Below are 121,896 nucleotides of genomic sequence, written 5' to 3'. Positions count from 1 at the left end.
AACCGCTCAGTGATCACCGTATTTTTATAAATCCTGTACATGTTTGGACCTGCCGAACAGGTTGAGCACTTTTACTTTATTGAGCAGAGAGGCTGCCTGCACCGTTTGACCAGCGGGCTGCGGGAACCGGCGCACATCACGCCGCCAGACGGTGTTGCTAATATAACTCGAAATGTATAACTATTATCAGATCGGCCCGGGAAAGTCCCGACTCTCTCGATTGCCATTCCGCTACTGGCTGTAAGAAAGTGAGTGCGTTTGGGTCGCTGGTCCCCGCGAACAGACGTGACGTGCTTCACTCACCTTCCAGGATTAGAGACATGCTGCCAAAACCGTTTGTGCTGAAGATCGCATAAAGTTACACCCATTTCAGGCAGGATCATGGACCCCCTCAAGCCAGCATGCACGAGTATGTTAATTGTTTGTTTACTTTCTACACGAAGATATGCTAACCTTATGCTATCTGGCTGTCTGCCTATCTCTCTATACTAGCCTATCCATCTGTCTGTCTGTCTATCTATCTGTCTATCTATCTTATCTATCTATCTATCTATCTATGTATCTATCTATCTATGTATCTATCTATGTATGTATGTATGTATGTATGTATTTATCTATTATCTGCGCTATCAGAACTGTACTTTACTCGTCTTTCTATAGTCATTCTCAATGCTCTCAAGGCGGCTTTGGTCAATTCTCTCCCCCCAGCGTGACGTCATACAGTGCGTTGTGAGGGAAAGGAGAATCATTGCAAATTGCTGTACTTTTTCATACTTTTTCGGGTTTTGTGATACCCAACAACATAAAATACAATGGATAACAGTTTAAATGTTTATTATCAACAAGCAAATTGCACAAATTCGTTGAAAAATTTTACCTGCAAAACGCCCTTTAAGTAATGCGGTCTGAACCGTGGGGTTATTTATAACGGCTTAGAACGCGTTTCAATCAGAATGAAGAACCAGAATGGGCCATGTTATAAGGAAAATTAAACAGCAATCTTAATGCTATGTAAGATTTGTAAATGTTTTACGTTTTGTAGTTGTAAAAACATAATAATGCTATGATTTAATGTTGCAAATACATCTACATTCTACGCTTCAGCTTCAGTTTTTGAAAGTTACGTATTAATACTACGTATTAACTCTCCCTCCCCAGGGTTTTTAAAAAAAAGTTGCCAGTGCCAGCATTTTTTTATGACTTTCACAAAAGTTTAATTCCTTCCAGATGTTTTTCTTTAAATATATAAACATACAATATATCAAATGAAAGAACAGACCCTCTGGTATAAAAAAACAAAACATTTCATTCTACCTTCATTTATTTTCAAATATGGGTAGGTTTCTTAAAAAAAAAACAGTTTAAGCAAAAAACTGAGATAATTGCTTTTTTGTGAAGGACTTTTCATAGAAATTAGATTCAGAGCGATGATCAAAACATAGACAGAGTTTTTACTGTTTGGCCTTAGGGGATGTGTCCGAGTTTTATAAAATGGGTAAGAGCGCCACCTGGTGGATGATAGCAGAAATAGGGATTGACGAAAAAACTCATTATTAACAGGGAAGCGTTTTCTCTTAATTGACGAGTTAACAGTAAGACCAGGCTGATATATCAGCGCAATTAAACCAGAGGTTTTGAGATTAATTGGTGATCAAACCCTATTACAGTAATATTAATCAGCCAAAACAAACATGTAGTCGCTGTTTTGTAAAAACTATATCTTTTTGGTAAATGTGAGTCACTGGCAAGACTCTAAATTCATTTCCATCTTAAATCTCTCTGCCTTTTCTTTCCGTCCCTGTCTCTCCTCCCTCATCTGTCTGGTTATTATTCCTACCTGTCATTCGTTTCCTCAGCCCATACATACACCTTTCCCCTCTCTCCGTTTTCCTCTCCCTGTGAGTGAATTTATCACCTCTCCTGCGCCCCCTCTAAACCCGTTAAACGCACTGAGAGGAGGAGCATTTCCTCAGAACCTGACAGGGGAGTCAATGCTGCGACTGCAAAATGTGACTCATGGAAACAGGAGAGAGAGAGAGAGAGAGAGAGAGAGAGAGAGAGAGAGAGAGAGAGAGAGAGAAATGAATGTAATTGATTCTGACCACTGAGGTTGGATCCAGGTTTCCCGGGGGGTTGTCACAATGGGAGGCCACACGGTAACGCTCCATCTGGGAATATGAAATATTCCTGGAGGTGATAATGATAAAATGCTTTTCTTAATTGCAAATTGTGAGAACGCATTAGTCCTGCAAACTGGCGGAAAAGTGAAAACAGAAGAAAGGACAACTGCTGTGATAAATGAACTCTAATGCTCCGTTCCCAAACTCGTTCCAATTTTGAGTTGAATTTAATAATTTTGCAACAATAAAGTACCAATAAAATTAGTTCTTGAAATGTAAAGCCAATTTGTAGGTGTACTTAAAAACTGAAGGCAGCAACATGTCTTTTACAGTGTACTGTAGAAAGATCAAAATGTACACAACCCTCCTCCATACCACTTCTGACATTATCCCAGCATCCTGTGTGGTGTATATGCATTAGCTAATTAACCTATCAGATAAAGTTAAGTGAATTTCAGAGTATGCCGCAGGTAATTGCCATCAAAGGAGCAGAGATGCATCATCATAGGTTATGTGTGTGCCTGTGAAACAGCACGTGTATGTACAGGTGTAACATTTTGAGTATGCATGGATTGCATAAAACAAGAAAATGTGTGTTCTGCATGCATTTCACATATTAGCACGTGATAACACGCGTGGGTGGCCAGTTTTTTGAATATTAGTTAATGCAGTGCTTGCATGCACATAACATCAACATAATATTCATGCATGTCTGCAGGCCAGCGGTATGTCGTTAGCCTTATTTGCCAGCCAGAGAGAAGACGTTGGATTGGGTAAATGTAGGTTATCACTCAGGCAGACCTAATTCCCTACAGTCCCCCCTTAGTGTTCGGCTGTCAAGGTCCTCCCTGTGGGAAGATACCGGTAGGTAGTGAGAGGTAAGATCGAGGAGAGAAATGCTCCACATCCTTTCCTAATTACTCCACGCTCCTTCAGTTAGCCTAACTGGGTCTCATTACGAGCATTCAGGCTCTCTTTCCTCTCTCAAGATTTGTAAATACTGTTCTCATTAGGGTGCTCAAATATTGACAACCCTGTGCCCAATTATCACTAATCTATTCTGGTGAATGATTCAGCCGTGATCGATTTGTTGAGTGTGTTTAAATAGATATCATACAGTTTGCCAAACAACACTAATTGCTTGAATAATAATTATATTTGGGCTTGTTAATCTAACATAGCCCAAATTGGCCCTTGGTGTAGTTGGGACCCTATCTCGAGGCGGCCACACTGTGACCAGTGATGAAGAAATCAGGAAATGTTCTAGATGAACAGTTTAGTGGCTCTTTTGTCTTTGTGTGTGGTTGCATGGGTGTATATGTGGGTAGTGTGATGTCCTGGGCAGATGGCTAGTGTCCCTCCGGGCGGTCTACTAGAGGCCCAGTGGAACAGAGTGATTCTGTACCATCTGGACTACACAACACACAGGAGAGACCAAAACGCGGCAATGTCACTGACAAGGGCTTTATACTCACAAGTGGCTATATAGGGGAAGCACAAATGTATTGCAATAGATAGAATTGTTTTAGACCCCTAAAAATGTTGGGTTATTTACGCAAAACCAAACTTTTGCGGTTAAATTAATCTTGAAAATGTGACCCAACCTTGGATTGAAACAACACGTTATAGGTTCAAATGCCACTGTGTAATATTTAAGAGACACAACTATATATTATGGGGGTTGTTTAAACCGGGATGTTTTGTCTCATGAATATATGAGACAACAAAAACTTTTTAAAAATATATATAAAAAAAAAAACATTTCTAAACTGCTATTAAATATGTAAAAAAAAAATTCAACGTCAACATTGATATAAAACTGTATGTAAATGTTAAAATGCAAGGCTCTATCTTTATTTTTTAAGTGCTAAAAATAATGGATGTACAGTAACCTATTAATTTATATGACGGCATTTGCATGCATACACTGTAAAAAAAGATTTGTTGGTTCAAGTTAAAAAAGTAAGTTACCTGGTTGCCTTAAAATCATTCTAAAAATAGTTAACAAAAAAGGTTGAATTAACAAAACATTTTAAAGCAACCAGGTAACTAACTTTATTAAGTTGAACAATTTTGTTTACAGTGTAATAATTATAAAATAAAAGCAAATGCTGTTTAACATTTTATAGATGTTTTAGTCTATATTATATATAACGATTAATCGTAACGATTAATCGTGCAAATGCGCGTTTTCTCAATGAATGAATTTTAATGAATTACGGTGAAATCCGGGCACATCCAAAAGCCAGAGGGTGCTCTCGTGCAGAAACTCCAATAGGCTTTATGCCCAACTGCACCACTTCCTGAACTTCAGCCAGCTCCTTGTTTCCTGTCTGCCATGATTGGACAAACTGATTAATCCATGTGTGCTTGACCTCAGTAGTCACAACAACAATAATCAGACACACCTGGATTAATCAGTTTGTCCAATAATGGCAGACAGGAAACAAGGAGCTGGCTGAAGTTCAGGAAGTAGTGCACCTGGGCATAAAGCCTATTGTGCCACAGAAGAAAAACCATTACAAACGCTATAGAGGGTATGCATTGATGTCACTTTTCCCCGTGACCACGCCGGAACTCGCCCTGTCGAGTGGCAAACGTTCAACAAAATGATTTATAGCAGTTGGGAAAAAAACTTTTCATGGATTTATTGAATTTTGCGGAAAAAATAATCAATTTTTATAATAAATCTTTGAAAATCAAATTATGGATTCAAATTGTTTATGTAATTATAACTTAAAGATGCTATGTGAAAGTTTGTAACAGAAAATATTGGTTTTCATTTTGTCACTTTCTTGGTATAGAAAACAAAATTTTACCGAAATTAGTCAAAATGGATTTATTGCGTTTTGGAACCAAACTCTTCATATATATTTGTTAGTACTGATCATAATAATTTCCATTGTTGCCAATGCTATTTCCACTCAGTTGTGTTGCAGGTGGATTGTTATCTACTCAGGACACACCCTTTACTTCATTCATTCATTCATCTTCAGCTCAACATCATCTCTATTTCTCCTCCTCCGGACGGATGAAGTCGGATCAATAGAGCTTCTTGCCCCCATTACTAGTGTATGCGCGGTTTAACGTTGCAGTTTAATGCTGCTGTTCATAGCTCAACGACTTTTTTTTGGGTGCGAGACCTTATCATCATTTATTCTGTCACTGGCTATCATTCTTTTATCAGCATCCATTCATCATAGTTCATGAAGAATTCATTATCATCTGGTCATCTCAGAAAATGAAATGGAAGGAATAGGCACGAGAGGCCTACGCTACAGTTCTGCGCTCTCGCTTTCTCTTCTGCCGTCTCTTCTTACACGCTTTATATTTTGGCCAGCACTATCGCTATCTCCACCCACTTCCTTTCTCTCTCTCCAACCTTCTTTCTGCCTCTCACCAACATCCCTACATCCTTCATTTATTTTAAAACAGACTCTCTCTTCCTTTTAAAGCTTCATCCTCTAATCCTGTTAGAAGGATAGGCTTTGATCTCCCATGAGCGATCATGTTTCTGGTGTGAAAAGAGAGAGAGTGGAAGAGAAGGAAGCACAGATTAAAGTGGAATATGCATGGGTGTTGACGTTCCTACACTACCAGCATCTGAAGCGACTGTACTGTTGGGACAGAGAAGTTATGATCATTTAATGTAGGCTTTAAATCAAACTCTGAGCTGCCTGGGAAGTGTTCAGGGATGAAATATAAAATTTTAGATAGAAAAACCTTTAACTCAATGTGCAAGTCAGTAAACATTAAATTTGAAACAATTTGCATCCAATATCATGTTGAAAAATGAAAATGTTGAATGTTAAATAAAAATGTGTCCATTAATATAACAATCAAATTAATGTAATAATTGTAGAAAATCCCTCTGCATTATGCAAATCTCATGTTGTCCTTCACACTATTTTAATTTCATATTTAATTTACAAATTTAGGTTAGACTAATATGAACCCATCATGTGTCCATCTGAAATTGATTTAATTCAGGTATATGGCCTTGCACTGCTCATTGTTCTGTGCAACCCACAAATGAAGTCTTGCGGTAAATGTTTTTGCATGTGATGATGTAATGTAAGTCTTGAGATGTGGCAGCACATGTGTTCATTAGGATAGTGATGAGAGAGGTCAAGTTCAGTCAGATAGCAAGGAGGAAGTTGCACGTAATAAACACACCAACACCCACTATTTTTAGTTAGATCTTTGCTTTGCTTTATTTAGGCACCAGTATTAATGTATAGGGACATTGTTTCTTGTACAGATGCTATCAGAGGCTTAGTTTAGTTACAGCCACAGACATGTACATTTAAATATAACAGCAGCAATAAACAGATTATCTTGAACTTTAAATGCAAACATTTTCTCATGTCAAACAATCAGAATAACAAACAATGCGTTAAGGCCTGTATATTTTTTATGATTTGAAAACAATCACTTTTTAATAAAACCACATTATAAACATAACATTTTGATCTATTTTAAGAAAATCAGGCTTAAGGGAAAATTCACCAAAAACAAAATGCATAATACTTATATGGGGTAATTGTTACAAGACAAACAGCACTTGAGTTAAAATCAAAATGATTACCTTAAGATTATCTGACAGAATTTAACCAGAGAGATACATTTAAATGATGCATAAGGGTGTGTAGGTTGTTCTGTGCCATAAGTTCACAATTTAATGTTTATGCTTTTACGCAGCACCTGTTCAAGCAGATGAGGGTTTACAGAACTCAAAAGTTTAGACATACTTTATCTTTACTATCACTGTTTTTACATTTTATAATAAGTCATCAACATTATCACAAATGAGAAAAATCTGGTATCTATGGGTGCTCCAGAAGGGGGACAAAATATAAAAAAATAGTACGTGGATCCTTATGTGAGGTGCACCTTGACAAAGGCCTGTTTGGGCTAAAACGCATTAGCGTTGTTGTACAATATGTAGTCCTATATTATGATAAAGGCTTTTTTACCCTTTGTGAGTGCCTGGATGTGGATTTTCTTGCCTCACATCAGGATCCACTTGCTATTTTTGATATGACAATTTGAAGTATGGGAATTCTGTAGTGAATAATAATGTTAAAAATGTTAAACAAAACGATCATATATTTTTGATTTTTTTAAGGCTATATATAATAAAAATAGAATTAAATTAATAACAGTTTCATAAAGAAATCTAGACATGGGCACAATTTTTCTACACAGTCTCAAGAGGTTTCGTGATATAGTCACGTAATTTATTTATTGATTTTTTTCCTGATATTATCACAAATTTCCGCGTTTTTTTTAACGAATTCCTGTTTTCAAAGTTACTCAACTTTTTTTTCCCATTTGTAAACCATTGTCGCTTCAGTTTAGGGTTAGATTTGGTGCTTGCATTAGAATGTCACTTTATATATTAGTTTATACTATATTTTCTGATTTATTTTTTTATATGTTGCCTGGCGTTAGGGTTAGAATTGGGTTTGGGTAGGGATGTCATTTTATGTAAATCTAACCCTAAACCGAAGCAACAATGGCAAAAAAATAGGACAAAACAGTTGAGTAATCAATACGTGATAATCACACGAGAACCGGAATCCGTTATACGATCACGAAAAAACACAGAAATTCGTGATAATATTATGAAAAAATAATCAAAAAATTACGTGACTATATAGCGAAATTTCGTGAGACTGGGCTGCAATTTTTATAGTGGTCTATTGTAATTCTTAAGCATTTAAATATAAGCCTTTAAATCAGAAAGTATTTTTATTATGAAACAGTGAAGTGTGTCCAAACTTTTGATTGATGTGTAGCTGCAGGTTTACTTAAGACATGTAGGGGTGGTTTCCCACACAAGAATTAGCTTAAGCCAGGACTAGGCCTTATTTTAATAAGGAAATATAGTTTTAACAAACATGCCTTACTAAAAAAATACCTGTGTGCATTTTGAGGCAAAACAAAGGGCACTGATGTATTTAAAGATATGTCAGTGCAAGTTGTTTTCAGTTTGGACAGCTCTTACATTTTTTTATTCTAGGACTATTTTAATCCCTGTCCTTTTAATCCTAGTCCCGGACTAAAATGCATGTTTTAGCTGCCTTAATTTAAAACACCCTTTACTGACCCATCTTAACACATATCAGTGACATTGTTTTGTCACAAGATGACCACAAGTATTGTTTTTTGCAAGGAGTGTTTGTAAAAACTTCTCAAATGTCCTAACAGTACTAAGACCTAGTCCTGGATCAATCCAAACCCTGTCTGGGAACCCCCCCTTAGGATGTAAATAAAACAGTCAATAAAAATCAATAATTACTTTTTACCAAAAGTACACTTACTTAGGAAAAACCAGTAGCGGAAGATGACTTCTGTGTAAATATATATTTTCCATATACAGGTGCATATACTTCTTTTTATAATATATTTTATTCTATCTATACAAGTATACAAATGTAACAAATGGGAGGGTTTTTAAACATTCAACTACCCTGTCATATTATTGTTTCATGAATGGACTGATAACTGATAACAAATCACACATTTTACCTTAAGCATTAAAAATATATATACTGTAACATTTCCATTTAAACAGACAACACTAAACATATATGACACATACGAACGCACACATTCATACTAAAACTAAGAGTTAAAAGATTCGCCAAACCTATTTTCTCAGGCATATTTTTGAAATGAGATTTTTTATTAGTGGATCTGCCCGTTCAGAACTGAAAAATGACATTTTCGGCATTTATTTACGTTGTGAAATGCATATAGTAAGTCTTTTTGTTGTTACTTTGCATTTAACATGTTATATTTAAGCATGATACACCGCCAGAAAAAAATTGTCGCAGGCTGTCACTGGGAAAGTACCCTTTAACTAAATGGTACATATTAGGAAATTTTCACAGATATGTATATTTGATACAAATATGTACCGTTGAGGTACTAATATGCACACCCTGGTACCTCTCAGGTACTAATATGACCTCTTTAGGTGCTAATGTGTGCTTTTTCAAAGTGAACCGCCCCAGTGAAAGCTAGGGACCATTTTTTGACAGTGTACTCACACTCTATTCATATTCATTCGTTGTATTGTAAATCCTGACTTTTGTCTAAGTGGTATGTGTTTTTGAAAGCCTACTTTTGTTAGGGTGCTCCATTTACTGCCATTTATATTACCTCTGCACCACTATAATGTCTGCGATTTGAATTTTTATGCATAAAAATGAACACACAAAAAAAATGAACATTCCAAAATTCAAAAAAGCAGTGCAAAAGAAAACCTTAAAAAACATCTATACATGGATTGTATTTACATTGACATCACTACATTTTGTATGAATCACACAGCTGACATAGCAAATAATAAATTACCCACTTACAGTTAATTTGGCCCATCAATAGACAAATTCTCCCCTTTGAAGTCCAGTACATCCCACAGAAGGGAGGGGTTTTCACAGTTGTGCTGTGTTCTCCAATGCTCCATAACGTCCTGTTTCTTAGTAAACACCTTACTGCAAAGGATGCAGTTAAAGTGAGTCCCCACCCTCAGGGTTACGAATTTACTCAAACCCCTTAAAGCTTGTTTCTCCTTTCCAACCGTCTCTTCGACTTCCTCCTTATCTTGACGGTCTTTTGCACCATGATGGTGAGAGTAGAGGTGGGGTTTAAACTTGGAAAAGGAAAAGGGTTCCTCGTCACAAGTGTCGCAGTGCACTAGGTTACGTTTCTCATTCAGCTGCCTCCAGTAATGTGCTGCATGTTTGACCAACTCATCCTCTGCCTCCCGTCCACCGCGCATGGACCCGTCCCTCAGTCGCACCTGGACCTCCTCCCCATGCACGTATAGCAAGTGTAGCTTCATGTCAGCAAATGTAGGTGTAACAGCCTGGCACCGCCCACATTTAATCTGGAGCTCGACTGGGTCAATGCGTTCTGAGGTCGGTTTGTCTGCCTCTAAAGACTTGTCAGGCAAGAAACGTACATGAGCAAAAACCGTCATACATCTAAGGGAAAGGTAATGCATGTTACTTACTTGTCTGTAGGCATGTCGTCCTCGTGTTGACTGATGGACGGCTCCACCGTAAGTATGACTTTGTGCACCTCTCTCAAATGGCTGAAATAGACACCCACATAACCGAAAGACTTCTCACAGAATTCACAGCAAAGGCTCTTCCTAGGTCTGCTTTCAGCATGGTGCAGTTTCATATGAGTGCTCAGACTGCCCGAGTGAGCATAGGCCTTCCTGCATACCGGGCAAACATAGGGCCGCAAATTACTATGGCTGTTCATGTGACTCTGCAAGTGGTGCTTGAATTGGAAACACCTGTTGCAGGTAGGACAGCGATGAAGCGAGCGGCTTCCTGTGTAAACCGCCGCTCCACCACTTTCACCCTCCAACACAGGATGTTGATCAGTAGCTTGTGAAGACTGAGGCGCACCCAGTGGATTTCCAGATAACTGCTGTCCTAGATCGTGTTTTTCGGATGTTGACAAGGATGGAAGGGGTACGAGTTGTGGGATAGTGGTTTCCATTACCAGTACTGGCTTGGGACGTATGCTTCGATACTTTTTTGATATGTCAAGCAGCTTCTCTTGAGAGGCAGAACTCTGCGCGCCAACCGAAGGTTTCTCAGGTGCCCTCCTTCTGAAAAATGATAAAGATCTCCTCTTTCTGGCTTCGAAGGCTAGAACATCCTCTATGGTTTTTCTCTTTCTTCCCCGCTTCTTGCCTGGAGGTTTCTTGAATTGGGTGTTGTTGGGGTCTTGGAGTTTTTCGCTGTTGCAGTCTGTGGTCTTGGCTTGGCTACCTAGAGGGCTTTTTAGTCTGTTTTTGGCTCTACTTGCAGTCTGCTCTAACAACGGGGCACTGGCAAGACTGGCTGGTGCCAGAAGGGAGTTCTTCACCTTGGCATAGGGCAGAATGGGCAACTTGCCCTTGGGAGGAGATGGAATGATCTGAACAGCTTTGCTAAAGATAGTAGGAGAAAGCACTGTAATGGCACTGCCAGAAGAGACCGGACCATCTATTGGGGTTTTGACCGGTGAGATATTATTGACGGGGGTGACAAGGGCAGTTTTGGAGGTTCCGGAAGATAAGTGCAAATTGTTAGGTAAACTTGCAACGCTTTGTTGTTCAACTTTTTGGTCTGTCTGTGAATTTGAAACCAAGGGTGAAACACAGATTTCAGACGATGCAGCAGCAGCATCAATCATAACAAGCTGCTCAGACGGTGAGACTGAACTATGCTCCAGTTTTACTGCAGACGGCTGAGTCCGTGTGGGTGCTAAAACTTTGGCTGGACTCTGAGTCTTGCTACTGGCTTTTTCTGGAGTGCTTTTGCTCCTCACTGGTTGGTATCTGGGAATAGGCAGCTTAAGGTTTTTCTGGATTGGCTGTTGCTGTTGTGTTTGAGGTAAGGCCACCAATGAGAAGGTGCCCTCTTGTCCAGCCACCTGCATGAGGGCATAGTTTTGGGCAGGGACCAGGATGGATTTGGGGCTGACAGCCGTGGATGCTTCTGGAAGGGCTGAGGGAGGTTGGCAGGACAGAACTGCAGATGATGGAACCATTGCAGGGGCTTTGGGGGCAATGCTGCGAAACTGAAGACCCTTCATCTGGGACTGGGGCCGCACATCACCTGTCAAAAAAAAGATTGGACTAAAAAAATGTCTTGCAGTTTGTCACTTTGTGAGTTTGTCTTTGCTGTATGCATGTTTTTACTATTTTACCATTCTCTTTGTCTGAAGGCCTCTAAGTGTATGCAAGAATTGGATGAACGGCATGTATGAATGCATCATGTATGAATGCAAATGTTTTTTACCTAGATAAAAAAGAGGCTTACCAATTATATTAGGATATTGACAGGACTTTTGAGTCTTTTACCTTTATTCAAAAAGGACAGTGAAGATTGACTGGAGAGAGATAGGATGGGATTGGGAAACGACCGTGGATCACTTTCAAACATGGGCTCTTATGAGTACTTGGACCTGAATACAACACAATTGTGGCAGCCACATGCATCACAGCGCCCCCTAATATGTGGTCCATTTGACTTTCATCATCTGCAATGTTTCTAGTTGCATAATTTAATGATTTAGCAACTGTTTACTATGTCTTGTCAAAAAAAGTGGATTAAGAGGATTTGTATGCACCATATTTTCCGGACTACAAGTCACACTTTTTTCATAGTTTGGCAGGTACTGGAACTTCTAGTCAGGTGCGACTTTTCACTGTTTGTACGCAATGATGACGTGGCAACGTATGCGCGCGCAGTTTGGCAACGGAAGTACGGCAAGAATCAGCAGTGAAGCAACACAGACAGAGAAAGTTATTTTAAAAAGATGACTTATCAACTTTTCAGGGATTTGCATCTGAACTCATATCATATCATATCATATCATATCATATCATATCATATCATATCATATCATATCATATCATATCATATCAATGAAACAGATAAAATCTACCCTGGGACATAGAGTTTATTAACTTTATTCAATCTTGATGTGCTGCTCTTGTTCACTTCACCAAACCTCATATATCCCCTGTTCTTCCTGACACATACAGGTACACAATTGCAAAAATAATAAACCTTCAGAAGAGTCTGAACGTTTCCCAGCAGCAGAGTATCATTACATACACAGGAATAATCATCTCACACATTCCCGCCAATGCTACCATGATTATACACACAACCTGACTAACTTCTTCCTAACAAATGCCTAATGGATAGCAGGAAGGAGAGATGCTTTTATCGGAAGGGACTTGCAGTGCATTCAGTACATTTATCATATGTGTATTTCTGGAGAACTCCAACCTTGAATATTCCACCTAATTTTTTTTTTTTGAAAAGTCGTCTTTAAGTTGTAAACAAAGGAAAGATGCCTTGGAAAATAGTCAAAAATCAATTGTTTATCACAAAAAAAGAAAAGCGTTAGCTGGCAGATGAAAGTGGAAAAGATTTAAATGAAGTCCAAGAACATCCAAGTCTTTGGAGGTCTGTATGCACAAAGCAGGGTAATTCCTAATCCCATTTAGGCCACTGCAGAATTAATTAGGTTAAATACAGAAACATCATAATGGCTGGGTTTATACTGGGCATTAAAGGAAAATGTGAGAACAGTTAAAGGGGAAGACAGTAGGCTATTTTAGGTGCAAGAAATTAGAACTTATTATTAGCCACAGTCACGTTTGTAAAGAAAAAAAGAGAACATCACGGACCGCTTAGCAGGATGAAAGGTGAGGAGTTCAAAGGTGAGATCTGGTGTTTATGTTAGAAGAAGGGTTACACTCCGGCCACCAAATCTGTGTGTGTAGGTCTGTTTTTTGTTGCAAGTAACAGAATGTGTTTGTTGGAATGAAATTAGTGTGCACGTGTGCGTTTACACCTCACCCATGTGTTGAAGAGGCCAGACGTTGGGTTAATAGGTTGGGAGTTTACCTGATAGACTGTTCATAGTGTCATCTTTATTGCAGACTACAACTGGAATATTCCTTGTATTCAACCCCAAAACTTGACTTTCATGAAATTACACACTGGGTTGTTGAGTGAAACCTATGGTTGGATCAAATCAAACCAAAACATTAGGTTTAAATTAACCTATGCTGGGTTTTTCAACTCACGGTTTGGGCAAATGTGGACATTTTCTAGATTAATCTAAAGAGAAAGTTTAACCAAAAATGAAAAATCTGTCATAAGTTACTAATCCTCAAGTTGTAACAAATCTGTATAGACGGTTTCATTGGACGCATGTGCGGTGATGCGATTACGCGTCTGGTCGGAACTTTACTTCCAGTTTCTGTTTGTTTAATAGTCTGACTAGTTGCTGAAACAAATACCTCGCCAAAAATAACTAATGTTTTGGTTTCCTAGGTAATCTACGTGTTGTTCATTTTGCTTGTTATATAAATAAAGTACTTTAAAATGACTTTGTTGTTATTTATTCGTAGCAGATTTTACCAGAAGTTATGCGTTTTTCATAAAAATCGCTGGTTTATATTGTTACTGCTGAAACCGTCTATACAAATATTAGTTTTGCTAAACACAAAGGAAGTAATCAAGTAGGAAACAGGAGCACCACTGACTTCCATAGTAGGAAAGAAAAATACTATGGAAGTCAATGATGCTCAAAAACAGTTGGGTTACAAACATTGCCCAAAATATCTTCCTTTGTGTTCAGCAGAAGAAGGAAAAATTATACAGGTTTATAACAACATGAGTGTGAGTAAATGACGACAGAATTTTCATTTTTGGATGAACGATCCCTATAAACCACCATTTGGGTTTGTCCATATTTTAACAAACTCTGGGTTAAAAACCGCCCAGCATTTGTTAGATGTGCATGTATGGGATGGGATTTGCAAAAACACAAGGTAGAAAAGCTGTTACCTGGGGGGTAGCCTTTAAAAAAGTACATCTTTGTACCTAAAGGGTGCACTCTAAGAAAGGATGTGTTAAAGGGACACTCCACTTTTTTTGAAAATATGCTCATTTTCCAGCTCCCCTAAAGTTAAACATTCGATTCTTACCATTTTGGAATCCATTCAGCTGATATCCGGGTCTGGCGCTAGCACTTTTAGCATAGCTTAGCACAATCCATTGAATCAGATTAGACCATTAGCATCGCGCCAAAAATAGCCAAAGCGTTTCGACATTTTTCCCATTTAAAACTTGACTCTTCCGCAGTTACACCGTGTACCAAGACAGGCGTATTGATTTTACGCACTGCCCGAAAACAGTTCCCTTGGTTACTTTCAATGCCAGGTGACTATTTTCGGGCATTGCGTAACATCATTGCGCCTGCTGCAGTCATTGTACGGCAGCAAAGCCCTTGATTATTATGTCAGAATGAGAGTATAGTTCCTAGCCATATCTGCCTAGAAAATCACAACTTTTAATTTTCTGTCATTCTTAGTACACGATGTAACTGCAAAAGAGTCAAGTTTTAAATAGGAAAAATATGGAAACTCTTTGGTTATTTTGTTTGCGATGCTTATGGTCTAATCAGATTCAATGGATTGTGCCAAGCCACGCCAAAAATGCTAGCGCCAGACCCGGATATCAGCTGAATGGATTCCAAAACAGCAAAAATCAAATGCTTAACTCCAGGAGAGCTAGAAAATGAGCATATTTTCAAAAAAGTGGAATATCCCTTTAGTTTTTAACACTCTGTTTTGTTATTTAACACATTATGTGTTGATTTTGTGTTTAAACAAATACAACAAGATGTGTTAAAACAACACAAGATGTGTTGTTCCAATAATAGCAAAGAGATGTTGTCACAGAAAATGTGTTGTTTTAACACAAATGTTTTAAGGGTGTGCATATTAGTACATCAAAGGTACAAATTTGTACCTCAATGGTACATAGTAGGACATTTTTCAAGGGTACCATCCCAGTGACAGCTTTTGTACCTTTTTTGTGACCGTGTACACATTTATTTGTAAAGTGATGTCTATACTCACACTGTGTCTGTGATTTCACAGGGCTGGGACGATAGTCTTGGGTTTTCATGTCTGACACAGTGTCGCTGAAGATCCTGAAAGGACAAAAACAAATGCAGTGAGCCGAACTGAATCTCAACTGTGTAATTAAAACAAAAGATGCTGTAAATTACGGTCTTTAAATGTGTCTGCCTGCGTTCAGCGATGTCCTTCCCCCTTCTCCCACTATCTCGATCAAAACCAGAGGACATTCCAGATGTCACATAGACTCAGATTAGAGTCAAGTCAAAGGCAGAAAAACAACAGGAGGGATAGGATAAAGAGGGAGGGTGAGAGAGTTAACCGAGGAGGAGGGGGGTCGAATTAAACGAGCCAGGTGAGATGGGAACAAACCATGGGATGAGGATGGGGGTGGGAATCATTTGGCCTGTACATGAAGGCCCTCATCTGTGGCAATGAGATAGCGGCCTTGGAGTGAGTGTGTGGTAACAGGGCGAATATATTTTAGGGAGGGGTTAAGTCCAGTACCCTGTAGGTCTGAACGGAGATGAAAGGGAGGGATCTGCGGGAGATAAGAGAGGTGGACACACACGACGGTTCTGGCTGGAACATCCGTGTCCGGCGGCCATGAGGTCCTGCTGCCATACACACACACATACACGTACTTAACTCATCTGTCATATCGGTGAGTTCATACAACTTCCCATTCGCCAAACACATTACAGATTTGTCGTAGCGCGTTTTCGTTTATATAATCAAGACCTTGTTGGCAAATTCTCCCTGTTGTTCTGGGCAAGCTGTGAAGTCGTTAACACGTGTGAAAATAAACAAAATCAGGAAATAATGAAGAGACAATAAACTGCACATGCTAAAACATCTTAGCCAAATTTCTTGCAGAATTCAAAACAAAATATTCAGTCTGTTTGATATAAAAACAGAGATTGTTATTTGGAAAATTTACGCAAAGGAAGTATTATTTGATCATGTTTAGCTTCTTTTCACTGTAAATTTTTCAACAAAAGTGTTAGACATCATTTAAAGGTGTCCTTGTAAGTATAATTACACAATTGCACTAATTACGTATAACTAGTATTACCAGCATGTAAATACTATAAATACGCTGTACAAAGATTAAGTGCACGCATTGAAAAAAGATAGGTATGTATTAATTAGTCTAAGTTGAGGTAAGAACATAGTAAAATATTGAAAAACAGTGGTGTTTTCCTTTAACCATTTCAACTATAATAAATACGTTATGGCTAATTTTTACTTCTGCATCGGACCCATGCCAGGTATAGCCTGACGTGCACTTTGCAAAAAATGTAACAATCCATCAATTCTATTGCTGTGATTGGTCTCCAAAAACCCCTGACTCGGGGCAAAAAAAATCTCCATCGCATTTCCTCATACACATAAGATCAAGGACCAAGTTGAGGATTATGCTTCTTCAACAATGTACTCAAACAAGCTGCTGCTTCTTTGGCTTTTGCCTTGATACTATGGGTTACACCAGTAACATGCCTGTGGCCACTGCCTACTAGCGACTTGCATGCACAGGTGCCAATCTGTGGGACCCACCGAAATGGCTAAGCACCCACAAGAAAACGCCAGATATATTCCATGATTTTGAATCACTAAACAATTTTGAACTTCGGGTGCCTCTTGAATTGGCGGATCTTGCGAGTTGTAACTACAATGCATTGATGAATAGGCGGAATAAAGGGTTCTTCACATTTCGCGTTTAAACCTTTCTTTTTAAAGTGCTTAGGTGCTCCTGTAGCGTCTGCCGTTGCTAAGCAACCCAAGCGTTGCGTGATGTTATTCCGAGCACCCACCAGAAAAAAAATTTGGTAACATCCATGAACGACGACACAAAAGTATAAACAAAGATCTAGAGGCTACACCGTAGATCACACGCAGAGGCATAAATCAACTTTAACATGCATAAAAAAAGGACATCAGCAAAAAAACGTATTTAACATGTTCACAGTTAATATGACAAACTACACCTGTAGTTATTAAGGCATCTGTGTATCCTTGAGATCAAATGACTTCATACATCCACTAAAATGACCTTGACACCAGTTAGTACACAAACAGCAAAGAAAGTAAAGCTTTAGCATTGACACATCTTATGTTTGGCTTAAGTGTCCAAATAAGTTTAGAGTCCACTGTACTGTACATGTGATCAATGTCTTGCCCCTCAGTGTACAATATACTTTGCTCTTGAAGGATAGGTTATCTTCTAGGGGGTTGCTGTTTTGATACGCATGTGTGTGTTTGTGCAAATATAGTAAAAGGTCAAGCTTGGTTGTCTCTTAGAATAAAGTCGTATTCAAAGAAACCATATCACTGTTTGCTAATCACGGTTATTAATTCCTTGTTTAGATGAGCAAAACACGCGCACAGTTTTTAGCAGGAACGTGGCTCACAAACACGCTCGCACCTGTTGTATCTTATCTACAGCCAGCCACAGCAACAAAATATTAACCAACGGAAATGAAAACACAAACATCTCATTACATCCTAGCACGCTAAGTACACGCCCTGTGACGTGACTGCAGAAACATTACAACAGATGTGAAAACGTGTCCGTCAACTAAAGCACCGTAACAAAGGGACCATATGAAATAACATTAACTCTGCATAAAACACGCAAACCGTAGCATTGAGTAATTAGCTGTCACCTGAGCCGATCAATGTGGAAGGAAGAAAATCTATTCCAATTTCAAAACTACAGGCTTGCCTGTACACGCAGATGTGGACTGATCAATAGGTAAAGCATCCCACATCAGAAAGAAGACAGAATGCAGAACAAGAATATCTCCAATGACCCAACACTTCTCCATACTTTATGGCATACATACATTTAAAGGAACAGATTCAAGGTCTATATTGTCACCTGTACTTGGTACTCGAAACAGAAGAGCAAGAGAAACAATAAATTAGACAATATAATGTAAATAAATATACAAAAATGGATAAACCAGAAAAATACTAAGGATAAACAATACCAAAAGATCAATATACACTCACTTAAAGGATTATTAGGAACACCTGTTCAATTTCTCATTAATGCAATGCCGTAATGATGTGGGGGATGTTTTCTTGGCACACTTTAGGCCCCTTAGTGCCAATTGGGCATTGTTTAAATGCCACGGCCTACCTGAGCATTGTTTCTGACCATGTCCATCCCTTTATGACCACCATGTACCCATCCTCTGATGGCTACTTCCAGCAGGATAATGCACCATGTCATAAACTCGAATCATTTCAAATTGATTCCTTGAAAATGACAATGAGTTCACTGTACTAAAATGGCCCCCACATCACCAGATCTCAACCCAATAGAGCATCTTTGGGATGTGGTTGAACGGGAACTTCGTGCCCTGGATGTGCATCCCACAAATCTCCATCAACTGCAAGTTGTTATCCTATCAATATGGGCCAACATTTCTAAAGACTGCTTTCAGCACCTTGTTGAATCAATGCCATGTAGAATTAAGGCAGACCAGAAAGGGGGTTGAACACAGTATTAGTATGGTGTTCCTAATAATCCTTTAGGTGAGTGTACAACACACTGTCAGAATAAAATGATCAAAATATGCACAACAGTTGTCACTGGGGCAGTACCCTCAAAAGTACAGCTGTATCAAAAGTACAGCTTTGCAACTTAATGGTGCTTTTTCATTGCATAGTACCTTACGGTTTGGTTTGGGTCAGCTTACTTTTGGGAGCTTTTCCACTGGGTGCAGTACGTAGTACCCGATACTTTTTTTAGTACCACCAAAAATAAACACTCTTTAATCATTTTGTCACCTGCAATATTACGACTATAATTGTCTGATGCTTAATACATACTAAATAGAATAGCTTTGATAAAATTATATTATGTGCGTTTTCTGTATCATTTTAAGGTCGCATTTTGCAGTACAATTACGTTAGCAATAAACATCTCTGGATGCACAGAATACACAAATGTGCGAGAAAAGGACGCCTGTACATTTCATGTAAATGTTCCAGAAGAGTCACAAGACAACGGTGTGTCATAATTTCTCCTGGCAGTGATTTTTTTTCTGGAAGATGTCGTGGTGAGGAGCCTCATTTCCGCAGAGCCGTCCAGACAGGATGCTGTAAATCAAGGTGTTGAACTTTGACCCCCGGTATGCAGTCGCCAAGGGCAACTCAATGTGTGTCACCTCTACGGTGATGTGCTGGAAAGGAAGTGACTGCGACAGTCAAAAAGACCCTCGGCCCACTTAGATTGATGTTAAGTGAACGTTGGTGTTAGTAGGGGGCTAAACACAACAGTTATCATTTTAGATGGCTAATTTTAAGGATGAACCAGTAAGGCACAGGCAGCAGGAAGATTTTTTGGTGCTAAGATTTTTCCTGGTCACGATTGACATCAACGACTGCGTGTTCTTCATCCATCATGTCATGTTCTGACATGTACACACAATAAGATACAGCAAAAACCAAAGCAATAAATTAACTCCATAAAAACATATTAATTAAATTAAACGTATAATTACATTTAAAATTGTAATGAAAGACTAACAATAACAGGCAAATATTTTGATTAGTTTAAAATGTATGCCTGTAATGCACACAAGTCTCTTTGAAAAAAGTATCTGCCAAATGCATAAATGTAAATGTAGATAACATTCACCTCTATGAAGTAATGAAGTGGTGGATGAGGAAGGTCAAGAAACCATAATGAAGGCGTTCAGTGTGGGTATGAGAGCCTGTGCCCAGAGGGTATATATGTGTGTGAGTCACCTTACAAAACCTTTAAATGACCTTTTGCTATTTGGTGTGACATTTGTATTCATTAAATAGGTCAGACCACAATAAACACTTGTAACACACTTAAAATCCACCTTAAACCAACTGCCATAACTCTCTCTCCTAACAGACTCCCCTCTTTGCTGTTCTGCTCCCCTTTTAATCACTATGTCCTCATTTCCAAATTCCCTCTCTGTCTTTCTCACCTTTGGTTTGAATAAAAAGCTGCATTGGTACTTACTGAGACATAAGAAAAGAAATTAAGGAGGGCTAAGTTACATCAGCAACAGATGAAGAACCAAAAAACCTGTGTCAAGTTTTGACGTAGGGTGTGGTTGAAGATCTCATTTGAAACGAAGTCTTCAGCACTGCGTATAATATCAGAACGAGAGGCCGGGGAAAAAGAGCCTGTTATGATATGCACATTTTTAATGTTAGAGAATATGAAACTAAGCATCAAAGCTTATGCAGATACTCCAGCCTCAGTACTTGTTCAGGTCTGGGGACCTCAGGGAGTTAACGGTAAGCTTTAAAAAAATAAAAAAAAAGACAGGTAACAGTTATCTAGATAGGAGAGGCCTATCTGTTTCTTGTGTTTATGTTATAGTGTGTTATGACATTCTTCGCTTGTAGATCACAGAAATACGTTTTCTTACAAAAAATCCCCTTCACAAGGGAAAAGTTTTAAAACTGCAAAATGTAACCCAATGGCTGGCTTTGTCCCTTTTTGACCCAATGTTGGGAAAATAAGCTGTTGAGGAATAGTTGTAAATTAAAAGTTCTGAATTTTGGAAAATATTCTTGCCACTTTTTTGGAAGAAATACAACAATAAAGGGGGAACATTGAGGTTATCAAACTCCAAAATCTACAATGTCATTCAGCTTTTGCCATTTTTTGAGCTTGACGGCACCAGTCCCAAAACACTCAATTCAGAGAGAAAAAAAGAAATTTTTAATAAAAACTCACTTTGTGTGTTCTATATAGGGCTGTCACTCAAAATTATGAAATAATTGTCTCATCGGGATTGTTTGACCTCATTGCGATGATTTCAGATCACCGCAATGATTGCACATCTCTCTAAAAAACACAAGGGGGAGCCGCTGCGCCTGTATAAACGAGACAGGGTCCGATAACGCGATACATTGCAAAGCCATTCAATACAGTAGAAAAAACAGCATTTAAAAAAATGCAGCAAAACTTTGATAAGCAGTATGAACTGTCAGGTAAAACAAACATTTCAAAAACAACAATTCCAAATTTATGGAAATGAAGGATGCTAATATTAAATTTAAGTTATTTTTCAGACACTTTATTGTGTTGATTTCTTATTAAGAACTTTCAGTTTTTTAAAGATATATTTATTAAATAATTGCTTTTAAATATGTGTTATGTGTATTAATATTTACTGCCAGGTAAACCTTGCAAAATATTTAATAAAAAAGATGAAATAATAAAATTATTTCATGAACAAACAAAAAAGTTTGAGAATTAAATGCCAAAGCAATAAAACAGACAATTAATCTGCATAATCGTCACAATTTATTAGGCAATTAACCGTCAGCCAAATTTCATAATCGTGACAGCCCTAGTTCTATATTTTTAAGTTAAAAGTTAAACACTTTTACAAGGTGTTTGAACATAAATGTGTGTTGGCAGTGATGTCACACTAACAAAGCCCCGCCCACATCCACTGACTCACTGTTTAACTTCATCCAAAAGCTTCTATAAATGTGTTGGTTAGCATGTTGTAGCATTAATGTGGCTAAAGATACTATTTCCCCAGACTGTATTCACAGAACTCAGCAGTAGCTCTTCTGCATTTAAAAGGTACACACAAGAACACAGCACTTTTTTGCTCCCACCCATATAGGGGCATTTTGGACATGCTATAACAAATGATGTGTGATCTGAGCTGAAAATTCATAGACACCTGAGACTTATACAACGTCTTGTAAAAAAATTCACTATATTGGTCCTTTAAAGGGGACATTTCACAAGACTTTTTTAAGATACCAAATATTTGGTGTCTCCAGAGTACATATGTGAAGTTTTAGCTCAAAATACCATATAGATAATTTATTATAACATGTTAAAATTACCACTTTATAGGTGTGAGTAAAAATGTGCCATTTCTGGGCGTCCTTTAAAATGCAAATGAGCTGATCTCTGCACTAAATGGCAGTTCCGTGGCGGATAGTGCAGATTAAGGGTGGTATTATCCCCTTCTGACATCACAAGGGGAGCAAAATTTCAATGAGCTATTTTTTACATGCTGAGAATGGTTTACCAAAACTAAGTTACTGGGTTGATCTTTTTCCACATTTTCTAGGTTGATACAAGCACCGGGACCCAATTATACCACTTAAAAAGTCAGATTTTCATGACATGTCCTTTAAATAGATTTGGAATGCCATTTTCTTTTTTGGGTGAACTATCCCTTTAAGCTTTGGCATGCTGTTGTACCCCTCATCCCTCTGAAATCCCGCAGGAATCAGGCGCATTGTGTTCAACACAGGCACCAGTTGTAAATCTAGACTTCAGAGCGTATGCCACGCAATGGAGAAGCCATCTCTCATTTGCCTGAGATGGAGACGCTCTCTCTGATATAACAGCTGTTTCTCTGATGAGTTTGAGAATCTGGGAAACATTGTCTGGAGAGGATCAAAGAGAAGAGGGGCTGTAATTACCACGGTAACCAACGGTAAAGCTGTTAAATTAAGCAGGTTCAGCCTTCAGTCTGTTAATGAGAAATTTCTCTTCTCTCATTAAAGGAGGTATTTATGAGGCGAGTGAAAAACCGCACACTGGGGTTTGGAGTGTTATTTATTGATTGAGGGCATTTATCATACCTAAACATTCACTAAATAAAGAGTTACGCAGTTACAGCAGAACCAATCAGATCCGAGCCACTTTAAATATGAGGCTATGCTGAAACCGTCCGGGTACAATTAATAAAAAGTTCGACAGCCGTTATAATCACTTATGTGCAACTTTCACGAGATATAAAAGCTTTAAAGGAAAACACCACCGTTTATCAATATTTTACTATGTTCTTACCTCAACGTAGACAAATTTATACATACATTTTCAATACGTACACGTAAAGCGTAACTAAACCCTAAACCAACTTTTTTAAGTTAATGATCTGTAAGAATGGGGCTTTATTAGTGCTGTTCATTGATTTTAGTAAGTTTTTTGACATTTGAATATAAAGTGTTTCAATACTACAATATATGGTGTAAAAACATCTGAGTGCTGCCCTCTTCAGGTTGAACGGTGGCTACTGCAGTTGAATTTTCCTATTGGATGGTGGGTCCAAAAAATGACTCGTGACGTAAGCAGGTTCAAGATCACCACGCCCTTGTTATGATCTCACCACCTGAAACCACGCCCACTTGCAGGAAAGCTGCCGTCTCTCTTAACTTTCAAATACGGCTACAACCACAATGGATGCTTATGATTGTGCGCCAACGTTTTAGATCCGCCCACATAATCCTGAACACAGATAATGTGAAAAACTGTCCACAATTCAGTACTACACAGTCTTTGCAACGTGTTTGAGCAATATATTTTTTACCATTTATAATGCGTTTAGAAACAATTCTCTGAAATGACTTTACACAGACTTTAAAAGATGCAATGAGTTCTGAATGTGATATTAAATAACATGCAAATTATTTTTTATGTTGTATCTTGTAATTATGTTCTTTTTCTGAATGTATCTACGAACAGATCCAGACTTTATTTTAAATGTGTCATCACTTGTGGTGTAGTGGCTTAAACTCAGTTTCTGGTTCGAGGAGTGAACCATAAGCTATGACTATCATGCCCTTGAGCAAAGCACTTAATACAATGATGTGCCTGAAGCAGACTGAGGTTAACTGTGCTGTAATAACCAGTTCACACAGACAGCGGTGTTATCACTGGAGGTCGTCTGGTCTATGTACTGTTGTTTGCTAGTAGGCATGCCTGTCGCTGGTGCCTTAACATAAATAGCTGAGAGTCACTTTAGATAAAAGCATCTGCTAAATGACAACTTACTACCTTTGTGAATGTGTGACGGTGCATTTTCTTTTAGACATTACTTATTTGATTTGCAATATGTTTGAAAGGCTAAACTATAAAGCGTGATATACAAAAAGAACAGCATTGCCCGAAGCAGCTGTCTTTTTATAATGAGGTCAATGGCAGCAAGGGGAGTTCTCCCATCTCCTGAGATGCTCCAAAGGGGATTTGTCAAGGCCTCAGTACATTGACTGTAAACACAGGAAATGCACAGCTGGATTCGGCACTTAATACTGAAGGCTACAGTGTAAACTGTACATCACCAAAACACAAACTAAATACAAACCAATCCACTACCAACTGAGTGAGAAGTGTGAAAGTGATACCTCACTAAAGCCGTACTGCTGTTAGTGGCTGCCACTAAAATAAATGATAATCAGGATAGATGAGACTATATGCTAAAACAATCAGCACAACAGCCTCTTATTTAGACTGAGAATTAAACAGCATGGCTTATTGTTAATGATTGAGCATTAGTTTAAGTGGCCTGTAGTGCCAGACTGCAGATCCTGCAAATCTGACCTGAATGGTTCAGCTTTGGTAAAGATGAAGTGTGTCATGTGTATTAAGTCAAAAAGAAAATGTTAAGATAATTTTTATGTAATGAGACTTGAAACCAAGCTTTAAAAAATGGTCCCTAGCTGTCATTAGGGCAGTATTCATTAAAACGGTCCATTCAGGTTCCGATTTATACATTTGATACCAACATGTACCTCTGAGGTACTACTATGAATGCTTTAGGTAGACAGGTGTACTTTTACAAGGGTACCACCCCAGTGACACTGACATCTAAAAAACATTTTTTATACTTTTTTTGACAGTGTACTGATTCACTGTAATATTTTCTGTAGACAGAGATTAGAGATTACAGAAATTACGGAAAATACACTGAAAATGCGTCCAGGATTTGTCCGGAATCATTCGATTTTTGGTTCATTCACACTGCCAATGTTTTTCCTGAAAGTCCTGCACTTGGTATATTTTTCCACAACGTCCGAAGTTTGCTAATTATACATGGTTTCTCGAGAGAAATGTGCATTTTAGTTTACGACAAGATCATGGAGCATGTGATGCGCTGTTCTGTCATGCTGGTGAATGATCTCAGCTTTAGCGAGGATAGTGACAAGCTCCCTAATTTCTGCTTCAGTCCAGTTTGCCAACATTTCACTACGGCACGCCCCTTATGGCATTGTTTCATGCTGGTTGCTTTGCTTTTACATACGCTCAGGAACTGCCATTGGTCTGGTTGTTGTTACCGTGCAGTGTTTCCCATACATTGATTTATTTGTGGTGGCCCACCACAGAATCAACACTGGCCCCCACAAATAGAATTTTCATGATTCCCATTTACATTTTTATTTCACTATTTAAAACAGCTTAATTCGGCTTAAAATACAATGTGATATATAATACAGATCAAATACAGATACAGAGCAAAGAGTAAAAGTGAAACATATTTCAGGTGCCAACACTAGATCAAACGCAAACACGACACAGTGACGTCACATATATGCTAATTGGCGTGTGATGTCATTACCACCACAGTCTCTCAAAATCCTGTGGGAAACACTGCCGTGGTTTCACAGCAGCCGCGTTTGAGGTGTCAAATTTTGCGTCTACCGCGTCTAGTTTGCCGCTGTAACATTGAGTTTACTCGCTTTATTTGCGCATTAAATTCTAGTCATCGAAACATTCACGTGGAAATTAGTGTCATGGGAGGGGCTTCTGCGACCCGCTTGCTTTCTCTAATCACGTCACTACTAGAGCAAGCTCCTGATTGGTTAACGCGGCGTGTTTTTCCTCCAAAGTTCAAATTTTTCAATTTGCGCATTTCCCGCGGCAACGCTCAATTTGCGCAAACTAAACCCGCGAAAGAGGCTGAATACCGTCTACTGCGCTAAACGCATAATTCTTGCCGCGCGACCTCCGGACGCACGTCAACGCGTATTCACATTGACTTAACATTCAAATCACTCGCGCATGACGCCTCTACCGTGGCTGGTCTGAACGCAGCATTAAGGTCACGCCTAAATCATCATAACAATCGGAAGAACAACAGAATCGAAAAATAACTGTTAGCTGCATTACCCAAAGAATCTTCAGGGTCCCTCTCTCCCAAGATGGCCCACAATCCTCTTCTCCTTCCTCAGCCCTCCGCTCACCTGAAGAAAACACAGTACAAGCTCAATTAAAGAACCTTTTAACCACACAATGTGTTCAGCACGCAAAAGACTAAATAAATAATAAGTTATTTCAGGTGAATTATTCACGTGACATTCCTTATCCATGCTGATAGGAAAAAATGGGAGAAAGAAGTTAATTCACCCGTGCACTAACTCAGCATTTACACGGGCAGCAGAGATGAGATCAAATCCAATACCACTCTAGTTTTGAAGTTTGCACACCTGAACATCATTCTGAAATATCCATCTTACTTTTTAATTCTTCATCTGTAAATTATGGATGATCTGGGTATAACATGTGATAAACGAGGGCCCTGGAGTCCCATCACAGTAAAACACAGAGCTCACCTCAGCCGTGTGAAGGGGTCAAATGGAATCAACAGCACGCGAGGACACAAACAGATGCTAAAGCTCAATCAATAACATTCAGCCCCCAAATACCGTTGACCTCACCATGAGGTCCGTATGAAATTGCACTTTACTGTCTGTATGACTATGATGTGCTCTATAGACAAGGGAGTAATGATCTCTTTATAAGATGTATTACTGAGGTTTGCTTATTGATTATTCATAATGCTTCACAAAGTGGCTCTCTATGTCGCTGAATAATGTATTAGACACTCAAATACATGGTATTAAAAATAAAATGAATAAATCTTAGGGATTTTATTTGGAAAGTTTTAAGACTTGGGCCATCCTGTGTTTGTATAACAATTACAGCTTAATGAGAATAATGAGAGTATAACAGTGGTGTGGTGACGTGCATTCATTAATCATGTTAAATTCGGCTTAGACTCATCATTCATCTGTTTGGTAATAATACAGTTTAAATAGCTTAAACTGAACTTCCAAGTATATCCAAATATCCAAATATGCAATGTTGCCAAAACTGGCAAAGAACACATTCTCAGCAAAAAGACTACACCTCATACAAGTGCAAAAGCCACTAATGGACAGCTCCGTCAAAATATTTGCTCTATACTATACATTCATCAAATACTTTTGCATCAAATCCCGCCCTCACCCCATACAAAATGCAGTTTTTTTAGGCAGAACCTATTAAGAGTCTGATAAAAAATGCTAATGAACAAGAAATCATGGCAGACACACTTAGCGGGTTTTGCATCTGAACTCTTCATATGCTGAAACTGTAACTAAATCTAATAAGAACTTGTTTTTAGATTTTATAAAGAAAATATGTGCTTGGCCGTAAATTGTCACTCCCATGATGCTATGGTGCTTTGGGTGGTTGTCAGGGCATTTTTAGGGGCGGTTCACATTTCGCATTTTTTGTGTACTCCAGTACGTTATTTTGAATGTAGGCACATGGCAAGCGCGCTCAAATAGAGAGTAATTTTTCCGTGTTTTCAGCCCGGTTTTAGACGCGAATGTGAACCAACCCCTATGAAGGGGTGCTGAGCATTTATTCCAAGCATTGAGCCTCAGCGTTTTTACCAGTCGGCGTCTCGCCAAAAATTTAAAAATGTTAAATTTGAGTGAAACACTGAGTTTTGTTGTACTTTTCACTTAGTCGTCCAATCACAGTAGAGGAGGGGCGAATATATACCACACCAACAGCGCATCATACTAGAGCCCGACCGATTTATCGTTTTGCCGATTTTATCGGCCGATATGAGCATGTCGCAGATATATCTGTATCGGCGTATAAGCCGCAGATATGCGCCGATATGAACGTTTGTTACAGAACACATTAAATGCATTTGAAAGATGTAAGTACTTGTTTGTCCAGCAGAGTGCGCCATACTGGTTGCTAATGGCGACCCAGATCACTCACTGTAGTGACACCAGCCAATCCCCCACCCCCTTCACTTCAGTCAGTCAGTCTCTCAGTTCAGGTGGCTGCAGTCACGCAGTGTCTTCTTCACAACATTTTTACACCTGGTATTAAGACGCGCTTTGGTCGATTGGATTATAAATGGACAAAATAGACGCATTCCCGCTTACATTTGGTGTTTTTAATCCGTCTCTTTGTCGACTTGCGAGTTAAAACGCAAGCGGGAGAAATGACGCGAGACGGAGAAATGACACGTTTAAACTACGCGCAGCCGTGCACTTATATAACACTATATGAGGTTACTGCTGCTTGTGTTGTTAGTTAACACGCTCATTTCAGAGCAATTGATTCAATAAGCTCGCGCAACTCTACACCCTTGCTAAATAAAAGAGGCGGAGCGAAGACGCATTAGTTTAGTAAAGTCTAAAGTTTGCACGGAACCCTGGGTTTGTGTTATAAAAACGTTGTGCACAACATTAAACATAGCGTACATTAGTATGTGCTCCGTCAAGCATTGTCTTCGTAACTGTGAGTGGCTAACTAATTTGTGAAGTACACAACTTACTGTAAAGCGAATATTAATCAATGACTTCATAAGTTTCTCTTTATAACGTTATTCTCGTCAAAACTGCAAATGATGCAAGTTTTATGTATTTTGTTCTCTTTGTGTTTTAAAGTTATTTATAATAAGTCAAGTTTACTGTTTAGTGCACTGATATCCAACTAATTTTGGATAATAAAGTTTATTGTTAACTTCTTGCCTATAGTACATATCTTTGTCACATCAATTATAAGTGTTGGATCACCACATTTGTGAGTGATCACCACATTTGTGAGTGACCATTGCATTGCATTGTATTTATTCATAGTATATTATGTTAAAGTATATAGTGTATTCTATGTACAGTACTTTAATATAATATACTGTAGTATATACTGAACTATAATGTACACATAAAGAATATTGGCCGATATATCGTTATCGGTCTTTTTTTACTCCCTAATATCTGTATCGGCATCGGCCCGAAAAAACGCATATCGGTCGGGCTCTACATCATACAACAACGGATACAAAAATTATATTAAAATTAATAGCAACCAAAGCACTCAGCAGAAGAAACCCTGGCAAGCACCCATCATCTGCGTTTTTAGACGAACGTCTGCAGATTTCAGCCGTGCTTAACTCTTTCCCCGCATTTGACGAGTTAATACTTAAATTAAGAGAAAACGCTTCCCTGCAATTACAAGTTTTTCAGGCAATTCGTATTTCCGCTATTATCCACCAGATGGCGCTCTTACCCAATTTATAAAACATGGACGCATCCTCTAAGGCCAAAACAGTTAATAATATGTATTTTGATCATTGTTCTAAATCGGATCTATAACAAAAGTCCTTTACAAAAATGCAACGATTTCAGCTTTTTGCTCAAAACATTTTATTTTTAAGAAACCTACCCATATTTAAGAGGTGATAAAAGAGAACAAACGAAGGTAGGATGAGAAATTTTTTCTTTCATTATATATATTGATATATTGAATGTTTATATGAAGAGTTCGGTTCCAAAACGCGATAAACGCCATTTTTTAAAAAATGAGTTACGGCCCAAATCAGTATTATATCAGGTCAGTATTTAAAAGTAAATTCTTAATTTTACGCAAAATCCAATATCCGCTGTATTAATCTGTCATCTTTTCTACCTTTTTTCCCCAAAACGCAATAAATGCCACTCCCCCTTTTGTGCAGAATCCAATAAATCCGCTCAACAAATCAAAGCGCACCATTCCACGCATTGTAAACAAACAATGGCGGCGCGTTAAATACACAGAATCCTAGTTTTCCTCAGCTTTTACTTTGTGATCAACAAACAAACAAAAAATAATAATACTTTAATGCCATTGAAAAACCTGTGGTAGTTTTCTGTGATGGGAAAGAAACGTAAGCCATCAACATCTAATAATTTACGCGATTTGCATTCGGAGGCGAAAAAATCCTGGTTGCTTGTTCTCCCGACAGCATGAAGCTTCTCTCATGCTAACACATTGACCCCAAGGGATCTTATGAAAAACTTTCCATTATTTTATGCGAAGCCAACAAAAATCGAGCAGGACCAAAACATTTTACAGCTGATCGCTGAGAAAAAAACCTTAAGCGACGACGTCCCAAGTGTAACCGCAGCAATGAAAGCGTTATTATTAATATGACAAAGTAAGGCTTTTGATTAATGGCATAAATGTTTAATCAGTGTATACCACTAGTCAACTAAATGAATATAACATGGCAAGGATGAATGCACATTTATATTTTGATTCAATAGATTTATAGCATTTTGGGGAAATAATAATCAGTTTTTATAATAAATCTTTGAAAATCAAATTATGGATTTGAATTTTTTATATTTTTATAACCTAAAGATGCTATGTGAAAGGTTGTAACAGAAAATAGTGGTTTTCATCTTGTCACTTTCTTGGTATAGAAAACACATTTTTACCGAAATGAGTACAAATGGATTTATTGCGTTCTGAAACCAAACTCTTTCTATATTTCCAGAAGAAAATTTTCTGGAAGGCATTAACTTTTGTGAAAATCATAAAAAATGCTGGGACTGGCTGGCAACTTAAAAAAAAAAACGCTGGGGGGGAGTTAAATGCTTTGGTGGACACAGAGCTTAACATTGTATAAAAAGAGGCAATTCTGTATTTTATTGAGTATCTTATTACTGTATTTGTTTGTATTACCATATCAATAAAGCTATTTTGAATCTTGATTCTACTTTCAGTATAATGGGGCGTATACACTAACAGTGATTTAGGGCAACAGTCATTTACTTTCAAAAAGAGCTGCAGAGCGCCAAGTTTAATACTTAAAGTGTGAGCAATAGTAATTGTTATGCTGTCCTTTGCAAGTAAAACTAATGACTGCGTCCACCCTCACATAAAAATGGCCAATCGTTCACACGTACATAGCCGCACAAGGCCAACCGTCCTTCAATTGTAAACAATTACTTTTCTGATTAAAGCTTTCCACTTCAAACACTGCATAGTGTTTACCACGATAGAGCAGCCGATAAAACATGACAAGCAGACAGCCGATTGTGTATTTGTGTTTGACCTCTAAAATGGTTTTTAGTGAACACATGATTATCTCATGCATGCACGCTGTACACACAAAACGCCATACAATCGGTCCTGCTCCGTGACCTGGAGTTTATAATTACAAATAGGCTAAACAGTGCGAAATCTTATGACTGCATACTGCGCTACTTTCTCCAATTCAGCATTAAGACAAAAGCTTTATCACTGACAGGACTCTTGTGTCTCATCATTGCGTTGCTCGGTTGACATGAATAAAATAACTTTTACATACAAACCGAGTCCTTCATGTAAATCTGGCATCTACATCTGCAAGCCTGTTTGTGGTAAAGCTTCCTAAGTGGACGTAGATAATAATTCAGACAGTGCAATTTTATGACACTCAAAAATATCAAATCTTAATTACACAATACTATCAATAAATATCATAATAACATTTTCCTAGTTCTGCAAATACAACAGCCTACACATCGCTGAATAACAAGGCAGCAGGTGTCTTTGTTGTCATCTAAAAACACTAGTTTAGCAACAGAAACAAACAGATTTAACAGGGTATGGTTAGAATTGGGCACAGCTGTACCCAGGGCCTAAATTAGACCGGAGCGACAGCATGTCAAAAAGAGGAGAGGCCAAATTATAGCCTTCAGCCTTGGACTCTGGTATTAAACCTCAATTGGCGAGTCTCAATGATGTCATTATTACCAGTCATGTGACAGAAGGGAAGAGGCTGTGTGCCAATGATGCCTAATAAAAAGCCTGTAAAAACAGCCTTTCAAATGTAAGTAAACTGAGAGGACAAGCTTTAAAAAGTGCAACTGCTTGGATCCCACAAGCATGTCGACATCATGAAAACAAAATAATAAAGCAGGAATGTGTTTTGGGACAAAATATGTCTTTAAACTGGGTCATTTTTAAAGGCTTCTTAAAGGTTTGGTCTGTGATTGCTTAAAAAAAATCCTTTCTCCTCTTCTAGTGCGGAAGCATTAATGTTAATAACATCAGCGTTTCTTTGAACAGTCCAACATGTCAACTTCTGGTGTAAGTTTTGACCAGGAGCACCTGTTTCTCTGAAGCAGGTGGTCAAGGTTTGGCTGGTTGGTTTGAACGGTTAGCTCTGGATGCCATAACTGCACTATTTTGTGGGCCAACAGCACGTTTCTTTGATAGCCATGAAAACTAGCCCTGTTTTCTGGCAAGCAAGATGAATCACAACTACAACAAAATAACAAAGTTTATTATATCTAAAACAAGTTACAGGAAAACACAAAGGGTGAATTTGTGCCAACATTGGTAATTTTTGTCACTGCTAGCAAAAAGTCAGGACGGAAAGACCTAAAGATTTGATGATATTTTAGCCACAGCACTTTATTTTAGGATATACATTCCATAACAACGCTGTCTGAACTTGTTGAGCTAAATTTGTTACTGTGTTTGTGTCATTTGCTAGAAGGACAACGATCTTGTCTTGTCATCTGAATGCCAGTCAAAAAATATTGCCATCTTATAAAGCGTTTGGTTCCAAAACGCAATAAATCCATTTTGACTAATTTGGGTAAAAATGTGTAAAGATGAAAACCACTATTCGCTGTTACAAACATTCACATAGCATCTTTAGGTTGTAATTACATTAAAAATTCAAATCCATAATTCGATTTTCAAAGATTTATTATAAAAACTGATTATTTTTTCCGCAAAATGCAATAAATCAATGAGACTTTTTTTTTCAAAATGCTATAAATTAATTAAATCAATATATAAATGTGCATTCATCTTTGCCATGTTATATTCATTTAGTTGACTAGTGGTATACACTAATTAAAAAAAGAAACATTAAAGGTTGTTTGCATGTGTTATGTGTTCGCATGACAGAAACTTCATGCTGTCAGCCGGCATTTTTCCTTCGCCCGAGTGCCTCTCACTTAAATTATTCAATTTTGATTGCTTACATTTCTTTCCCGCCACAGAAAACCGAAAGGTTTATCCATGCCATCAAAAGTATTATTTTGTTTTTGTTTGTGTGTTGATCACGAAGTACAAAGTAGATGAGGAAAACTAGGATTCTGTGTCTATTCAAAGCGACGCCATTATTGTTTACATTCCGTGGAATGGTGCGCTGTGATTTGTTGAGTGGATTTATTGCATTCTGTAGAGAAGGAGGACTGGCGTTAGTCACGGTTTGGAAAAAAGAGAGCAAAGATGACAGAATAACACGGCGGATATCGGATTTTGCGTAAAATGAAAAATTTACTTTTTAATACAAAACTGATTTTGGTGGCAAGTAATTTTTTTTAATGGCATTTATCGTGTTTTGGAACAAAACTCTTCATATATTCACCCTCATGTTGCTCCAAACACATAGGACTGACTTATGTAAGAGCATCAGTCACCATTTACTTATATTAAATCTATTTTCTATATAATGAAAGTAAGTACATTGTAAAAATTCATTGTTGCACTTAAATTTTTAAGTTTATCCAACTTGAAATTACAATTAATTTAAACTTTTTTAAATAGTGAGGAGTTGCTTCAAATTATAAAAATTAAGTTGAAATAACTTAAGCTAATTCAACTTAATTTTTATAATTTATAGCAAATACTTACTAGTTAAGAAAGTTGAAATGAATTGTAAATCCAAGTTGAATAAACTTAAAAGTTTAAGTGTAACAAGGCATATTTTACAGTGATTAATTTAAAAAAATTATGAAGACAAATAAATCCAGGGTTCCCACACCTTAGTTAACTTCAAATTCAAGGACCTTTCAAGCACTTTCCAGGTCAAATACCCTCAAATTCAAGGACTAAATGTGGTGACACATTTCAAGTAAGAGCAAGGTTACATTACCTTTTAAGATATACTGTTACAGTTCCCTTTTGAGGGAACTCGCGCTGCATCACTGTAGTGACACTTTGGGGATGCCTTCAGGGGTAAAGTGCGTCTGAATGTGTATATAAAATTCAACCAATGGTGAGGCTTAACGACAAAGACAGGGTGTCGCGGGAGTCAGGCCGTATATCGCTAACTGAAATATTGACAAAGACGGCGTTACAGGGGCGCAGGAAGTGTGGCAAGAGAGACGCAGGGTCTCGTTCCCCTTCTCAGGGAACAACAGTTACACACGTAACCAGAGACGTTTTCATGTGTCTAACACAACTATGCAAAAAAGCATTTTGGTATGAATCAACATTCGCATGCAGAAGATATAAACATTTAAAGTGAACAGTTTAACACGTGTGCTTAAAAAGTCTAGAATTTTTATAATATTATCCTGAACTACACAGGGAATAATATGGATTTTTTTTTTTTAAGAAAACTTCTTGCATAAAATAGATACAGGTTATTGAAAGTGCTTGAATCTATGTATGTGTATTTTCAAAAACTTTCTAGGGCCTTGAATTTTTTCCCTCAGATTCACAAACTTTCAAGAATTTCAAGGACCCACAGGAACCCTGTAAATCCCACTTTTCAGACTAATGGTCTGTCTCTTTAAACCATATTTCTAGAGCTTTTTAACAGGTCAAGGTGAAGCAACAGTCTAGAGAATAGGAGGTAAAGAAAACTTCTTAGTGAATAGTGATTCAAGTACTGATTCAGGATCAGGTTCTTGATGCCAGCTATCACCATTTAAAAAACATCAGCTGTTAGTAAACCCAGAGGGCAAAACAAGACTGCTATCAGCTAAGGAGTGAACACTATCCATTTAGCTCATTCACCTCAATACAGATACTGTATCCGTGCTTGTTTCTCAAACAATGTGTCTGCTAGCAGGTCTTTGTAGAGTCACTAGAGATTCATGTCTTGACAAAAGGCCTTCGCTCTGTCCATTTGCTCCGTGACTGCAAACAGCCGACAGCTTTCATTTCCTCGCTTTTGTGTGTGTGTGCGCGAATGTGTTTGAAAGAGACGATCTACAGCACTGCAGCGCTACATGTGAATAATAGATTCAAGCCCGCGGGTTTCCTTTAGTGAGCTTTGCCTGTTTAAGTCAGAGAAGCCTACGGAGACATCTATTACAACCTTGTCTGTCTCTCTTGTTCTCAAACATGCCCCTCCCTACCACATTACATTCACTTTAAGTGCAATATAAGCGTACGAAAAGCCACTGTCAAATTTCTCGAGAGTTGATTTGAATCCAAAATCTTAAAAAACACATTTAACCATCATGATAATCTGTATGCACCTACAAAGGTAAAGAGTACCAGGAAGTGGCGGAATGGACCTGCAAATACATTTACAGGCTGAGACCAACTGATTGGTCAGCTAAGGACAGAGTGATCAGCCGATCACAAGAAAGCAGATCACCAATAGATCAAACCGACACCCTAAGCATCTCATTCTAAACCTGATATATTGAGCCACAAGAGGAAAATATGCCATAGATAGAATAGAGGGAAAAAAAGAGTAAAATATGAAAGAACAGGAGAATGGGGAGGAGAGATCTCTTCAAATTGATCCCATAGAGACCCTGAAGGTTTTATTTGGATTAAGCCCTCCAACAAATCACAGTATGTGAGGTAAAAGTGAGAAAACAGATAATATGTCCTCTGGCTCACGTTGAAATCCCGCTGCCGATGGAATGCTATGCCAGTGATAGAAACTAGGTTACAACTTCATTAATGTTGAAAATGATTCAAAGCTTTGAAAAGTTTTCAGGAGAATATAATGGCTTGGAGTGTCGTGCAGAAACTCCCCAGCAAAGCCCAAAAAAAGTCTTCTTTTTTCCAAACGCATCTGATTAAAAGTGCTGTGCGTACATGAACCAGAACCCACTGCCATAAAAATATAGAGCAGGGTATTGAATTTCTTGAGGTAGAAAAAGGTATAATGATGAACACACATAATTATGTTAGGCTGTCCAGCCCCCATAATTTTCACTATTTAAGTCTGTAAAACTGGACTGTTGACTATCAGCATAAGGCCTTGTCAATTTCGCAGCTATTCAGGCCAAGAACTCCCCAACAGGAAGGCATCAACTGACCAAAATATGAGGTGACTGACCACAATTCCTATTTAAAATGAAGCTGAGGGGAAAATTAATCTTCAATATGACATAGGTTTCCTGAGATGTATTTTCAACAGTTGGACTATATTTAACTTCAAAATGTGTATGCAGGGCTCCAGACTAATTTTTTTCACTAGGAGCACAGTGGCTCCCATCTGAAAATTTTAGGGGCGCAACCAGAAAATTTAGGGGCACCTAAATTCAACATGCTAACCAAATAATCAGATTTCTACTAATTTCCACTGTATTACAAATAAATACTTTGATGATAGATGCAGAAAGTACAATGTGCTGTTTCAAATTCCGTGTCACGTCACAAAAAAAGGTCAAATTTACTGGTCGGACTTGTGCGACTGGATGTAAAATTCAGTGGCACATTCTCAAATTTTGGTGGCAAAATGCCACCATTTGGTGGAGTCTGGAGCCCTGGGGTTAAATTGGGATAAACTTTAAAACTTTCAAAAGGGACAACTTAAACCACACATCTAAATTAAGCACTTTGATAAAATACATGTTCTAAACTACCAAAATATGGTTGCTGGACAACAAGCTGGGCCTTGTGACCCATCTCTTCTTCAGACAGTCAGTAAGCAATCTGTCAAAGATATTGTATCCAATAAGACTAAGCACTACTATAGACGGCCCTACTATTCAGCAATAACAACATAAACAAGCAGTTTTCGTGGAACACACGTAACTTTTAGTAAACTCCTCAAGAATCAATAACAAGAGTCCTTTTAGAATAGTTTATTTCTCATAACTAGCAAAAAAACAACAAGTAGATTACCTTAGTTCAAATTATAGCCAAAAAGTAGGGATGTCAAATTATACAATTTCCCATATTCGATAATCATTTAAATTAACGAACAATCAATCGAACAATCGTTAACAATAATAGTGCAATAAGCCATTACAGCAGTGGCATATAGCCAATGACATAAGTGTGCGTAAAAATGCCAGCTTCCTCACGCGAATTAAAATGTTTTATTTTGTCTGAATAACATGCTAGTGGGATTGTAAAATGAGTTAACATAGTTGGTGTTTTGATAAAAATCATCAATTTAATCTCGTAATGATATATAATGACTAATAGACAAAGTACAGTCGGATGAAAGTCCGGGCCTCCATGACAAAATAAAAGTTTCATTCATTATCATCAAGTGTTATTTTTCTAGTTGTTCACCTAGCTTTCTGAGTCATTGATACATCGCTCGTTGTAATTATATCCAAGAAGCACACAAAGGGCACTTTTCTCGTCGTCACCTCAGCTTTAGACCTGCGGTGTACTTTCAGCAAAGATGCTTATTTATAAAGAGATTTCAACCTTCCATTAGAAAACCTGCTACAGTGTTTAGCGTGTAGCGCCTCAGCCAGTCAATAATGATGATCAATGACATATGTTGTAGGCATTCAGAGTGTAACGACAGTCAGTTACAGTTTACATTTAACAGTTTCTTGCCAGAATTTAGGTTTTACATTTTAATCTGTTTATTAAAAATGGCTTCTGGTCTCCTTTTCTGTGAATAGCAGCGTTGCTATGCTAATCTTGTAGGCTTCCCTGAAGAGGGTCTTTGCTTTCAGTAACCGTGTTTGCATTTTCGTCATCGGACCCTCTCAGATCCACTGCGGATTCCATTTCGTTGCGTCTCGAATGAGATTAAAAAGCCCAGGTGTGTGTTTGGCATCGAGCATCGTTGTGATCATGGCTAGTTTAAACTTTGCACTTGTTTAATTTTTTTCAACAGCTGTGTATGTGCTTCGTGCAGGCGGCGCACACACGTGCTTGCTTTTTCGACAATCGTTAAGTTTTATCGATTTAATTCTTATCGACAATTAATCAAAGATTGATTAATTGTTAACATCCCTACCAAAGAGTATCAAAAACGACACCGAGCTAACGTTATTATGTAAAATGTGTACTAGGGCTGTCAAAATTGCTCAAAAATTAAGTTTGAATATGTTTTCTACAATACACACAAATATTCGAACTATTCAAACATCTGGTTGCGCATTTTTTTCAATGACGCGCATTACGTCAATAACAGGACAAATTAATACAAAGTGCCATAACTACTTGTATAGGTAGATAGTCTATTTAAGTTTAAAAATAAACCACCTCATGTTCAGTTACTAGTGGTCGTATGTAACAACTTTATCAACAATTTTACCTCCTACCGACCAAAATCCAAAGTACTTCCAGACATGGCTTTTTAGATTTTGGGGGGTTTAAAATCGCTTTAACAAACAATCATTAGTCCAGGGATCTTGGTATGTGCCCAGACATCTCTTTTGCCGACATACATGCTTGTCTTGCCTAATACTACCAAACGAAAGCTACAAATTCTTGTTGAATCTGTTTGCACAGTCGATCAGACAACAACTTTCTTCATTTTAGACGCTTTTTGCGGATTTCTCGCTACATGCTAATGCTGTTGCTCAGACTTTTTGCCACTCAGTGCCCGTAACCACAGTCACTTCCGCCGAAAGTGACGTCACGGGCATACCCTCTATTGGGGAACAATGCAACAATATGAACGCACTGGTAACGGAAGTCCCGCCTTCCAGTTAAAAGAACCACTCAACAATCAATAAGACATTCAATACAAAATCGCATCAGACGATTGTCAACCTATGCGCATGCTCAGTAGCTAAAACAACTAAGAGAAGATGTGTTATTTAGCGCAATTTGAGCTTTAGAAACCAAAGTTATGTTTAAAGGGATCATTCACCCAAAAATGTAAATTCTGATATCATTTATTCTACTAAGAAAAGACAAAAAATAATGTATTTTGATAAATGATGGTAAGCACACAGTAGACTGTACCCATTGACTTCCATAGTAGGAATAACAAATACTATGGAAGTAAATGGGTACAGTCTACTGTGTGCCAAATACCTTCTTTTATGTTTAACAGAATAAAGAAACTACAGGTTTAGAACAACATAAGGATGAGTAAATAATAAAATAATTTTCATTTTTGGGTGATCTTCTCCTTTAATTGTGATTTTAGCCTGATATTGTGCCTTTCTCCATTCAAGTAGACAGGATGTAAGTTTTATATGACTGAAATAACTGCTCGGAGATGTTAAAAACATGGCCTTATAGTGGTACGACTTGCCTAAAGGGACTTTGCTGATTCTCAGACTGCAATCAGATCATTCATAAGCTCACATCACAGTTTTGGCCTAATACAAACTTTCCTGCTCAATACACAAGAAGTATATGTTTGCAAAAACACATTCACCTGAGGGAAAAAGAAACCAATGACAAAGACTGAAAGTGTGAAGGAAATAAAATAAATGCTGCTGTCCCTAATGTGCTATAACTCTAAATATAACGCTAAAGTTCCTGTTAGAGGACCGCTGCCCCCTATTACAAAACATACCTCACAATGTTGGGGCTTTTTCAGTGTACATTTGTGCTTGCCTGTACAAATTCAGCAACAGTCTTTGGGTAAAACCCCACTGAGTCTCATAAGAAACTAACTTTGAAACTACATCATTGTGTTATGTTTGTGTAGTTCACAAGCACCGGAGTTTCCACAGCATGACGTGGCTTTCAGTGCCCCTTTGGTCTGGCACTTAAACAATCCAGTTAAGCTTTCTTCACCACTGCTATGATGGATGGCTGACACTCGACATGAATAACTAAACAGTCTCATAAATTAGCCAATCACTACTAATATCATTACATCCACCTGCACCTACTGCCAACAACAGACCTTCTGTACCCACGCAGCTGCCTTAGTTTATATGCAGGTGTTTGCCGCATGCTGAGAAACAAATTCTGTAATTTTACATTTTAAGCAATTTTGGTCAGGTTATCCACTTAAGGAATTTTCTTATAAAATTAAACACATGGAAAACAGTAGAGGATACGATGCGATGGTTAGTGAAAGCCACAGGTGACCTCACTTAAGCATGAGTGTCAAATGCTATGCCTAGTAAATCGATTGCCCAAGAGCCCATCATTATATCTAATACTCAACACGGATAAAGTGGCAGAGAGGTGAAGTGTTTAAAAATAGTACAGCAATACTTACTAATTTGAATTATTTTTGGGGTTAACAAAGAGCAATGGATAGACGTACGAAATACAAGGATGAAGAAAAATCAATTTCTGCCACTAGAGGTGGATGGTATGAGTAAAATCGTTTATTACAGCATGGGTCAATTTATATCATGGTAACGGTAATACAATATTGCCATTTTAGTTGAGAATTCAATTTTAAAATGGCTTATAATTAGGGATGCAACGATTATAGATTTTAATGGTACGGTTATAGTCTGATAAATAATCACGGTTGTACGGTTATTACGGTTATTATGGACTCATTTATTTTACAACATTAATGTAAAAAATCAAATGAATTAATTTTTTTAACAATTGCTAAATTCTTTTGTATTTTCAGTTTGTGTATTTTTTCTGTAATTCTTGGACAAATGATAATAATAATAACCTAGCAGGCTTTGACTTAAACAGTATAGGTGCCTTTTGAAACCTGTAGGCTATTCATTTTAATGATCTTTTGAATAAATGTAATTTTAAATTTGGACTGAATCTATATTATAATATTATAATATATTATAAAACTAAATGTATATTATTTTGATTTGTTTGAAGTATTAGTAAAAATGATAAGAGCCTCTCAAAACGAATAATAACACAGGGTCATCCTGGACTGGGTTCTGCGAGTCATTTTGGACTGGCAGCATCAACGTGTTAACTCATGCTATTAATTCATAAATCTTTAACGCGCTAAAATAATTCAACGTTATTAAATGCAGTCAGACCACCAGGAGCCCCGCCCGGATTTGATCCGCGAGGAGGAGGTTTTTAATGCTGCACAGACCGATTGGAGTGTGGCTCTTTCACGCACCCGTGCAGGCACGCACAAACACACACACACACACACCAGATGCACACACCAGATGCACGAACAACCAAGAGACGTGTCACGCGCACATATTCTTTTGAACGCGGAGCTTTGTCATACAGTGCGCTAACGAGCATGTCGCATACGCCTCTTGGTGGTTCGTGGATCTGGTTTGTGTGTGCGTGCGTGAAACAAAAACACGCGGTGTAGTGGAGGCTTTACGGTTACTTAACCGTGACATTTTAAAGCGCGGTTAATAGTGAAACCGGTTAATCGCTGCATCCCTACTTATAATATTAGTACCACATACTGTATTAAAGGTGCAATGTGTAACTTTTAGTAGAATCTCTTAACAGAACTGCAATATAATATACATAACTACATTATCAGTAGTGTATAAAAACCTTACATAATGAACTTATTTGCATTCCGTCTATTCAGCGAAATGCAAATAAGTGGGCGTGGCTAATTCCCGCATATTAGACTGTTTTATTATAAATAAAATATAAATATTATAATTATAAATAAAACACCTTTATAAATAATTTATAGTTAAATTAATACATTATTAAATAAAAAATATTATAAATCTTAAAATAAAAAAATATATAAATAAAAGTATTGATCGATAGATAAATAAATAAATTATTATATTATTAAATAAAAAAATAAATAAATCTGAAGGTCAACTAAAAATTTTTGTTTTTCAAGTATCAAATTTGCTTATATATGCACAGCTATAAACCAATCAGTTAAAGGAGAAACAGAAAGCTAAATTTACATCCTCTGTAAAAGGTGGGACACAGCAGTTTAAGGACTGACGCTGACTCATGACTTCTGCTTTCGTACATGCTTCCTTGTTTTGTTACTTTACTGCAACTTCCTGGCATGTTTCAAGTTTTCACAACGTGTCTGAAAGATTCAGCGAGTGCGAAATACTGATTCAAGTTTACGTTTGTGTTCAATGAAGGTCTTTATTTAATACATTATTACTTGTAGTATATGCCTAAGTATGTATGAATAATTACTTTTCATCTTCAAGTAGGTTCAATTTAAATAAAGCTTGCATAATTCAAGAATAAAATATTGGTGAAATATAGTCCTGTTTTGGGAAGTAAAAAAATACCCTGTAGCTCTGACTGCATGCTGTCTTGAGGGGTAAACCTTACTGATAGATATTCTGTAGCACTTTTCTAAAGCATTTACAATCTCTGCACCTCAATCAGTTTATTCAATATAAGCAGCATCCCCCATATGCTTTTCGTAACAATAGCCTCTAAATTGACAGGAAGTCCCCAAACTCAATCCCGAATCTAAGCTTGAATGAAAAAGGAAAGACTTTAGTTTTCCATTTCCAAATGTGGCAGCTCTAGGAAGATGCAGTGTCATAATAACACATGATGAAGCAGCAGAGGGCGAACATCTCACTCGCTATCAGCAGCTCCGCTATACAGCTTTATTTAGCCGTGGGAGTTAGGAGGATATCCGTTGGGTGGCGGCCACTTCCTATGTGAGACCGCAGGTTAAGCTTTGGTCACAGGTCTGTGTAGCTCTGCTCGGAAGCAGGTAGCATACGCTGAAGCTGACATTACTTGGCAGAAAGAGTGCTTTATACTGATTGCGCAAAGAGCAAGACAGTCTCGTCAGTTAGTTTCTGAAGTGTTTTAATACAAGCCATGAGACAAATCTATCCTAAAACTGTCTTTTTGCTTCAGATTTAGCAATTTAAGAGAGATTATATCCAATTTACAGATATCATTTCTCCAAACGTTACGTAATATCACACAAGCAAGAGTCACAAACATAGACAGGAAGAGCAATACAAACTATAATACTACATCAATGGTTTTCAAACTTTATCTGCATGCGGCCCCCCTTGGGTACGGTGCATCCCTTCACACCCACCTCCAAAGTAAATGTATGTATGATACATAAAACAATTCTAACAGACAAAATTATGATCAATTAATGCATTTTATAAAATGTCATAAAACTGGGCCCCAGCACCATTTCGCGGCCCATAGTACTACTACATATCTGCATATCTACATATCTATACTTAAAAGTAGCAGCTAAAGATCAAATCTTGCAATGCAATGCAAGATTTCTGCTTCAGATTTAACAATTTAAGAGAGATTATATCCAATTTACGGATATAATTTCTTATACTTAAAAGCAGCAGCTAAAGATCAAATCTTGCAATGCAATGCAAGATTTCTGCTTCAGATTTAGCAATTTAAGAGAGATTATATCCAATTTACATATATAATTTCTCCAAACGTAACGTAACGTAATATCACACAAGCAATTGGATAAAAGTATTACAGCCAATACCTTTTCGGTCAATCTTTTCTTTTTTTAAATAATTGTTTACATTGTAATTTAATGTTTGTGTTTATGTTTGCTTGTAAATTGTCTTTTTTTCTTTTCTTTTTTTGAAATTGACCGAAATAAACTTTAACTAACTAACTAACTAACAAGCAAGAGTCACAAACATAGACAGGAAGAGCAATACAAACTATAATACTACATCAATGGTTCTCAAACTTTATCTGGATGCGGCCCCCCTTGGGTACGGTGCATTCCTTCGCGCCCCCCCCCCCCCCAAAGTAAATGTATGTATGAGACATAAAACATTCTAACAGACAAAATTATGATCAATTAATGCATTTTATAAATGTCATAAAACTGGGCCCCCTGGCACCATTTCGCGGCCCATAGTACTACTACATATCTGCATATCTACATAGCTATACTTAAAAGTAGCAGCTAAAGATCAAATCTTGCAATGCAATGCAAAAAAAATTCAATCCATATCCTGTACAGCAAGTTAACACCACCTGTTTAGGCAGACACCTGCTAACATATTGAATCTCTGGGTTCATCTCTATGTGAATGGTTGTTCTGGTATCGGTCTCCTGCACAGCGGGGGGCAGCAGCGACTCGACTCCCTTCAATGTTTACGAGGTTTCAGAGGCTGGGAATGATTACTGCTCACAGGGCAATTAGCCCGTACACCACGGGCCTATATTTAGACCGTCTCAGCAGGTCTATCGGTGGGTCAGGTCCAAATAACATTGGTCTGTTTGTTCCGCTCCGTCCCAGGTTTCCATTTACAAAGCCTGGAGTTTTTTAGTCGAAGCGGGGGTGATCGCACATCCAAACTTCTCCCTCTCGCTCCATCTGTCAGGTGCTCTGAGAGAGAGAGTTGGATGGGAAAACCGTGGGAAAACAGAGAAGAGGACAAAGCGAAGAGATGAAAATCAGGATTGTAAAACACAAGCCAGTTGCCTCCAACAATGACCGTACTAAATTTCTTTTACTGGAAGCGTGCAGTTTTAAAAGTGCTGATAAGGATTTTTCCTAATTTGTTAAGTGATTTTACGGTTTAAGAAAAATAATTGTTTCTTCAAAAGTCCTCAGAACATGCATGCCATATAGGATGATCAAAGTAACACCTCAACAGGATGCAGTGTCATGTGACTATGCTATTCTCAACCATCTTTTATCACTCAGGTTTATCACAGGCAACCTCAGCTGCGTCAGAGCCATTTATGTGTTGTCATGGTAACATGACTGACAGCTCCAAAATCCAATGAGTAGCCTTCAAAATCTTCTTCCCCCTCCCAGAAACATTTATGAGCTGGACAAACGCCCTACGTGCAAAGCATTAGAAATGTCCACGATGATGATCTGGCTCTGAATAAGTGCTTGAAATATCTGACAAGACTTATCATTGCTCGCCGGAGCACTACAGTTGGACCAATCGCAACAGCTTGGCAACGTCCTGTGCCAAATAACTGGTATAGATTTCTCTCATAACCGTTTTCCCATGTCAGCGATCAAGGAAGGCTGAAAAAGAAACCACGTTTCACCACCGTTGTCAGGAGGCAAAACGGGGAGAGATTTTTATCCTTAAAAAACACGGGGTTCGCCCACACTCTCACCTGGGATCTCTCTTGGCCAGTGTAAGGAAGCTGGGAGGTTATGGGAGCCTGGGAATGTTTAGTATGAAGAAAGTGATCCGAAAGGGGCTGGAGCTGAGGGAATTACACAGGAAACATGGAAAGTAACCCTTTCCTGTCTTAAGAGGGTGAAAGAGAGGAAAAAATGCAAGAAAAACAAGGCATTAAGGATTTGACTTATTTTCACGCTAATGCGGAGTTAGAGACCTGTCAGGGTTGGTAAAGGCAAAAGCCAGGAAAGAATAAATGCCGGTTTATGAACAGCACGGAAACACGAGCGGAGGTGCTAAACACACTCACATCCTGAGATCGATTGCGAGTTTGTCCGAGACTGATCCCTTGTTATTTTTATTGTTTATTTTCTGCTTGAATGAACCACTAAAACAGATGATTAATATTATTTTACAAAACCAGCAGATATCATAGCATTTATTACTAATACCCAACAAAAAGACTCCTCAAACCATCAGGATGCAATCCAAAGATTTTTCTCCAGAAAGTCACGGGATGATTTAAACACAAAGATATTTGAAATATGCTAATTGTATTACAATCTAGATGACAAATAGTAAATTTACCTAAAATAATTCATGAATTAAACACACCAGTGGCTTTCCTCTGAGTTTTGCAGCACACAATCCGTGTGGTCCTGCCCATCGGTAATCAAAGCATATTATCAGCAGTCTGTACTCGAATGGCATTATGGCCAAATAGGTGTAGCAATGTTTCTGAGACTATTATTTAGAAGCGGAGAGCTGGTGGGACAGAACAATCACTGGGGAGATAAAGAGAAGTTAAGCGCTGCAGCATGTCCTTATCGATTTTTATAAATATTTCAGATCAATTCATGTCTGCGCTGACCAGAGCAGTTCTTTTCTCAACTTGCCAGAGGAGACTTCGGCATGATATTGAACGTGACATTACCTAGGACAGCTCGGCTTTACAAAACAGGCCACAAACAGATCGCCGCACAATCCTGCGCATGTAGTGTCACATGATCCCTTCCTATAAGAGGAAGAAGCCTATGAAAATGAGGAAGACATTCAAATTCATGGATTTTTAAGATTTTGCAGCAAAAAACAAGAGTAACAATTGTAACTGGGATTTACGAATGGCAACTTATATTACAAAATGGCAAGATGCAAGCTTTAGTTTTAATTGGGCAGAAAATTAGGCAAAAAATTTGGACAAACCCAACCTTCAAGATAAACTTAAACACAACCGTAGGGTCCATCTTTTACTCAACCATGGACTGAAACAACATCAGCATATATGACCTAGACCCAGTCATTTCTTTGTGATTTACTGTTTTCTACAAGGCCACGTCAAAGGTTGAAATCAAAGTGAAAACAATGAGTAAAACCAACCTGTAATGCTCATCTCAAGGTTAGATTATTAGACTTTAGCCAGTACTAACAGACAGTGACAAATCAGCTAGTTGATGTAACCTGAAGAAGTTTACTAATGAATCTAAGGGCCTGTTTACACGAGAACGCTCGAGAGTGAAAACGTAAAAATATTTTATCGGATGTGCCTTTCGTTTACACGGCGACGACGTTTTGGGGGCTTAAAAATGCAAAAAAGTGAAACCACCCTTCAGAGTGGAAATCTACCGTCGTGTTCTCGTCTAAAGAGTAAAAACGCAAAAGTCTCATCACGGTGGCTCTCGTCGCGTACGCGTTTACGTCACAGGCATGCGCCAGTTCAGGAAAATAACAACAAACATGTCAGATTATTTCCATACGTCGGACCTTCAAGTTGCCATAGCAGCTCTGATAAATATACAAGTCTTTCCAGCAGTTGTATGAAATATTTACAGCAAGTATTACTGATCAGAGAAGGCGAATTAATTACCTCAGTGAAACTGTTGATGCACCAATTCTTCGGAGGCAAACCAGACGGCTTTGGACGAGACCTGGTAGAACCAGGAAGAAGGTTGTACGCAGGCTCAAGGACTTGGTGTTGTTGTGTCTCAGTGCTTCACATTGCCACCTACCCGCCTGGAGTGCATACTACATCGAATATCACACACTTTTGCGTCACCATATGCACGCAGATTTTCCCCTCAAAATGCTCGTATAAACGCGGAATAAAAAGTGATAACGCAACGCCACTTTTGCGGTTTCTTTTCAGATCGTTTCCATGTAAACATAGCCTAAAGGTAGGAAGGAAGCTCTGCGTGATGAGGTTGCTTTGGGGTTCATCTGACTAGAGGTCTTCTCGAGTCCAAAGAAATGTACCCGACCCGAAATGACCCGATCACCCGAATCACTTTATACCCGAACCCGACGTGCATAAATATAAAAAAAGAAAGACCCGACCCGAGACAAACCCGAGAAAATTAGACCCAGTCCCGAAATAGTTGCAATTTTTTACCCGTATGTAAACAGCACTGACGTGTGTGCAAGTTTGAAAAGGACATTGACGCACACACGCGAGAGAGTTCGGGTCTACTCGGATCCGTTCAGCAAAAACATTTATTTTAAATAAACCGAGACTCGATGCTCTATTATTGTACCCGACCCGTGTCCAAGGCACATGTGAAACTTTTAGACACGAACCCGATCGGATCTCGGGTCGGACCTCGGGTTTTCGGATCAAATTGGACCTCTACATCTGACCCCAATCAGCCACGCATCTTATACACTGTAAAAAAGTTGTATCGACTTAAAAAATTACCTCAGTTGGTAACACGTAAAAAAAAAATTTTCACCTAAAGTGAAATTTTAAGATGAATAAATATCTTTTGGGTGATGGTTACCAATTGAAATATTTTTTTAAGTTGATCCAACTTTTCTTTTAAAGTGTCTTTACATATCACGTTCCTGCATTTGACAGCTAGAAAAAGTTGAACAAAATGAAAATATCTGACACATCCCTATTCGAGATCAGAAGACTCCAAAATAAGCAACACGGGTCGTAACTATCAGTGAATGAAAATAATAAAGCCTCCCACATGCTCCTCTCATAAAAATATAGAAACGCATCCAGAATTAAAGTGCTTTATGAAATAAAAACATAGATGATTATCAATCAAATAAACAACGGCGTTCCTCAAAATAACAAGTAATCTTGTTATTCTTGAACCTAAAATTGGCGTACACAGAATTATTTTCCCTTGAGAAATATCCGTTTAATATCCAAAAAGGAAACAACATGTGTAGGAGGACAACAAGACAGACTGAGTACGCGAAGGAACGGAGAAAGGAGAGGAGGTTACTTTGGCAATCCGACCAGGTGATAAAATAGCAGACATGCTCGACGGACAGACTATAAAAAATGTTTGTTATCCATCAGTCAGCTGGGGCAAAATGAAGAACAGCCTGCCCTGCATGTATGGGAAACCGATTCAAGCGTATCCGTGGAGTGACATAATTTATTTAAATAAATTTAAATATGTACAACAAACACATCATGAGCAAGGCATACCTAGAGTACATTGAGGATTATATGTAGCATGACATTGGCACTCCTTTTAGCAGATGTCCTGACTGAATGTGAAAAGAGCAGCCTGTGATACGAGGGAGTTTTATGTCCCTCAGAGTACACATGTACCTAGTTTACATAAAGAGTTTGGTTCCAAAACGCAATAAATCTATTTTGACTAATTTCTGTAAAAACGTGTTTTCTATACCAAGAAAGTGACAAGATGAAAACCACTATTTTCTGTTACAGATTTTCACATAGCATCTTTAGGCTATAATAACATTAAAAATTCAAATCCATAATTTGATTTTTAAAGATTTATTATAAATCATTCAAAATGCTATAAATCTATCAAATATGCATTCATCTTTACCATGTTATATTCATTTAGTTGACTAGTGGTATACACTGATAAAAAATATTAATGGCATTAATCAAAACACTTACTTTGTCATATTATGAACACTGTCTTTGCTGCTGTCATCGTGGGACGTCATTGCTGAACTTTTTTGACAGCGATCAGCTGTAAAATATTTTGGTCCTGCTCAGTTTTTGTTGGGTTCGAGTAAAATAATGGAACGTTTTTCATAAGATCCCTGGGGTCAATGAGTTAGCATGACAGAAGCTTGATGCTGTCGTGTGAGAACAAGCAACAGCCGACATTTTCCTTTGCCCGAGTGCCTCTCACATAAATTATTAAATTTTGATGGCTTACGTTTCTTCCCCGCCACAGAAAACCACTACATTATCAATGCCATCAAAATTACTATTTCGTTCTTGTTTGTTTGTTGATCACAAAGTACAAAGTAGATGAGGAAAACTCGTAGCCATTGTTGTTTACAATGCGTGAAATGGTGCACTGTGATTTGTTGAGCGGATTTATTGCATTCTGCTGAGAAGGACGTCTGGCTTTTATCGTGTTTTGGGAAAAAAGAGAGAAAAGATGACAGAATAACACGGCGGATATTGGATTTTGCGTAAACTTAAGAATTTACTTTTTGATACTGATCTGATACAATACTGATTTTGGCGGTAACTCTTTTTTTTGTGTTTATCGCGTTTTGGAACCAAACTCTTCAAATATTCTGTTATCGGTTAAATATTATACTTACAACAGTTGGACCAAAGCACAGACATTTTGCCGTCGTTGCTTTTGGTGAGATGCAATAGAGGACTGTGGTTTCTTTGAGGTGTTTCTTAAAAACTCGAGACCTCTGGGCAGGTTTTTAGTGCATTTTAATGGCCCATGCATTTCCCAGGGAAACTCTGACACGCACACTTTTCTCTGTCCAAGAATGAGGAGATATTCTGAAGATTTATGTTTTATCATTTTCCAGTGATTTGAGGGAAGTTATATGAGCTCTGGCTATGGATACAATATTCTCCTTAGCCAGAGCTCCAACCACTCACCAACCCACCAAGCAGAATTCATCCAAAAATGAAAATCATCTTGTCATGTTGTTTGAAAAGTCATTACATGACTCTTGGGTGAACAACTTCAAGCTCCAGAGTAAACAAAAACAACAACAAAAGTTGTCAATACTTATATTACAAAATATAAGTTTAGCTTGTCCAGTAGGGTGCTCCTTATAATGGGTCAATTTTTTCAAACTCTCACCCCCTAAATGTGTTAGTATATCAATAGAACACACTGCAAAATTTGTAATTGTTCCTACAATATCTAGTGGTTGCTCAAAGCCTTTGAATATTTCTGAAATCACATATTTTTGCAAAAACTGTACCATTTAAAAATGCACAACAGACATAAAACTTTGTTCCAGTTATTTCATTCTCTTCATAATTTCAGTATCACATAATACACAAATTTGTTAAACTTCAAAGATCTTGAGCAACCTCAAAATATGAATTAATATTGAAAAAAAATTGCCTAATTTTTTATTTATTTATTCAAATATATTGGTGGGGTGAGAGCATGACGTTTTAAAAGTTGAAAAATAAGGACCACCCTATTGTCCAGTTTCAATACTGGCAATTCAACTAAAAGGCTCTTTCTTGTTTGTAATATTGTAAAATTATCTTGTTGGACAAAACGTGTAAATGTTATAAACGTTTGTTAAACACAAAGCTCAAGTGTATTTTGCCACGGAACCAGTGTCCCGCTAACTTCCGAGTTTTTCCTCCAAAAAAACGTCATCCCTCCGGCACTCTATGTTGACTACAGCTGGTCATAGCTGAACTTTTCTTCCTGGGTCATGTGACCTAGTTTGGAAGCGGGATGGAATTTGTTACTGACCCCTCCTTAAACCAACCTCCCCCTGACATACAATTGGGCTCAGAAGACAAAATAAAACGTTTACACCAATAACCCTGTCAAAAAGTTTACATACCCCTGTCTCTTAGTATTCTTTGTTGCCTTCTTGAGCATCAATTAATGTTTAAGTTGTGAATAAGTCTCTCAGTTGTCCATGGTGTGAAAAGATGGATCCCAACATCATACAGTTACTGTTGGTAAAGGGTGAAATATGCAGAACATGCTGGAAAGTGCATGTGGGACTTTAAGACCAGTTTAGCATCATAGATCAAACAAGAGACTCCTAAACAACATAACAGTACTTTTAACTGGGCTATTTTGTATGTTCAGATATTATTGTGTGTTGTGGACTAGCTTATGTGAAATAAATTATTCAGGGCAGCACTAAATAAAAAACAGCAATTTGTTAATTTAATTCAGAAAATCGAACATTTTGCAGATTTTGCAAGGGCTATGTAAACCTATGAGCTCAACTGGACACAAGCATGTACACACGCCCACAAAAACACGCAAATGGAGCCAGGAGAAACTAGGTGGAGAACATGCTCACTGAGAAAGTATGGGTGTGTGTCCACCTCTGCCATTCCAAAAGTGATCTTACACATACACACTAAAAAAGGGAAAGAAAAGACAGAACAAGATGAAGACACACAAGGCCGGGGAATGAGAACACAGGCCAGATCGCTGGAGAACAAGAACGCGGAGGAGAGGAAAGGTATCGTCCAGCTCGGCCAGCTGTGTGTTATTACTGCTCTCTCCTTCACCCCTCCTCCTACTGCAGGAAATGAGCAATCATTTAGTAGTGACAGGTACATGCCAAAGCACCGTATCGTTCCCCTAAAACCCTGTGAATACTGCAACACAGCCGGACAGCATTAACCCTACAGACCACCGCACGCCAGTGTCTGCCTGGGTCAATGTTTGTGCATTAATCAAACAAAAAATTAGAGAGAAATATGTAAGACAAGGAAAAATGAGTTCAGTTCTCACCTGAGCTATAAAATGTCATTTGACTAATACTGTGGTAAATGACATCCTCACCACGTTGGCTGGCTAACAGAGCCACAAAAGCTCCCAAGGTCACGAGCCCTCGCTAGTGAACTAGCTGTGTTGATGTAATTTCCACTAAAACAAAATGTTAGGGTGGGACATCTTGCATGGCTCCTCCCCCTTTTAAAGTAGTCAACAGCATTAGCTTATCTGATGAGAAGCTAAAGAGCAAAACATATCATAAAAATCTTGGTGAAAAAGTTTTTAATGCTTATGTCTTCAAAATGTAAATTGTGCACGTAAAAGTTTTGGGGCACACTAGTTAAAAGATATTCTAGGCTACGATATTCATACTAAAAGCCAAAAAACTTTGATTTAATGGGACTCTAAAGGGAAAAAATTAAATAGTAGTAAAGGGCGATTTATAGTCGTGCGTAGGTTCTACGCTGTAGCTACGGCGTAGGCTATCCGTAGCCTGTGCGTAGCTCTGCGTAGCCTGACGCGCACCTCACAAAAAATTTAACAAAATTTAACAATTGGTCCACCAGAACCCCTCCCGTCAGGTAAAAAAAACTGCGTCATAGGCATTTCCGTTTGTGACGGTGAAAACAAAGATGAGCCAAGTTGAGGAGTGATTTAACTCAAAAAGTCGCTGTTTATTTACTTCCATCATTGCTGGTCTTCTCAAATTATACACAACAAGTTGCTGTTTCTTCTTCGTTTGTGGGTTAACTTTCTAAGCTTCTTCTTCTTTCACGTTTGTGCTGCTACTGTGGTTACACGCGTGGATACTGCCTACCAGCGGTCGCGCGTGTGTTTGCACGTCGACGCGGACGACGACGCAAAAGTAAAAATGAAAACCGACGCGGAACCTACGCCGTCGCTGCTACGCCGTAGGACCTACGCGCGACTATAACGAGCCCTTAATGGTGAAACATCTACTAAAATAATGATTTTTTAAAAATATTTAAATGCTGCTTGCACAAAAATTTTGTTTGTCAGACCATATGACTATTTCAAATAAATTTTTCAATCAGCTATACTAAAAACTTATTGTGCTTTGCTAAAAACAGCTTAAAACTTTTTGACCATAAGGTGTATCAAATAGTACACATTTAATTAATTAATGCGCGCGTCTTGGACTATTGCTCTGACCTGAATACACGCGGCATGGACTCCTTCTAGCACCTGAACGTGTAATACACGCAGCTCTGACATTTCTTGCACTAGAGAGGTTGTTAGGCGTGCATAGGGTTAAAACCTACGAATTTGTTGTTCCTACTCCCTGGCACGGAAGAAATTTTAGAGCGCCTGGAATTAATGATGCACATGGATTAATCGCATAAGTTTTAAGAAGGTTGCAGTAATAACAGTGTTGCCATTGCTTCTTTTTTGTCCACCAATCAAGTGAAGTCATAAATAAGTAAAAATGAACAAATAAATAAATTAGTAAACTACTGCCCCGCCCCCTGATACTATCATGTATTGGCGATCTCACAAGCTGACAATAGGATGATCTCAAAATGGGGCATATCGCCCAACACTAATTTCCATGTGAACATTTAAAGAGAACAGAGGTAGGTAAGACTATTTAATAATGTAATGTAGCTGGCGGAGAGCGTTCAAACAGAAAGCAAGCCTGTGGTTTATCCATCCATGTGTCTGATGCAGAGCGACGTAAATGTCCTCATTACAAAAGTCAGGTTGCCTCTAAACAAGCTGCAGTCTAAGCTTCCATAAGAAGCGGGAAAGATGTGCTCAACATTGAAGGAATTTTCCAGCATTCATCCATCCGACACAGTTTTGCTCCGTTGCATTTGATATCATGGATAATCAATTTTAGGCTCACATTGTACACATTATGCACAAACTCTTATAAACAAAATCTGGTTGTAGTCAACATCATCATAAGTCGCGTTTGTTTCCATTCAAAAATTGCTCAAAACTTTACTGTTTTTGTAAATGTCAACAAAAAAACCTTTTACGAAATGTTTCGATTGTTATGCGATGTAATGCATCTAAAACGTAATTTTGTTCTCTCATGGTAAGTCATTCCAAAAACCATGGGTGTGTTCAACTTCATATGGCGCCATGCAGACTGGCATACAGATAACATTAAAATACAGTGAGAGCAAGTCAAAAGCACACAGAACAGTCAACTACCGAATAGTGTTGGGCGATATGCCCTATTTTCAGATCGTCCTATCGTCAGTAGAGCTGCAAATTTCGACTATTTTTTCAACCGATTAGTCTATCGATTATTTTTTTCGATTAATCGAATAGTCTAAAGATTTTTTTACAAATAATAAATGTAACATCTGCTATTAATGCCAACATTTTATTGAAGCATTTTCTCAATTAAACAAATACACAAACAGTGCCAGTGCCAAGGAAAATATAACAAATCACATAAAAACAAGTCCAACATTAATTCAGCCTAACATAAACAGTGCAAAAGGGGCATTATTCACCTTAAACAAATAAAATATATTAATATTAAAGAAGTAAAATAAAAATAAATCAAACTGAATAATAACTCCTTATTAATATAAAAACATGTCCCGCTCTTTATTGTTCCAGCCCTAGTGCTAATCATAAACTAATGAAGAGTCATCATTAACTACAAAATGACTCACATGAAATCATTGTTTATTAATACATTAACTAAAAAACATGTCATGTTGTACTTAATGATGACTCTTCATTAGTTTATGATTAGTACATGCATTTACTCAGCATTAGTTCAGACTGAAGTAACAATAAGTTCATTGTGATTCATGAACCCTTATAATAAAATGTAACCATTATATTATTACTGTTAATATTATTACTATCAGTAGTAACGTTACTGCATTCTCATTTAGCATCAACTTTAACATTTAACTTTTCTTAAAGGCGGAGTCCACGATGTTTGAAAAACGCGTTGGAAAAGGAGACGGGCCGACTACCAAAACACACTTATAGCCAATAAAATCAAATCAAATGCCGGGTTACGTATGTGTGGGGCGGGTCTATCAACAGAAGGTCCAGATTCTATTGGGGTAGGGGCGTGTTTGTTTAGGTGATTTCAAATATCAACATTGGCTTTCAAACATCATGGACTCCGCCTTTAAGTCTCGGGTAAATACAAATTTAGTTAGCATGATCTTCTAATATTTTATAAACGGCGTTTACGCTGCTGTTACTTTAAATAAACGCATGTCAGGAATACCTAACGAGACAAGCTTTTATAATATCTGCGCACATAGCAAAAAAAATAAGCTATGGGAACTCCGCGCTGCCAGCTGGCTTTCAGTGCACGCGGGCACATGCCTATCTCAGTGTAACACAGTAACTTATTATTTCATAACTTCTTAATATAAAAAGTTAAACATGTCCCGCTCTTTATTTACTGTTTCAACATACTGCCCAGACTAGTGTTGGGCGATATGCCCTATTTTTAGATCGTCCTATCGTCAGCCTGTGAGATCGGCGATACACGATATTATCGGGGGGGCGTGGCAGTAGTTTACTCTTTTTTTTTTATTTGTTAATTTTTACTCATTATAACAAGTCACTTGATGGGTGGACAAAAAAAACAAGACCGTTACACCGTCATGACTGCAACCTTCTTAAAACTGATGCCATTAAAGCGAGCACGTTATTAAAACCCTATCATGATTACTTAATAACTGTAAAAACATGCATCTGCGCACGCACACACACGTGCGCGCACATACAAACTATTCAATGCATTTATTTAGTGCTGTTGCAGAAGACTACACGTGTCAAGCAGTGATGCTCTCATGAGGTGCCTTTTTAAACACATTGGTCCAGCGGAACGCGATCATATTTTAAACACAATCATATATTAAACACGAGGGACGTGTTGCTACAACTCATCAAATGCCTATCATAAACAGGATTAATATCTAGTGATCTGACTTCGGACAGAGCGCAGCTTTCTGCACGTACGCGAGAGTGAGAGAGAGGCGCTAATATGCAGCGGGTCATATTTTAAACAAAAAGTAAAGTTTGCATCAGCTCGCATGAAACGCATTAAACTGAACAAATAAGGATTACTACTTTAGTTTATGTTTAGACTGCGGACAGACGCGAGAGCGGGTGCACGTGAGACAGAGAGAAGCGCAGCTGCTCATGACGCGGCGCGCTGGATTTAGTGGTAGGAGGAGACCAAGACGCACGCATTAAGTGCAGGTACGTGCAAGAAGGAATTCTCTATTTACAAGCTCTCCGCTTAAAGTGAAGCCCACAAACCCTCATGTGAGGAAAAGCATGCATTGTCGGTGTTAATATAAAACTATGATGATAATAATAATAATAACCATTCGCCAACTATCGTCTTGACTATCGCCATGAAAGCCTGCCATTGACGATATGTCTGAAGATCGTCGATACACGATACTATCGTCTATCGGCACAACCCTAGCCCAGACGCGATGCAATGTCGTGTCTGTCAGGCGTCTCGCAGCTCGTATTAAACTAAGATGTAAACACAGCTGTATTAAGCACCATATATGCCTGCATTGATTCTATTGTTGTATAAAAACTTACTGTAAAAATTCAAATACTTACGCTGCCGTCGCGTCATTCTGAGGTCGGAGAGCTCCAGGTTGTTTTCTTTTAAGATGATCATGCACAGATGTTGCGCTGCTGTGGTATGCCATTTCAGTTTTACACAGTATGTGTTTTATTTGGTCTCTGCTTAAAGTATTCCCACGCTTTTGATCACGTTCTGGCTGTTTGGTATAACACTTGTATTATCCGGTCGGAGCTGAAGCCGCCTTCATTTGAAAACGTAAACAATGCGACGCATCGACGCATTTCCGGCAAATCGACGTAATTACGTAATCGACTACGTCGACGCGTCGTTCCAGCCCTAATCGTCAGCCTGTGAGATCGGCGATACACAATATTATCGGGGGGTGGGGCAGTAGTTTACTCATTTTTTTATTTGTTAATTTTTTACTCATTATAACAAGTCACTTGATGGGTGGACAAAAAAACCCAAGAGCAACACCGTCATGAACGCAACCTTCTTAAACCTGATGCCATTAATGCGAGCGCGTCATTAAAACCCTATCATGATTACTTATCAACTGTAAAAACATGCATCTGCGCACGCACACACACGTGCGCGCACATACAAACAATTCAATGCATTTATTTAGTGCTGTTGCAGAAGACTACACGTGTCAAGCAGTGGTGCTCTCATGAGGTGCCTTTTTAAACGCATTGGTCCAGCGGAAAGCGATCATATTTTAAACACAATATTAAACACGAGGGACGTGTTGCTACAACTCCTTGAAATGCATATTATAAACAGGATTAATACCTAGTGATCTGAATTCGGACAGAGCATTAAGACCAAGACGCGCTCATTAAGTGCAGGTACGTGCAAGAAGGAATTCTCTTTTTACAAGCTCTCTGCGTAAAGTGAAGCCCACAAACCCTCATGTGAAGAAAAGCATGCATTTTGGGTGTTAATATAAAACTATGATGATAATAATAATAATAATAATAATAACCATTCGCCAACTATCGTCATGACCTATCGCCATGAAAGCCTGCCATTGGCGATATGTCTGAAGATCGTTGATACACGATACTATCGTCTATCGGCACAACCCTACTACCGAATCGTTATTGAGGTATTTTGATGTCATGCCTTTGCCAGATCTTGTGACGCCGCATGAAGTCGACCACACCTCCTCTGTCTTGTCCTCAGATCAAACATACGCACCATATTTAAAGAATGATCATGTGACTTTTATGCACGTTTGGTGACCTGAAAATGCAAAAAAACTTTCCATTGCAGTTTTGCAATATATTTTTTTTTGAAGCGCCTGAAAACTGTTTGCGATATATGGGAGTTTATTTGAAATTGCTGCGTTTCCATTGGGCGCTTTGGGTAATACAAACGCAGCTGGGTCAATGACGTGACGTTAATTATTTTGTGTCCCTATGATTCAATTAAATGTAAAAGGGTTAAAATTTAAAAATAAATCTGCATATTTCTTGCATACGTTCTCTCTTTTGAGGACCAAGTCTAAAATTTCCGGTTTTATTTCATTTTGAAAGAATATTTGGGGATATTGCCAAAATGTCAATGTGGTTTAACCGGTCAACTGGTGTAAATAGTATTTTTTTAAATTAAAATATACATATATTCATAAAAAATGTGGAATAAAATATAATCATCTAGTTTAGTGTAATATGATTTTTAAACATACATTTTTTACATCATTTGTCAAAGATTATTTAGAAATCAGAGCTGTTTTCAGTATATGTCAGGAAAAATATTACAAAAACGCATTCAAATTTACATTCAGAAATAACTATTAAAAATAAAGATTTTTTATGATTACGCTTACATGCCATCAAGGTGGATAATATATTTAATTTTTCTGATTCTTTGTCACAATTGGAGGTTAGACCATTTGACATTTTCAGGTCCATTCAGTTTTAACTTTCATAAAAATTATGCAAATGTATTTTTATTGCATAACATTAACATAAATACACTATGTGCATTAAAATAAACCTAATCCATGCTTTTAAAACAAGTTTATTAAAAAGATTTTAGAATTTCTCATCTTGCCACTGACCCAGCTACAGTCTTTCTATTGCACAGCACTTGTTTATGCCTATAGTAACATTGGCTGCATTATTTTGCTTTACATTACATGCACCATTTAAAGTCATCATTATAGATGGTAATGAACTCGTTTTCATTATCTATATAATGAGGTGCTTTATTCAACACAATTTAAACGCTCCAGCTTTTAAGACAACTAGAACAGCAAAATGTTTAAATATGAGCGATAGGCCAAAGTAATTCAAAATGAACCGCTATTAAATAAGTGCTTTTAATCATTGCAGAATGGGCTAATGTGCAGGATCTAAAGCTTGGCAAATCACTGCAAATAGTAAGTAGTTGTAGTCAGCACTTTACGTACTGCATACTGCAACAATTCCTCACACATGCTGAATTCAGCACAGTAAACTGTATTTCACCAGAGGGCAAGAGACAGTTCTATCTGCAAACGGTACACAAACAAAATCAGGTCTCTGTGTTGTTTGGTCTGTAACTGGGTACCCCCTCAGGCTCGGAAATCTCATCTTCTGACACAATTAGCTTAGCCAGTACAGTAGTACACTCTCATTAGTGCGGTACATGCAGTTATCTTGCAGGAACTTTCATCACAACATTACCTTCCTCCTACATTATCTTCTTGGTATGACATTCTCTTATCTTTACATAACTTGACAACATGATTTCTGCTGATATTCTGGCTTTATTAATGAGTATTGCTTGTCTGAGTATTGCTTGTTTAATTGTGTGTATGGCTTCAGCTGCAAGCAATGATATGTAAATTAGAAAGGGTCTATATGAAAAAGTTTTAAAGAGGTGGTTCAATGGCATTTCATAAATTCTGACTTATTAACACAGTTATAGAGTTGTTTTCTCATGCTAAACTTGGCAACGTGTCAAAAAAGCAGTTGGACGTGTTACAGAGTATTTGTGCGCCGAATGCACTTCACCAGGGTTCGTACAAGTTTCGGAAAGTTTTTTCAATTATGGGTCCAGCTGACGTTTCAGTGGTTTCTATATCACTTCTTTTTATGGGCACTTCCCCCAGAAAACCCTGCCCACCCGTCAATCAGCGGGAGACAATAGAACTTACAAACATCACATCATGCGACACAGCTTTGTTTAATTTCTGTAATTGTGCAGATTTTTGTAATTGTGCATACTTTAATGTGCATTCAGCGTTATATGGTTGCTTTAATTATTAGTGCAAAAAATAGGATTTTGCAATATTGCTATTTTCACCTGAAAAAGCCACGATTAGAGCCTGACCGTTTTATCGTTTTGCCGATTTTATCGACCCATATGAGCATGTTGCAGATATATCTGTATCGGCATATAAGCCGCAGATATGCGCCGATATGAACGTTTGTTACAGAACACATTAAATGCATTTGAAAGATGTAAGTACTTGTTTGTCCAGCAGAGTGCGCCATACTGGTTGCTAATGGCGACCCAGATCACTCACTGTAGTGACACCAGCCAATCCCCCACCCCCTTCACTTCAGTTCAGTCAGTCAGTCTCTCAGTTCAGGTGGCATGGAAGCAGTCACGCAGTGTCTTCTTCACAACATTGTTACACCTGGTATTAAGACGCGCTTTGGTCGATTGGATTATAAATGGACAAGAGAGACGCATTCCCGCTTACATTTGGTGTTTTTAATCCGTCTCTTTGTCGACTTGCGAGTTAAAACGCAAGCGGGAGAAATGACGCGAGACGGAGAAATGACACGTTTAAACTACGCGCAGCCGTGCACTTATATATCACTATATGAGATTACTGCTGCTTGTGTTGTTAGGTAACATGCTCATTTCAGAGCAATTGATTCAATAAGCTCGCGTAACTCTACACCCTTGCTAAATAAAAGAGGCGGAGCGAAGACGCTTTATTTTTATAAAAGTCTAAAGTTTGCACGGAACCCTGGGTTTGTGTTATAAAAACGTTGTGCACAACATTAAACATAGTGTACATTAGTATGTGCTCCGTCAAGCATTGTCTTCGTAACTGTGAGTGGCTAACGTTAACTAATTTGTGAAGAACACAACTTACTGTAAAGCTAATATTAATCAATGACTTCATAAGTTTCTCTTTATAACGTTCTCGTCAAAACTGCAAATGATGCAAGTTTTATGTATTTTGTTCTCTTTGTGTTTTAAAGTTATTTATAATAAGTCAAGTTTACTGTTTAGTGCACTGATATCCAACTAATTTTGGATAATAAAGTTTATTGTTAACTTCTTGCCTATAGTACATATCTTTGTCACATCAATATAAGTGTTGGATCACCACATTTGTGAGTGATCACCACATATGTGAGTGATCATTGCATTGCATTGTATTTATTCATATACAGTATATTATGTTAAAGTAAATAGTGTATTCTATGTGCAGTACTTTAGTATAATATACTGTAGTATATACTGAACTATAATATACACATAAAGAATATCGGCCGATACAGTGGGGCAAAAAAGTATTTAGTCAACCACCAATTGTGCAAGTTCTCCCACTTAAAAAGATGAGAGGGGCCTGTAATTTTCATCATAGGTACACTTCAACTATGAGAGACAAAATGAGGAAAAAAATCAAAAAAATCACATTGTCTGATTTTTTAAGAATTTATTTGCAATTTATGGTGGAAAATAAGTATTTGGTCAATAACAAAAAAGCAAGATTTCTTTCTCTCACAGACCTGTAACTTTTTCTTTAAGAGGATCCTCTGTCCTCCACTTGTTACCTGTATTAATGGCACCTGTTTGAACTTGTTAGCAGTATAAAAGACACCTGTCCACAACCTAAAACAGTCAGAATGCAAACTCAACTATGGCCAAGACCAAAGAGCTGTCAAAGGACACCAGAAACAAAATTGTAGATCTGCACCAGGCTGGGAAGACTGAATCTGCAATAGGTAAGCAGCTTGGTGTGAAGAAATCAATTGTGAGAGCAATTATTAGAAAATGGAAGACATACAAGAATACTGATAATCTCCCTCGATCTGGGGCTCCACGCAAGATCTAATCCCGTAGGGTAAAAATTAGCACCAGAATGGTGAGCAAAAATCCCAAAACCACATGGGGGTACCTAGTGAATAACCTGCAGAGAGTTGGTACCAAAGTAACAAAGGCTACCATCAGTAACACACTATGCAGCAAGGGACTCAATTCCTGCAGTGCCAGATGTGTCCACCTGCTTAAGCCAGTACATCTCCGGACCCGTCTGAAGTTTGCTAGAGAGCATTTGGATGATCCAGAAGAAGAGTGGGAGAATGTCATATGGTCAGATGAAACCAAAACATAACTTTTTGGTAGAAACTCAACTTCTTGTGTTTGGAGGAGAAAGATGCTGAGTTGCATCCAAAGAACTCCATACCTACTGTGAAGCATGGGGGTGGAAACCTCATGCTTTGGGGCTGTTTCTCTGCAAAGGGACCAGGACGACTGATCCGAGTTAAGGAAAGAATGAATGGGTCCATGTATCGTGAGATTTTGACTCAAAACCTCTTTTCGTCAGCAAGGGCATTGAAGATGAAACGTGGCTGGGTCTTTCAGTATGGCAGTGATCCCAAACATACCGCCCGGGCAAAGAAGGAGTGGTTTCGTAAGAATAATTTCAAGGTCCTGGAGTGGCCTAGCCAGTCTCCAGATCTCAACCCCATAGAAAATCCTTGGAGGGAGTTGAAAATCTGAGTTGCCCAGCGACAGCCCTAAAACATCACTGCTCTAGAGGGGATCTGCATGGAGGAATGGGCCAAACTACCAGCAACAGTGTGTAAAAACCTTGTGGAGACTTACAGAAAACGTTTGATCTCTGTCATTGCCAACGAAGGGTATATAACAAAGTATTGACATAAACTTTTGTTATTGACCAAATACTTATTTTTCACCATAATTTGCAAGTGGATTCTTGAGGAAGTCGGACGGTGTGGTTTTCTGGATTTTTTTTCTCATTTTGTCTCTCGTAGTTGACGTGTACCTTTGACGGAGGTTGCAGGCCTCTCTCGTCTTTTTGAGTGTGAGAGCTTGAACAATTGGTGGCTGACTAAATACTTTTTTGCCCCACTGTATATCGTTATCGGTCTTTTTTTACTCCCTAATATCTGTATCGGCCCCAAAAAACGCATATCGGTCGGGCTCTAGTCACGATTTGACGTATCGAATATCTATTGGTCACCTGCCTTCACGTGATACGAATTCGAATTTGCATGTATAAGAATGTACCGTACTTTCTTTCCGGACTATAAGCCGCACCGGAGTATAAGCCGTATCATTCAAAAATGCCTCATTAAGTAACATATAACATATATAAGTCACAGTGGACTATACGTCGCATTTATATAGAAAATTATTTCACAAAACCCAAGACGAAGAACAGACATTTAATCTGGAAAGGCAAGTTATTCAACTAAACAATAGCAGACGCGGCTTATAGACCGAAAAATACGTTAAGTCAATGGAACGAAAATTTGAAAGAAAAAAATCAGATTTTGGCCAAACCATTTATGACCTTTATCAAGGTAAAAAGTCTGATTAAGCTTGTAGACTATATATACTTGTATAAAGGGTAAAACGTATAATTAAACCCAGACTGATTATGCTCACATTTCTTATCCTTTGGGTCAAAAATTTTTGAAATTCTGCAAATAGATTTTTAACATAATAAAGTTCTGAGCAATACTACACTCATATTAGTAGCTAAAACCATGATTAAATAACCCCATATGTTTTGTAAAACATGCCTAGAAATACAAATAGTAAGATATTCTTAAGTATTTGAATAATATTCAAACCATTCTTCTGGCACCAATTCAGTTTGGGCCTGCATATGATGAATTAAGGTGCACACATCTTCATCACATTCTCCTCGTTCACTGTCTGAAACTCGAAACCCAATATCGTCTTTCTCTTTGACACATGCATATACTCATAACCCTATTGGGTTCCTCTGAGGCCATAACATCATGTGTTTATGTAACGTTAGCTTCAACTTAGAGAAACACAATCTTTTTGCATCATGGCCACACCCTCGTCCCACAGGTCATCTCAAAAATCTCTCGTACACACACATATCTACCGCAGCAGGTTAGTAATCTACCAGCACACGCTGATGTCTTCAATCAATCAATTTAATGTGTAAAGGGTGGACCATGGTTTAAAGAGATCTGCCTTTGGAGAGAAGGACAACATTCCACAACCATTAAAGGAATAGTTCACCCAAATATAAAAATTCTCTAATAATTCAATATCTTGCGTGTCCATGGAAACAAAGATCAGCTTGATAAATTTAATTATGGTGGCACATCTACATTTTTTAATCGTATTGCTTCTTGCGTGCCTCTTAGCTAGCTGTCATATAAACCAATGAGATTCGAAGTTGCTGCCAGTGCCATATTTAAATTTTTCAATTTATATTTTCATGGATTGATCACATTGATCACTAAATAAGCTGAAATATTGTTTTCTCTCACAAACATAACATGTCACTTCAACAGACTTTTAATAATCCACTGGAGGAGTCATTTGAATTTATTTAACTCTTTCCGTTCATGGACCCCATTTATTCCATAGTATTTTTTCCTACTATGGAAGTGAATGGGGTCCACAAACAGTTTGGTTACAAACATTTCTCAAAATATCTTCCTTTGTGTTCACCAGAACAAAGAAATTTATGCGGGTCTGTAACAACATGAGAGGGAGTAAATGATAACAGATTTTTCATTTTTGGGTAAACTATCCCTTTTTGAGAAAATGCTTCCCTGCCAATGACGAGTTTTTCCTGCAATCTGTATTCTGCTCTCAACCACCAGGTGGTGTTCTTACCCAACTTATAAAACCCGAAAGTATCCCCTTAGGGCAAACAGTTCAAACTCTGTGTATGTTTTGAGGATTGCTCTGAATGTGATCTCTATCAAAAGTTCTTTACAAAAACACAATTATCTGGAACGCAATTAACTTATCTTTTTGTACAAAAGCAGAGGGTCTGTTCTTTCATCTGATATATTGTATGTTTAAAAAAGAACATTTTCTGGAAAGAGTTAAACTTTTTTGAAAATCATAAAAAATGCTGGTGGTGGCTGGCAATTTTTTTTTTAAACGCGGCGGGAAAAGAGTTAATGATGCATGTATGCACTTTTTAGAGCTTCACCATAAAAGAAGATAACAGCATTTTTATATAAACTGAAACTGAAGAAATGAAAGTATATACTTTTGGGATGACATGGTGGTGAGTAAATAACAAAGATTATTTTTTATATGTGGTATTCCTTTAAATGACGAGGACTACGCATCTCTGAGCCAAATGACTGACCACAGAAAGTCAGCTCTCTATTACAGGGCACTGAGAGGTGCCTGAAGAAATAACTGAGGTTTGGTGCAGACAATTCGGAGCCAAACTTTATTGAATTAACTGCTTAGGTGAGCTAATTACAGTTTAATGAGATACATTAAGGCATAGTTGTCCTATAAAGCCAAAGCAAGCTGCTAAGCTAGCTGTCTGTAAAAAAACACAGTTAGAAAAATCTTCTTCTTTAAAAGTCATGTTTTACAATTTTATAAACAGAAAACGAGATTTTAGATGATTAAGCCGAAACTTTGTTGACACCCAACCTTGTTCATTAGAAGAAGGTCTCCACATACTTTTGGCTATGCAGTGTGTTTATGACTTCACATGGGCTTGCAGTAAAAGCTTGCAAAGCCATCTGTGGTTTGAGCTTAAATTCAAGGAAAAGCTTGAGATGAGACTCACTCCACCACATAACCACACAAGGAACAGCTGAGTCACACAACAGTCACCTCCTCAGGTGGACGTCAGGAAGAAATGAGTGAGATGGCGAGTCAAGGAAGAGGGGCCGTGACTACAGAAGAAAAACAAAAAGGGGAAGGGCAGCAAAATCATCACCCTTACAAATGCAAGAGAAGGGAAGAGGTGTAGCGAATGTCTCGTGTCCAAAAAGTTGAGGAGTTGTTTGGAAACCAAGCTTACATTTCATCTAATTAATTGCAGATTGAAATTATGTAGAACAGAGATCCTGACATGGACAAGGAATACCAGAGGGATCTGTCATTATGGTATTTCGCTGTTTCCTTTCATTCAGTAGGGTAATACTGAAAGCACCAATAAACTAAACAGCACTTCCTTTCTGGCAAAAGCTTGTCGATCTTAAGCAAGCAGTCCTGATTTCAGCTGGAAAGAGGTCACAACATTGTAGCAATATTTTTGTATATAACGCACGTTTGTGGAACCCCTAAATACAGATTTCCTACAAGGCTTCTCAAGAGCGCCAACACAGTTCTGGCTGTTTATCTGCTGGTTAAGTATAGTATATTCACACGCTTGAACGCACAGCCTCGCAAAGCTTACTTCATATGACTCGAACATGTGCATAGGCAGTGGATGTATGCAATACCTGTCCTGTCCTACAGGGGTCTGTATGGAGCAGTTAAGTAGTTCTAAAGGGGTATTGGTATGAACAATCTTTTACATATGGCCTCTGTTGATGTAGCTTGTATGCGTTCCCATTTGTTGTGTTTATGCGTTTTTTATTGACTACCCTGTGAATAACCTTGTGGATAAACAAATGATTGCAAAAAAATTTAAATGCGGATATGCGACCTGCGTGTACAAAAATCTGCAGTGTAAAGTACTCGCGTACTATTCTGATGATGAAATTTGCGTCACATGCACTGTATGTTGACCCAGGCATATGTGTAAAAAGTGAACAATACCCAGGCCTTTACACTGCAATGAATAATAATAATAATAATAATTGTAAAAATTAAAAAAGTAATTATTATTTTGCAAAATGCATCATATTTTTCATATCTAAATCCATATGTAATTTATGATAAAATAGTCATTTTATTGACAACAACATTGTTCTGTCAAGACTTTATATAAGGTTTACTTCTGTAAAACCCCATTCATACAGCACTTTGGTCCCAGAAGATTTGGCAGAGAGGCTTCTGTGTGAACACAAACATGTCCCGTAAATGTTCTGGGATCGCTCCCGTCAAGACCTAGTAACATTGCTGGAACATTTACGGAAAGCATTCTGTGTAAACAAGACGCATAAATAATGCCGCAAGGGGGGTGCTTAGTGAGAACGTGCGTGTTATCTCAGAAGTCCCAGAAGTTATGGTTCAGCTCTTTGACAGAGATTTAAACGCAGATTCGCGACAAGAAATGTTGCTTACGGTATGTGTGTGAATGCACGCACAGATTCTGGAAAATCATTTGGGACAAATCCCGGATGCATTTTCTGTATCTCTGTGTGAAAAGGGCTTAAGACATAGTGATTTATTTTAAAGGCGCTCTATGCATTTTCGGCGTTTTTGTCAAACAGCGTCCCCTAGAGTCCGAACGCGCTTTCTTAACTTTTCCATCGTTGAGCATCACGTCTCAAATTTGCACTTACAACTGTTGTTTAAAGGCTTGTTCATGGGGCGCTGCAAGAACCGACAGCCGGATGACATCAAAGTACTGTGAGAATGATCAGAGTCTGTCAGTTCTAGCGGTCGAACATGCCTAACGTGTGTGACGTTGTTGCCGTAAAGCAAGTCATGATTCTCGCAAGATTTGTCAGGGTCGCTCCTCTCAAGCTTGCATTGCTGGTTTTTCTAGCAGCGTCCTCCCCAAGCTTTAACAGGAGGATGATTCGCCCTACTATGACTTTGTTTACCACCGAAATAACTTTGAAGCTGTTATATTAACGTAAAATAACTGCATAGTGAGTCTTAAACAGTACCAATGTTGCAACAACTCACCAACACTGTCCTAACCAGATGCAACGTCATACTAGTTTGCATCTTGTGCATGATCGGATGGAATGCTTTATGGAACTGTACACTAAACCACCTTATCAAGCAAACATGGATGCTTCACTTTTGTCTACCAGACACCTGCGTTCAAAGCATCAAAACAAACCAAAAACTGACATCCTACAGCCTGGAGTCTGTACCAAAAGCCCCAATATAAAAGCAACCTATAGCAAATATTGACAACGAAAGGTTTTCTCAAAGCTTAATACACGCTCATAAAAACTACAATGTAGCAGCAAATGAAATGCTCACCAGTCCATTACCACAGCCACTCCGGACTGAGTCCAATGTTACTTATGACATTCATAATTTCACATTTTGATGCATTTTTCTTGTTCAAGGTGTTGTTATTTTCTTGGTACACTACGGTGAGCTTTAACTGCAGGGACATTTTGGTGTAAGCAGCAGACTGGTCACTCTGTGCTGAAAACATCTGCTTAGTCAAAGCTGTTACTCGGGCTGTACCCTTTAAAAAAAAGGGTGCATATTAGTACCTCAGGTACATACTGGTACTTCAAAGCTACATAACGGTACCTACATGGAACAATGCTCTAAATAGGACCTTTTTATGGGCACATTCATATTAGGGCTAACCCAACCAAACAGTGCCCTACTCCCGGACACACACTCAAACTGTACTTTGACAGATCCGAGCCCAAGCATGCTTTCGTCATTAGGATGCAATTTTTTTCAAGTTGTTTGGTGCATGTTGACCGTCGTCCTCTCACATGCCATCATATTGCTTAGTTGATCTGTTGTGTGTTCAGCACAGACATTCATGTAACCCTGCTGCTTGCATCAGAAGTTTTAATTAAGACATATAAAGGTGAGTGGACACGCAATTGACGTTTCTCCTTTTGAATTGCACTTTGGCGTGATTTGCGATCACACTCCACGTTTTGCAACTGAGCCCAAGTGAACCCACCTCTGCAAGCCGGTCAGTGCACGATTAACCAAACAATTTTGTTACCAAAGTGGAGTACCTGCCCGAAGGGCTACCAGGGATGTGCGATGTGAGTATTTCGAATGCAAACACTGTGATGTTGATGCTAAATTTATATAATGTACAGCCGTACAACGGTACAAGCAGTATGTCCAAATATACAATATTCATTTACAATAAAGGCTTAATATACCTGGACAATCTACTGAACTTGCCAAGACTTTGCCCTTCCACAAGGCTAAGGGAATGGCATGTAAATCTATCAAAGCGTTAAGTACATCCTGCATCAATAATCAAGAAGTAGGTACTTCATCAATTTCAGTTCATACTGTTGCAATTTCGGATGCAGGTACTATGATATAAACCAGTTAGCAAATAGTTTCAATTCTAAACTCATCAAACAAACTTGAAAGTGAAATATAAAAATGTTAGGTAAAAACACTACGTTTTTTCAGGTGTAGAGAAAAGGGTCAAGTTTGTGCACATGTGTTTGAAACTACTAAAAAAGAAAAAATGCATTGTGAACGAACATTTGAAAGCACTCCATAGCATCTCTCTGTAAAATAAACAGAAAAGCATAAGGTTTCGCCACACACCGCCGCATGACATCTTTAAATTCTGCACATGTAAGATAATGGTGGAAATTTTGAATCCTGACAGCGCGATTACAGCAAACCGGGTCTCTTGAACAAAGAGATGAATTGCTCATAAAATATGCAAGGCTCCATGTTCGTATGTTTACTTTGGCCACAACTCTCACCTTGTTGTGAAACGGTGCTGTTACAACAAAGACATTTGTTCTGCATATGCTCAGGAACCATCGCAGTAATTAAAGTGCTTTTGCCGTTTTGATCTATAATCCTGAAAAGCGGTGTACTGCTGAACACACACACCTTCCTGCAGCAATGTGCAGCTAGGTGAACAGGCTCCAGCGAGTAATCACTATAAAGTCAGCGACCAAGAAGTTGAAGGAGAGTTTAAGATAGCAATCTGTGTTCTGGCTTGGTTTATGTGTGCATGGGATAAATGTTGTGTGTGTGGGTCAGTCTGTGCATGCAGTGATGTTGACATGGTTCTGATTGACCGGAAATGTTAAATAAGCATCTCTGCTATGAAAAGAGTCCCCCCTCCCGCCCCCCACCACATGTTAAACCACACAACGTCACGACAACTGCCAAAACAAACCTCAGCATCCTCCGAGTGTGTGCATGCTTCCCTGCGGTGCAACACGTCCGCGCAGTGTTGTGTTTAATAACCTTTTGCAAAATCTCTGAAAGAATGTGTTCACTGACACCACAGAAATTAATTTCTACTGCCAACAGCTACACCGTATCCATCTGAAGATTCCTAGTGATCCCTTAAATTTCTCTCCAGAAGTTTTAAGTTTAAAGTAAAATATTTTGATGAGGAATAAAACGTTACTTGACCAGAAAAGGCATTTCTGAACTCATGCATTTAACCCTTTCCAATCATTTTTAAAGCAATATGTCATAAGGTGCACTGTAATTTAGCATTTGTGGTTAGTACCTCCTTAAATTTGACCCAGTCTCTGAAAACCCAGCTAAAGTTTTCATAAGTTTACATAAAATCATCCTACATAAAATTAAGAACGTGTCATTTCTAGGAAATGTAACCTTGATATCTGTGTAATCTTAAAAGTCATGTGAGAGCAATGATTGAAGTCAAACTTATTTTTAAATTAGATTATGAGACATCAACCTGGATTTTTGCAGATAGGGTCACAAATCTCCAGCTATTCCACATTAGCTGGGCTCACACTACAGGAGATTTGGCCTGAATTTACCCAAGTTTCCTCTCCCAATAATCTAAGAGAAAATCGAGGAAGTGCTTCTGGACCAGTGTTGTTTACATCTTTTGAAACGGTCTATACAGTGGAGACGGAGAAACAGCTAATGGAAGTGTAAAAAACTGTCTAACGTGTGAATAACGTGTCTGTGAAATCACAACCATTGCTTAAAAAACAAGAGCCGTGGTGAAACTGCCTTGGTTTAAATCACACCCGTTGAGTGTAGAAATCTACTAGGGTACTAGCTAGCAATTAAAAATAATACGCTTAATAAATGTGAATCTCCATTCATTTACATTCGCTTCCTAATGGGGTAACATAAAGCACTCCCTCCTTGGATCTTGTATTGAGTAATGTGCCCTGGATTTTCAAATCTTGTAGTGTAAACATGTTTAAGAAAATCTGTCAAGATTCTCTTTGTGTTTTGCTGCAACCCGATTTCATAATCAGCCAGGATTTAAAAAATCCTGTAGTGTGAGCCTGTAGTATAGTCTGTTTATTTACACGAATGTACGCACACGGTCAAATGCACAGCCTTGCAAAGTATAATTCATTTGACTCGTACATGTACACAGACGTTCGCTTCATACTACATTTTCCTGTACAATCAATGTATGCAGGGTTTCAAAATCAGCCGGTGCATGGACAGTACGGGCACATTTTTGATGACGAGGATTGCGTCACGTGCACTATAGGCAGACTCTAGCCTACGCATAAAATATTTACCATAATTCGCCATTTAATCACAAAAAAAATTGTGACATCGGTGGTAAATTACATTATTTGTGTCACAAGAACATTTCAAATGCATAAAGTTAAAAAAAGAAAAAAGGTTACAGATCAAAAACCTGCAAGGGTCAAATCTCATGACCTCCCTTTGACAACTAAATGCTCAGGTTTTTAAACCTGAAATCACACATAACATGCTATAATAAACCTTGCATATTAATTAATTCCAATGTTTAAAAAAATTGAATCTTAGAGTACAGCCGGTTCACTTCATAACTTATGCCACATCTCATCTTTAAAAACTGCAGTAATTTATGTGCGTGCATATATGAGATTAACACAAACTGCCCTGGACAATTTTCCTGTCACTGCAACTTATTCAGTAGACCTGCCACTATAAACAAAAGGATGTTCCTCTGTTATACCTGGGGTGAATTTCCAATACAAACTTTAGCCTATCCAAGAAAATCTAACTTTAATATTCAAAATCCAACAGTGGGGATCTGGTATTTTATATTGGCACTTGTGTAGACACAGATTAATAAGATATATGATAGGTGGGTGTGACACATAACACGACTGAAAGCTGTAAGTTACAACATGATGTGAAAATACCAAAGGCTTTTATAAGGACAAGCTTTTGTAAAATTAGACCTAGTGTTAATAGTGCAAATATATGTAATATGCATATTTAAATGTTGCAAAACACCACATGTAGTTGTCAACACAAAAAAGCACCTGTTGACAACCCTGAATGTGAGAATTATGACAAAGTGTGATCAAAACATAAGATCAGTGAAAAGAAATGTAAGTCCCACTTACAAAATAAAAAGTAAACTGGTTTATCAAATTTACGTTACGACCTTACGTCACATAATTCTACTAAAACGTCTTTTCTGCGTTTAATTCGACTACAAGGAATTCAGCAAGGCCTAAAGAAACGTCATGTTTCTTTGCATAACGTGTTGGTGTTATAGGTTTAATAGTTATACAAGATATGTTTGTTATAACTGTTATTACTGTTACATAACTTAACAACATCAGATGTGTTTTAGTGTGACATGTTTCTCCAATTGTAAAAAACAACAACGGATTTTTACATAATTGTCAAGACCGTGCATTTGCCGTTTCTGCAGTAAAGTTCCTTGATTATGTAGTTATGTTGTGTTTAATTATTTTATAATAAACACATCCTCGAAGGCCCCGACCTATGATCGCTCTTTCCATTTCTATTGGCTGAAGATGAATTCGTAACACACGGTGAGCCCACTGGGATCCGTTTTTCTGCACGAAAACCTAAGCATGCCAGGAAATAAACGAAACGTCGTTTGCCTCACCTTCCAGAAATGTCCTCCAGCTCGGTTAGAGGACTCTCCGCTTAATTGAAGCATGCAAAAGATGAATTTGGTGAGTAGATCGACACATCTTCATAACTGTTTCTCCACAGCCATTTTGGACGAGACCTCGTATCGCAACCGATGGGTATTACGGAGAAGATTTGTTCGATTCTTCTTTTAAAAACAATGTTTTTCATCCAAAAAGATGCATTTTTAAGTGTATAAGTTCATGTTTCTTGTTGTTTGGCATAATTGTTTAAAAATAACACTATCTTTGTTTTCTCACAATGACATAGTTGCGCAGCCACCCCTTCTAAATCGAATGGTAGGGCTCAGTAGGGCGGTCTATGATTGGCTACATATACAGAGTCTGTAAATGTAGCCAATCAGAGACTGCGAAAATGGCACTTGCCAATAGAGCTTTCAGAGCACTGCTTACTATATGAAACTGTATAGTCAGTGTAACGTATTATTTCAAGTATTTGTGAGCCAGTATTCCTATTGCTTAAAAGGGAGATTACATCACGCTTATACAAAAGCAATAATACTATAGCAATAGTTTTTTATATTGAAAGTGTTATACATCTATATAATGAAGAAGATAATAATTATCCTTGCTAGAATATGTGGCAGATATATCAGTCTCACTTAACAGCTCTGACATCGACACTGTATATAGTTTGTCATGTTCATTGTGGTTCCATTGCACATCACCATTTCTTAAATGAAAAAATATGGTTTTAAAACCATAGTTCCTAAAACAGTAACCAAAATAGATTCAGCATTTTATAGGCCTAAATAATATATTTCCGGTAACAATACGCAATATAACTAAATTCTTTTCAGAGTTCATTTTTATTGCCTGCAAATTTCAGAAATTTCATTTTTTTTAAGTTGTAAAATAAATCATATGCAAAGTTCTAGCTCAAAATGCAGAGATCATTTATTATAACATGTTAAAATTGCCACTTTGTAGGTGCAAATGAGCTGATATCTGGACTTAATGGCAGTGCCGTGGTTGGATAGTGCAGATTAATGAGCAGTATTCTCCCCTTCTGACATCACAAAGGGAGCAAAATTTCAATGACCCTTTTTTTCACATGCTTGCAGAGAATGGTTTATCAAAACTAAGTTACTGGGTTGTTCTTTATCACATTTTCTAGGTTGATAGAAGCACTGGGGACCCAATCATAGCACTTAAACATGGAAAAAGTCAGATTTTTATTATATGTCCCCTTTAAGTAGGCCTAATAGGCTTTTACTCAGGACATTTTTCTATTAGAATGTATAAACCGTTCTGTAACGTAAAAAAAAGTAATGAATTACAAATAAGGATTTAGAAAAGCCCCACATACTAATTTCAAAGCTAGACAATTGAACTTATAAAGGATTGGCTGAGACATTTCCTTTTTAAATACTAGAGGTGGTGATGTAATGGTCAATCCATGTGTATTTAAAATAAGGAATCACAGATCCCATTCAGAGACAAAACTAATGTACACATCTTCAAAATCACTTAGATGAGCAATACAATCTGTTGTCTAATGCATTTTGATGGAATCTGTACTGTCATTGACAAACCTCATTTTTTTTATTTCATGCAATCTTTCTACTTGAACTGTAATTGTAGTTTCATTTGTTATCTTTATCATTTATAGCACAAAATCTTAATAATATTTCATGGATCAAAACTAGGGATTATAAAATATAAAAAAGAAGTGCTGATGCAAAACACATTAGATACTCTTATTTTAGCCCCCCCCCCTCCTCCCTTACTTGCATTAGGTATTTTTCTAAAGGTTTATGGTTGTCTGTTCTGTAACAGGAGCTATTTGAAAGTTTTTGTCTGTATGGCCATCAGAGAGTGAGGGAAAAGGTGAGTCAAAGAATTGCTCCGCAGGGGCCAGTAAGTGTGATGACCCGCTTGTTCATCAGCTGTCTACCATAAAACCGAAAGCTTACGGGATTCTTATTCACTCGGGTTGATTTCATGGCACATTCTTCTGAAAAGCACAAAATATCACAGTGAAAGTTCTGGTGGAGAGCTTCCTTAAATAGTTGTTTTTCAATCTCAATTTCTGCCCAGAAGTACACCTGACACAGCTTTTCAGTTATGTATCATCAACCCAGTAAAAAAAATCTCTTTTTAACATGTCTTTTGAAGTTTATCCTCTGCTCCCACAGAGTTGACACCGCATTCGTGACACAAGGCAGTTGAACAGATAGTGGGAAAAGGCAGTAGGATTTTATTCATTGATGCTTCACTTCATTTTATTTTCTTCTGTGTATACAATGATAACACAAGTTGGCTTGAGAGGATGAATTTGTAGCAGGTTGCAGCTTTTATGCAGTGCTGACCTCTTATACCAGTTCACTTATCTGTGTTGGTGTGTGAATGCATGCTATTTCTTCCTCTTTGAAATTGGTCTAAAATAATCTTTCTTAAAAGACCCCACCTTTAGCTTATCATGCGTTCATATCTGCTACTTTTTATATCATCTCCTAATATATTTACCATAACCCTGTGATGTACACTGTGTAATAAGTCGCTCATGCATATCTTCTGCCCAATTTAAGGTTTATGAACAGTAAAAGGTAAGAATTTTCCACCTAAACAATAGAGTATTTGGTTTTGGTACATATAGACAGTTTTGGAGTAGAGGTCATGCAAGCTGTGCACGCAATGTGGTTGCAGAAAACAGTGGAAATGAATTAGACACGAGTGAAATGAGCAAGATAACTCACTAAAAAGTCCTCTTGTGCTGTTAAGTTTCAGAATAGGAATGCCATAAAAGATGACCTTCATTTTTATAGAATACCATCGTCGAATACACCATTTGAAGATAAATGTAGGTGTTTATGCTTGCAATAAGCCCCTAAATGGACAGACTGGAGCGATGAAATCATCTGGAAATCTATTAATAATTAGAATAGAAATTAAGTACAGAAGATGTCCGGTGTTCTGTCAAAGTCTGTTCCCTCTGTGTTTCTTATAGCGTTTTTATCACGTTACGTTTATAATTTATTTAGAATAAAAAATTATACTGAAAAAGCAATAATATCATAATTTTTAAAAAATATTTCATAATTTTTTTTTTTTCGTTTTGTATTTCTTTTTATTTCCTTATATCTTAGCTTATGTCTTCTTCCTGTTTGTTCTAAAATTATTATGTTTACATACTTAATAAATATATAAATATAGCACACACACACACACACACACACACACACACACACACACACACACACACACACACACACACACACACACACACACACACACACACACACACACACACACACACACACACACACACACACACACACGATGTAAGTGTTATTATAAACAGACCTTTTTAATTTGTGTGTAAACATAATACGTTTATAATAGTTTTAGAGGACGTAGGCTATAATAAGGAAGAAATAATAGAAAACAGGAAAATGATGAAATATTTAATAAACGTTATTATATATAATATGATGATAATATTGCTTTTATATGTACTTTAGCGATTCAGACTGTAAAAGTAATTGATTTAGCAAAAAAGAACAATACATAGGCTATACATTACATGCATATCAGTAGCCACTAGCCAAGCCATTTAAACTTTTTATTTATCTAAAAAATAAACGTAACGTTATTAAAACGCTATAAGATACATTGCACTTAAGGTAAACAAAAGGGGAATCAGACTTCGACAGAACACCAGATCCATAACAATCATGTTTAAAGGCGGGGTGCACAATGTTTGAAAGCCAATGTTGATATTTGAAATCACCTAAACAAACACGCTTCTACCCCAATAGAATCTGGACCTTCTTTTAAAAGACCCGCCCCACACATACGCAACCCGGCAAGGATGTCGGTAAGTAGACACGCTCCTTACTGCTGATTGGCTATAAGTGTGTTTTGGTAGTCGGCCTGTCTCCTTTTCCAAGCGTTTTTCAAACATTGTGCACTCCGCCTTTAACGCTAAAACACTTCTCACCACTACTGCGGAGTTTCTGCAACCAGTTTGGCTCCGCCCACAAAAACGTAACCTCTGTTTGCAAACAAGAAAGATGTCTATAAGGAAACAGGTAAGTGTAAAAAAGACTCTTTTGGTGAATTATATTTATTTTACTTTTAAAGTAAATTCAACATTATTTAAATGTTTTTTTTTCATTATATAATACATCAACAAAAATTGTACACTTTAAAAAGTAAAAGTTAGATCTACTTTAAAAAAGTAACCTACAACTTAAACATTTCTCACTTTCTTAAATGTTTCACTTAAAGTGAATTTTTTAGGTGTTACCGATTAAAGTACTTTTTTAAGTTAATCCAACTTTTACTTTTGTGCATAAAAAAGGAAAGATGAACCAATCAGTTGTCAGGTGCTGGGAACAAACACTGAAAAAATGATTCATTGAATTTAATAAATTTTTTTAAGGTAAGTGGTTGTAATCAATTAATTTAAGCTACATTTAAACAAAAAAGATTAGTAACGTAAAATAAAATATAAAACATTTGTTTAAATGTAGCTTAAATAAATTGATTGCAACCACTTACCTTAAAAAAATTTATTAAATTCAATGAATCATTTTTTTCAGTGAAAGAAGTAATGTCAACCAAAATTGTCAGTTGATTCGATAATTTTGTTTGACAGTCATACCATGCCGTTTTCTCTAAAATCCCAGACTTCTTAATTGCCTGAATTTGGACATCCAAGCCTTGTTTATGTGCACCAATGCAGACGTGTTCTGCAGGATGAACACAATGCACAACCTGACTTACAAATGAGGGTCAGAGCCGCTGGTGTATTGGGCAGTGCTCCAGCACATCCCGCAGACTTACTTTCGGCGAAGTTCCGGCTCGGCGTCCTTTGCCAGTCCCATTGCCCTCTCTCCACCCTGTCCTCTCTGTACATTACTGTCTGTCAATTAAAGGAAAAAATAACTAACTGCACAATAACTGCACATAAACTAACAAAAAGAACCTACACATGAGGGAGCTTTTAACATTTTGTCAATACATTTTGAAGAGACACCACAACTAAAGAGTCTATGTCATATCTAAAGCAATGAATTTTAATTGCAAAAATAGGCCTCATTAAATATGAACTTATGCGAACTGTGAACACATTATGTACAGTACTGCTGCTGGGATTATTATTTAACAATAAATGTAGGATTCAGTTTAACATCTGATGCATCTTTCATGCATCTGATGCAATTCAGTGAATTTTGATGAGAAAATTATTACTGGCTTCATCTTGATCTGTCTTCCATAATTAAAAGTTATAAGTCCCACAGCATATTGAAAAGAAATTAGTACCATGCTATTACAGCAAATCTATCCACATGATGGCAAGAATTTTGAATGGTTTAATGCCTGCATAATAAACATGGAAATCTCTAACCACTAATGTAAAGGGAACAGACTGAACCAGCGGAAAACAAAACTTAGGAAAGAAATAAGGAGGATGTCCAAATGTCTTTTTTCTGGAAAATTTCCTCCAATGCAAGCACCTGGGTAATAAACTTTCCTATCTGTTGTTTTCTGTGTCGTTGTCAGTTACGTCTCTGTTTCTCTCAGGTGTGTTCACATCTGTGCATCATCTAAATGTAAGATGATTCTTTAATGCACAAAGCCTGAAGTGTGTGTATGTGTGAGTGTGGGAAGCACATGATTCTTCCTTTATAAGACATGCCAGCAAATGAGCAGAAGAAAGATCAGCATGTTCCAAAATACACAAAATAAATTTTAGCTGTGGTTGTGAGGTGAATTTTTGACGGAACATTTGGAATGGATCGCCTCTAATCTGCGTGACAGACTTTGCTCACCCGTACAACCTGGATGATCCAAAAAATCCCGTCTCATGCACACATGCGCATCAGCACGCCTCAGCTAGAACAATTCTTCCCACACACTCATTTTTTTCCGTAGATGATTACTTATATTTTACTAACACATATTTCTGATATCCGTTTACACATCTGCGTCTGTTTCAGTTAAGTGTTCAAAGTTTAATTAAAGATTGAAAATACTGCTTTTAAGACTAAAATATGCTGAAAGAAAGATTGTGTTTGGTCGTGAAATTTGGTATACCTCAATGAATGATTAAGAATTTTTTGCTCAATAATATTTTAATGCATTTCTGGATGTTTGGTGTTGGGTGTGGCCAACATCGTCTGGGCGTCAGAACTGCAGCTCTGGACAGGAAGTGAGATCATAATGACCTTGTTTTTGGAAAGGCGGAGTCTATGATTGACATCTCAATCTTGCCTTCATAAAATTCTATTGTACAAGTAACAAACCAGAACTTACAACACATGTAAACAGCATGATCATTTGATACACACCACACATGTTTGGCTTAATGTTCTGGACTCATTTATCTGTCCGCAGACCTGTAAAACAAACAAATCACTCTTGAAATTTTGACATTTAAACTTTCTACACAGTTCTTAGCATCTTTCTGGCAACTTTTGTGGATTCGGTATGTCTATAGGGGCCGTCTATATCCTGGTATATTCTTAAAAGCCTAACTGGTTACACTTTATAATAAGGGTCCATAAATCATGAATGAACTACGACATAAATGTATTTTTACTTAAACATGAACTAATGCTGAGTTAAGGCATGTACTAATCATAAACAAATGTAGAGTTATCATTAAATACAACATGACATGTTTTTTTTTCATTGTTATTTAATGTATTATAATTAACAATCAATTCATGTGTTGAGTCATGAGCCATTTTGTAGTTAAAGGTCCCGTTTTTTCTGTGTTTTTGAAGCTTTGATTGTGTTTACAGTGTGCAATATAACATGTGTAATTGTTTCACATGTAAAAAACGCAGTATTTTTCACACAATTTACATATCTGTATAGCGCTGTTTTCACTGTCCTCAAAACTGGCTGATGTCTTCCTTGTTCTATGAAGTCCTTCCTTCAGAAATGCGTATCTAGTTCTGATTGTGTCGTTTGTTTAGTGTGTTGTTGGTATTCAATAGCAGCTTAGCTTGCCATTAGCTCAGCTGGCGACTGACGTATTCCTGTGGGAAGTTTAGTCAAAAAACTGTTCTACTGACGTCATTAAAGCAGGAATTAGAGGGCTGTAGTCCAAACCGACCGTTTACTGTATAGACTTTAAAGGCAAATTCTGTTAAAGAAAATGCTATTATATGCTATTATAGCAACATTTAAAAATGGAATCAGAAAGAACGGCAAATCACAACATACAAATTAGCTGGCCAATCAGGGACACAGAGCTTTTCAAATCCGTGCCTTTCAGGAAGAGAATGAAATCTGGAGCTACAAAAATATACGGTATATGGAAAATTATTTGTTTTTTAACCATAAACCACGGGAACACATTGTTACACAAAAAAGTTTTTAGCAATAAAATGGGTGCTCTTTAACTCAGTATTAGTTTGTATTTAAGTAATAATTCATTCAGGTATTCGTTCATCATGATTCATGGACACTTATTATAAAGTGTTACCAAATAACTTTTAGCAGATAATTTAACTTTTAGCAGATAAGGCGGTTGAGTGATGACTTTTGACGTTTCCTACACAAACTTCTTGTTTAAATTCCCATGAAAGAACCCTGTATTCATTTCATAACATCTTTAAATCTGTGTAGTCTCTGGTAAATGGATGTTTGAGTTAAATTGCTGTTCGATCGTTGTTTTTTTAGATGATTTCGTGTTTGTTTTCTCTATATTAGAAGATGCAATTTTCTTTATTCATCCATTGCCATAACCACTTTCCTTCTTCCCAGCAAACAAAATTGTGTTTAAAACATATCAAATAGCCATCCAAACATCGTCTAGGCTAAAACAAGTGGGCTGTCAGTATAAATATAATAGACCTCTAATCATAGCCCAAAAATAAATGAAATAAAGTAAATAAATAAATCCAAACACCTTGTCCTCACTGTTAACTTCGCTTACATGATGGACTATCATACATCACACGTGTTATGTAACCAAATTTAATGTTATTTTCGCTAGAAGTGGGTTACTCATAGCCAGACTATATCCAGTTTAGTTAACCTAGTCCTATAAGGTGGAATGACATGCTATTGCTTGCTGGGTTTTAGCTTTCTTATCTTTAGTACTTTATATTAGTACTTACCTGTCAATATCTACCTTGTCCCTTAAATATATTTTTCAAATATCTTTATCTCAGTTTTTTCCAATAGTGCACGACACCTGTGTTTCTCTTTCATTTCTCTTTCTGTTCCTCTGTACTCTGGACCATTTCTTCAAAGAGTCAATTGAGCTTTACACAGATTACATTGAACAGCCTTTGCCTCTCACTTTATTTGTCATATACGTTTCCCTGTTTCTGTAGAATGTCTTTTCCTCTTCCTTCCTTTTTCGTTCTCTGTCCGTGGCCCCCCCTCAACCCATATAGACACACACCATCTTTTCCCTTCCCCCACACAGCTGGCGCCCTGAGCTGTTAGTCCAGATGGTTAGAAGAGGAGGTAGGGGCTTGTTCTCCACGTAGCCCCACAGCAGGCTCTCTGTCCTGGGCAGCTCCGACTCGGCTCCCCCCAGGACCAACTGGAACTACCCCCCTAAACAGTACTGCCAGCATTAATCTCCTAAATGATCCCCCCAGGAGGAGGATCAATACTCATTTACAGAGACGCGGCCTGATCCCTTAATGTAGAGCAGTGAGGATGGCTTTCTACAGTCCCCCCTCCCATGTTGCCGTGTCTTCTTCTGTCTCTTCTCTTCCTTTCTCGTTCACTTCATGATCCATTCCCTCTTTTCCTTGTTTACCTTCCTGGTGAAAGGGAAAGGTCAATTTAAAGAGGCAGGAATGAATTACATTGTAATATATTGGGGCATAAATTGTTACTTTTGGGGTCTACTGTACCAAATCTTATAATCGTATCTATTCTTTTGTAAAAATGTATATAATAATAGTTAACTTGTTAAACTAGTTAATTTGTATAATATAGGTAACAGGTGAAAATACGCAAAAGAAAAGATATAAATTGAAAAACATGGAAAAAATTTTGAATAAACTTGAAATTAGCCATGACAGTTAGTGTTATAATATAATATTAGATACAAGATTAGAGGCTTAAATAAAAATAAAACCTATATTGATGATGTCACCACTTTTCCCATTAAACTGCCACTCAAGCTTCCCAAGTGGATTGAAACCATCAGCTTTTGGATGGCAGATATTATTGTGTATAAATTTCGTCTAACTGTGTGGTCCTGTCACCAGTAACCGGGAACAGAGATTACTCGTATTTACGCTGCTATTAGTAGATGTTATTATGTAACTTTAATATTTGCAGCAGCATTATTTTTACTCTTTGTTTTCCGTCGTTGCAAGAAAATATGACTTCATGTCGAAATGGCGGCATCCAAGGAAAATGGGAATAGACTGGACTTTCCACAGAATAATAGCCCTGTCTTTTTCCAGTCGGTTAGCAGTAGAGAGAGAGGGAGCACGTGTGTGGTTTTCAAAACGCCTCATATTGATCTGTGATGAAGCCTGCCTTTCACTGAAATGCTTTTCTTTTCTTTTTTCCCCAAGCCAGGGAAAGTCTGTTTTTCACCTTCTCTCTGTTTTAATGCCCGTCTGTCTCTGAGCTCACCGGCCTGCCCGCTGGAGCGGAGTGGCACCTGGAGCAAACTCAGCTGGACTGCCGCTGAAGTCACTGGCGCACGGGGAGAATTTAACTGATGCCTGTTTAAAGACAAGCTGAACCATGAAACGGTATTTTACTGCTACATCGTTCCAAGTCCTCGTGGTAAAGTCAGGAGGACCATGTCGACGGTGACAGTTTCTTTCGAGATGGCACCGTATACAACATTTTTAAAGATGATGTTCGAATAATCCCACCAAAAGCTGCTTACCTCACTTCTTCCGACAATTATTTCACCAGCTCTACCTCAGCACCCATTTACTGCAATGGTTATGACCAGTGGGGGAACATAGCTCAAACCCCATCATTACGGACACCGAGCCAAACCTTCCCGCACTTTTCCACATGCGCTGCACCTTTCCATTATATGTTCATGCAAACTTGTGAATAAATATATATCTCAGGAAGAATGCAGAGTGCTAACTCACTTAATGAGATTCAATGGACATTAATGCTATTATTATCTGTTGCTCTTTAAAGCCTCTGCACAGCCACAGAGCACTTTGTCCTGTTGAATAATTCACTGTCAGCAGCCATAGGCAGAGAGAACTGGCTTAATGATGAAGGGACAGGCACCTTACTCAGCTCTGTCTCTTGTCTGTTTGATAAAGTGAAAGAAGTCATGGGCAGGAGAGGGTTAGACAGATGACAGGGAGGGTATCTGAGGCTACTAACAGGGACCATCTCGAAACCATTGTTTGGATTTTCTTTGCAAAGATTCCACTTTGAGGATATCGCTTTCAACACGTTCCTTGTCTTCTCTCTAAACATTCAAAGTGAAATTGCCCTGTCATTTGTCTCCTAACTATTGTTTCATTTCCTTTTCCACTTCCTGTTCTCATGACCGTGGCTCACCTGGTGAATGTTTACAGATTTGAATAAACGTGTGGGACGGTGTTGGAATGTTTTAGAAGGTCATAGTTCTTTTCAAACCTTATTATCTAAAGATGTTTTATGGAAATACTTTTCTTCGTCTAATCACAGCTCAGCTCATACAAAGTGCGTACACACAGGAAGTGAACTCACTGCAGCACACTAAAACAGATATAGGTTTTGTTAAACAATACTATCTGTGTCAGAAAGGGACAAACCCAAGCGTTGGGTTAAATTAAACCAAAAATGTTTATATTTGACCCTACCCAGCAGCATAAGTTAAATTTCAACCAAACGGGTTGGGTTCATGCCTTTTTGTGTCACGGCTAGTCCGTGTCGTGTTTTGTGTTTGTCTCTGTTCCGATTGTTGTCACCTGGACTGTCATTGATTAATTACCTGCCTCATCACACCTGTGTATCGTTAGTCTGTTTGTATATATACCCCTGCCTGTTGTATGTGCACTTGCCAGAAGATTGTCATTTTAACCCTGTCTGTTCTACGTTCACATATTGGTTGTTCCTGTTTTTGCTTACCTGTTACTCATCGTGTTTTGATTTCCAGTTTATCATTAAATGTTATTTATTTTCCGAACTCTGCGTTTGTGTCCTCACTCCACTCCCGAGTCATGACAGAATCTTCCGGCCTGCATTGGACGCAGCGAGTTCGGGGAGGGCTGCTTCCCCAAGTATTTTGATCAGGGGGAATAGTGACATCGGGTCCTGCACGCTGCCAGTCCCGATGTCCTTGGGGATCACCGCGAGAGATCGCTTGCTCCTGCGGGAAGGGGATCGGCCCAGGCGTCCACTCGACGGTAGAGTTGCCGACTCTGGTTCTTCGGAGGTCCACCGCTGTGCTCGACTGGGGCCCGGAACGGACACCACACCCGATCATTTCCCCGGGGTGGTCGCCACCGTGAGGGAGCCCGTTTCCCGAGATGCCGGGACGTGACTTCCGGGGACATCGGATCCTCGGATATTCCTAGAAGAGAGTAATTCGTCCTAATGAGGATCGCTCCGGTTCGGCCGGCTCACCGCCCATTGGCTTCGTCCCGGCGGCTGCCGGTTTCGTCAGGGTCTCTTAGCCCTCCATCCCTCCCCTGGATCCACCCTACCAGACTTTGTTTGTTTTTGTTTTATGTAATGAGTGTCTGGTAGCCACTCCTAGAGGGAGGGGTAATGTCACGGCTAGTCCGTGTCGTGTTTTGTGTTTGTCTCTGTTCCGATTGTTGTCACCTGGACTGTCATTGATTAATTACCTGCCTCATCACACCTGTGTATCTTTAGTCTGTTTGTATATATATACCCCTGCCTGTTGTATGTGAACTTGCCAGAAGATTGTCATTTTAACCCTGTCTGTTCTATGTTCACATATTGGTTGTTCCTGTTTTTGCTTACCTGTTACTCATCGTGTTTTGATTTCCAGTTTATCATTAAATGTTATTTATTTTCTGAACTCTGCGTTTGTGTCCTCACTCCACTCACGAGTCATGACATTTTGACTTAACGATGTGTTGAAAATAACCCAGCATTTTTTTAGAACATAGGTGGCGCTTACACTACTCAAAAAAAATGAACTTTCACTTTTGCAAATTTTACTTAATTCTTTCATGTTGTGATAACTTAAAAAATCAATGAGGCTGTTTACACTTGGCATTAACATGCGTTTTCATAGATCGGATCACAAGTGGACGACGTTAATGCCAGGTGTAAACGGTGATCAAAACGTTTTGAGCTTGTCCACTTTCGACCACTTTCAACCACATTCAGAAGTAGTCAAAACCCCTTTTGATCGGATTGCTTTTGTAGTGTAAACGTGGTTGAATGTGGTTGAATGTGTTCGAACAGCCACACGCGACCGCCTTCTCTCCGTCCATTTATCTAATCTGAGGTACTAAACACAATGTTTTACGTCTTTTCAAACTTTTGGCACGAACAAACACGGTGAAAAGCGCTATTTTTAGCCTTCATGGATAAAACTAAAGCGGCTAAAACTCCGTAGTTTCTTTTTGCAAGCGTGTAAGAGTTGCGCGATCCTATTTTATCAATTGCGCTGAAATATCAGAGAAAGCTCTAACATATTCATGTACAAAACACTGTGCAGCATGTTAACTTACAACACAAGCAGTGGACTCCGACATAATATTAGTTCTCGTCCGTATAAACTCATCATAACTTAAATGACAGCGGAGAGACTCGCCCACTGTCTCGACAGACCGCCCCCTCACAGTATTCAGGACAGAAGCAGTCGAAAGTGGACAAAAGAGACTGATTTAAATACCAGGTGTAAACGTAATGTGTCTCTCTCGTCCACTTGTGATCCGATCGATGGAGGCACATCTTGGTGCCAAGTGTAAACAGCCCCAATGTAACAATGTGAACTTAATTTAATCTAGTTCATTAAACAAAAAAGTGTGTCTTGTCACTTAAAACTTATTTGTTTAGGCAACATAACATTGTTGCATAAACGTAACAGATTAATTAAACCAATACAGACTTGCATCTCATTGGCTGAGGATTTTGCAGTGTATTATGGGTAATTCTTGTTAAATTATGGACTTATAAAATCCTAATTAAAGGTGTTGGAGTTTAAAAATGGCATTATTCAAATATTTTGTCATCATTAATTAAAATTTTCATGTATAATAAACGTAATTTTTATTTGTTGACTCTACTAAGGTTTGTTGAATAGGGATGGGACGATAACCGGTTTCACGATTAACCACGATAAAATGTCCTGACGGTTAGTATTATTGTTTAAAATTGAATTATCATTACAACCGTGTTTGATTACCATGATTTTGAAAACTTGCTGTAAATCCTGTCCACCCAGAATCAGTTTGACGCAGGCGCGCACATGCAACATAGTTTTTTGCACAAGAAGGCAAGGGATAATGTATTGTATTCATTCACGGTAAACTTATTAGACAGATTTATTTTTTTTACCACAGAAATAATTTTAGGGACATGAAATATTAAATTGCGATTTTCAAAAATAAAACTTTTTTTATGTTTTCAGTGTGTGTATCAGTTTTTTTTTTAACATTTCCATCTCATTTTAACAAAACCATGATAATATTGATAACCGTGATAACTTTGGTCACTATAATCATGATATGAAATTTTCCTACCGTCCCATCCCTATTGTTGAGTTTACTTAAACTTCTTTTGTAAAATGAACAAAATTATTATTCGTTGAGATTACTTAAACAAATTGCGTGGAATCTGTTGACGTAATATTTTTAATTAAACCCAACATTTTATTTTTTTGAGTGCAATGCAATTTATTTATTTTCATTTTTTGAGTTTTTTTTTTTATTATATAGGCCTGTGCAACAAGCTCATCAGATCATATCATTGTGAGATCATACAGTGTATTCACTCAATCAATGCGGACTGTACACTGCAGATCCATACTAAGTACACCACACCCAGCTGAGGTCTGACAGAAACCTGATAGTCATCAGGTACAAGAATAGCCCTGCCCGCCACTGCCGCAGCACTCGTTTTTGTGACCTGTAACAGAGAACGGCAGACCTTCAGACGGTCCAGCGTCGGTACTCAAAGTGTCCTTCTGTTCAAAGTCATGTGAATGTGCAAGATCATATTTTGGTCTGCTGCTGCATTCATATTTCTAAAGATACGGTATGCAGTGAGACTGTTAATTTTGTCATGAGCTCTATATAATAAGATCCGTGACACAGTAAGATGTAACAAAGCTTTTTATTTTGTCTTTGCATCTTTCTCCATCCTTTATTATTGTATTATCTCGCCTCTCCGTGGCCTTCAATTTCTTAATTTTCTTACTCCTACAGTACAGCTTTCTGTTATAGTCTCTCTCTCTTTCATTCTCTCTGCCTCTCACGCGTTTCTCGTTGGTCAGAGTCAGAGGAGTAAACATCCCTGGGGAACAGCGAGCTCTTTCTTTGGGTGGAGGACTGAATCATTGCAGTGAGGGTCCCATGATCCTCCCTGTGCCTTGGGACACACATTGCATTCCTACTTCCTACACAATCGCACACACATACACATGCTGAGATATTTCTCTAATTCTTTAAATTGATACAAATATACAGACCCTCTCGGTATAACACAAATCTACAGATATATATACACATTTGTTCCAGCTAAAACTGTAGATAGCAAACTGTTATGTAAATGTTATTTTCTATGAGTACTTGTGCACTATTTTTTTAGTTAAAAACACCTTAACTTTAAAATAGTTTAAAGATAAAAACAAACTAAGCAACATAAGCCACAGATTGGCATCAGTCATCTGACGTGACTATCAATAATTAATACCTTTAGGCCACTACTTTGAAGATGCAGGTGTGTTTCTTTGCATTCTTATATGGACTAAATAAAAAATTTTAAAACAGAAAGCTGACAGAATCTATATCTGGACCTCATATTCGCCTAATTATACTACAAGGAACATTGTAATCGTGTAAATGTCTAGACATTTAATTTTCTGCCCTATTCGTATACCCCCCCCCCCTTTTCCCACCTTATCTGTTATGTATGGGTTAGTCATATTTTGTTTAGAATCTAAGCCGTAGGTTTTTTTATTTTTTATTTTATTTTGTGGGATTGTTTTTTATATTACAGTAAAAATCCAATAAAATAATTATTTTAAAAACAGAAAGCTGACAGAAATATAAAAGATTTAAAATGGTCTGTATCATCTAGATATATTGGAACGGTTTGGAAACATTACTTAAAGGGGAAGTATAATGAAAATTGGACCTTTTCCATGTTTAATTGCTATAATTGGGTCCCCACTGCTTTTTTCACCCTAAAACATGTGAAGAAAAAAACTGTTTTGGTAAACCATTCTCTGCAAGCATGTGAAAAAAATAGGATATTGAAATTTGGCTGCTCTTGTGATGTCAGAAGGGGTTAATACCGCCCCTTAATCTACACTATCCAACCACGCCACTGCCATTTAGTGCAGAGATCAGCTCATTTGAATTTAAGGGGATTTTATAATGTTATTATGAATTATCGTTGGTATTTTAAGCTAGAACTTCACATACGTACTCTGGGGACACCAAAGATTTATTTGGCATCTTAAAAAAGTCTTGTGAAATGTTCCCTTTAAGTGATGTAATTACAAAATATATAAATCTCTGAAAGCTGGGGCTAGTTGTCAGGTGTACAATGTTTTCAGAAAAAAGTCAATATCACATACACTAAAAAAACATTTGGATTTACGTAATTCAGTTATGGACACTGGTTCAACATGATCAAAATAAGTTATCTTAAAATCAAATTAACATGTAACAGCAGAGGTTTTGGGGGCAGGTTGCCACATGTGTGAAAAGTTGCAATTTTATGAAATTCTGTTATGAAATAGATTGGAATATGTTAAATATTACCCTAAACATTTTTGCTGTGTCATGAATTGGTTTTGTGTTTCATAATTGTATTACAATTTAAATTCAGAAGAACATCAATATTATTACATTGTAATAACTTGCCATATGCCCACTTTGTTAGCTGTCCATAACTTGCTCTGCAGCTAGTTTTTTGACATATTTTTTTACTTGTAAATGAGGAGGGGAAATCCAGTGGAAGATGGATGTTACAGTGTATGTGTGCATGCGCGCAACAAACAGGTGCACGTGTCAAACTTTCCCCGCCCCCACTCTCAGTAAGCAAAATGTACTTGATTCAGTTTGAATGTTTACCATTGCGGTTTATCTTAATGACGGACTTGGAAATGTTTGTTTAGGACAGCCAGTCACTCTCCTTTTGAGCTGTCAATCAAAATAAATTTCCAAGTTCTCTTCGTGGAAATGGACAGGTTGTTTAGTGGCCGTTTCGGACAGGGGTGGGGTTGGGTAACCTCACACGAGGCAGCAGCGCCACAGGGAACGCGTGGTGAGAGGGGCGGGAGTTTGGGGGTCTGAGCGCGAGAGAGAGAGGTGTAGGAGCCAGAAGGTAATGTCGTAAAGCCGAGTGTCGTAAACCAGGTGCAGGGAGGGGAGGTGGAGTATACGGGAGGGAGGGGAGGGGAGGTGTGGGGGCGAGAGGAGGTGACTCTCCAGCAGCATTTAGACACAGCGAAAGGATCATGGCGGATGGCCCCAGGTGTAAGCGCAGAAAGCAGGCGAACCCGAGGAGGACGAACGGTGAGTAAAAACCCTTCGCTCCTACCGGTCGTCGCTCACTTAGACGGGCGACGGCTAATTTCATTCAACTCTGGACTCTTGAACTTCCCGAGCCGTACAAATTCTAGTCCGTCAAAGTGCTGGAAAGTAGCGCTGTGTTATAGCCCCTATGTAGTGTACCGTTATACCTGCCGCGCTCGCGACTCTCTCACCGCCTAGCGGTACACAGCGCGAGCGCGGACCGTTATTCACAGCCAGTCCCATATAACTGCCTCTCGCTTTTGTTTCCCCTTTTAATTGTCCTCGCCTTTCGTTTACTTTATAAAACCTTTCATTTAAAAAATACTCCATTCGGGTCGAATATGTTACTTCAGCTGATCGACACAGCATGTTTGTCCTTTTTAGATACAGTCGAATTTAAACTTATTTTCTCGCTCGAAATGTACCTGTTTAGTCCGATGCGGCTAAATTGTTGTTACACGTAAATCATTATGATAATTTTAAGTGGTGAAAATGTTTCGATAAATACGCGTGTTTGTCAAAAAGCATGAGTGGTTGTGAAGATTTTATTTTATTTTCGTTAACAGCAAACTTTGATATAGCTGCAATGGGCTGTTCCGCTGTCTGCGTGGTAGCAGGTAGCTAGCGAGCTAACAGAATACTAAGAATAGACTCTTTAAAATGATAAACATGATGTGTGTAACCATTTTATCTTATGTAATGTTTGTGAATAAATGCTTTCGTGTCGCCAGCGCGACGGTTGAGCTTGTTTTAGTTTCTGTGGTACAGCTACAAGTCTCACTTTGCTCTATAGCTCATATGAACTGTCTGATAACACCAGCACGTTGCTCTCTCTGTGTTGCTGCTGTGTAGAAAAGTGGGCAAGCCTGCAGTTCGCGTTGATGTTTGACAGCAAAGTTTCTTCTTAAACTCTGAAGTTTATAAAGCAAAAAATAAGGGTGTGTTTATGTAGCAGCTCTGCCAGTCCCCATCTCCCCTTTGGGACCGGGGCTCAAAGAGCTCAGAAGCACGATGCCAGTTAAAGCAACCTGTTTGTGGAGCCAGTCTGCCACATTTCTAGTTGGGTGGTAACACTGGAGAGAAAAGGAAAGGAATCTGAAGGGCTGTCTGCTGCTTGAACAACTGCTACAGCCTATATAAGGAATGCGTATACATCCCGAGCAGCGCAGACAATCCTGATAAATCGCGTTTGGATACTGGTGCTGCAGCTGGACTTATTGCACTAACACTGTTTGTTTTGAGGACTTTGTGCTTTTAAATGTACGCCCGTAACAGGTTAATACTGTATGTGGTTGCTTACCATCGTGCTTGTGCAGTTGCAAGATGCGCTTCTGAATTATAACAGTTTATCTGGGTGTAGAGTCTGTGCCATCGCCCTGAGGTATGGACACGAGCCGAAGTAATTTTTCGGATAAGTGATAAGGAAATCGATAAGTAGAAACGTGAGGCGTGCTTTCTTTGCGCGCGTGCTACATCATGGAATGTAAACTCAAACGCACTTTTTATGTCTTCATAAACATTTCACGTTGTACCTTGAGGTTTTTAGATCTATTTTAGATCGCAACGATCATTTTGACAGTATGTCTTTGGTGTTAATGTGTTGTTTTGTTGAGATATGAGTAAAGAAAGACACTTTTCCTCAGGCTGACGCCATGCGCGCGCCATGTAGCGGTTCTCTCTGCACGCGCGTGTAAGCGACCTGTAAATTCTGTATGTGCCTACCTGTTCGGAGGGTAAGACAGATGTCACTTAGTTTTTTTACAAAAATACAACGTTTTGCTATTGATTTTTCTCTGTACCTGAACTCGCAGAACGAGGAGGGAATCTTTTTTCTCTTTTTGTCTCGTGTTGAAAGCAGACGGAAGGCGTTTCTCGCGCGTTGCAGCAAATGTCAACTTGTGCAGGTATTAAACAAGATATATGTGCAGTGTATCTCGCATGCCCTCTCAGCTGTTATCATTTGTTTTTAACAGAGAAAGGATGAAATGATGAGAAAGAGAAAGAATGGGCGCCTGTTATCACCCAGTTTTCTATTAAGCGTACTCTTAATAGCTGTTGTAAAAACATCACCTCAGTGCAAAGAGCATACTGGGTACTTGTAGATGCTGGACCGTCGGTTTTTATACTTTAACCAACATAAAGCATAGTCGTGATCTAACGGTTTAGATAGGTTAAATGATTCAGTGTGGTTTAACTGTAGTGATGATAATGCTGCTGTTCTGGATTGGTAATATTAGTGCTTTGTCATAGGGCGTTTGGCATGCTCACCGCACTGCAGGTATCGCGGACACAAAAACGCACCTGAGAAACACCTGCTTGTATATTAAAAACTCCACATATAGCTTTTTAGGACATGCTACGTCTTGTTATTTTAAACGAATCCTATGTTTCTGACTAATTTAGCTTATTAATCGTTTTGATCTCCAAAACTGTGCTTGAGCAAATAAATAAAGGTTTGTGATGGACAACGTTGTTTTTTTCTATCAAAGCACGGATGCGCTTAAAGTGTCCTGTTTGTGAATTATATGAAGTCACGGATTATGTGACCTCTCGGACCTCAAACTATCAGCGGCGCTCCTGGTGCGTGATGAACGCTCCCTGACTGTGCGCGTCCCTGCGTCATTTGCATACGATCCTCCCCCTGCGCGCCTCCGCGAGGATTGTTGATCAGACCTTGTATAATTGGAATGTGGCCGCCTGAGTACTTCACCGTTTGGTGTAAAGGGCAACAGTAAATGTTCACTGAAGGCAAACTGTCTTCTAATAGATATTCACATTCTGTTTACCAGACATATCCTTTATTTTAATTACCCATAACCAAGATAAATGTAATGTTATTCTTTCAACTCACTAACTAACTAAAATCAGCCAAGGGGGGCTTGAACACTAAATAAGGTACTGTACCTTGTAAAGTGTTTTCTTTACTACAGTTTGCTCATGGTGGCACAATCAAATATATTTTACACAGCATTCACTGGCTTCACAATTACAGATTAAAGTTTTTTTTAAGGTCTTCTATGAAATCCACTTGTTTGTGGCTCTGATCCAGATTGCTTTATTGTTAGGAACCTTGCTGTTTTGATAAATCACAATTTGGATGTGTCGTTGCAATTTATATAAGAACCGCAAAGATGTTTTTAAGGCCCTGTCAGTATTTATGGATAAGTCACAGGGTTGAGTTAATTTAAGACATTGTTAGACATGGGCTAGATTAAAAGTAGCCTACCTGTAACTTTTTTGCCATCAAAAGCCCTAGCCTCATCGATTCAGATTGATGTTATTTACCTCCATTTGGAGGGCTGTTTTTTACAGAGGGGGAGGTGGGAGTTAGTGGTGCTGAATCTTTTACCAGACACGGTATGCATGTGAGAACAGCACTTCACCATCAGGTGAAAAATCTGTGACATGCCTGTTGCTTTGGCTGAAGACAGGGTGTTAACTCAAATAAGGCCTGTTGGGCAGGTGAAGAATTTTTTACAAGTTACAAAATTCATTAGAGAGTACCTTCTGTCTTACACTTTACTCTGTAGACTCTTGAACAGCCCACCGTAAATGCAAATGTGCTCAAATCTATAGTTATATATTGTAGATAAATCCCTATAGACAGCTGGGCTGGGACGATAAATCGTGAGATTTTGCTTGCTATGCTTCTAAATGAATTATGGTGAAATTCCACTACATCCAAAAGCCAGAGGGCGCTCTCGTGCAGAAACTCAATATGGGCCACAGAAGAAGTACCATTTACACACGCAGCTCCACAAAATGCCTATAAGCATAATTATATCGCTGTTTATCAAACCTTTTCAGGTATTTTTATGATAATAAAGAATATTTATAATGATTATGTTTGACGAGTGTTGCTTTTCAAATGCATGTTACACTTTAAAAACAAACAGTGCTATATCGCACTAAAAGTGGTTCACTGGCTCGTATTCATAGAGGAACCATTTTTAGTGCCATGTAGCACCTGTGTAGCACCATATTGTGCTATATAAAACCATATCTGGTGCTATATGGCACTTAAAATGGTTCCTCTATGATTACAACCTTTTAGTTCTATTTAGCACCGTTGGTTTTTAGAGTGTATAAATGACTCAAACTAACAGTGACTAACAGAGGACTTCCTACTGATCAAAGAGCCATAATACATAAAAGAGCTGTGCATAATACAACTTCTGTGATTCAGAATCAATATCAGACAGGCATTATTAGTATGAACCACAATTAATCGTCCCAGCCCTAATAGACAGGATGTTCCTTGTAGCTCACCTGGTACAGCATTAAATTGGCAACTCAAAGGCCCCAGGTTCAATTCCTAGGGACCGCACATACACACACAACATGTATACCTTGAATTTACTATAATGCTGAGTTCAGACTGCAAGATTTTAGCCCTGATTTTGACTCGCCCACAGGTTTTGAGAAATCGCCGACAAATGCCTAAAATCACAGGCAAATTGTGCACGTTTATGGGAGTGACAATCAAACAGTGTGAACTATCAAAGACGCGATCTGAGAGAATCCAAAATCATGCCGTGTGAAATGTGTTCTGACTGAAAATAACATCGCAGATGACCTACAGCCAATGAGAGCGCTACATACAGGGCAGCTGGAAGTTTGGGGTGGAGTCAACCATTTCCACTTTTTAATAATCTTCTTTTCGCTACAAATGAGCGCACATGCAATTTGTATGCAAGCTTCTTCCTGGGTACCATTTTTGATAATAATCCCAGTCTCATGTGAGAACTCCAATCTTGTACGCATGATCTTGCGTTGTTTCCTTGTCACTTTTCGCGGTGCGTTTGGTTGTTAGACGCAGTGGCTGCCGGTGACTTCTTTTTTCGAGAGTGCTCGATGTGAAGTTCGTCACAACTTGTATCTAGCCCATCATGTGTGTGTTTTGTAATTTCACAATATGTGTTCTGCGCGTCAAGTGATCCTATGTGCATCACGTGTCTTGTCAAAACGCGTCTAAATGGTTTATGATAAAAGAGACGCTCGCGTTTGCCAGATACTCGCATAATCTCATGTGTAATCAGACTTTACTGTTAAGGGGGTGTATTTTGTGAACGTGAGCATCTCTTTTATCATAAACAGTTTTGACAAAACACGTGATGCATATGGTTCACATGACGCTACAAACACATATTTTGAAAACACAGGCAACACACATGACACTCCGAACACTTATTTTAAATTTGCACCCCTCAGAAGAGCAGTCATGAGCCGCCACTGGTTAGACATAGTTTGCGAACCGGGACAAAGTTGTCGGCGATGCTTCCTATTGTAAAGTCATGCCGCATGAAAACCCAAGTCGCCGATCCATCGTGCAGTGTCAACACAGCAGCGACTGAACGCTACCCTAGATAGTCATGCAGTGTGAAAAGATCTGTGACCCGACTACTTTAAAAATCATGCAGTCTGAACTCAGCATAAGTTGCTTTGGATAAAAGCATCTGCTAAATGCATACATGTATGTAGAATGTAAATAAAGATAACATAGATATAGTAATATAAATATAGATTTTTCTTATGAGTGAATTGTCATCAGTGAATCTGGTAAATCTGTAGTACAACTTAGAATGTGCATTTAAGGGTTTTACTTCAAGCACCAGCAACAACCCACAAATTTGAACTTTCCTAGGAGTGGAATGCTAAACAGCCAACTCTTTTTCTGTGTTTTAAGCTTTCTCGGGTGAAGATATCTGTAGAATGTAAGGAAACATCCTGAAGTTGTGTGGCTGTGCAGCACAGCCTTAACCCATCTATTTTAAAGCACAACTTATAACCAACTGCTCCAAACACCGTAGAGCACTCAGTGTATGTCATTGAGATTGCTTAACATATGGTTTTCCATAACAATTCGATTTCAGGAATGTTATGAATGTTAAAGAATGATAAAGCCTGGTTCCAAGATGCTAGACCACAGCAGTCAGGACTCATTTTTAGTGACATTCCCGGCCACTTGCCGTTCTCGCCGTGCGTAACATGAAGGTGATCTGGAGATTAAGCAGTAAACGTGAAGGTGCTAATAGTACGCAAGACGACAGGTGTTGTTCACAGGGCAGCTCTCTCTCTCTCTCTCTCTCTCTCTGTCCCTTCCTCATTTGGCTCTCGTCAGGAGTACTGGAGGGCAATTTGAAACCTCCCAGTTTGGGAATAGAGGAATGTGGCTGACCGGTATTAGCATGGCTAAGAAAATAAACATGGCAGCGGCCATTGGGCGTGCTGTGCTTTGTAGTGGCTTTCCAAAATGGAGGTTATGTTTCAAAAGAACTTTAGCAAGGTTGTATTTTTATACAGAGACAATTTAGGGGAAAGATTTACACCTCAGAAATGAGTGTAATGTGCAAAGTTTTACATGTTTGCTTGCAGTTACTCAAACGTACATGGACATTTTTACAAATACTGACTTCCAGTGAATAATTAGAAATGCTTAGCTTGTTTATTGTCAATACTTTCGAAGAGCTGTGGGCAAACGCCAGGCTACTGCCAGCGCTGTGATAAAATGGGTGTAACAGAATTTATTTGGATGATAAAAGTTTAATTACTGCACTGGGCTATTTCCACACCCCGTACCAAACTTTTTAGGGTTTAAACCAATAAACACAGATGCTTATTTTTCTGTGAAAATGTTGCTCATGCACATTAAGTCGAATCTTTATAGTTTAGGAAATTGAGCAATTTTTGCCCGCATTTATTTTTGTGAAGGTGTGTGCACGCTTTTCTACATGCTGCTAGATTTTAAAACCCATCTGCTAACATTTAGGATCTCTCCCTGTTTGGGATTTAGCTGAAAAAGAAACATATATTTCATTTTATTTATTCGTCATCTTTTCAGCAATTTCCTCCCAGAGATCCTCCAATCTTACAGAACCAAGTCTTGAGAAATACCAGCAGATCTCTCCTCTTTTGACCCTTTCTCCAAGCCACAGTAGCGGGTAATGTTTAGTGACCTCTGCCATGGGCGCCCATGCATTGCCTCAAGTATGACTTCACTTTCCCCCCCTGTGCCATTGTGAGGCGTCCAGCGTAACAAATTGGCTGTGTGTTAAAGCCCCCAACACACACACACACTCACAAATACACACACTGTGTGAATGGATCTCTAGGTAACAAAGCTCAGAGGCAGCCCCTGTTTTTCTGTTCTTAGCCCCCCATTCCCTTTCAGTTTGCCCCCCCCATGTGGAGGTCACATGGGGGAGGGATTTGTTGAAGATGGGGGTCAGTGTTTTGGAGGCCTGCTGAGGTGACAGTGAAGAACTGTTGTAAACTGGCAGGCTCTTCTTCTCTCTCTTCCTGTGCTTTGCATAACAAACATGGCTTCCTTCTCGTCAAGGACCGGTGTGTGAATGCGAGTTGTGGAAATCACTGCGTGTGAGTGAGAACTGCTTAGGCAGAGTGTGTTGGTGCATTTTTAATAGATCAAGATCCAGTTTGTGTTTTCTTTTGCATTGTATACATTAGTTTTCCTTTTTAGAAGGGTCAGAGAAGGAAATTGGTTCTTTGTTTTGTTGATTAGGTGAGTAAAGGAGAAAGAAAGGAAAATGGGACTCCACAGTTTGTACCATTATTAGGTGTTAGGCCCACTAAGGCTTTAGTACTCAACACAACAGGACAATCAACAGAGAATACAGATCACATGAAATAACTCATTTAACAACACATTAAACATCTGTTAAGTGGCATATCTTATTGAAACAGGTATAAATATTTTTTTATCCAGTGGGATTTGATTGGATGGATTTTGATGTTAGCAATGGTTGTGCTGACAAATGGAAAAATGTGCTTTTAGAGTCTGTAAAAATTGTTATGAAAGTCGAAAGACAGATTCCCATAAGCAACATTTAAATATCTCAGTTTGTTTCTCTTAGACATCAGTGATGTTAAAATGAGAGCAAATAGAAACTTAAACTTAAGTCTTATTTATCTCAGATATTTTCCAGTAAAATCTCACAAATGTCTCCATAAAAATATCCAGATTATTTACTCACCACCATGTTATCCAAAATGTTAATGTCTGTCTTTGTTCAGTCGAGAAGAAATTATGTTTTTTGAGGAAAACATTTCAGGATTTTTCTCATTTTAATGGACTTTAATGGACCCCAACACTTAACAGTTTTAATGCAGTTTACACTTCCAGTTTCAACAGAATTTCAAAGGACTCTAAAAGATCCCAAACTAGGCTTAAGGGTCTTATCTAGCGAAACGATTGTCATTTTTGACAAGAAAAATAAAAAATATGCACTTTTAAACACAACTTCTCGCCTATCTCCGGTCCTGTGACACGGCAGCGCGACCTCACGTAATTGCGTAATGCCGTGGAAAGGTCACGTGTTACATATATGAAACGCACATATGCGGACCATTTTAAACAATAAACTGACACAAAGACAATTAATTAGTATCATTCCACATACAACAACGTTGGAACGGTCCTCTTTCTCCAAACTTGTAAACATTGGGGTGTAGTTTCGCATACGTCATCCGTGACCTCTTGACGTGATGACGTATTGCGTGAGGTCGCGCTGGCGCGTCGCACGGCCGGAGGAGGAGGAGAAGTTGTGTTTTAAAAGTGCATATTTTTTTTTTTTCTTGTCAAAAATGACAATCGTTTGGGTAGATAAGACCCTTATGCCTCGTTTGGGATCGTTTAGAGTTCTTTGAAACTCCGTTGAAAGTGCAAATTTGAACTGCATTAAATCTGTTACATATTGGGGTCCATTAAAGTCCATTAAAATGTGAAAAATTTTGGAAGGTTTTCCTCAAAAAACATAATTTCTTCTCGACTGAACAAAGAAAGACATCAACATTTTGGATGACATGGTGGTGAGTAAATTATCTGGATTTATTTTTAAGAAAATGGACTTATCCTTTAATGCTTCAGAAGAGATCTCACAATCTGAGCTCAGATTTGTCAGGTCATCACGAATCAATATTATTAAAGATTTTTTTATGAACTCAAACATTTCTCATCAAATTAATCCAAATTCAGATTATTTATTTACGGTACAGTATGCAATCTACATTCATTTTACAGCTTTGTACTCTTAATGCATTTTAAGAATTGTCAAAATTTTTATTTCTCCTAAGCAATTATACGCAAAAAATCCTTAGGTGATGCTTAAATGAAACACAACCAAGAACTCCATCGAGTCCATGAGCTATAAAAAGAGCAACCTCTGAGCTGGGATAATTTGCGCTGATGAGACAAGGGAAAAATTTAAGAAATAAATAAAAAGTAAGAAAGTAATTGAAGTTTTGATTTTATGTTGTCCTCCAATTCCCTTTAATACACTCCTCACGGTTGCTTTAATTTCAGGTGCTGCTTAATTCCGGCGAGCCTGTCCAAATAGTGCTCCAAACATCTCTGTGCTTTTACAAATAGGGATTAATGATTAGTCTGGTCCCACGAAAGGAAAGGAAGCATTACCACTAAACAAAACCTGCTCTTTATTTCTCTTTCCTTCATCTCTACCCAGAAGAGCCAAGGTTTCATGAACCCCTTTTTTTGCCGTGCACGGTTGTACTTTATTGGCTGGTTTGTGCGTGTGTGTATTTGTGTGTGTGCATGCTATTGTGTTTTAAAACTTCAGCGAGGGGGAGAAAAAGGGGTTTTGCTACCTATGCAGCGGACCACTGTCGGCCATAGAGGGGCTTAGCGGCAGAAGAAAAGGACCATTGAAAGAGTTCGGAGAGGGAGGGAACACTCTTTCTAACGCTGCCTGTGGGAAACTACTGCCCATGCGGAGACACGCATTTGCATATGACCCATTCTCTTCCGAGAGGAAGACTGAGATGCAGAGGAATCCTCATCGCTTGTGTGTGTGTAGGTGAAGCATTTTTCCTACTGTGATAGAGAGGTGTGACTGAGGAACAGAATGGAACAAGTGTTGTAACAGCTCTGGTCCAACGACAGAAATATCCTAAAGGTGTCTGGATGTGGGGAAAGACACGTATGCACGCACGTACATTTCACTAAAGATTGTATCTTAAATGAGCACATAAATACATGAGCAGCCCTAAATAAAACTTTTAAATGAATCAAAACATTATTTGGTAAGACTTTACAATAAGACTGTATTAGTTAACATTAGTTTAAACATTAGCTAACAACATAAGTTCATGTTAATTTCAGTATTTACTCATGTAATTTTAAAATTAAAAGTTGTAACTGTTAACATTAGTTAATGCAAACATGTACAACTGTATTGGGACACTTCACTTCTTTGAAAATATGCTCATTTTCCAGCTCTCCCAGAGCTAAACAATTGATTTTTACCATTTTGGAATCCATTCAGCTGATCTTCGGGTCTGGCGGTATCATTTTAGCATAGTTTAGCATATTTCATTGAATCTGATTAGACCATTAGTATTGCGCTCAAAAATAACCAAAGAGTTTTTATATCTTTCCTATTTAAAACTTGACTCTTCTGAAGTTACATTGTGTACTAAGACCGACAGAAAATTAAAAGTTGTGATTTTCTAGCCGAAAATGGTTAGGAACTATACTTTCATTCTGGCGTAATAATCAACGACTTTGCTGCTGTAACAAAGCTGCAGGTGTAGTGATATTACACACTGGCCGAAAAATAGTCCCCTTGGTTACTTTCAATAGCAGGGGACTATTTTCAGGCGCTGCGTAATATCTTCACGCCTGCTGCAGCCATGTTACAGCAGCAAAGTCCTTGATTATTACGCCAGAATGAGAGTATAGTCCTAGCAATATCTGTCTAGAAAATCACAACTTTTAATTTTTCGTCGGTCTTAGTACACGATGCAACTACAGAAGAGTCAAGTTTTAAATAGGAAAAAAAATCAAAACTCTTTGGTTATTTTTTAGCGCAATGCTAATGGTCTAATCAGATTCAATGAATTATGCTAAGCTATGCTAAAAATGATACCGCCAGGCCCGTAGATTAGCTGAATGGATTCCAAAACGGTAAAAATCAAATGTTTAGGGGAGCTAGAAAATGAGCGTATTTTCAAAAAAAGTGGAGTGTCCCTTAAACATAAAGAATAATATTAAACATTGACAAATTATATTAGTCATTGTTAGTTCATGTTACTTGTGACTTGTTAGCGATTTATTTTCAGCGGTCAGGATATCCCAAAGGAAGGTTTTATCAGATATAGTTTACTAAACCAGTTTTTGTCCCAAAATGATAGATACACAAATTTATATACACAAACACACAAAAAACATCCCTCCCTGGAATAGTAACAGCCAGTTTGCATCATTCACAAGTACTTGTTCCATCATCAGCACATCCCACCATCTTTATGTGTGTGTGTTTGTGGGTGTGGCAGTTTTCATCAGTCTTTTATTTAGGCGTGTGTGTGTTGTGATTGTAATTGTGTTGATCTCATCTAATACTGGGTCTATGTAATAGATTCTGTGGAGATAAACACTCCTCCTTAGTTCTCTTGTCAGTGTGAGTCATATGAACAGGTGTGTGAGGTGTATGACCTCATCTAATACAATCATCTATTCCAGTGTGTATGTGTGCACACAGGCATGATGGGAAGGTCGCTCCTACATCACACAGGAAATTAAGACGCCCTCCCACATATTCACTTTGGGGATATTATGTTTGTGTGTACACCTGTCCTAAAGACTCAGTCTTGAGGCTGACAACTTAAGTGGCGTTCACTTAGGGATACGACCATGAGTTTGTGTGTGAGCGTATGCACCTGTTAGGGCTTCTTTTGTGCACCTGAGAATATGAGTGTTTATATTTCTTCTGTGTGAGGGGTAATTTTGTGTGTCTGCTCTGCTGCTGAATCTGATACATTCATTGTTTTTAATAATATGACTTGGGACTACTCTTAAGGATAAGGATAGTCCTTGGAGTCCCTTCTTTAGCCTACTCTCTCTCTCACTCACTCTCTTTTTGAACATATTTTAATGGATTAAATTGTACTCCAGTGGTTAAAGATCTGTGCTGGTAATCAAAAGGTTAGAGGTTCAAATCCCACAAGGGATGATCTATGAGCAAGTACCATTTTGGTCTGGAGCTAAGCATTTAACCTTAGGTTGCTCCGTAGGGAATGTTTCTGTAAACGAACGTGCTGACTATTCCAATGTAGGGTAAAAGTTGTAAAAATACATTCTCTGGTCATGTGGTGATAGATAAAATAGTGTGGATACACAAAGGGGGGATCAGTGAATGAAACCTTACCTTATCTTTACTCCTTTCTGTGTTTAAAATTAACCTGAATTAAGTATGAAAAGAATATATTTCATTCCATTTATCTTACTAACATCACACTCGTATCCAGTCCCATCATCCCTATATTGCATCTGTAATAGGCAACAGCCTGCAATATCTCCTGATTGATCCATGAGGGATGGCAATCGCTTCTCACAGAGGAACATCTCATAAAGGCTTGAAGAGCATAAACACACCTTCACCCGTCACGGTTCTCCTTTCAATGTTTGCACCTCTGTTGCATCAGAAAGCGAAATCTGGAAATAATGCATCTTTTTTTAATGCGTTATTCTTTATCACATCAAAACAACGATAAGAAGATAATGATGAATATGCCGTATACTTTTATCTGCTCGTAGGCCCGCACGGCCTTATGAATACAGCTCTTATGCCGGTGAGCGGCTGGGCCGATAAGGCGATCTATCAAAGTGATGTATGAAATGTCAGGGATGGTGTGAGACTGCGTGAGATCTCGGTGGTCCTGAGGAGCTCTGCTAGGTTTGCTGTGCGTTTTGACTTAAGGGGGTATTTGTAATGCGTCTCTCTCCACGGCCCCTAGAGATGTGTATATGTTTGTGTGTCCTTGTCCATCTGAACTCCCTGGAGATGCGATTGTATAAGTAGGATGTTAGGTCAAATTATGATGTAGACTTTACTTAGTCACCCTGTACAAATGTGTAGTAGTCACATTGTGAGATGATTTCTTCCACACGTCAACACTAGTAAACATCTAGAAATATGCAATGGACAAACAAATGTGAAACAAATGCTGAATCGGCCATATATTGTAGACCTCTAGGGTGTTATAGAATACAAAACATAAGGGTAGTGAAGTGTTATTTGTGGTCTCATGTTAAAACCTGGAGATCACAAAAAGTCACAGATATAAATAAAATCTAAAATAATTTTAAGATAAGATAAGTTTTAAAGGGACACTCCACTTTTTTAGGAAAATAGGCTCATTTTCCATCTCTCCTAGATTGAAACATTTGTTTTTACAGTTTTGGAATCCATTCAGCCGATCTACCGTGGTACCACTTTTAGCATAGCTTAGCATAATTCATTGAATCTGATTAGACCATTAGCATTGCGCTAAACAATAACCAAAGAGTTTCGATATTTTTCCTATTTAAAACTTGACTCATTTACATCGTGTACTAAGACAGACGGAAAATGTAAAATTGCGATTTTCTAGCCCGATATGGCTAGGAGCTATACTCTCATTCTGGCTAATAATCAAGGACTTTGCTGCTGTAACATAGCTGCAGGAGACGCAATGATATTACGCAGCTCCGAAAATAGTCCCCTTGGTTACTTTTAATAGCAGGGGACTATTTTCGGGCACTGCATGATATCATTGTGACTGCTAATGCCCGATGCTAATGGTCTAATCAGATTCAATGGATTATGCTAAGCTATGCTAAAAGTGGTACCGCCAGAACCGGAGATCCTCTGAATGGATTCGGGGGAGCTGGAAAAAGTGAATATACATTTTGTTTCAAGGCATTTCATTAGGTAGTTAGTTGTCTTTGTGCAGTACATCATTGGTATGTTTTTTTTTACTGGAGACATTTGCACAGTAAAAAGTATAGTACACTCTCAGAAAAAGTGGTACAAAAGCTGTCACTAGTAGAGCTGTAATCGGGCCTTAAAAGTTAGGCCCGAAATGTCCGGAGCCCGACAGAATGCAGCCCGAACCCGAACGTACATTTAGATTGACAGCTTTTTAAAAGCCCGAACCCGTTTACAGCCCGACATTATTTAAATGTGCGCACACACACAGCTTTTGTCAAGAATAAGAAATTTACACAGGTTTTAACATTATTTATTCATGACTAATAATCTACACGCCACTTGGAAGTTGAAACAAAGAAATAAAATAAGTCATCTGTAACATTGTAACATCTCATTCTAAATAGGCTTATGCAATATACTATAAATATGCCAATAAAATTATTATTTATTAACGAATTAAATTAAGATAATACATTCTGAATTAAGATGGGTATTTGGCAATAACGAAATTAAGAGAAAGGCTCCGCGGGATTTGCGTCGGCACTTCTCTCCATTACTGCCAGCATTAGTCTATATCCTCTGTCTAAATTACGTATTTAAGACTTGATTCATATTTAGTTATACATTGAAAAACCTATTTACCAAGATTAGGCTACATGTTTTTGATGAGGAAAATCATTAAATCCACTGTAAATGAATTCAGCGCGGTCCTGCGCTACTGATAGTGCATCCAGCAGCATTGAACTTGACCGCTCATTTACCTCACAAAGCCGGGGCGCAAGCCCGAGCCAGTGTAAAATGTTAGAGATGAAGCCCGAACCCGCCCGAGCCCGACGGGTCCCGACGGGTCCCGTCGGGTTCGGGCAACGATCTTCAGCTCTAGTCACTAGGGCTGTCATAATTATGAAATTTGGCTGTCGGTTAATTGTTTAATAAATTGTGACGATTATGACGATTAATTGCCTGCTTATTGCTATGATATTTAATTCTCATAAAATTTTTTGTTTATTAAATAATTTTCACAGATTGTTGTGGTCATTTATACAGGCGCTGCAGCTCCCCCTTGTGTTTTTTAGAGAGATGTGCAATCATTGGGGTGATCTGAAATTATCGCAATGAGGTCAAACAATTGCGATGAGACGATTATTTAATAATTGTGACAGCCCTAGCTGTCGCTGGGATGGTACCCTATAAGAAGGTCCTAATATTTACCATTTAGGTACATATATGTATACATTTGATTATACCAATGTGTACCTTTGAAGTACTAATATGAGCTCTTTAGGTACAAAGTTGTACTTTGGAAAGAGTACCACCCCAGTGACTGCTTTCGTACCTTTATTTCTAATTTCAAGGTTTGGTACCTAACATATGAATGACAATCAATTTTATCCAGTTCAATTAATCCAGATATAAAAATTTATTTTAAAAGTCATGTAAATGTAAAGACTTATGAATACAGCCAGTATTTAAAAAAGCATTTAGCTCTCATTTGCAAAATGTAATAAGAGATGCAATTACCCCTGTTAAATCATTATGTTGCGCTCTGTTAGCAGGCAGAGTGTGTGTAAGCAGACAGGCATATGTGTGTTTCTGTCATGTGATGATAAATATGTTTAAGCAGTGTTTAGTAAACTGTTTGTTTCTGCTATCCAGCTCCATATGTTCGCCTGAGGTCCCCACAGATTTGGTGATGTCATCTGCCCATGTGTTAAACGGCATCCCAGGAATTTCTCACCTCCGCCTGTAATAATTACGCTTGGGTCCTGCGTGAAGCTGGGGGGGGAAAGCAGGTTTCAGGGATGTCATTGCAACATTTCCTTTAGAAAGTACCCTAATGTGAAGCAGATTTGGTTTCAAGCTCTGTTTCTGTGTAGGCTGTGTGATTTTGACATCTTGGAAGCTTTAAGCGTTTACCTCTGCTTGTGATGTGAAAACCACCCCTCCTCTGTCTGTCTGCACCTGGTACCTGATGGTATCAGAGCCTCCCACTCCATTTTCAGCCAGTCACAGGGCAAGGAGTGATATCCCTCCTGTGTTTGCAATACACAGAATTTGGCCTTGCCAAGTTTACCTGATAGTTACCTGATACTGAACTGGGGTTTGACATAGAGAGCAAATAAATCTCTTGTGAAATAAACTTGCTCCATGCCTTACTCTGATTGGTGGCTCATTCTAAAAAAAATGCGTATTCCTTGGCATTCTGCTTAAAGTCAACATAAAGCGCAGATCGTATTCGATTTTTTTTTTTTTTTGCTTTCAGAACGTCACATATTTCAGGGTGAAACAGGATACTCAATGAGAAAAACATGTAATGTAGGACTTGATTTTATCCATTAGGAATTTTTGGGATTGTGAAATTGGTCTCTATATAACTTGTAGGTGGATGGGAGAGGTTGGTGAAGTCAACTGAAAAGTAAGGCAATGTTTTTTTATTATTTAAAAGAGTGCGTTAATTCGTGCACAATAAGAGTATGAATTTGTATTAAGAAAATAAATAAGCATTAATCAGCTCTAAAGATGCTACAGCATTCAGGTGTTAATGGGTCTTTTTCTCAATTGTGTGTTAACTGTTACTGGCTATTTGTCCAAACCAGCAGATTAAAGTCCACCAGTCTTGATTCAGGTGCTTGCAAACAAAACAAACGCTGACCTTGCTGTGTTCACCTGTGTGCCGTGTTTACCTGGTTTCGACACTGACACCAGGTGATGACTGAACATGAGTTCAAACATTGCTAGCAAGACCAAAATGTTTTCTTCTCTGTTTACCTTTTAAGTGCACATTTTTTAATTTTAGCAATTTGTTTTGAATATCTTTTAAAGTCCCTGTAAAGGCATGCACATTTAAACACATTAAAACTGTTAGAAATGTATTGCTGAAACATGCCAAAAAGACTAAACTATGTCGTGCTGAATTACATAGTTAGATTGTTAAACAGTTTTTCCTCATTTCTGGTTCAGGATTATTTGAGCAGGGTTAAAACGGTGGCTCAATGACGCACTTGAGCCACCGTGCATGGCCCGCCCCTAACACAATCGTGAGCATCCATACAGGTGTCCAAGATCTGGATAACGTATTTTATTAACTTGGCTTTTTTTCCATAATTTATATTTGGGTGGGTGGTTAATAACACATTTTTCTGTGGTGTGACAAACTCAGAAGACATTTAATATCTGACTTTACAGGGACTTTATGCATTTAATTTGTTGTAATACAAACCAGGAAACTAGATAGTTGTTGGAATTACAAAAAAAACTGTTGTCTGTAATGCATGTTGATAATTAAAAAACTAAGACACAAAAGCCGCTAAACGCCACCTCTGTCAAAAATGAGATATTGATATTGTATTATATATTATATATTAACCGAATGCACTCGGCATGTACTATATCAAATACTTTTGCTTCAAATGAAGGTTGTGAGCAATATATCATTTGCGATAATATCATTGCTGTTGTTTTAACAATGTGCAAAATTATATTATCGAGTATATCACTTGCTTTTTAAAAAGCTATTTGTATGCTCTTTTAGAGGATAACATAGCAGCACATTTAATTGCGGCGCGTGTATGGCTTATAAAAATCAACGTCATATTAATTTTTAATACTTTAGCCGATCACGCTCTTTGCAATTTCTATGTCTTGAGCGGAGGATGCGCGAAAGGAAACACCACACACCCCAAACACGCACAGAGAATAGCAACAGGTAAAGGAAAGTTACTTGATAAGTTATTAAGTGTTTTTCTGACAAATACATTATTTTCAAATGGACTAAAAGATCACCAATATGAACTATAAACAATGAACTATTATAAATGTTACAGTGTGAAATGGCTGAAGAGGAACTTGCTACATTAAAGCATAATTATAGGTAGTATCCAGATAAGAATTTTTTGCCAATATTGCGCACCCCTACTTCAAATCTGCTTAATCCCATTTCAGAAATAGCACTTTGTTGGCAGAATCTATTAAAAGCCACCACAATTTTACATCAAGAGTTTATTAATGTTAAAGGAGGTTTACCGAATATATTACGATATTGGCCCAATTTTTGAAGGCTTTTGCCTTTATTCAGAAATGACAGTTAAGAGTGACTTAAAGGCATAGTTCACCCAAAAATTAAAATAATGTCATTAATGACTCACTCTCATGTCGTTCCACACTCATAAGACCTCTATTCGTCTTCGTTATACAGTTTAAGATGTTTTATATTTAGTCAGAGAGCTTGTTGACCCTTCATTGAAAATCTAAGTACGGTAGATTGTCCATGTCCAGAAAGGTAATAAAAACATCATCAAAGTAGTACATGTGACATCAGTGGGTCAGTTAGAATCTGGTGAAGCATCGAAAATACATTTTGGAACAAAAATTACGACTTTATTCATTATCTTTTTCTTTTCTGCATCTGTTGTGAGACTAAAGTCATGTGACTGCAGTGATGCGGATGCCATGTTCTTCTCAGACATGTTTGCAAAGTTTTTTTTCAAAGTTACAGAGGGCGTCGCCCTCAGACTGTAAACAAAGCCCGGGCACACAAAAAAAAACAGCTGGGGTGCACCAGATAACACGTCAGCCGCGTCGTACTTTATCCAGTCACGTGACTCTAGTCTCGTGCATGCGCTTCACAACAGCCAAAGACAATGCTGAATAAAGTCATAATTTTTTTTCTTTTTGAACCAAATTTTTTTTCCGATGCTTCAACACATCCTAACTGACCCACTGATGTCACATGGACCACTGTGACCATGTCTACACTACCTTTCTGAACATGGACAGTACACCGTTACCAGACCCCCAATGAAGGGTCAACAAGCTCTCGGACTAGATATAAAACATCTTAAACTGTGTTACGAAGATGAACGGAGGTCTTACGAGTTTGGAATGTGAAAATAACCATTAAAGTGAAATTACTAAACCTAAACATAAGAGGCTGATAAAAATGCTTATTTACAAGAAAACTTCTCAGCCGCACTTAGAGGATTGCATCTGAGCTCTTCAATTTTAAAATCAATCTCATCATCTCCCATCAGCTCAGCTAAATCTTTAAAAACTCTAATGGCTCACTTAATGTTTCGCACTTTCATAATATGTTTACAGCATTTTTCGAACGTTCTTAAATATTATCATTTGCACAATGTCTTCAGTGTTCCTCCGCAGCTCCCAGCTTCCCTGAACAAATCCACTACGCTTTTTCAATGTCCTTTAGTGTTTCCGGCCTCCCCTAACACTTAAATAACATAATCGCAGTGCTTTCACAACATTTCCCTGCTTTCTCTGAGTACAGCAGCTGCCTCTCGGCTCCCCGTCCAACAAGAGCAGGTGCTCCAGGCTCACAGGAATTCCGCTACACGTCTCATAAATAACACCTGACAAAAGAGAGAGAGAGAAAGAGAGACATGGTACCTTTGATGATTTGGAGTGAAAGACTTCTGCAGACATGGTTTCGGCTTTTAAAGTACAGAGAATAGAAACAGGTGAGGAGGGAAAGAGACTGTTAGAATTGCATTAAATGGAAAGATGAACACATAGTGTGAAGATAATGTAAGACACGGGCTCCGTTCCAAAACTTTAGTCGAGGCAGCTGCCTCGCTGCCCAGTCAGACAGTGACTTAACAGGCAGTGTTTTTGTTTGAACGTACTGTACCTCCTAAGGAAACGACTCCATAGCACCATAGCGTCATCATGTCTAATAGTCTGGTACAAATTCAGGTCAGCAAGACATAAACATGCACATATTTAATGACTACAGGACTTATTGCTTTGTAAAAAAGAGTCATTTATTAAATTATTTTTTAGAGCCGCTCTCTTTCAGGCAACTTTTTTTGTCCAACAGTCATCGATACAGCTAGGCTGCCTCCAGAAATTAGCAAAATGAACAGACTAAATGAATGAATCTAGTTGAGAGTGTGATATGCAGACACTGGATTTAGAAATGCCTCCATGTAGCCTGGGAAAACCCAGACAACTTCCGGCAAATTTAGATTTGCTCTGCAAGTAGTCTGGCAAAGAGGCTATTCAAGCCCATTTCTAATGCCGAGAAATAGGCTTTATGCCCAGCTGCACTACTTCCCGAACGTCAGCCAGCTCCTTGTTTCCTGTCTGCCATTATTGGACAAACTGATTAATCCAGGTGTGTCTGATTATTGTTGTTGTGACTACTGAGGTCAGGCACACCTGGATTAATCAGTTTGTCCAATAATAGCAGACAGGAAACAAGGAGCTGGCTGAAGTTCAGGAAGTAGTGCAGCTGGGCATAAAGCCTATTGCGGCACCAATCAGAAACGTTGGGGCGGGCTTTACACGATGACGACAGCGCAGCGACGGGGAAGCAGATTTTTGTACATTACAAAGATGGATGCCGCCGTGGAACGTCACTCGTTCAAATCAGCTACCTAGTCTGTTTTAAGCGATTTAAAGCGATTTTTCATTTTCATTCGTTATCGCTGTCTTACTGCCTGGATTTGGCTAAAGTCTGATATAGCTCTGCATATGTCATCTCCTTCATCGCTGTGATTGGTTTTAGGTCTATCCAATTGGACACAGAGGCATTTGAGAGATGTCTGTTGGTGACGCCCCTTTGGAAATGATTTGTCCATGTAGCTTTGCCAGACCATAACTCAGTTACTACTGAGAATGGTCTGGTTTAAACCAGGCTAGCCTCCATGCCTACTTATCGCTAAATACTGCCTGCAAAGGTGGCATTTTCACACCAAATCAATCTCATGACACGTAAAACATATTTTACAAAGGTGGCTAATTTGTATTAATTTCGTACGACCACAGTTTATGTACGATTTACTGTTGTGACATTAGGGTTAGGGGTGAGGTTTCATTATTGTGTTTTATAATAATTATATGTATTTACTTCTTACAAATTCATACGAATTAGCCAACTCGTATAATACGTATAAACTCTGTGAGATCAGGCTGGCTATACCAAGCGTGCCGCACAAGCCCTGAAAAGTGAAGCCAAAACGTCTCGATTGCCCCCCAGTGACTGGTCCCAGTATAGGTCATAAACCCCCCCTCCTTTATGTTATTCAATGAGACTTGAGACCAACTAAACTATTTAATTACACTTCAATTATCTTTTTTCTGAAGCTGGTTTCTGTCATTTACTAGTTTTTATCACGCTGATGTACATTCAAATGTTTGTTTTTAATATAAGTTTGTTTTTAGTTAGTTATTTAATGAGATAAAAACGGTGGTGTCACGTCATGATTGACAGCTGTGATATGCGCATTCAGCGAGGGCGGGGTCTTGATTTCGCGGCTTTACTTCCTGCTCACTACTGCGCAGGACTGGTCCCGAAATCGCTACTGAGCAGACTCAAGACCCAAGATTTCAGTGCCGTATCGGGACACTGGCGACTTCACTTTTCATCAATGGAAGAGAGCGATCAGGCGTCGTCCATCTTTTTTTACAGTCTATGGGCTATACAGTGAGAAAGCCAATGAAGGGCAATAGAAAGCAGAGACCTGTGGGTCGCATGCAAATTTCAGGAGCATATTTATAATGTTTCTACTATAAACATATGCATTTCTTATGTATAGATTTATCTGCCAGCTAAATGCCTCTGAAAATGAGATTATTGTGGGTCTATCAAATATAAGGATTAGTATTACACGGTATTAGTCAAAGATGTAGAGACATTGGTAGTGTTACATTTTGTAACTTTTTATTGTGTGTGGTGGATGCTGTGGGTTGTATGTTGTCCCAATGTCTTGTTCTTCTTTTTTTATATCTGGACCTTGAGTCTGTAATAAAAAATTGATTGATTGATATGCAGAAACATCTAAACTCGCTTATTGTTTAAATGGTATCAGTCAGGTGCGATTTGAGTCTTTATGTGCTCACCAGCTCAGCGTGGGCTCACCTTCACAGAGCGTACAGCAATAAAAAAACACTGCATAATCTGCTCATTTTTTTATTTTGACGTTCGTCCTTTTTCCGTCCGGCTCCTTTAAATCGAGCTTTTAAGCTTGATATTAGGTGTTAAGCGTGGAGGTCGCAAAAAGGATTTAATTTTTTTAATAAAAGGCAAATGGATGTGTTTGGTTAATGGATGCAGACGAGAACATGAAAGTGCGCTGGTGAATTCAAATCAAAAGGCATGGAGGGCATTGTTCTCTTCTCTCGGAGTTTATAATTCCATAAAAGAAAACCTGGCGACTGCGTTAATTGCGCTGTTAAAAGCCACCAATGCTGTCAGGAATGACATTGAATGAGTGTTAAAAAAGTGCTGGGGTAATAATTAAGAAGTGTACATTAATCAGGTTAGATTGGGCATGAATAGACATGTGTTAAGTGATTAATTGAATCATTACAGCGCGCCTCTTCTTCTGCTTTGCTTGTCTCAGGGGTTATTTACAAAGGGCTGAAGTTACTGATGCTTGCACACGGCATATTTTTACCCAAATGAATCATTTCATCAATCTGTCTGTAAACTTGTCCTTCACTGATGGTACCGGCTGGAATTGCACACTGCTGGGAATCGTAATTTTTGTTTGAGCATGAAGCTATTGATACTGATTGTCCCGTAGAAAGACGAAATCAGTCAGTCAAGCATTATATAATGCTAGGAATGCACGATATTGAAGGAAATGCGCTATGTGATAACTTGCTAAATGATGCGGTATACAATATGCCATATGGTAATGCTTTAACTTTGTAAAATCTCATTTAAATTATAATAAAATGTTGAAAAATTTGACAATTACACATGTGACATACACAGCTGTGACAAAATATACTGTTTTTGATAACACTTTAGTAATAACGACTTAATTAATAATGAACAAAACTTCTACAGCATTTATTTATCTTAGTTAACCTTAATTTCTATTTTGCAAAGTATATTTTTAAAGATTTAAAGTTATTTGATTAAAGCACAATGTTAATGAATTAATGAAGTATTTGTAAAGTGTTATTTAGTTTATTTTTCTAAGTTTAAATTGTTTACATTCCCATTCCACCTTAAAGGATTAGTCAATTTTAGATAATTTACTCACCACCATGTCAACCAAAATGTTGATGTCTTTTTTTGTTCAGTCGAGAAGAAATTATGTTTTTTGAGGAAAACATTCCAGGATTTTTCTCATTTAAATGGACTTTAATGGACCCCAATACTTAACAGTTTTAATGCAGTTTAAAATTGAAGTTTCAACGCAGCTTCAAAGGACTCTAAACGATCCCAAACAAGGTCTTATCTAGCGAAACGAATGTCATTTTTGGCTAGAAAAATAAAAAATATGCACTTTTAAACCACAACTTCTCTCTTTTTCCGGTCCTGAGACGCGCCAGGGCGACCTCGCGTAATTGCGTAATGACATCGAAAGGTCAGGTGTTACATTTATGAAACACACATTTGCGGACCATTTTAAACAATAAACGGACACAAAGACATTAATGAGTATCATTCCATATACAACAACGTCGGAACGGGTCTCTTTCTCCACACTTGTAAACACTGGGGCGTAGTTTCGCATACGTCTGTCCGTGACCTCTTGACATGATGACGTATTACGTGAGGTCATGCTAGCACATCACAGGACCGTTTCGCTAGATAAGACCCTTATGCCTTGTTTGAGATCGTTTGGAGTCCTTTGAAACTGCAATTTTAAACTGCATCAAACCGCCAAGCACTGGGCTCCATCAAAGTCCATTAAAATGAGAAAAATCCTGAAATGTTTTCCCCAAAAAACATAATTTCTTCACAACTGATCGAAGATAGACATCGACATTTTGGATGACATGGTGGTGAGTAAATTATCTGGATTTTGGAAAATGGACTAATCCTTTAACAGAGATTAGTTGACCAGATTGTATCATATACTCATAGCTGATGCTATAGGCCTGTGGTGACCTGTATTTTTGTTTTTTAAGTAAGTAAAAGAAATGCTCAGAAATCTGTTTAAGTTTTTGGTGTGTTTTTATTAATAATTAAAGGAGAACTTTACGTTCCATATAGTCATTCATCTATTAATGAATTACTTCGATTTAGTATCAGTATCAAAATACTTTACTCGGCTATAGTATGAAAGTCAATATCTTGGTATCGTGACAACACTAATTCCACATATTGGCTAGACCTGGTCATACCCGGGATGATAAGCTTGTGACCCACATCCAGGCCAATTTAAACAAAACCAGGAAGAGACAAAGAGAGATTACTAACCCAGGATGCATAGCCTCAAGGTCCTTCCCTCACACAAAACAACAAAGTAACAAAAAATAAATCTAAACAAATAAGGAAATGTGTGATTTTGCTGCTAATTTCTGATCTGAGAATAGAATTAGACTCATAAGATACCATAAAGTGATTAATAGAAGCAATCAGACAGATCATTTCTTTTACCCAAACACAGAGTGTTAAAATGATCCTCTCACACACTGGATCTCTGTTCACTTCAGATTCATCAGATTCTTCTCACTAATACTAAAGTCTAGAAACACTGTGTGCATGCCAACAAGCCTCTGTCTTCTTTTGTACTGTTTTCAGTGACTGGCCTTATTCACGCGCTGGGACACATAAGCCTCATTCATGAGCACTGAAAGACCGAGTCTGCCTTCGCTGGCACAGACGTTCCCTCTGCATGTTCCTGCCTGGCATCCGCTGGCCTGAGAGGGCACTGCCAGTCCGGCTCACCGCCATGCCACACTGAATCTATTTAGATAGTGAAAAACGAATCAGTAACTAATTAAGTTTTAAGAAAATAAAATTTGTATAACAAAATTACATATAATTGTGCCCCACAGCATATTAAGTACTAATCAATTGTGTTTTACAAAAATGCTTTTAACAAATCTACCAGATTCTACTGCACTGCCAGTGAGTGGCATCAGACAGAAATTTTACAACAAAAAAACAAAAAATATGGTTACTATGCACTGTTAGAAAAAATGGTCAAAATATATGTATTGTCACTGGGGCAGTACTTCTTTAAAAAGTACAGCTTTGTACCAAAAGAGTTCATCATATTAGTACCTCGGAGGTACATATTGTTACCAAATCTATAAATATCTGTACCTATCTGTATCTAAAGGTGCTTTTCCATTGCATAATACCCCACGATTTGGGTCGGGTCAGCTTACTTTTGGGAGCTTTTCCACTGGTTACAGTACGTAGATTTGCAATGCACGTCCGCATATATGTTTAAACACAAGTCTAATAAGGATCAGCGGAACACATTGACTGACCCCACCTGTGTTTGTACAGAAACTGTTATGTGAGACAGAGGTAGTGATCAACGCGTTGTGCAAACATCTATTTGTGGTGGCCAATTTTGATTTTGTGGCAGACTGAGAAATAAATGAATGTATGGGAATGTACAACAACGCTCTCACTTGTATGATGTCACAGAAGTAGGCAGCGCAAATATAACAATACGCCTAGAATCCCTCCCACCGCGAAGTGTTACTAAACTCGATGGAAAAGCTAACCAAGCCAAAGTGAGGTGAGCTGACTCAACCTGGTGTACTATGCAATTGAAAAGCGCCATTATGGTACCTTTTTAAAGGGTACTGTTCTAGGATGACAGCTTGGGTACATATTTTGACCATGTGTTGTTAAACTATATATTTTGCTACAGTTAACCATAGTTTAACCAAATGGGAATCAAAACAACAAAAAAATTGTTACAACATCTTTACTATATTAAACCCATGGTTTATTAAGAAATAGGGAGACACAGAAACTTATGTTTAATGCATGTTAAAATGATTCAGATCAGTATTTCTTGTGGTGGAAAAGCAGTAATATAACATTGATTTACATCAGGCATTACTAATTTTTGTCTTTCATTTCACAAGAAGGCAAGTGTCTTCCAAAGTTTAATGTGTGTGTTATCTAAAAACAAGATGAGAGGAGATAGAGCAAACTGTTAAGCAATCGTTTGACGGGCAGTGTATGGTACTAAGAAAGAGCAGAGAGGAGGTATGAAAGGAAGAGGGTAACCGAAAGGGCGGAGAATGGGAATGCACCCATGAGATAAGCGTGTGAGACTCACATGGTTAGCTTGTGTGTGTGCATGTGGGTGGATGATTTGGTTTGTGAATGCATTCCTAACCTCCACCTGAATACTGACCTCAGTGTGAACTGGACATGCATCTTCTCATTCTCACCACAAACCTCATTTAACCTCACACTGCCAACATACTAAAGCGCACATCTTTATAGCCATTAACTTTTCTTCATATTTTTGGCCTAGATGCACTCGGAAAGGCCATTCAGAAAGATTGCACAAGAAAAGAAAGACTGAATGCTAGAGTTGTCTTTTTCCATTTACTTTTAGTTTTAGTGGCATCGCGTCTCATGTGGTTTACATTTGCTGATCTTTTTCCACCCATGTTTTTAGTTTAGTCATGACAAAGTTTAACACCAAAGAGTCCGTCAAAAGCACGGAACAAGTGGTAAATTTTACTGCTGACAATTAAGTTTCACCGGCCTAAAAACCTGATACGTCCCAGATAATGAGAGTGATTAGGGAAGCCGTTCGCTAAATTGAAATCTCCAAAGAGAGATTTCTGGGCTTGGGCTAAGCAGCCGAAGCAGACTGTACTTACCCTTTAATTTAGCCTCCATGCGGCTGATATGCCCTCAGCCTGAGCTGTCATTTAAGGCTGAGCCCTCTCTCTGTCCTAATCAAATCAAAGCCTAATAAATCTATTAAATCAAGGAGAATCTCTTTAGCCCCGCAGACGCTGGGGATGTCTAGACGTTCATGGCTGATGTGCCGAACCTTTGGAATTCATAGCCCATTGTATCAAAGTCTTTCGATGTTACTCTCTTCTTGTGAACGAGCACATGTCAGTATGGTATAGATAGATAGATAGATAGTAGGGATGCATAACGATTAATCACGATTAATCTATAGCAGAATTAAAGTTTTTGTTTACATTATTATACACAGATCACATACATGATGTAAACAAAAACATTTATTTCACTATAGATTAATCGCGATTAATCGTTAGGGATCCCTAATAGATAGATAGATTGACAGATCGCAATTAATCTATAGCAGAATAAAAGCATTTGTGTACATCATATATGTGTGTTAACTGTGTATAATAACTTTGTATAGATAAATGCACACACACATGCATGTATATATTTAAGAAATGTTTACATGTGTGTGTATATATATATATATATATATATATATATATATATATAAATACTTAATATATAAAAATATTTTTTTTTCTTAAAATTATACGTGTGTGTGTGTGTGTGTGTGTGTGTGTGTGTGTGTGTGTGTGTGTGTGTGTGTGTGTGTGTGTGTGTGTGTGTGTGTGTGTGTGTGTGTGTGTGTGTGTGTGTGTGTGTGTGTGTGTGTTTATATACATAATTATTATACACAGTTCAGGTATGTGATGTGTATTATGTAAACAAAAACTTTTATTCTGTTATAGATTAATCGCGATTAAAACCTTTATTCTGTTAGAGATTAATCGCGATTAAAACTTTTATTCTGTTATAGATTAATCGCGATTAAAACTTTTATTCTGCTATAGATTATTCGAGATTAAAACTTTTATGCTGCTATAGATTAATCGCGATTAAAACTTTTATTCTGCTATAGATTAATCGCTATTAAAACTTTTATTTTGCTATAGATTAATCGCGATTAATCGTTAGGCATCCCTATTGGATGGATGGATGGATGGATGGATAATGATTAATCACAATTAATCTATAGCAGAATTAAAGTTTTTGTTTTTATATTATTATACACAGATCACGTATATGATGTAAACAAAAACTCGCGATCCCTATAAGATAGATAGATAGACAGACAGACAGACAGATAGATAGATATATAGATATCTAGGTGGATGTATGTATGTATGTATGTATGTAACACTAAACCTTCTCATTTAGACAGATTAACTTATAGCAACACCATGTGTAATGATGATCTTGTGGAGGGCTGGTTATTAAAACATTAATACAGCGGATTAGTCTGCTCTGGCTCTGGCTTGGATATCAGGATTATAGAAAAGCGCACGAGTTTTACCGCATGACGCTTGCACAAATACACACAGACCACCTGAAGCACCCGGAGAGGGAATGATTAGTTCACGGTTAATCTTCTCTATTGAGGTTGATCTCTGTATGTCTGATGCCACCCCTCCCCCAAATACACTCAAGAACGGCTCGCCAGATAATGACCAGGTCAGACACGCACAATCACAAACACTTAAACGCTAAAGCTTAACATGTTAGCATTAAAACATTTCGTAGAGTACATGAAGAAAGACACACACAGGTCCATTTAAACACTTGTAGTCAGATTGAACAGAGGATGCTGGAGGGAATCTGGACCTTTGATAACGGCGCGTTTGTTCGTATCAGCCATGGGCTTCCAAACTGGCGCACATCAAAAGCCACGTCTCTCCCGTCACATGGTCTGCACAGGAAACATGATAATGGCTCCAATCATGCTGATTCAATCAGGGCTTCTCCTCAAGCATTCTGGAGCTAAATAGTTCCTTGTTTACTACATACACTCAGAAAAACCACACAAACCTGGAGTCCGATGCTATGGGCTAATGTAGAAGAAACATTAGGTAAGAGCAGTAAGTTTAGTTAAACCACTCAATGGTGTGCACTGTGCAGGTGTGCTTCTTAAAAACAACATGAAATAAAACGCACCATCGTTACATAGTTAACAGTTTGTGGCCGTATTGTGCAAGATATTATCAACATTTAGAATTGATAATCTGTATCGGTCGATAAAAGCAATTTTTCACACTATTGGCTATTGGCCGATAGTTTAAAGCTCCACTGTGTAGGATCTACTCCCATCAAGCGGTGAAAGTCTATATGACAACCAACTGAATATTACTTTCTAGCCCCCCCCATTCGGAACGCGTTTTAACTCGTACGGTGGCCCGGCCGTGTCATGCCAAGGTTAACATGGCTTCCAGTAGCTACAAAGCAAAAGCAATGAAAAAAATGAACAATTTGCAATGTCATTTGCGTGTGATCCATCAAAGCACACAGATTTATGTTTAACGTGGAAAAAGTCTGATTGTATATATCCGCTTAAAATCACATACAAAAAGCAACCATAAACGTAGCTTAGACACTCCTTTTTTTATTATCACAGGGGCTGTTAAACTTGGTATTAAGATGTGTTTTCGTTGATCAGATCACAAGTGGACGAGAGAGACACATTACGTTTACACTTGGTGTTTAAATCCGTCTCTTTTTGTCCATTTTCGACCGCTTCTCTTCAGATTACTGAGGAGATGGTCTGTGGACGAGTCCCTCTGTCATTTAATCATGAGCTAGAGTAATGACGGGTTTAAATGGACGCGAACTAATATGTCAGAGTCCAATGCTTATGTTTAAGTAAACGTTACATGTCCGTGTATATGTAAGAGCTTTCTCTGATATTGGTGAAATAAGATCGCTCAACTTTCACACGCTTGTAAAATGAAACGAAAGACGCGCAGATCAGACGCTTTTATCAATGAAAGGCTAAAAATAGCGCTGTACACCGTGTGTTTGTGTTAGAGGTCAGAAAAGATGAAAAAAATTTATCTCAGTAACAGTTACCTCAGATTACATAAATGGGCGGAGAGACGGCGTGTGTCTGTTCCAAGACATTAAACCACATGCATGTTTACACTAACAAGTGTTACGCATACCCATGCTATAGTTAGCCAAGGAACTATAAAACTTCAAGTTTACAACATAAACTGTATATGTAAACGAATATGCTGAATTACCTGTGGTGAAGATAACTTAGCAACTTCATTGTCCAATGAGACCCATCTTGGAAAACTAACTCCAATATTGACTTTGGTCTTGATGTTTTTCCTGTCGCGTTGTCGTTTAAAATCCCTGTTTCGCTTCCTTGGCGACTTGTTTTAATGTCCTCGAGAATAGTTCTTCAACAGGCTTTCAAAGCATTAGATCGCAGGTTTATCACGGCGTGCGGCCGAAGGATTCAGTCTAACGCAGGTCGCATATCCGGGCTGCATACGTCATCAAGCCTGGTTTATTTAAATTAACTGAGCATTACATTCGCAAGTCATAAGCATATTACATCAATTTACAATTAACTAAGAATAAATGTCAGCTTTATAATTCTTAATATTAAGAAATAAGACTGTATAGAAGACGTATACCGCATACACATGCAACCTCCGTAGGCTTCAGCTCGCGGCCAGCTTGAGTGTACTCTGAAAGCGCGAAAGGCGGAGCTTGAATTTCAGGAATGTCCCTCGTCGGCGAATGTATTTCAAAGATGGAGGCACAACATGGATTCAGCCAGAGAGCGACTCGATCGTATGTATTTTAAATATCAGATTCTACAGTTAATAGAATTCTTTGATTTGTGGGGTTGAAGTAATTACACATGAATGATAAAATACTTTTGTAAGAAAACATGTGTTTTTGCTAAGAATTAACTAAAAAATGTACACACTGGAGCTTTAATAACAGCCAATAGTCATGACTGATATATCCTGTCAATCAAAAGAGGAAAAGAGGCTGCCTCCTTGTCATTTCTGGCTTATAACAAAAAACAGAATAATGCCTAAAAGCTGCTGTGTGACAGGGTGTACAGCTAACAAACCAAAAAACACAGAAATAAGTTTTAATAAGCTGTCGACCCCAAAAAATGACCTTTTAAAGACACAAAAGTGGAAAACGGGCAACTTTTCATAGTACTACTATTAGTAGAAATGCGCCCACTAGAGGAGAACGTAGTCGGCGATCCACTTTTTTCTCCTTAAAGGCTGCGTTTTACGGGCTCGACAGCTTATAAAAACTTATTTCTGGGTTTTTCGGCCCGCCAGCTGTACACACTGTCACACAGCACCTCCCAGGCATCACTCTGTTTATTGTTATAAGCCAGAAATGACAAGGAGGCGGCCCCCCGCAACACAAAGTCAATGGAGAAGGTTGGATTGTTTTCCCCCCGGTGGGCATGGTTTTCAAATTAGCATAACTACGCTCTGTCTCTATTGGCAGATATCAGTCTGAATAATCGGCTATTGGTATTGGTGGAAATTTTTTTATTTGTGCGTCTCTATTTATAACTAAAGTAAAAAAATGTAAAATCAATTTAAATTTAATAAAGTAGCGTGTAGTGTCCGCATCACAAAAATAACAATAATATATAAAGAGAAACAATAACTTGGGATCACTTTTGGAAAATGTTTTAACATTGACAAATCAAAATCCATTCAAATTTAAAAGGCTTGCACAATACAATGTAAAACAAATGTAACATAACGTTATTGTTCATTGGTGTGGACGGTAATATAAGTTATCTTGAATCTGCCTTTAGGGTTGAACTGTCTTCATCTTTGAAACAACATTTCTGTTGATGTAAGTTTTACAAGTGGAGGCAAATAATAATTATTGGCAAACTTTCCAATGGTTCCATCAACATAATGCTGTTGACACTGTATTAATGCACTTTGTGCTAATGTACAATAATCTTAACTGGTGAAAAAGGGAAAAAACCCAGAAAATTTTTAAATTATTATATTGCAGTAAAGAATAATAATTGTGTTCTACCGTATTTCTTTTCATACAGATTCACAATGGTAGCTTTGCCATGGCTTTGCCGCTCTGGGTCAACTGTGCGATTATTGCATCTCAATTCATCCACATTACTGTATGTCTGAAATAGCGCCACATGAAGTAGTAAGCACAACCTCCTGACCTAAAAATGAGAGGCTTAAGAGACCAGCTGTGTATATGTGTGTCCAGAAGAGAGAGAGTACATGTTATAAAGGTTAAGCCTTTATATGTGTGTGTGAGAGAGAGAGAAAGAGGGGGGCTCAAGATTTATAAGAGAGGAAGAGAACAGGTAAAAGGTGTAAAGATAAACCCTATTTATATATACCTCTTCCTTTAGTCTGTTTCTCCTAATCTGTCTCCACCGCGTCTTTCCGTTCACTTCCTTCCTCTCTCTGTGCTTCCTCTTTTCCGACATTTACAAAACAGCCCTGCAGACGTGCAGAATGAGGCACATTTGTGTACCTGAGTGCTGTTTTATCACCTGTCTTTTGCTCTTTCCTCATTGTTATGGCAGACAATTCATCAGGCTGAACAGATAGATCCATCCTTTCCTCACAGATTATCCTCGCTGGCCTGAGAAAGGACACAGGAAACAAGAAACAGACGAGACATGGGGCGATTAAATAAACGCTCTTCGGTCTCTCTGTGTGTTTGTTTCCATGTAGTCAAAATGTACTTTTCTCTACTTCTTTTTACGCTCACACTCTCACTTCACTCTCCACACACTCAGGGTGGCATCATAGACAATCATGGTGTCTGAGGACATGGCACAGGAAATCAGGGTTGTCTTGGAAACGGGGCTTTATTGATTAAGTGGTCATCATCGCTCAGCACATGCGGCTCAGAGGTGGACAGGATATTCCAGCTCTCTTTCTCTTTTGTTCACTCGCTCATTTTCTGTGTTCTGCTTCCATGTCTCTTTTCTATTCTGTCTCCAAATCCCCACCAGGTGTTTGTTACACCCACGTGTGCATGTTTTTGTATATAGTTCATGTGTAGGTTTACACTCGGAAACTGAATGTAAAAATATTTTCGTAGACTAAATGAAAACAGGTTTTAAAGAGCACCTATGGTCCGATTCACAATTGTACATTTCCTTTGTTGTGTAAGTGTGTATTAGTACATGTTAGCGATATGCAAAAGGTACAAACCCCAAAGTAACTGATGACGCTTGTTATCGTTTCCAACGTAAATCTCTATTCTTGGACTACAACAAACACACGGATTGTAGGCAAGAATTTACTTCCTGAGCCGGTTGACATAGACCAGACTGACATTATCATAATTCTTCCCGCTTCGGACTCATAGCCTGTAAGTTAACTCCGGTTAGCATTGCATTGTGAGCGAATCTTTCAAACATGGTAAGGAGTGTCACATTTCCAGCTGATGCCAGAGGTATTCAAGCCAATCACAACGTACAGATTAGCTGGCCAATCAGGGACACAGTGCTTTTCAGATCGATGAGTTTTGTACAAAATCAATGCGTTTCAGGAAGACAGGGATAGCTGGAGCTACAAAAATGTACGGTATGTGGAAAATAACCATAAACCACGTGAACACATTGTATTATACCAAATATGCAAAATAACTTTGTTTTTTGGCAATGAAATAGGTGCCCTTTAAAACAAAAACTCCTAAAACAAATAACCAAATAAAAACATTTTGAAAATACATTAAAAAAAACGAAAACAAATAATATACAAACAATGCAAAAC

General features: G+C 38.2%; 2 protein-coding genes across 4 annotated transcripts in view; one reads left to right on the top strand and one right to left on the bottom strand.

Annotated features, from left to right (window-relative positions):
• Positions 1-6,308: 6,308 nt before the first annotated feature.
• znf438 (zinc finger protein 438) lies at positions 6,309-72,430 on the bottom strand. Its single transcript, XM_073866987.1, is given in 5 exon segments — positions 6,309-10,074; positions 10,143-11,752; positions 15,583-15,656; positions 26,504-26,577; positions 72,236-72,430. Coding segments are annotated over 3 exon segments (2,238 nt in total). The 5' UTR covers positions 15,632-15,656; positions 26,504-26,577; positions 72,236-72,430; the 3' UTR covers positions 6,309-9,495.
• A 16,338-nt stretch (positions 72,431-88,768) lies between these two features.
• The window catches only part of zeb1b (zinc finger E-box binding homeobox 1b), an 82,254-nt gene continuing 49,126 nt past the window's right edge, over positions 88,769-121,896 (top strand). Inside the window, exon 1 of one of the 3 annotated variants that reach the window (XM_055175346.2) lies at positions 88,769-88,906. In XM_055175346.2, the coding sequence (XP_055031321.2) occupies positions 88,849-88,906 (58 nt within the window). In that variant the 5' untranslated portion in view covers positions 88,769-88,848. Of the gene's footprint in view, positions 88,907-89,928; positions 90,811-105,026; positions 105,050-121,896 lie in introns of those variants that run through there. The other 2 variants (XM_055175347.2, XM_055175348.2) reach the window with 2 other exon arrangements.

This window comes from Misgurnus anguillicaudatus, chromosome 4 (genome assembly GCF_027580225.2).
Source record: "Misgurnus anguillicaudatus chromosome 4, ASM2758022v2, whole genome shotgun sequence".
NCBI lineage: Eukaryota > Metazoa > Chordata > Actinopteri > Cypriniformes > Cobitidae > Misgurnus > Misgurnus anguillicaudatus.
The sequence above is the reverse complement of the archived record's forward strand: the minus strand, read 5'-3'. Positions and strand labels throughout refer to the sequence as shown.